The 124,118-nt window shown below is 40.4% G+C and overlaps 2 protein-coding genes across 3 annotated transcripts; one reads left to right on the top strand and one right to left on the bottom strand.

Annotated features, from left to right (window-relative positions):
- Window positions 1-19,381: 19,381 nt before the first annotated feature.
- On the bottom strand, window positions 19,382-116,126 carry clmpb (CXADR like membrane protein b). The gene is made up of 7 exons (XM_026193119.1): window positions 115,651-116,126; window positions 52,303-52,454; window positions 45,856-46,060; window positions 42,788-42,955; window positions 28,175-28,297; window positions 27,530-27,671; window positions 19,382-25,304 (listed from the first exon to the last, which is right to left on the bottom strand). The coding sequence occupies exons 1-7, from the start codon at window positions 115,697-115,699 to the stop codon at window positions 24,968-24,970; spliced, it is 1,176 nt and encodes a 391-aa protein (XP_026048904.1). The 5' UTR covers window positions 115,700-116,126; the 3' UTR covers window positions 19,382-24,967.
- LOC113036687 (uncharacterized) lies at window positions 84,630-91,392 on the top strand. 2 transcript variants are annotated; one of them, XR_003274483.1, is made up of 5 exons: window positions 84,630-87,199; window positions 87,665-88,666; window positions 89,290-89,448; window positions 89,772-89,867; window positions 90,278-91,392. XR_003274483.1 is itself a non-coding variant. In XM_026193118.1 (5 exons), exons 1-5 carry the CDS (start codon window positions 87,197-87,199, stop codon window positions 90,584-90,586), a joined length of 1,569 nt encoding a protein of 522 aa, XP_026048903.1. In that variant the 5' UTR covers window positions 87,046-87,196; the 3' UTR covers window positions 90,587-91,392. The 2 variants fall into 2 exon arrangements, 1 of the variants encoding a protein (XP_026048903.1); XM_026193118.1 differs by having other exon boundaries at window positions 87,046-87,199.
- Window positions 116,127-124,118: the final 7,992 nt, after the last annotated feature.

Below are 124,118 nucleotides of genomic sequence, written 5' to 3'. Positions count from 1 at the left end.
ATATTTTAACACATGCTGTAAAAATGTCTTTGAATAAACGGATTTATTGTGAGTGAGTACACAGACGAGACATAAGAGTGAGCGAAGGCTTGATGAGCACATATTTTGATGGGGTGTCAGTCAAGTCCAAGAGCAGTTACAGATTATTCTAGTAAGTATTGATTTCGAACCTTCCCTAGCACACAAACAGAACGATTTGAATCGAGTTATTAGATGTTTCTCTGTTTCACCTGTTCTTACTGAGGCTTGAACCCAGTGTTTGTGTTGGCAGATAAGAAAAGAGCAACTGTGTCAACCAGTATGTTAAAGGTGGCCGACAGATATTCGGTTACCTGTTTGTTTTTATGAATGTAACGAAGCAAATGTTCCCTCTGTGAAGGGCATGCGTTTTATCTACAAAGGAACAAGCAACATTTGCATTCGTGTCCACGTTTGATCGCATACACTGTCTGCAAACGAATACACAAATATCTGCCCTTGACCAGGTGACTCGAGAATATACAGAGGCTATCTTGAAAATAAAATGTAGATTGAGAGAATTCAGCTATTTTAACAAAAAAAGAGAAAACAAACAGACCCCAAAACCCAATAAACCTACTTTATATGCAGATGAAACTCAAAATAAGTATAACAAATTTGAAATATATTAAAAACAGCCTAATAAAGTTAATCAAAAAAGCCCCGTGTGTTTGTTCCAATAGATGAAAAAGCAAAAGGAATTCAACATCATTAAAAAGTAAGCATGACAGCTCTAATCTGTAGATTAACTCAAGGTTTAAAAAGTATGCACAGTGATGGAAATCGCCAGCCTGCGGTCTTTCTGCCAAAAGTGAGTTGGAGCCATGTAAGGATCAAAAGCCAAACTTAACGTTCTTAAGTTTGGAGGATATTTTAACTGCGTTTAACACTATCCCTGCAAAACGTACATTTTTTTCCAGTAATTTGTGTTTTCATTTCAAGCAATAGTGTTAAAAATCTAACTTTAATAGATATATGTAAATATATTCACAGAACAAAAATGTTGTGGGAGGTCTTGAATGATTGGGGATTGATGAGTCACTGCTAAGTTAGAAAAACACTGTTATCTGATCAGAAACCACACAGAAAAGCAGGTTTCAGATCGTACTGCAGTACGGTGCATTATTTACTGGGGATTATATGAATTCTTTGACTCTGTAAGCTAATTTTGCTGGTAAATGTTTGCTATAGTATCCTAATAATCAGTGGATTAATTTTTTAAATGTGTGCTACACTGATCATTACTTAAATACTTGATGCTCTTTGTTTTGGTGTGCAATGTAATTTAAACCACGGATAAAAATGACAATAATAATCTTAGATGTTTCAGTTAAATTCAGTTCAAATCACTATACTCATAAATGTGAAACAAATACAGTGATATGTCCATAGTAAAGAAACATAAAACCAAATTTTCCCAATTTTTCATTCTACTTTTTGGCATACCAGTGAAATGAAAAGCAGTAAAATGTCCTTGCTTTGATGAGTGCAATCACTGAGCGTGCTCAAAAACCTAGAATCAGTATCAGATGTCAGTATAAGATCAGTAACTTTTCTTACACTGACAACTCTAACATTAACACTAAATTGCTACAAATTGCTTCCCCTGCAATGTTAGAATAAATCAATGCAAACTTGTGTTGCATGAAGGTCACACTGACAGGCACAATACCTGTTAATCTTTTCCTTACACAGGAACAACAATCTGCTGCTTTACGCTGATTATGTACCAATAATCAGGGGTTGCCTAAAACCCTTCTCTAGAGATCTCACATTGGTTTAGAAGTAACTACATCTGACAGCACTGTGCCATTGTGACTATGAAACGAATGTCATTTTGACCTAGAACATTTATGTGATGTGATGATAGACATGCTCTGTGATAGCAAAGGACACCTACATCTTGACTGAAAGTTTTCATTTCTGTCAGTTCATTAAAAAATAAAAAACATTTTTCTCCACTGTGTGATTGGAATAATAGAGCACATTAAAACTTGTTTTCTAATATTTTAAAGACTGGTTTCTACATGACATTTTATTTTTGTTTGTATTATCAACATCCTCAGTTACTGTTGTAATGTAGCTGCTTTAAGATGTCTGTTAATTTCTTGGAGCCCGGTGTTGTTCATTTGCAAATACAAACTTTTTTTAAAGTTTGTCCACTGCATAACACTGTAAAAGCTGTTTGTTTCCATGCATTTTAATGTATAATCTCAGCAATTACCATATTCAATTTTTTTACTTTTAGAAAATGCATAAAAAATATTTTCATTTTGCAACATAAATTAGATCCAATCCAATGATACTGTGTGTTTATCTTTTTGTATATTTCTCAGTACAGGATATAGTGCCATTAAAAGGTCCCCATAAACTGAACCCATGTGAACCCATAAACTGTTATTGTGACTTTCCATTAAACTTTCTACAGTTTAATCTCTGTAAAGGAAATTTACAGAAAACAAACAAACAAAAAAGCATTCTACATTCTAAAAATGTGGAAGACTGTAAACATGTAGTGAACTGCTGGAATGTGGCTCAAGATGATCACCACCACCAACATCAGCAAACTCAGAGCTCATTCTAAATTGGGTAGTAAGGTAAACTTTTCACTGGGAATGTTTTTAAGATAAGATAAGCTTTATTAGTCCCACGTGTGGGAAATTTGCTACTGTGTTATTTGTTGTTTGTCACTGTGTTATTACCATGAACATGGGCTTCATCCTCTGTTCCACCAACATCTGGTTAAAAGTACATGCACACCAACGGTCATGTTGCCTTATGTGCTTGAACTATGCAGAATTTGGGGCTGTAACCATCTCTGAATTCATAGAAAGTAACTTTGTCCACAGTACTTCTAAAAAACTGTAGTTATATCAAAATGGTCTATTCTAGCAGATGTTTTTATGTTGCATTTGGATGAATTTTCAGTGCTTCTAGCTAGTGTTAATTATGATTGTGCTTTTTTTTGCTTATATTTGTAACTTTCCATACTTAATGATTGTTGTTGTTGTCAACAAAGCAAGGCTTGTTTTCAACACCCTGCGACCCATCTGGAACTCCAAAGCTTTATCTCAGCACAGCAAGATCTGCATCTTCAACAGCAATGTGAAAGCAGTCCTTCTGTATGGGTCCGAGACGTGGTGGGTGACCAAGACCACTACCAGCAAGATACAGATTTTCATCAACAAGTGCTTGCGACACATCCTCAACATCAGATGGCCTGAGAAGATCTCAAACACAGGCCTGTGGAAGAGAACCAGCCAGAACCCGGTCGGTCAAGACATCAAGAAGAGAAAATGGGGCTGGATAGGCCACACACTTCGAAAACCACTCGACAACGTCGCAAGGCAAGCACTGGACTGGAAGCCACAAGGGAAAAGGAAAGTGGGGAGACCCAAACACACGTGGAGAAGATCTGTCGAGAGCGAAGTGAAGGCCGCCGGAATGACGTGGACCCAGCTGAAGAGAGCAGCCCAGAACAGAGTCCGTTGGCGTGGTGTTGTTGCGGACCTATGCTCCCCCAGGAGTCAACAGGAAAACTGATTGATACTTAATGATTTTTGTAATCATTAGAAAGTAAGATGACTAGTTCATAAAACTCATGAACTTATAATATGACTAAATAGTTTTATTTATTAATTTATTTATTTTTTTACAATCAACGACCTCGTTAAGTTTTTTTTCTGTGCCAGGTGCAGTGCATTATTTTTCTGTCAGCCAAATTTTTTTTAAACTTAAAAGAAAATTCTTGTCATAACCAAAAAAAAAAAAAAGAATCATGGTGGAGTGTCATCCTTAAAAGCACCTATAATAATAATAAGAAAATGCTGTAAAAAGCATTTTTGATCAGTTTCCGTGAATAAACCAAATTGCAGAGTAGCTCACTCCATGCTCTAATTATGAATAATAGGTATAAAATTGTAATCAGCATGATTGTACAAATCAGAAGCAATCTATTATTCCAAGCCTCATGATGATCCAAAATGAGATGCAACAACAGATACCCTACTGAAGGCTGATTTGTGCATTGGTCTTCAGTGATTGTTGCCTGCTGTTTATAATTGAGGACTGTGCACTAAAAGTAAATTTGGTTAATATTTTATACAGTATTTTGAAATCAAATTACAGCTTGTAGTGTGAAGCTAGTTACAAGTACTTGATTGGTTGAAATTGTTACCCAAGTCTTATTAAAGGCTTAGGTAACAATTTTCTCAGCTTCTTTTAGGTCATCGATTTTTTTCTTTAAATGCTTGGCACGAAATTAAAAGTCTTGATAACATGCAGACTTTCTGTTCATGTAAATGTTCCAGTGTTTCTTTGGGCTAATTCAGATCTGACTGACCTCTCTCTCTAGTTTCATTCTCCTCAGTTCAACAACACGGTAATTGAAAGGTTCGAGCACTGGAGAGTGCTCAACATAACCTTTCTCTCTCTCCAGAGCAATGAAAGAGGCAAGCAATAGTCAGAGTATAATTACAGGAAGATTAAACTCATAGCGCAGGGGAATAGTTATTATATGGTTTGCAACTGTCTTTGCTGTTCTCCATCAGTTAAAAAACAGCACTGTACCGTACATTTGGGGAGGATTAGTAAAATTGGTTTTACTGCACACTGTACATGCACTGAGGATAAAATGATATGTTTAGTTTTGACAAGGCACCTGCACGAAGGTGCTGCACAGTGTTATGTGACACAAATTGGTATTTGGTGTCAATACAGGTATAATCGGCAGAAAAAATGGTGCCGGTTCTTCTTGGGCAGATGAATAGTGCTTGATTACAAAGGAGATAATATCAGGCTTAAGTATGTGAGCGAAATGCTAGATATTGTTGAAGAAAAAGGAAAGGGGAAGCAGGATGCCTTTAAAGAGAAGATACGCTTGTATGTGGGAGTCAGTTTATATATATATAGTAAATTAAATAGGTGGTTTATGAAATGCAAACTGTATAGAAGCTAATAACCTTTACATGCCAATGTAAGGTTGTTATTATTCCGTGGTACCATAACATTGGTTCTTCAGTTATTTGTCAATCTCTCCATCATTTAAGAAAACACCATGTTCATCTTAAATGCCTTGAAATTGCAGAGCATTAGCTCGAGGGCCGGGTTTTTTGATTAGACTGAGAAATACAAAGACCTGAAAAGGAAATCAATAGTACAACACTATTATTCGTCCTTTAAACATTAGGCCAAAGCAATCAGCTAGTCTGAGCCAGGAAGTGAACGTTGTTTAGTCATCAAATCCTGTAAAATACAGCTGCTGCCTGATTAAAAGACTTGGCTTTAATATCACCCAGTATGGAGTTTTTTTCTCAACAGTAGTGCACGTGCACACATATTCTGAACCACACGATTAGATTATATCCATAGCAGTATTTTCATTTTTAGTTTTGTGGTATAACAGCCACACTGCTGCAAGGAGAGCGAGACATACGTCAATAATTTATAAGCTTCTGGGCTGCGTTGTTATCTTGATTCAGAGGATTGCAATGCGAATAGGACTTCAAACTGCATGAGCGTTCTATTCTCATAAGCCGTTGCTGAAAGCATGGGCTCATTAAATGCGCGCTTTATTTAGCACTGTCTGCTTCACACATAGCATTGATAAATGGTCTGAAGCTTGCAAATACCACTCTGGACATACAGTTAAATATGATGCACTCTCTTCAAATATGAGGATTTTTTGAAATCATGATTTTTCATGCTCATTAATAATCCATAAAAAAGATGGCCTGTCCACGTCTGTCCCCTGTGAGTGCTGGTGAAAAGTAACTTCCATGCTTAATTCACACACTCTATTTAACCTTTGCTGCTCTGTGAAGTAGTCTGTGTGTGTATGTGTATCGCTATGGTTGTGCTCCTGATGCACCAGCAGACATGTCAGAGATTTGTTTGGATCCACACAGGGAGTGCAACATTACTCTTTGGCCCGTGGCTGCAGCATCATTTGACTTCTCTGGCAGTTCTGACATAATATATTTTGAGGAAAAATCTCAAGGCTGGTTGGTAAATAAGTCAAGCCTTTTCCATTTATGATGAAAATTTGACAGATTTTAACTCTCCGGGGGTGCCTGCCATAAATAATTCCTTAGTATCAGCGAGGAAGAGAAATGCTATTGTGCCACCATGTGGACAGTAATCTACACCACATTCATGTAAGAATGGAAAATGTATGTTTGTTTCACTTCATGTATGAGCGTAAACTGATTTTCCAAACAATTCTTCAGGAATTATTCTGCTCTTTAAATTCATTCATTTACCTTAATGTTCAACATTCCCACCGAAGTGCAGGCATTTATTCTATATTTTATTTTTCAGTCTAGATTTTAAAATATGTGTCTAGAATACAAAGTAATAGTATGCTTACCTGAAGTCTTTAGATGACATACAGGGTGCTTGATCTCAAAAAGGAAAAAAAATATGTAAAGTTGTTTGTTAATGACCAAAAAAAAAAAAAAATGCTGAATTTCATCAGTAAGCCATCAATATGTAATTTAAGACTAATGACAATAGCCTATAAGTGTGGGAGTACCATGGACATAATTTCGACATGGGGAATTCTCATCTGAGAAAACACATAAAGATAAAAAATGTTGTGATTATTAAAGGCAATCAGCCCTCACTAATATATCTCTGAGGTTCTTGGTATGTTTGTTTTCACTGGGAGGATGTTTAAATTTAAAAATGGGATTTCTTGTAGAACCAAATTTGTAAAATCAGGACTGGACATTATATAAGTTCCCTTAAATTCAAAGATATAGAAATGATTCCTCCCTCTAAAAGAGACGGCAATGAGTGTTATTCCACTGCTGTTTAAAATCAATCAATCAATCAATCAATCAATCAATCAATCAATCAATTAAAAGGATTTAATATTCATCAGACCGCCAGGTCAGGTCAGGATGTTATGTCTAGGTGGGACGTTGTGATATGGAGAAATATCAATTCAGTTTTATCCAGAATATTATGATATATACACAATATGCTTTAAAACACCTGTAACTTTACTTTGCAGCCTCACAGATTTCCTGCTTCTTGGAAAATCATATCAAATTCCAATTTCATCAAACCTGGATGAATAGTTTAGTATGACGTATGAATTTCAGCACCTACCCCTGTTTGGGCTATTTTCACCTAATGTCAGGCGTCAAAATGTATTTAAAGCATTTCATTTAGAGCTGATCTAGCAGCATATCATGGAAACTAGAGTAAACCATCATTTTAAGCATCAGTATATGTTTCAGTGACCCAGATTGAGTTTGACTACAATTATTTTTAAAGCATTCTGGCTAAAGTAGTAGTTCGGGTTGGAGACATCGAGTGTGCCATATAACAAGTTTATAAGAGATGCATATGTTACAAATCAACTACAACATGTTGGAGCTTTGTCAAAATGTAAGGTTTGGGAATTTAAATGCACTTACAAGCATGTATTTAAGAAACCATGTATATAGGTTGAAAAGAGGCGTTTTTTAGGCCATTTTATTTTACTTATAAAATTTTGACCACTAAAATATTTTGTTATAGAGAAGATTGTGTTAACAAGAAATAAGACACTTGTAATAAGACACCTGGAGATTAATTATGTGTAAAATAATTACAGTTTACATATCTCTACAACCATTTAGGTACTTGCTAACAGTGCAGATTTAAATCCTTTCAATACGCTCCCTAATTACACCTGATCAAAGATTTTGCTGGTCCATAATGATTCAGGTTCTTAAGTCAGAGGAAAAGAAATTCGTTTGGAGGTCCTCACTGGGCCATTACACTGGGGACTCAGCCCGCTTTATGAAAGGCCTGCACAGAATAGAGATAGGAAGGTGGAGACTAAAAGAAAGAAAGAAGAAAGAAAAAAAAACACACAAACAAAACACCTGGATCACCTGTATGAAGAAAAAAAACAGATGGTGATGCTCTTGAAGTAAGATAGGCACAAAACTATATCCTGTACTGCAATACAAAGTAAAAACATGACATTGCTCATCTACATCTTTTTCATTTATGTACTTACATGAAATATTTCTCAATAATACATCTCAAAACCACTAGTTTAAGCTTACATCAAATAAGGATCCCAGCACAAAGTGCAGCTGGTTAAAAGTTAAAAGCTTTTAAGGTTTTCTTACACTCTAACTTTTGTACTGGAAGACTGAGTCTAAGTTTGACTTTTCTGGAATTCCGTACATTGCAATAAACACAAAAATGGCAGTAACAGTTTCTGCCGGTTGATTATTGTTGATTGTTTGATTCTCACATTAACAGTTTTCCAATGAGGGTAATTTAGCCAGCTGTTAAGAAACCAGGACACATGGATGAGAAGTGGGCTACTGAAACAAGAAGGCACAAGTGGGCAAGAGATGAGAAAAAGGGGCTGTTGGAATACTACTCTGCAAATAAGCGCACCCACAGGGGTGAGAGGGGAATTTTTTTTATATATCCTTATTTTTCTACATTTAACTAAATAACCACCATTGTAAACTGTTCCAACACTGACATTCCTGGTTCCAATGAACAATGTGGAAAAAAGCTAACATAAAGCTTTTAACTGTCGGTCACTTGCTGAATTTGTTGGACTACTGAGACATATATAACACACAACCAAGTGCACAGGAATATATCCCTGTGACAGCAAGGCATTTATCTAGTCGTCACTATGACATATGGCAAAACATTAATGTGGCTAAACTTGAGCCTTGTGATCCAATAAACAGCTCAGTTTTATAATCTCTCTGGCTGCAGTTTGTTAACAGGTCTGCCAATTCAACGCCAAAAGAATGCACTGAATGTGAGCAGGATTATAGCTTTTGTTGTTTGGATTATCTGAATCTAATTACCTTGCAGAGGAGCTTAACTGACTCTGCATCCTCCTGGCCTGATTGCTTTGCTGCAACCGAATGCTGTGGAAATTGATCACTTATGAACAGATAAATTATGAGCAGATCCAGCTAAAATCTATATTATATAATGGAATTTACCTTCTAATATAAAAAATTAAATCTACACTTGGGTCCACATTATTGTGAAACAACAATAAACAGTTTGTGCAAAAACATAAGAGACAGAAAGTTCAACAAAGCCTTTTCACACTTTCTGCATGCAACCCGGAGACACTCTTACTGATTATAAGCTTACAACACTTTTATTTTTAGACTTTCCAGCTGGAAGCACTTTACAGTCTTACAGCAATATCTGAAGACTTACATCTCACCTAAACTCCATTAGAGTCCAACTGATATAAGACTGATATTGATCTGATATTGATTGCCCTCTGGTAGACAACAACATCAACACTCATAACTCATAACAGTGTTTCTTGGTTCTCTTCTTTACATTTGAAAATGTTTTATTTATTGGTGGTTATAAAACTTATACTGATATGTTGGCCAATAGCTAATATTGGCTGATATGTGGAGCTCTATTCTCTATAAACAGATGTCTGTATATAAATATGAAGAATCTGTAGGGAAGAGTTTTGGTTCCATAAGTTTCTGTTTTGTATTCATCTGTTTTATTTCTGTAGATCAATCACAACTGGACATGCTTTATTTGCCCACAGATAATTTTGAAAGAATCAGCTGCTGTCTGCTGACAGTTGAAAATGTGTATGTATTTTCAACATTTACTCTGCAGCCTCGACAAATACATTCTTTATATTCTCATTTAATCTTTATGGTCATCAGCAATAGTTCTCGAGGCTTTCAAAGTTTTTCTTTGGCAACTGGCTGCTTTTTCGCTCATTTTCACACCAATCCTTGTACCTGATCACCTTCAGACATTTCTTTTTGCTGCTTAAACGACTTAACACTGACCTGTCTCCACTGACCAGGCTCCAAACTTGTGTAGGACTAAGCAGCCTGTCACAAAAACACATAATTTTTTTAGTTGAATCTATGAAAAATCGCAAAGATGATACAGTTTGACAGGCATAAAATAGTATATTTTTTACACCAAAAAAGGTGATTCACAAAGCGCTAAAAACTTGTGCAAATGTGCACATGCTTCATGCTGTGCTTAAAAACATCGGAGGAAACTAGACAAGTAGAGGACAAAAGAAGTACCGTGCCTAAAAAAATTATCTGCAGTCAATGAAAAGTATCTGAATGTCATGTCCTTAAGAAAAAATCCAGCAAAGAGCTGACGCAGGAGAGATACATCTGCTTCACTGGAACAGTATAAGTCATGGGATTGGGTGTAGGATTCTTGACAGACAACACAAAAGGGAGACAACATCCAAAGAAGAGCTTTGAATGTCCTTCAATAAGTCAGAGAACTACTTAAAGAACCTACAAGAAAGCTTTCCTAAGAGAATTCAGGCTGTATTGAAGATTGAAGGCAGGTATATCAAACACTGAATTGTACAACCTCTGTTTTTGCCATATACGCTGTATTTCCATGTATATTTGCATATTTCAATAAATTGCTGCATCTAGTTTTTTCTTAGCAAAATATAAAGAAAGTGGCTCAAGAATTTTGCACAGTACTGAATGTTCAAAGGCAAAGAATATCTTGCGGGAAAAAATAAAAAATAAAAAAAACCCACTCATCTTGGAGGTCTTGGATAGTTTATTTACAATAAACCCCCCAAATATTGGCTTTTGCCTCCAGAGGGGTAAGTCAGCACAATCAGACTGCATCTCATCTATTCTGTGCTTGTGTACCGGCTGTCAGTGCCTGTGTTTGTGTAGGACACTAAAGACTTAGACTCTAAAAGCGCATGTTCAGGACAATTAAACATTTTACGAGGTACCTGCCTGGGTAAGCAGATGGCAACCTTTAGGCGATAAACACTATGCGAGCAGATACAAAGATCTGCAGCTAACACACAAAGGATAAAGGTTAGACAGAAAGGCGCTAAAACTTGGTCTAACACTATCGCTAGGAATTACACATCTGATCATTAAATGGTTGAAACAAAGGAAAAAGAGGCCTAGAGCAGACTGGTTTAGTAATATTACTTTTTGCAGAAGACATGGCTCCTGTTGAACATATATTAATACTGCATTGCACGCATTTTACTCTGGCATTGGAATTTTCTGCACTCCCCCTTAGCTCCTTCATCCATAATGACTCTTACAATACTCTTTTACTGTTAATTCACACTCATAAGCTTTAACACAGGGTTTAGAGAGAAACCTACATCCAACAGCCACATTTATTTCTTGCATTTCATTTCATGCTCCTGAGAATCCAACATCATAGATTAGCAGTATGAAATACAGCATATGAAGGACCTAATATGTTGCAGGAGTGAGACTTACCAGATGGACTGTCTGCCAGTTTATAAGTTTATGTTCTTACAGCAAATGAACATCTATATATCTATCTATGGACCGTGGGAGCTGCTTGTAACCATATTTTTGTCCAAAAAACATTTTTAATGAAAATGTAGTAATCCAGCAGCGTTACTCTCTCTCCATTGTAAAGAATCAGTCATTTAATAGTGTTGCTTGCTAAAATAGACCAAAATCCGAAACCCAGTTTCTTAACCCCAGATTTAAAATGCACAGTTTTATGACTTTGATGTTAGATGTGTTTGCGGATTATTGGAGGGAGATACTTCATAAAACTTTGCTGGGATAAAAGAAAAGATCAATTGCTTGACCAAAGCTGGGTTCTGCCTCATTTACCAGACACAGCTTTGACTAAATCCACAATTATTAATGTTACACATACACCAGCATCCATGTAGGCCAGTGTTGCAGAGAGTGCAATGGGATCAGTCACAGAGCTCAAACACAAGACTTTAAACCCTTCAGTCCCCTGCAACACACAAAGACATTTGTAGACGTAGAGAACATGCATGCATTTAAGAATAGAGCTCACAGTATTTACTTTTCCATATGTACTTAATACTTCAGCACACCAGACAGAACACACTCATTATAATAAGCATAAATAACCTACATTGATCTTGTCTGATGCAACCTGTTCATCACTTCAGCTCATCCTAATCCACTGCCAGAAGCACAGAAATGAAAGCAATAAAAACTCTGAATGAGGTGCAACGTGCTTAATCAAAGAGGTGCTGACATTAATGAAAACACAAGTCAGCTTGACAAATATTCCAGACAAATATGTGGATCTCGGACAGAATTTAATAGTGTATTTCCTGAGCTTTGTCTGTGAAGGTTCTCAATCATCCAGGTCATCGCAGTCTAAGGAGCTTGGAAAGAAAAGTTTCTGGACTTCTTTAAGTTGCTTGAAGACGTTTCACCTCTCATCCAAGAAGCTTCTTCAGTTCTAGGGTCAAATGGGGAGAGTCCCAGATTTAAACCCTGTGGGAGTTTCGCCCCAAAGAGGGACAAAAGGACCCCCTGATGATCCTCTACCTAATCACATGAGCCAAGGCGTGAAAACGGGTGTGGGTCACAATCAGCCAGGGTTTCCGGTGAGCTCAATGTGAAATCTAGCCCCACCGTATCCCCCTAGCCCCGTTGGAGAGACCAAAAAGCCACTTCACAAGTGCATTGCACAACATAGAAGAGCCACCTCCACGGGACAAGACTCAGCAGTCCATCTGCATCTAAAGGACAAAGTTCACTCTTTCGAGGATGCCAATGTTCACATCTTGGACAGAGAAGACAGGTGGTTTGAAAGAGGAGTAAAAGAGGCCATTTATGTCCACTGTGAGCGACCATCTTTGAACAGAGGCGGTGGCTTACGACAGCAACTGTCTGCCATCTATAATCCAGTTTTGAGATCCCTTCCCGCCCACTCACACCCTGGGCCATCTAAACTCAGTAAAATCACATGATAGGGTGGGGCTAGATTTCACATTGAGCTCACCCGAAACCCTGGCTGATTGTGACCCACACCCGTTTTCACGCCTTGGCTCATGTGATTAGGTAGAGGATCATCAGGGGGTCCTTTTGTCAGGGGTTGGGACCAGTGGCTTTTAATTTTACTCAATAGCACCAATTTGGTGAAGTCAAAGAAGCATCATCATTTATCTTAGTATCATTTAGCAGTTACACCAGCCTAGGAGAAGTGTTATGAGACAGTCCTTCTTTAGGAGCAATTTAATGGGCTAGCAGTAAAGTTTCTGCAGATTGAATCTGTACAGTATGCCCTAAAAGGGTAACAGGGGGCTAAAGGGATTTTTTTTCAATCACATACAAAAAAAGTTGCATTCACAGAAACTTATATAACATGAGTTTTGTCACATTGCCACATTATCAGATGATAAGTGAATGCCACAAACTCATTTGCAAGCACTGCAAGAAATGATTCAGTGATGAATGTCACAGATTTATAACTTGCTCATAGCAAAAAACAGCAGCAGTGTAGCTGTAATTGTCTGGACAGCAGTGACATTTTTATAGCGTTATGCTGCCACAGAGACAGCCAGAGGGGCTGGCACCACGATTATATAAAACCTCAAATTACATCCTCCTGAGACAAGCTCGGGCACCTGGCAAGTGACAAGTGTGCACCATTCAGCAGAGCTCACAGTGTCCTTCAGCTCATAATTTCACAGTAAACTATTTTTACCCATTCTTCTTCTGAAAGGAAGGTTAACCGTTATGGTGCAGACAACCGACATATTTGTGTGAAATTTGTAGCAGTGAAATAAACAATTTCCAGCTAATAAAAAGTCTTTTAAGTGTGATCAGCAGTGTCACAGTTAATGGGGCAGTAAGGATGATGATCAGTAATTGTTTTGAGCAGAAAAGACAGTGCTGTAATGGTCAAAGTGAGACATATAGGCAAAATAAAAGATATATATATATATATATATATATATCCCCATGGTATCAAGGTCCCTACGCGATAAAAGCAACATCATTAAAGCGTCCCCTTTGGCCAGAAAGTACTTTTGTAAATTTCAACCCACAGAATCAGAATCAGAATGGGGTTTATTGCCAAATGTTGAGCAGGTTTACAACATTAGGAAATTGCTGCACAGTGAGGGTATGTCATAAGAAATTTGGCATATTTCACACTTTTGGTTTAATCTCATCCCTGTGCAGAGCAGCTCTTTCAGACCAGAAGCTAGCGTTAGATGCCACATCATTAGACAGATGCCCTTAGTGCTTCAACACCATCACTGAGCTGTGTAATGTGGCTCTGACATAGTTGGCACACATCACTTCTACCCAGAGATTCACTAGATAGATTTACAACATCGGTGGGGCTGATTACTGTTCAAGAGAGGAAGAGGTGGATGCCTAATCACCCTACCACTGTGGCTGCCAACAGCCAGTTTTCATATTAAACAAAGCCCAAATTAGTTCCTAATTGTCCCAGGTGACTGCTCCCAAAGTGACAGACAGAGATGTCTACAGTTCTGCAGTAATATCTCATACACCCGACTCTGTTGTAACATCTTGAAATAGTCAGGTTTATTAAACTTTAAAGCTCAAGATTCATTAAACTTTCCATCATCTGGATGTAGAATCACACTATGAATACGAAACTCACTGTGAATAAAAAGAATAGTGCCTCAGTTCCCAAATGTAACTGACTTTTTCAACTCATGTTGGCATGAATAAAATGTGCACACAAGGAATGAAGAACCAAATATAAGATTTTAAAATTCTGCATGGTAAAACACTGCAAAAAACCTCCACCTTTACTTCACTAATTAGAATAACTCACCAGAGAAAGGAGAAGCAACTCGTCAATAAAGGAGCCCTGAACGTAGCTACACGAGGAGTGGATATTTCAGCATTTATTTAGGTTTTAGCGTTTTGATTGCCGTACATGCACATGCTCATTGTTTCTCATGCAAAATGAGAAACAGTACAACTGACAAGATACAGCAATTTGTATATTTGCTAATTGTACATTTCACATTTGGATGTGCACGTGTGCATTTAAATGTACATCTATACAGTTAAAGGTTAAAGAGGAAGATTAAAAAGGTATTACCTTTATTCAATAAAACAGCGTACTTTAAATGTTAGCAAATTCAGGCACAGAACTCTGAGGTTGCTCAACATTAAAGTATATCAATTTGTTTATGAATATTCCTCAATTGCATTTACTTACTGAAAATATCCTGAGCTTCCGAGATGCTTATGCTAACTAGCTAGCTGATAGGCTAGCTGTGCTATTTTCTACTCCTCAGGTAATAGCTACCGTAAGTTATCCTCGCTCAACAGTGTGTCACCCGTAATCTGTGACATTCAGAAACCAAAACAGTGATCTGCACTCACAACTGTTTCTTCTGACTGAAAAATCTTGAATAACTTAATGGTATCCATGCAAGATAGGGCTTTTCAAAAAGCTTGTTCTCTGCTGCCTCTCCTAGTCTTAGCTGTAGGAGAAGATGCCCAATATCCACAGAAAATGTGTGCGCTGTTATTGTTGCTCAAGGAGCAGCTAGACCACAGTTCACTGATAGTGATAAATAGTGTTTACTATCTGAACTGTAGACCAGCCACAGTATCCCACATTAACTTGAAGTAGGAGAAGCCTGCAGAGTCAGGCAAAAATCCCCTAGAGGTCTCTGTTTATGTGGACATTATTTCACACACAGCTTCAATAGTGAGCTGTTATTTTCTCTATAAAATCATCATTCCTTACTGTTTCTCTCTCTATGTATATTAAAAATGGGATGTGTAAAGACGACATCCAGAAGGACAGTGGAATTCATAATTTAAACACTATTGTTTTTCTATTTTTTTAACAGAACTCCATAAAGCATTTAGCATATTAGCTAAATAAAACAAAGGCCTACACCTGTAAGCTAGTCCTAGAGCACACAGTGCACCTTTTGTGTCATTTATTTTTCACTACTAAATAACCACCTGCATCATTTCCTACAGTTGTAGAGGATTTGGATGAATCTTCTGTAATAGCTATGTTTGAGCCATTGTGCTCATTGTGAATTTTGTATATATAAATAAATGTTTCCAGTGCAGCCTGCAAGAAAATGCTAGGTTACATTAGATTTAGTAAAACATGTATTTTGTTTTTTTTTTTAAATGGATTCTGAAAAAAAGTAGTACAAGAGTAGAAGAAAAAATGTGTTTACTATCACAGACTGAACTTGATGGTAAAGTCCACAGATGTGTGGTTGTTTTTGCAAGAGGACAGGGACAGTTAGGTGTGCTATAGCTGTAACAATAAAATTCTAGTTTACTAAATTCATATCGATCCATATTGTTTTGTGTTTTAAGTCTCATGTTTTCATTATTAAACAACTATCAGGTATTTCAAATCATATTTGGGCTGTCAGTGTTAGTTTGCTATTGCACAGTTTACCCTCACACATGCATAATTTTTCCATAACTCTGAGTGTTTTTAATGTAGAATGACGGCCAGATATAGTAACACTATTAACCTCACTATCTGAACTAATGGCAGCACTATAATTAGTACAGTTGTCAAAGAGTTAAATATAGTTGAGATGTGGGGCACAGTGCAATATTCATTATCCAGAAATGATCTGTGTAAAGACTCCTGTTATGTGATAAGTCCATACACTGTATTGCTATCAGTGTTGTGGTAAAATACTTATAATAATAATATTTCAGGATTAGTAAATACATGGACGCATCTTAAAAGGAAAGACTTGAGCATATCCCACCTTTTCAAAACAAGAGTTTACACCCCTTCTTAATAATTTCTATATGCCTGTGTGTTTGTCTTTGTACACATGTCAAGTGCCACCAGAGGCTTTAAGAAGAGCTTCATGTATACAATACCTGCATGAGACCCAGTGACATTATTACTTGGATGCTTTCTCCTAGGGCATATTGAACAACAGCACAAGCAGCTATATAATCTGCTAAGTCTGCTTTCTTTTTGACAAACAGGCTTAATGATGTGTGGTGTGTATTCTAGAAGTTACCTGCCGCTCTGCATTTAGTTTTTTAATTTTCATTTGAGATTTCTGATTATCGACTGATGCCTAATAGTGTGTCACTTAGGATTTCAGTCATCTCATTAAGAGCCTCTCTGCTTCACAGATAGTGAGAGCTATCACCAGTCAACACCAGGGGGTGCAATTATATTAGTGTCTTCAGTTCAGGATGCCTCGTGCAGCAGTCTTTGGCTTACTTTGCAGATTACAGAGGGCCACCGAGGGCAAAATATGAATCTTTATTAATTAAACTATAATGCCTGCTCGGAGCCAAAAGATTTCTTATCTGTGTGATGACACATTAGATCATTTTAGTATTTATTTGGGTTAATTAGTGTATCTGTGCTATTTCATTATTGTGACACATCATGTTGATAGATGATCTGAAGAAACCAGTAGTGTGCATCTTTCGATCCACTGAAATCTATTTTTTATGAGGCATGGTTTATGCAAACACATGCTTCATAATGTGATTAATGTTTTTTATAAGTCACTGTGAGTCTAATCCACTCTTTCAGGCAGTTCATTAATTTAACTCCAGGTTTGCTTTTGTTGTTGTTGTAAAATGACGCCACTTATCATATCACTTATTCTTTCAGCTACCTATTTGTCTATTCATTTAAATTTGCTTGCATACTGAAGTGCTTACCAATATCATGTCTGAAAAGTAAATTAATTTCAGTGCTTCACATCAGTGCCTAACTATTTAATGCTTGTTTGATTAATGCGCACAATTTGTTTTTACTGAATATTAATATTTTTACAATATTAGCCCACCGTACAGCTACTGCTGTTATTTAACAAAAATAGCAGAGACATGCATGCGTGATATGTGAACACATTTGTAATGCGCAAATCTGGAAATTTCCCAGTGTGTGCCTAAATGTCATTGATGTTGCGTACGCATACATTGATAAGTTTGTGCATGTGTGTGGGTGGGCATGGCAGTGCGATGGGTTTATGATGGTGTCGTCACACATGGCTAATCATGTGGAACAATGGGCACGGTGGCATGGAACGGGGTGGGGAAATGTGATCTGGCCTCGAAAATGTGATCCTGTTTAATATGGATGCTGTGTTTTGAAAAGATGTAAATTTAGCAAGCACTCTGCAGCCAACTACTTAACAAGCAGATGTCAGGGAACACATTGGTAATTGTATTATCCCTCACAGTTTGCTCCTGTGCCTTTATCAGTGTTTTCCTCCACATATGGGACTATGCATTTTTGAAGCAGAGGCAAAGTCACCCCAATCTCCTTAACCAGAGAAGACGCATGCACTCCATCTTGGCAGCTGGACAGATTGTCAACATAAGAAGAACTTTTCAGAGGGAAGAGATGAATGTCAGTCAATAAGTGGCTGACAGGTTGATAGATATATCGCTGACCTTGTTGTCAGTGGCTTGAGTGTCACGTTGAGAGGCAGAAGAACAGCAGACGGTTGAGGAGGAAGCAGAAGAAGGAGCCCTCTAACAAACGCTGCCTCCTAAGCAGACGAGAGGTTCACATTTGGATGGGCTTAGTTAGTACAGAATGTAATGGCTGTTTTTAATATACAGAACTATAACAGTAAATTTATGTTTAAAAAACTGACTATGGTGTTCTGAACTGTAGTGAACCAATAATTCCAGGGCTAGTTGTTCTGCCAGTCCATATACTGTACAGCAATGGTCCCCAACCTTTTTTGCGCCTAGAACCGGTTTATGTCCGACAATATTTTCACGGACCGGCCTTTAAGGTGTTGCAGATAAATACAACAAAATAAAACCAGTACCACTACCAAAAAAAAAGAAGAGTTGTTCATAACACAAGGGAAAATACCCAGGGAAACTGAATTAACGATAAAAACTGATAAAAACCCTGAAAACCATAAATTTCACATCTGAGCCTCAACTCTCGTGGCCCGGTACCAAACGACTCAGGGATTGGGGACCACTGCTGTACAGTACACAGGACCTAAGAGTAAAGTTTTAACACAATAACTATTTTACAAAGCTACACTATATGAAGCTTTACAAAATGGTTCACACTCTTCAACATTTACCTTTTTTTTTTTTTTCAAAAACCATGCACTGTTAACATTCATGTTTGCTTTTGTTTTCCCCTTCAGCGTTTTATTATTTCCTGCAAGTAGGTCATGAATGAAATGTTGCTGTCAGCTGTCAAATTCCAGTCCCATCAGCCAAATCATACGAATATGACGATTGCGTGAATACATATTTACAGTACCTTACTCAGTAAAGAACATCAAGCAAGTTTATATTCCACATTAATTCTTGACATGTCTGAAAAAACAAAATGTGCAAAATATGAGAACAGGGAGTGAAAAAAATCGTCTAAAGAGCAGTGAAAGGGCTGTGAAAGTATTTGCCTTTTTCCTTTCTTTTTTTCCCCACACTTATATTTTTCAGATCATTAGCAAATTTGAATATTAGACAAAGATAACCTGGGGAAAAACAAAATGCAGTTTGAAAATTGTAATTTTGTACGCAAAAAACAAACAAATTTAAAAAATAATTTACGATCCAAATCAAGATGCCAGACGACAATATAAGTTGTCATTGAATATTTTATTTGCAAATGAAAGAGTAATAACTCAGAGATCGTAAAAATATACATTTTTTTGACTCGTGATATTTACATGGATTGTTTTCATCGAACGAAGAAACCAAAAAATCGTATACTGTTTTACAAAACCAAGAAGACGCCACATTAGAAAAACAAATGCGAGTAAAGAAAACAAAGGTGTCTTACATTTCCCTTTAGTAACGCCGTGATGAGCGTGTCTCCCCTTGACACTGAAACAATGGAGCCAAGAGAAACAGCCAACCACTCAGATCCCACACAGGCCGATGATGAGCTTGGCGCACAAAATAGTGTGATATACAAGGATTTTGGAAAAAAAAAAAAAAGAAATCAAATAAAAAAACAAACTAAGGAAGATAACAAAATAAAGCTTCATAAAATTTTTATGTGGATATATTTACAAGTTTTGATTTGTATTTTTTTTAAACCGATTACAGTTATGTTACATCAAAGCAAAGCATTCCCAATCATCTGCTCATTTCCTATATAACATGCAGGTATCTTTGCTTTCTTTCCCTCTTGAAGTTGAATTAAGCCCCATCAGTCTCCTTTTGGAAAAAAGTATTAATACATCACATTCCCTTATGCTGACATACAAGGCCAAACCACAAAGTCCGAGCATCACTTTGCCCTGCTCAACAACTTTAATCAGAACACAACTGACATTTAATTCAAACATAAAACAATGTGGCTACATGAGAGTCATACTCCTATCATATAATGCAAGATAACCATTACTGATTTTACTGCACCTTTGAGTGATGATAATAAGACAGTATATAGTACTGATGGATACTGTACTAAGGGATGATAGTGGATGCGCTGCTGACACTGACTTGTTTTAAGACTTTCCTCCTCCTCTCTGCTGAACTGACATTGAAGCGCCTTAAAATTCATTTGTTGGAAAGAGCACAAGTTTGCCGGGCCACTAAGCTGCACACATGAGAGGAGAGATGCAACGCGAGGGCTCATAAACTGGGGAATCTGCCACCTGAGACTTGCAGATGCTGGAAAGCAAATCAAAAAGCTTGGAGGAATTTAACAGCTGGAAGACTCGCATCCCATCCTCCACTGCTACTTTCATCAGTGGTGGAGGGAATTTCAATGACAAGAGCCTACATTCCTGGCTCAGTATCAATCCTGTTACACCACTCCTAATTCCCAGGACTACACTTGCAGATTCCTAAAAAAAAGTCTTTAGGCATATGCCATCCAGATTGTTAAGATGCATAGCAGTGTCTGTCTTTCTAAGTGCAAGTGTGTGTGTTTTGTTACACTAGCTGCTTTTGTATATGTGCATGTGTGTGTGTGTAAGACAGCAGATGTCCTCTGGGTGGATGCACTGTTGTGTGTCCCTTTCTGTGCTGTATTTAGTATCCTGGTTCCATCAGTCAGCTGTAATACCTTCAGACATTCGATCCATCAAATTGATTCTGAAGGAGCAGAAAAAACAAGAAATGTGGTTTGGCTTTTGTTTGCGTACACCGTGTACGTGTTTGTGACGATGTGCGTGCCAACTGTGAATGTACATGAGGCACACACCTGTGTTTTTGTGTGCACCTGAATACAGCGTATACATGTCTGTATGTGTGTGTATATACAACTTTTACCTGTTTGTGTTAAATGTGCGTACGCATGCACCTTGAGATGCCATCAGTACACCCAGGGCCAAGTGCATTCTGTGTTAAAAGACAGCAAGACCAAGGAGGGAGCGCACAAGTGGCCTCCAGAGCTCATGATAGTTATGAATTATGGACGTGCTTTATCTCAGGACGCCACCCCCACGAGCAAAAACAAGACTACCGCCTGCGAAGCCAAGTTCAATAGGCATACAAGTCAGTGAAAACTAAAATAAACACTGCCAGTCTGCAGTCATATCAATTTGGATAGAAGTTGCTTTGCCTGGCTGGATCCTTCTCATTCAGTGAATGGCTAACATGGGAATGTGTGGGTGTGGCCCGAGGGCTTGTACCGAATTTACATGCATACACCCACACACTCACGCACATTCACATGCATGCATGCACGCATGCACCCTCGCACACTCAGACGCACACATACACAGTAGCTTCCCTGCTCAAATATGAATTGCTGTCTGTAGTTCAATATAAAAGGCATTGTTTTGTTTCGTGTTTTTCTAAATTTACCTCACACTTAGTCATGTGTGAAATCCCGTGTGTGAAATCAAACCAAGTGTGCTTTTCAGACAGATGCTGGTTTTCTGAACATTTTAGGTTAAAAAACTTCATTGCACAAGAAACATTTCACTATAATGTGGAATTCAGATTTAGAAGTTACAGGTATATAAGTATTGATGGAGGAAAGAGCAACTTACTTTAAACCAGTAAAGGGATCTTCAGTTACCGTTTGTCCTGAGAGGCAATGGGGTCATAAAACTAACAAAAAAAAAAAATTTTTTTATATGTCCAAACCAAGATAATTAATTTATTTGCCAAACATTCATCATCAATTAACTATACAGACTGTGCATGGTTTGATTATACTATAAATTTTGCTCATTTAGTGGTCTTCCACTTTCATAGCTGAGCTCAGCAATTTAAAAACATAAGGACTGAAAATGCAGAATAGTGAATTTTTCTTTTGGCGAGCTAGAGTTCAGAGTAGTATAAATTCTGCTCTGATGAAGATTTTCATCATAACTAGCAAATTATCGCTGTGGAGACCTGGTCAAGGATACACAATGATAGCTAGATAGTTAAAATGCTATCTCAGAGTATATGCTAGGTAAGATGGGATTGCCACGGTTACTGGTTGAGCACCTTCATCATGTAATGCTCTCTGTTGTCCCCACCTGTTTGTTCATTTAGAACAGGTATGTGCAACATAACTCTCCAGAAGGCCATGCTGACTTAAATAAAGTAAGCATAGGTCAACATACTGGATGGCCACTAATTGGTTAACATAATTAATATTTCTAACATAAATGAAAACTCCACCTGATTGCTTTAAAACTATTACATATCTTTACATATTACGTTAAATATCAGTAAATATCTATTTCATACATTCACCTTGAAATTCCTATCTGAAGGCAGCTTCTTATAGATTTTTAGTTAGGGTTAGTTTGTTTTCCTTTGTTGACCATGTTAAGATAGTGCTGGCAGTGGTTTTAGTTCCAGTTTAGCATGATTTTAAACCCAACTAATCCTAAATTAATAATTCTTTTTTTTGTCAGTTGTTGGAATGAATTTGGGAACTTTTTTACATATCAAATGTGTTGATATTGGGTAAAAGGGCAATTTTATCCCAATGGTAGGATAAAATGAGGAAGGTCAAAGGGTCACTAAAACAGAAAGAAAACAATTACTGTCACACTAATTAATAAAATTTATACCTCTTATGGGAATCTGTCCAGTATGTATGATGGGATCTTGTCTTAGACAAAACAAATTGATTTTAATTGTTTATACCTTGTGTTGCACCGAATTTGTTTTGATGTAAATCTGGTGACACAGGGGCTTCACATGTTCACACAGCATGTGTATAAAAACACACGGTCTAAATTCACTTTGGGTTTCCCTTTTGACTCTTTTGTAAGGGGGGGGGGGGGGGGGGGGATCTCCCCTTACATACCCTTGTGTTTTAAATTAAATGACATCATGTGCGTATATCTATCTGTATGTACAATATAAAACAAGACTGATTACAGAATGTACAGTACATAGTCCCGTGGCATGGGATTGCTTTGCTCACCAGGGATAATTCACTCTGCTTGGCGGTCCCTAGGCTGCCTCGCTTATTACTAGGGGCAAGTTTGTTTAGGTGTATCTCTCAGTATTTGCTGCTGTTGACCTTCAAAGCTGGATGTGAGACTTAACCACTGGTGTGCTGAAGATAAGGACAAAGAAAAAAAAAACATCAAAGGAAAGAGGGATTGCGAAGGCACACTAGATAGGCTACTTGCCCTTTTTTCAGCTACTTTCAATCAAATTGCACTGGGTATGTCTGAGGACATGACAAAAGCGGGACTGGCTGATAAGCACAGTTTAACCAATGACCAAGCAGGACCTGGTGACTGAGCAAGACAGCAATCAAGTGCCACACCACTTTAATGGATCCAATGAGAGTACTGACAATGATACCACACACACGCTGTACAATAGAAATCTCTAGAATCATACTCCTTGCTCCCTTCATTCAAATTGAACCTCGTGGTCAATTCTTTGTGCCTTGGCTTGAGCATTGATTCGGTATGTTTACAGGAGGCTGAAAACAATGGGATCCACCATCTTTGTACAGCACACATTCATGGTGAAAAATTTTGGTTTCAGTTCAGAAATGTAGTAGGTAAACAAAAGAGTTAAAAAAGCCATAATAACAATAATAATTGTAATAATAATAACCCATCCTAGGGATTGGTGGCACTTCTTAATATGAATGAATGGACACATGGCTGTCTGTCACTCTTTACAACCTGTTCATAGAGAAGATACACAGAAAAGAAAAACAAGTCCAGCTGGTTCTAATAGAATGCTTATCCCTATATTTAAAGTATCACTACAAGCCTAATAAATACTATTTAATTATTCAGGGAGGATATTTGGTACCAGAAAAAGATGTCCATAGATGCACACAGGATCCGCGAGGGGGAAGAGGGGAGGCTAACGACTGGGGGTAAGACTGATTTGACTTAACATCAGTGCTACATCCTTGTACCTGAAGTATCCCCTGCTGATTGGTAAAGCAGATGAGCTGTTTGTGAGGCAACTGAATCAGTCTCACAACTGTCATGGTTTCTCATGGGTTCCTCATGAGAGCACGAAAAGACCAAGAGCACCGAGGCAGATGATGCACATGCCACGCGCCGTGCCTGTCTACACGGATGGGCACGATTGGCCCAGCCCATGGGAAGCAAAGGGGGGCTTTTGTGGTTTCGGAGCAGGTGCTGGAAGCAGCAAGTCAGGGCTGCAGGGTGACATGAATCTGAGAATCACCACCAACCCCGTCCTCCGAGAGGGAGAGAGAAAAAAAAGTTGCTGTCATACGTTTTTCTGCTTTCGTCCTTATTTTTCTCCATCCTGCTTGCACTCATATCTTACAACTGATGCTCAAAAGCAATGAGACTCCATTGGTTCAGACTTTAGATTTACGCTATTATCCAGACTATTTCCCTTTTTTCCCCCTACTGTATGCCTAACCCTTGGATTTCATGAATAAATAAAAGCTTTACTAGGGGCTTCTTCCACCTCACTGCTCATGGTGCTTCCCTGTGCCTTCCGAAGTCAAGTGAAGGAACTCAAGAAAATAAGTTCTGCCTTTAGCCATGAGACAAACTTAGGTCACTGCTTTTTCTTTTGTTTTGTTGTTTTATGTAATTCAATAGGGGACAAGCATGTCTTATTTTTCCCTTTTTAAATATGCATTCATTAAAAGTACTTTTCGACTTATAGTATTGATTCTTTTAATTACATCCTTTTAACTAGTCGCATTTCTTTGTTTATGGAAGAGTCTTAGTCTTTGGGACGGGGCTGGTGGGCTTGGAAAGGGATGGGAGTCTCGCATGGCTGTAAGAAGGGGCTGGCTTTCAGTCCTACACAGTCTGAAAGGCCTTGGTCTGGGCGGGCACCATGAGGGTTGGGGGTGTAGGCGCGGACATGTTCCTGGAGTTGAATTTGGGAGTGGCAGGGGGCTCAGTGGTTTTAGGGGGCACCACTGTAGTGTAGGATGGAGGGGACTGGGGGAAGCCAGGAGGGTGTCCATTTTCCTTGAGAGCTGCTACAGCAGGTGGGCGAGGGCGGTGACCACGCTGGGCAGTGTTGTGCACCATGGACTGGGTGGAGGAGGCACCGGAGCGTGAACTGCCGGAGCGGGATGAGGACAAGGAGTTGGGCTTTACTAGCTTGGCCTTGGGAGCCTCGGCATCCTCCCTGTGGTTAAAAACACACAGAAAACACAATCGTGACAAAAGTCCATATCATTTTTAATTTAGCTGAATTAACTGTACCTGTACTTGAAATTAGAACCGTACAAACATACAATAAACTGCAAAAGAGTACACGGAAGTGCCATTTCAATATATTATTCTAAGGTCTAGGACACATGGGAGTAGTATTATGTAGGGAGGCTCATGTAATTCATGAGATTCCTGCAGCGTCTAACTTTTGTGAAATACATTTGCATGAAATAATGAAATCTGCTGAAATCACTTGTTCCCCAGATACAATTGTTACAAGGGGGGGATAAAAAGTTTTTGCTGTGAACACAGTGAAAACTTTATAATTCTACTTTTGCCTCAGCTTTTAATAACAGGGTTAAAATATTCCAAGAAATATTCCAATAAACTGCTGGGTAAAAGTAACCTGAAAGAGTTTGTCCCTGACCCTACCATTAAACAGCAACTCTGAAGACATTTTTGCTGTCATTGGTGTTTGGATGGTACTTGAATTAGTGAGGATCTGTTCAGAAAGTTAGAAATAGAAACTTCTCAGCTGTGCACTACTGGCAACACTGCAACGTCTCACCAGGCACACCACAGAGGGTCCCATAGCCCTTGTATAAAGTGAACAGTTTTTAAACAGTGTTGGGTGGTTCAAAAGCCATACCCATGAGATCTGCATCGCTCTGGTGGTCTGGTACAGCAACAACAGTGGAAAAGCTCAGACGTAGAATGTTATGAAAACAGAAAGCACTTCATTACACCTACTTTATTTACTCCTAAGCTATGCTGCATTATTCATTGTTACATCGGTAAATATGCACCTACACCAAGTCCACTCTGTCACAAAAACGTTGCTCTTACAAGGTCCACAGAGTCCACCTGTGCATTCAGGTCTTAAAGGGATAAATAAAAACTATTGTGAGATCTCAGCTCCATGAGCACACAGGCACACACTGAAATACAAGGGTGGTTTGAAAAGAAAGCTCCTAAAAGATAATCGATGAAAACTACCTTGTAGTCGTTTCCCCTTTTAGACACACAGAAACACAAAAAAAGCACAGGCAGCACGACGGGATGACATCGAGCACATGCAGGCATAAAGGGGCTGTGGCTGTTTCAATTAGAATGTGACTTGCTTAGCTGTAGTTTAAAACCGTTCCAGTGGAATCAGTGCTCACACACAGCAGGTTAACATGCACCAATCAACATCAGTTCATCCAACCAACCACGTGTTACACAGCGCTGCAGCTAAACTGTCTTACACTTATCTTATTTCAGAAGCATGTTGTCATATAACAATTTTTACTTGAGGGCGATTTTTTAAATATTTCATTATTTTATGTTTTCATTTTTGTCTGCAAAAAAAACCTGTCACATGGACACTTAAACATGCATAAATTATTAATAGAATATTTATGTTTTTCATAAAAATTGTAACAGGTAGTCTTTACTGGGCTACTGGTGAGATTTTAGTGAAACTTGCACACAGTGGTCACTTAACAGCTCTTCACCCAAACTGTGCTCAAGGTCACGTACACGTTTTTCATTCTCAGTGGATTTTAAACAAGAAAACTTCTCACCTTCTTTCTGTACTTCACACTTTTCAGTAACTTGTGAACTGTGAAGGACTATGAGCCAGGTGAACTACTACATCACTGATGTAGTGAACAAAAGTGCTCTGCCGGTGTCATAACCGTTGCAGTGTGCATAATTGCGGCAACCAAGGAAATTTACACAAGCTTGCAGCAAATCAGAGAAGTTTGCATCTTTCTCACTTTGGACAGCAGCGCTAAAAGCAAATACTTTTAGCCTTGCGAAAGTTTCTGAAAATGATACAGACAGAAAATGATACAAAAGGAATGCCCCTTACATTCTAGTACAAATTGAAGGGGTTAGAATATATTGCATACAGAGTATGCAGAATACAAGTATCTGCAAAATCAATGTGCTGGTCGTCAGCTGATTTGTGCAACGCAGCAACTAGATTAAGGGTAAAATGCAGAAATACTCAAAAAAGTCATCACCATTGATTACAAGTGATTACAGCCAGGAAACAAATGTTTGAGTTCAACAAAAAATTTAAACTGCAGCTAAGCAGAACGCAACAGCCCCACAGAGCCCCACAAGTAACAAAGACTGACACGCTAACACACATAAAACCTGCAAAATGGTGAAAAAATGAAACAATCACTGGACAAATGATGATTAATAAACCTGATCTCATTTGGGGTCTCCTCTTCCTCGTACTTCTTCTTCTCTTTCTTCCGGAAGACGAGCCAGATGATTAATATCACAATGAGGACACCGAGGGATATACCCACCACTGCGCCCGCAACCATCCCCACATCCCTCACGTCTGTGAACAAGAAAGGAGGTAGTTGATGAAAGATTGAGTCACTTACGGTCTCTGGTCTCATATTATTCATAGTTTTCCCATGAACTCTTAAATTCACAAATACTTATCCTTCATGCCCATTTGCTGGAAAAACACTCCCTATCTTTTTGCTACAGCACCTGAGTTCTAGTTAAGAATTGAAAACTGTTTATGCTGAACCACTTGATTTGCCTTGTGTCTACACATGACCATAATCGTGCTGGGCCTTTGATGCAATGTACTAGTTTTAGAGTGAAACGTGACATGGGGCAGGGGTGGTGACCATAGCCAGCAATTTTGGTTTAGTCCAGTTGAAGCACTGAAGGAGAATAAAGAGGGTGAAAGGAGCTAGATGGAAAGGCAGGGAGGGGAATAAATGTATTTCTAGCTGCTGTTTGAAACAATAACCATCAATCAGAGTGGCAGTTTGGTGCGAGGTGAATGCTGTTAGGTCAACTCCATCGCCCTTTTCTCCCCAAACTCACGTTTTATTGTGACCTCGATGGTGCAGTTTTCCTCTCCCACGTCATTGCTTGCAGTGCACCTGTAGACACCTGTGCTGTCCATGGTGAGATTCCTCAGGGTCACAATCTCTGGGTTCTTCAGATCTGGGGAGAACAAGAAAAACAATGCAATATCAATTATAAAGGAGAGACAACTGAAATGTCTATAATGACGGAAGGAAGAACTTAGAGGTAGAGAGACAGACAGACATTGGAGTGTTTATCTTAGAGAGAAGCCCATCATGGGAGCGTGTTTGACAGACCGATGTAGCCCCAAAGTCCCATGGGATATTTAGTCATCCCCACCAATGACAGCCATCCCAGACCAATAAATAATGGCTGTGTATTACTGTCCAGTGAAATCTAATTAGGTTGAACAGGTGTTGTTTGGTGGATGTAATTAATTTTGAAGGTTTTTAGTTGGACACGTGCAATTATGGATGCAAGTTAATGTCTCTGTGTTTAGTCTGTATAGTTTATCTCCCCACTAAAACACATTAACCAATCAAATAAAATAAAACCCCCAAAACATTTAAAGTTTTAAAACTAATTTTCCTGTTCACTTGATGCCAGTTCAGATCGTTCTCTGCATGTCACTCACTCGCTGATACGCACACACACACACACACACTCTGAAAATATTCTTTTTTTTTTTTTATTTAATTTAAATTTTTTAAATTTGAGATTCTTGAGTTTAGACATATAAACATATAATACAGAATCCAGCTCTTCCAGTGATTTAAGGAATATGAGTTTTCAATATTTCTTCAGATGTTTTCTAGCTCAAAATTTTCTTTTGCCATTAGACATGTTTTGCTTATGGCTGTTCAGCTAGTTTCCAAGTTCTTCTGTGTGAATTTCAGTTCTGCACTTTGGCTGTCAGGTGAATGATTCGGTGTATTTCAGCCCATTAAACATGTTTTTCATCAAAGATCTAATTAGTTCCCGGATCTAAAAAACAAAACAAAACTATGCAGACTCGCTGCCTCAAAAAACAAAATTGTGTACAGCTTACTTAAGATGACTAAGTTAGGGCAACTTATTCATTTTGAGTATACTGTACAACCTCATTAGTTCCCAGAACACAAAATCTATGCAAACTAGTGCCTAAAAAAATGGAATAAAGCTTACTTAATATACTGAACAAGTATCGTACAGACCGCCTGGACTTACTTGGTAATTTTGGCTGTAAAAGGGCCAGAAATCATACTGTAAGTCAGTGGTTCTCAAACGTTTTTTCCGAAGCCCCACTTTGTTTTACAAGAAAATTTCGCCCCCCCACCCGGCACAAAGTACATCAACACACACCCATATTTTGTTTTCAAACTCCACTGCAGTTTATTTCACACCTCAAACACTTAGTAAACAATTAAACACAGGAAAGTAAACTGAAATAAATTACAGGTAGCAATAAAATAAACTACTAAGGCTACAACCACACGTACACGGGTATTTTTGAAAATGGAAACTTTCCGTTTTCGTTTAAGAAAAAAAAAAAAAAAGAAAAAAAAAGCTCCATCCACATGTAAACGCTAAAAACGAAATGTTGGCCAATCAGAAGTCCAGAAGCCTGGGAGGGAAAGACTAAACAGGGTTTTGTACACTGACAAAACCTGAAGTACTTCCTAAAAGTTTGTGTTTTGCTGGAAAGTCAGATAATTTTGTGTTACTTTTCAAGTGCCTTCAAAATTTCAAATGTTAATAACTAAAGACAGCATTTTGGTTGGTGTAGACTCACAACTAGGAAAGAACAAAATGCATACAGCATATACAAATTTAATTTAAAAAAATGTATTCAAATGTCCGATGTCCGAACTTCACTGTGACGCCTCTGTCTTTCTAAATGGAGCGACAGTAACTGCGTATGTATATGTAAATGTGTGTATATGTTTACGTGTGGACAAAAGGCCCAAACCATAGAAAAAGCTGCGTTTTCACAGGGAACATCAGGCACTGGGACACTTTCTGAAAGAGATTCTTCAGCTGGTGGAATGTTGGTCATTGAGACTGTCAGAAGGACGTTCTTCATTTGAAAGAACATCAGATAATTATAGATTTTCAAAGGGAACTCCTTCACTGGGAAGAACATCAGATATTTGCAGCTTTTCAAATGGAGGTCCTTCACGGGGAAGAACTTCAGACTTTGTAAGAATTTCTGTAGGAGGTTCTTTGACTTGTGTAAATTTAGGCACTGGCAGATTTTCAAATGGAGGTCCTTCACGGGGAACACTATTGGACATTGTCAGTCTTTCAAATGGAAGTTCTTCATTTAGAAGAACCATCAGGAAAACTTGAAGGGGGCTTGAAGATTTTGGATATGTGGATCTTTGCTACATCAGCAACCATCCTGAACAACACTGGTGCAAAGTTACATAGAATTTCTTGAGGATATTTCTGTCTGATCTTCGTCAGGATACTTTGGACCGTATCGTGTCAGATGGAGTGGGTGAAGATGGCATGGCCTTCCATCACTGAGATTTTTGGGGACACGATCCAAAGTGGCCTTGGTGACACTCGTGGAGAGTATGCTTAAACTCTGGGAGGCCATGTTCAAGACGGGACGAGGAGGAAGCTCCCAAACAACCTGCAGGATGTGGGGAACGACCTCTATCACCACCTCCTGGGCGGTGGGAAGTTTGGTGCTTTGTGGTTCCTGCTGCTTCTCTTTCAGGATTTGAATGTAATCCTCCAATGCGCTGAGGAGTTTAGGTGTTCGGTAGAATAAAAATTTTTCCTGCTAAAGTCTGAGAAACTCCATCATCATTGCAATCTAAAAGTAAAAGGAGACATTTAATCACCACAACTCTCAGTTCCTCAGAAATTTCCTGATATTTTCTGTCAGTTTTGGTTTGCATGGATCTGGGTCTTACCTGAGCCCTGTAGCCGGGAAGATGGCAGTAGATCTTTACAGCTGTGTCATAAATGGGTGTGTTGAACAACACCTGTCAAAGAAATAGCAAATTACTCACTGTTATTTAAAACGATTCTCAATTTGTCAACTTTTCTACATCAAATTCTGAAAATTGTTGAAATGCAGTATAAACAAAAGCTGTCACATACCCTGATGGGTTTGTAGATTCCTCGACTTGCTTCCATTTAGATGTTATAGTCGTATCGCAGTCTGGAACAAAAACTGTCAAATACTCTCCAATGATGGTGTAAGGTAAGATCTTCACCTGAAAATGCTCTGAACATGACGGTTTTGCTTGCACAGATGAGCTGTTCTTATCCAGTCTTTAAGTCTGACATGATTAGCTGTGTCTGGGCCCAAACGTCGCTGCAGGTCCCTAAGTCAAACGATCACTGCGGCATCACTGAGAGTTGAAAAACTCTCCAAACTCTTTCATCTGTAATAAAATAATCAGTGTGGCTGCTCTACCATGTGTAACATCCATGCAGCATCCACGAAAACAGAATTTATTAAATTTAACAGAGTTAGAAGTTAGCACGGAATTAGCTCGCTAGCTTCCATCTAAATATAATATATGTTGTTCTGACTGAGGGATTTCTGAAACCAATTAAGACGTTGAGCTTTGCTATCACTTCAGACATAAATGAAGACAGTAAAGTAAACAGCATTGACTTTTTTTAGAGTTACTGAAGTTTGGCTAGCTGGTATATAATGATGTGCTATGTGGTGGCTAGCAACCAGTGTTGGGACTAACGCGTTATTAAGTAACGCGTTACAGTAACTACGTTATTATTGTGATAACGAGCACGGTAACTAGTTATTATGCCAAAACCAGGAACGCGTTACTCGTTAGATAGGCTCGTTATTCGTTACTTCGTGTGGTGGCTATCGCGGAGCTTCCACAGATTCAATAACATTAGCAAGTGGTGGAAGCCAGCAGGTGGATGAAGGAAAAGGGAGGCAAGAGGAGAGACCCGAAGCGGCCGCTGGTCCAAGAGTGTCAGGTGAACTGAACTTCAGGTAAGAAGTTATGACCTGCAGTCCATCTGGGTCAGATATAAACCAAGTTTAGGTGGAGTTTATTTTCGTTATACTGACTTTTTCGTACTGCGTGCTAGCTAGCATGACGGAGTTTCTATACAGCTGGGTGGGTGCTATGTTACTGATGTTGAACTTTATTTTGTTCGTAAGGTTAATTATTAGAGTTGCCAACCATCCCGTAAAAAACGGAATCGTCTCGTATTCAGAGAAAATATTACGAGTTTCGTGTTGGGGTGAAAAGAAACAGTTTGTCCCGGACTTCAGCTACAATGAAAAAGACACAAAGCTGGAGTTATTCTGTGTCTTTGTTGCAAAGTTTCCTCTTCTTCTCTCATCCTCACCCTCCCTCTCCTGTTTCTACTTCAATCATGAAACTGATCAATGATCAGCTGATCGGCTTTTCTCTCTTGTTTATTTATCGCCCACTTTGCGCCAGAAAGAGGAAACCAGCGGATGTCGCGCTAAACAACAGCAGCACTTTTAAGCTTGATCAGCTGTTGTTAGAGTTTATTTAATATTAATTTCTAGTATCAGCTGATGTTGGCTGGAGCCACAGCTGTAAACCTGCTGGTCATGATATCAGTTTGGTTATCTGGTGAGAGGGAAACATGAAGATGAAACCAGGAGATGTCCTTACTGAATCATCAGAGCTGTGATGGAGAAACAGGTTTACCTTTTAGGTGACATGAATGAGTTGAAGAGAAGCTATGAACTGTTTCTGAAAGATAAATAACACCAGGTTCCTTTTTTTACTTAGCTGACAGCTGGTAACTGTGCAGGGGCGGGTCTAGCAAAGTGTTGCCAGGGGGCCAGGTAGGGCATTAAAAGGGAGAGGGGGGCACAAAGAAATACTTTCTTATTCTCATTTAAAATGTCTCACTTTTAAAAAAATAATTATCTGAGTCTTACAACAAACAATATATATACATATTGTCATGTTCGGAGGCAATAAGACGCAGGGTTCTCAAGCACGAACCACTTTTATTGAGTTGTAGCAGCAGTGTCTGTCGCTACATCAATTTCTGGAAAAAACACATATACACCGGTCCTCTAGCGACCTCTAGTGGCTTACCTCATGGTAGCCTTACTAGGACAACATAAACAGATTTCACAACATCTCCCCTTTTAACAAAGGTACTTTAACATAAAACAGTGTTGTCAGAACGCAGGACATCACAGGGGTAGACTACCCTCAGTCCTGATAAGGGATTATTCTGCCCTTAGAACATAGAAAGGAGATAGTCCTCAGTCTCTGAATCTGAGAGGTACTTTAATTTCCCGCCCCCTGGAAGTCACTCTCACAGGTGTGGTAGGGTGGAGAGGAGACCCCGGGACAGGGATTGGCAATGTCTGCCTTACTGGTGGTTCTTGGGAAGCGGCCGCCCCTTTAGTTGGAGTAGTCGGTGTAGCTGGAACAGTGCTCTGCTGCTGCTCCTCAGGATCAGCGGTGCCTGGGACAGGCTGAAGGTGTCGTCTGTTGCGGCGAGTCACGTTCCCATTCGCCATCTCCACCAAGTAGGATCTCGGCTCCTTAGACTTACTGATGACCTTAGCTGGAGTCGTCCACCCCTTTTCCCCGTCAAGCTTCACTACAACATCCTGGCCTGGGAGAAGCTCAGGAAGTGGACGAGCTGAATGTCTGCGGTTGTAGAAGAATCTGTAAGAGTCCTTAGCTGCAGCATCTCTTTGGCACACTGTGTCCCTATTGACTGGACTGGGCAGCAATGTCTTTTCGAGTACTGGGACGGTGGTGCGGATTTGACGTCCTGTCATAAGTTGAGCTGGGCTCGCACCGGTTGCTGCAATTGGTGTAGAGCGGTAACTCATTAAGGCTAAGCAGGGGTCCGGCTGTCTGAGAATGTACTTGGCCGTTTGGACAGCTCTTTCAGCAGCTCCATTTGACTGGGGGTAATGAGGGCTCGACGTAGTGTGGGTGAAGCCATAACTCAGTTTGAAGTCTTGGAACTCTGATGATGTGAACTGCGTCCCATTATCACTGACCAGTTCTAACGGGATGCCCCATCTAACGAACATGTGTTTAAGCTTGTTAATGACCTGTCTGCTGGTTGTTGTAGTGAGGGAAGCAATCTCAATGTCTCTTGAAAAATAGTCAACAACGACAAGAAAGTTCTTACCCTCAAGCTCGCAAAGATCAGCTGCAATCTTTTGCCAGGGGCCATTGGGCAGAGGAGTAGTCACGAGAGGTTCCCGTCGCTGTGTAGGCTTGTGCTCTCTGCAAAAGCTGCATGACCTCACCTTATGTGTTATTTGAAGTCCAATGTTGGGCCACCACACTGTTGATCTTGCGCGCTCTCTACATTTAGTTAGTCCTTGGTGGCCTTCATGTAATTGGTCAAGGACACTGGGTCTAAGTGCTGTGGGAATTACGATGCGATCGTGGTAGAGCACTAGACCATCTGATTCTGAAAGGTGGCTTCTGGCTGCATAAAAGCCTTGCAGTGGTGAGCTCTTTGCCATTCTTCGAGGCCACCCTTGTCTGATGAAGATGATTGCTTTTTGAAGCTCTGGGTCCCTCTGTGTAGCTCTACGAATTTCCTCCAACTTATGTGACTTGATAGGTTTGCTTGTCACTACGTTGCTCACATATGCCTTGACATGGCTGTCTGTCTCGGACGGGTAGCATCCATGCAGTGGATGTCTGGAGAGTGCGTCCGCCACCACTAACTGTTTACCGGGAACATGCTCAGCAGTGACATTGAATCGCATCAGTCGCATCAGCAATCTCTGACATCTCAGCGGCGTTTTATCAAGGTCGTATGAGTTGATCAAAGGCACCAAGGGCTTATGGTCAGTTTGTAGACGTACATGACCCATGCCTTGGATGTAGCGGGTAAAACGTTCGCAGGCCCAGACAGATGCTAAACACTCTTTTTCGATCTGCGAATATCTTTTCTCTGCGTCTGTGAGCGTGCGAGAACAAAAGGCAACAGGCCGTAACTCCCCGTCATTGTCCTGTAACAGTGCAGCACCCAGGCCATAGCTGCTGGCATCCGCACTGACAACTGTTGGTCGGCCTGCATCATAATAACAAAGTGCTGGTGCAGCCACGAGCATTGCTTTTGCTTTGTTGAATGCTTGCTCCTGAGGCTCGCCCCACACCCATACAGTCTCTTTTTTGAGTAGATTGGAGAGGGGGTGCAGCACCGTGGACAGGCCTGGCAGGAATTTTCCAACATAGTTTATTAATCCCAGTACCTGCCTGAGTTGTTCTACATTGGTGGGGCTGGGCATCCTGGCAATAGCCTCCACCTTGCCATCATCAGGTTTCACACCATCCGCACTGATGATGTGACCGAAGAACTGTAGTTCATTCTTTCCAAAGTGGCACTTGGACCTGTTGAGCTTAAGTCCTGATGCTTTGATTGTCTGTAATACTGCACCTAAGCGTTTGTCGTGTTCCTCTTTGTTAGCCCCGAAAACCAATATGTCGTCCATCACGACGACAGTCCCCTCTAGGCCCTTGAGCAAGGTGCTCATGAGCCGCTGGAAGATCTCGGGTGCTGAAGTTATGCCAAATGGCAGGCGTCTGAAGCAAAACCTGCCCATGGGAGTTATGAACGTGGTTAGTTTTTGGCAGCTGGGATCCAGTGGTATTTGCCAGAACCCACTGGAGGCATCCAAAGTGGAGAAAACTTTAGCCCCTGCTAACTTAGGAGTTATGTCATCCAATGTGGGCAAGATGTACCGTTCACGCTTTACTCCCTTATTCAGACGTTTTAAGTCCACACACACCCTGACCTCATCCTTGTTGCGCTTTGGAGCAGGCACCATTGGTGCACACCAGTCTGTTGGCTCGGTGACTTCCTCAATGATGCCAAGTTTGAGCATGCGCTTTATTTCCTTTTCCACTTTTGGGAGGAGAGGAAAAGGCACCCGGCGTGGGGTGGTTACACTGTACGGCACTGCATCTTCGGTCAGCTCGATTTTTACAGGTTCACAGTTCAGCAGGCCAATTTCTCCGAACACATCCTCTTTTAAGTCACTACTGATTTTGTTAACTCTAGTGACTAATCCCATGCGCTTTGCTACTGTCTTCCCCAGTAGGTTACTTGCATATTGCCCTTTTATAACTGTAATCCAGTACTGGTACTTTTGGCCTTTGTACTCTGTAGTAGCAAGGAATTTACCCATGCACTTGACTTTTCCACCAGGGCTGTACACAGTTGGCTTACACTGGATAAGTTTGGGTCTCTGCTGTAGCTTATTAAGGGTCGTTTCTGTCATAACAGTGGTGTCTGCGCCTGTATCAATTTTGAAATCAACTGGACTGCCATTTACCAATAGCTCAATGTCCCAGTCGGCATCTGAGCCTGACTCCTCAATGACTGTTGTTTTTGGCTCAATTACTGCTCCTAGGAAAAGCTCCCCTATGAAGAATGAATCCTCATCTGAGTCCTCTACAGCCTCAGCCCTGACCTCTTTTAGCATTTTGGTTTTGCATACAACTTCAAAGTGTCCCAACTTATTGCACTTTCTGCATCTTTTATTGCGGGCTGGGCAGTTCTCTCTTTTGTCATGCACCCTGTTGCATCTTTGGCATTTTGGTTTACTCTCACCATGTTGTTGCTCACGTACCTGATGAGGTTGGTAGTAACTCCTTCTCATGCTGTTATAATGCCTCTGTTTCACCTCATTCACCGTGCTTTCCACTCGGTCTGCACTTTGCTGTTTGACTTGTTCACTCTGGCGTGCTAGTTGAATGGCTTTATCCAAAGTTAAGTCCGCCTCGAGCTGGAGTTTTTGTGAAACATCTTTGTCAATTAATCCAATGACGATACGATCCCGGATCTGCTCGTCTTTACTGCCGCCGAACTCGCAGTGCTGCGCGAGCTCGTACAGGCCCCGCACGAAAGCCTCGACCGTCTCCCCGGCCCTCTGGCTCCGTTTGTGAAAACAGGCGCGGTCATGGATAACGTTTCTCTTTGGGACAAAGTGCTCATCGAACTTTTGTATAACCAGATCATACTCAAACTGCGGACTTGGCCTGGCCTCCGTAGCAGCAGGAAACACAAATGAGCCATATATTGGTTCGGCATCTCTCCCCATGGAGTAAAGAAGCGAGTTCACCTGCACTTCGCCGCTCTGCATCCCTAGCTTGGACGCCACTCGAAAACGGGAGAATCTCTGCCGCCATATCGGCCACTCTGCCGGCTGTGTAAAGTCGAACGGCTCCGGAGGTCCAAATTTAGCCATTTCTTCGTGTAACTCGGCGTGAAGTCCTCAATTCTGACACCATGTCATGTTCGGAGGCAATAAGACGCAGGGTTCTCAAGCACGAACCACTTTTATTGAGTTGTAGCAGCAGTGTCTGTCGCTACATCAATTTCTGGAAAAAACACATATACACCGGTCCTCTAGCGACCTCTAGTGGCTTACCTCATGGTAGCCTTACTAGGACAACATAAACAGATTTCACAACACATATATATACCATCAAGACAGTGTACATCACTGTCACAACAGTGTTTATTTTCATTCAAAGGCTTTATGGTTTTTCCTATAATGGTGGGCCGGTCTCTAGTCAAAATGCCCGGGACGATTTTTTTGTCCCAGTCCAGCTCTGTATGCAGCTCATCTGCAGTCTGGTGTTACCTACATCTTCCTATTCAGAAGGCAGAATTTCCGAGTTCTGAGTACAATCGAAAGCACCACGACTGCAGTTTTTGTGTTGGATGTAAAAAGCAGGCTAGGATAGAATCAGGCGTGGGATTTCTCTCGTGGAAATGTGCACACTATTTTTTCCTTTCTATTGGTAGGTGGCACAGTGCACTTGTGGCAAGTAAGCAAGCTAGAAGACTGGCAATCTTGCTGGGTATCCAGTTACGGAAGCAACACATCAACAAGAGAATTCTGAGTAAAACCAAAGTTACTTTCCCTAGTAAACTAGTTACTCTGAAAGTAATGAGTAACTTGAAGTAACTGAGTTACTTTTGATAGAAGTAACTAGTAATGTAACTAAGTTACTAATTTAAAGTAACTTACCCAACACTGCTAGCAACACAGAAGGATAAATGCAAACTTTTTTCCACTCGATAAAAGTTAACGTGAGGGTTCCCGATGGTTAGGGACAAATGCAGTTGCATTGCAGGATGCTGTAAACGGACCAAACTTCAGTCGGGAGAACAACTGAGATAATCCATCCACAATATAAGGTTAGTTGTTAATATACTGCTGCACTGCCTGGGCTGTAGTTACATCGTAAGGTTTATAAACTGAGCTTTAAAATGAATAGCGGTAATAAAAACCGAGAGAGACCGACAGTGATCACTGATTGTTTTTAGAGGCTTGTTGTGTCATGGTCCTGGGCCATGTGGGCCCAGTATTCTTAGTTTTCATGTATTTTTGTATTTTGTTCTTTATTTAGGCCATGCTTCCTGGGTTGATCTGTTACGTTGTTCCTTATGTGTTTTCCCTTCGTGACTCTTACCCCCTGTGTGCCCCTCTGTGTATTTATGAGCCCTCGTCTCTCTTTGTGCTTTATTCTATGTTTTCCCCAGCCCGTTATGTCTGCGTTCTCCCCGTGCTCTCTCTCCTCCTGTTTGAACCTCTGTGTACTTCCTGCTTTACTTTGCCCATCTCCCATCAGTGTTACGTTCACTCCTGCCGTGTCTTGTTATGATTATCAGTGTCACCTGTGTTCCCCGTGTGCATCCACTTCCCCTGATCTTCCCTCATGTGTATTTAGTCTCTGTGTTTCGTACAGTCTGTGTCGCGTCGTCTGTGTTCTCACCTCCATGTTTTCACGGTCAGTCCTTGCAGTGATCATCATAGTCTGAGTTTTCTTAGTTTGTCGCAGTATTAGTTTTCCCAGTTTAGTTATAGTCTAGTCACGCCATCCCTGCTTTGTTTGTGCACTTTGTCTTCAGCCATAATAAAGGCTCGCTTTCTGTTAAGTCCACTCCCGTCTACTCACTTGTGTATGCACCTGGGTCCATCACACACACCACCGCACGGCCTGTCTCTGCAGACCGTGACATGTTGAGATTAAATAGAACAAGATAAAAGCATTAAAACATGCTAAAAACACAACAGCCTTAATAAAAGTAGAGCAGTTTGAGCCCTAAATCACTTAAAGACCAGATAGTCTGATTTAAGAATGCAAAATTCTAGAACAGCCAATATGGAAACTCTTGATATGAGTTTTATCTTATTAACTGAAAAGAAATCACGCTATGTATTTTGCACTACATTACACTAAACAATTTATTGTATAAGTAAATAAAGTGTAGGTTAGGTCACTCCTGTGAAAAGATGCATACAAACTGATGAATCACAAAAGATAGAACGTCAACTTACAGTATGCCTTTTCATATTATATGCTTGCTTATCTTCATTTTCTAACAGTAGATGGGAACTTATGCAGTAAAGCAATGGCTTACAACACAGTGGACTGTGCAGTGGACTAATGCATACATTTAAAGCCTGACAGCAGCTGGTATATACACAGCTACAACAGTCTACAAAGGTTGTTTTCTGTTCACCAAAGCAAATATGATTGAAGAGATTTTTTTACTTCCCCAAAAAGCAAATAAAGAGATTAAACAAGGATTTATTGAACAATGGTTTATGCACTTGAATTAGGAAGGATAAGAAAAGTGACTCTATTGACTGCAATCTGCAATCTACTGACATCTAATGGTGAGATTTTACACACTGTAACTTTAATGATACTTGAAAATAGGCCAGGAACTGCACTCCTTGGTCTGACCCTGTTCAGTCAGCACACACAGTCTGTGTAATATGTGAATAATAATAAATATGACTTTTCCTCTTTTCCATAAAAAGTTCCCAGTAGGGTTTTTGACCTTTGGCACCATGGAGCTGTGGGCTTTAAAAAAAAAAAAGTCTTCCACACTGTACCCTGTAATTACTGTACTTCTAATTTCTGAAAAAATACTCTAAAGCATCTTCTAATACTTCAAAATCTATTTGGGTGATTTGGACACGACAATGATTAACTGAAGTATAAAAGTATGCGCTCCAAGGTTCATGTTGGGGCCTTTGGGGTCAGGAGCAAATTAGATTTAGTCCCTCCGAAGGTCAAACTTAGCATCAGAATGGTGCGAAGGAAAGGTGATTGAAGTGACTTTGAACTTGGCATGGCTACGGGTGCAAAATGGTTTGATCTGAGTATTTCTGAAACTGCTGATCTACTGGGTGGGAATTTCCCACACGACCATCTCTGGAGGTGAAGGACAAAAGAAGAAGTAGCAAGCCTGAAAAAACACATCTAAGAGAGTCTTTACTGGACTGTGTGCACATAGATAAAATACAGATTTTCAGCCTGGTAACCTCAATTACCTTTTTATGCCTTAACCTGCATAATTTGTGTCAACTGCATTAGCCCTTTTAAGCATGAATTATGACAACCTCAATCTGGATTTTTTTCTTAAGTATTTTTATTCATCTTTAGGCATGAAAAAAAGATTTTTGAACTTCATTTTTTTTAAACATGCACTTTTCAAAGAGTTTTTTACATGTCCACTTAGGTGGACAACATACATTTTGAGTGGGTGGCACGGTATGGAGTGACACATCAGTGTCCAATGTAGTGGTTTATGTGCAAGTATACCATCAGCAATGTGTTTTTTTGTACTATGATACATCAGTACTCTGCATACTGCAACAGAGCACTGATTTTTCCTGTCATTTAACATTGACTGTGTTTGGAGTGCAATATAAGATTTTCCATTTATATTATGTTCCATACTTAACCTTTTCCGAGACTTAGGCAGGATGTTAAGCAGGATCATGGCATCACATAGGTGTTAAAAATACACAGTGGCTGATTTTCATGTAAACAAATAAAAAAACATTCTGATGAAGAGCCACTAAAGGAAGTTTTTGGAGTAACCCTCAGCAGTAATTTGGACATGAAATAGTTAGTAGACATGTTATTAACCCTATGAGGAAATCTTTAAGTCTACTGAGGTACAGAGCCATAATTTAAACTACAGGAAACAGTTTTATTCAAATACAGTTTATTGTCAAAATGTTCTGGTGCTGATCGGTGACTGCCTTTGTACAACTTACCCATCATAAAGTGACCAAAATATTGTGGAACCAGTTCATAGTGTTTAATTGCTTGTGTGTTGGAATATATTAAACACGAAAACCAGGAGCTGCAGAAACCCAGTAATGCTGAAGACACATGTAAGGAATTTATCTTGGTTTCATGATGCAAAAAGGGAGTTACAGTCACATATGATCAAAGAATTCAGGCGAAGAAGTAAAACTAGCAACACATTTAGGTAACAACGGCATAACTGTGAAGACCATGTAGACCAATTTCTAATTTCCACAAACAAAGTTCATTCCTTCAGACTTGAAAATGTTGAAGTAGAATCATGATAAACACTTCTCTCCACACTTGTCACCTTGGTAAATCAAGGCAAGCCTTGAAAGCCCCTAGAGTCTCATATTTCAGTCCCAACACTCATTTAGCAGAGCACAAAGAGAGTTTCTGGGAAACGTTATCAGAGGCATAGATCTGTGTGGGCAGTATAGGGGTGTGAGTCTGAAGCTGAATGCGATTAGATTAAATGTTCTTGATGGCTTATGCTTAAAGGCATGAAGACTGTTGCTGAATGTTGACCTCTTGTTGGCTCCACAACATCAGTGAGCTGCACAGATTTTACCTACACTACTAAAATTTACTTACTCCAACTGAATCACAAACTTTTTGGATGCCTGTGTCACATTGCAAGCCATTAAAAATTAACCAAAAGACCAATATTGATGGTAACAGAGGAGAGAAAACAGAGATTGGCACCCTGACGTTGTTTCTCCTGGTTTAGAGAATGCACAATAGGGGGGAGGTGCCCTGCTATTAGCTTTTCTGTTACAACCCATCCCTGTTCTTATTTAGAGGCAGATATGCCTGGTTATGATTCAAGAGGAATGCCAGAATCCACACCATGTGAGTGAAGTATGCCTCAAGGCTACTGCGGAGCCAGTGCCTCTTTGGTACAGAATATAGTCTGAGCTGCCAATCCAGTTCTGCCTATTACATTTGATTTTCTCCACTTTACACACAAACAGTCACACTGACTTCGTGCATGTAGGTATTCACTTGAGCCAGGCTGACATTTCAATGTCACAGAAATATTCATCAGATCACAGCATCAGCTCTTGTGTTTATATAAGTCATCCCAATAGAATACAACTAGAAATCACAAGGCTGTGTTCTGTTTGATTTTCTGGAAAAAAAATAAAAAACTAGTACACATTATGTGGTCCTGGGTTTACTGTTCAAATTTGGAGAGAGAGGCGAACTAAAGATAATAGAGGCATGAAGAATCAGCGGATTAACTGGGACAGCCTGAGCCCATCAAAGTGCCCTTGAGCAAAGTGCTGCAAGTGTTAATTATTCCAGTGAAGCAGCTCAAGGAGCAGCAGTAGACAATATAGCTGGCACTGGCAAATTTAGGTGTCAGTGTTTGCAAATGTATGAATGTGAAAATGGGAAGAGGTGAAGGGAAGATGACGCGCTCAGCAAAACTTGCCTTCGACAAGCAGCCTATGAAAATCACTAATATGAAAATGAATCTTCGTGGCATTCCTCTGCAGAGGGGTCGAATAGTGAATCAGCATGTAAGCGTAGTGCCGATTATTTTTCTTACCTATCAGCGCCAGGTTTGGCAGTTTTCCCAGGCTCTTGCCTTTGTCCAGCACTCGCTCCCACTTGTAGCTAATGGGGTCTGAACCATCGCTGGATTTGCAGCTCAGCTTGACATCACTGCCCTCTTGGAGCTTGCCATCCATCCGGCATCTCGGCTTGGAAGGCTTGACTGCAAGAAAACAAAAGAATCAAAAAATGCTTGAATCAATATTTGCAACAAAACTTCTTATCACAGTTAAACATAAAGTGTATAAAAGACTCACAGTGTTTAACAAATTTACTAAACCACATGCCATAAAAACAAGAACACACTAAACCTGTCATCTTTCAAAAACTTGTTTAAAGCTAAGACGCATATAACAAACTGAATTCATGTTTTTAAATCCAAATCTCAGCCAGCACACTGGACTTCTCCAAGAAGTTCAGAAATAAATCAATCACTACAATTAATGTTTCTGTTCACGAATGTAAGTAAAAGACTGTAAATTAGCATCTCAACCAAAGGAAATAATGTGCTTTATTTTATTCTGCTTTTTCATAAGTAAAACAGTGAATCTTAAAAATCATGGATAACAACATAAAATATATTTAGCAATAAAAATGTCAATTAAACAGCTTTCACATGCATACAACCATTACAGGAACATCAATAATTATTTTACAATTACATTGCTGCTAATTTAGGGCAGTTGTGACATAAACCTTACACTGCATGGTGGTCTAGTGAATTCGTTAAGCAGCATATATATTAATACAATAATTAAGCAAAAATAAATGCGTTCACCGAAATGATTAATTTTTAATATGTGCATATAATGTAGTCATCAATTTGCCAGTGACGCATGCATTAAAATATGGTTTCCATTACTACTCTGCAGAAAATCGTGGCCTACGTGTATCATGTGGGCTTGCCACAACATTTCCTATGCCAATTATAGGAACTTTGCATTTCATAAAATGAATCTTTATTTTGAAAGGGAAGGGATGACATTTTTTATTTTGAATGCTGAATATTGAGTTATGTTTGAAATAGACTTCTTTGAACATAACATCTACTGAAGCGGGAGTTATTTTATAATGTGAAACTGTCCACCACCTGTGTTTATCGCCCCAGACTAAAGCACTACATTCAAATGAAAAGCAAGAAATAAAATGTAGATAATAACATAGCTTGTTAGGCTGCATAAAGCTGAAATATTTGACGTAGATTGTAAACTTTATTTGATGTGTTCTATCAGTATTTTTTATTGGTGCAACTGTTTGAGGGATGTTCAGTTACCTTGCCATCACAGTCATTTCTGGTAACACAAATTGAAGAAAAAAGCAACATCCTCCCGTAGAGAATGGATCAATTCAACCCCAAGGCTGGCTGTGAATACTTATGGTAATATGTTCTCATGTCAAAGGTTTTGGTCATAGTCTATTAGCTAAAGGCTTAATACAGTATAGCTAGAATCTGCTGAGCCCTGCTCTGTTGGATACATGCTGAAAGGCACTGCTACACTTTAAAAGCATGAAAATAGCATACTGTTTCCCCCTCCCGAGTGACATATTTTTAAATCAGTGGTGAGCTAAATTTAAATATCTATTTTTTATTTTTGTCACGCTGACATATTTCCAATGCTGACTTTTGTGTTTGGCTTAGGATGCTTGTCAGTGAAGTTGCAGCAGTAGTAACTGCGAAATGCTAACATGCAGTGAATTAACAGTAGCCAGTGGAGAGAAAAAAAAAATCAGATAGCTTATGTGCATTTCTCCTTTTGTTTGTCTTTCTTTTCTCGACACCCTGCAGGCAGTATTCTGCTCACAGACTTTGTAAAGAATATAATGAGAGAAGCTGATCAGGGAGCATTGATGCATTCGTCTGTGCGTCTCTGAGCTCTGTCGGGGTCGGTTAAGCCAAACTGCAGAAGGAGCAGTTGGACGGCGTAACCTCAGCTCATAACCCCAATACTAATAAACGCAACATATACACATTTAAAATCTTCACATGCAAATCCATACGCTCATTCAGGCGTGATTGTGCAAGCTTGCACAGAAACATACCCGACCACTGGAGAAGCGCACAAACTATGGCACACACACACGCCGTCTCATGCCAAGCCAGCTACCAGCTCAGCTGCCAAGCCATTATCTTAGCGTAGGGAGCGCGAGAAAAAAATGCAAATGTTCGCCTCTCTCAAAATCGAAAGTGTCACTGGGAAGCTGAGGGCAATTTGTAAAATTCGAGGCACTAACTCACTGAAATGTCTTTATGGAAGAGAGAGGGGAGTGAGAGCGAAAGGATTAACAGACTGTTCCATTAGAAAACCAATAACCACGGGTTGAACTAATCTCCCATGATGTTTTAATAAATCGCATGCTTTTTTGACATTGAGAACGATCTCACTCCTCCCGCCGGACTTTGTGGCCAGCTATTGCAGCTGTCTGTCCTTCATAGTTGTTCAGCTATTTCTGATATGCAGACAGAGAAGCGCATTACCACTGAGGTAGTTGTATTGTTGAGTCATTTATAGCCATCTGCATAATGTGCAAATTAGAACAACACGCTTCCCGTACCAAAATGGGATTTTCTGTATTTATAAGGTCTAAGAGTCACTTGGGCAATTAATATTTCTAAGTAGCTTATCTGTACTTAAACTGATGTAAGCTAACTTTTTAACATGATGAACATCAAACTGGTCTGTTGTCTTGTACTGTATATGTCATAGAGGACACGAGTACATTAGAATCTAGCTTGAAATTTGCCCATGTAATGCAGTCTCTAACTCAATCATTTCTGTGCCCTGCCAAACCTACTTGCATGTTTCTGGTCTCACCTCATCAACAAACCAATCCAAATGGACCCAAACAGCACGAACAAAATCAAATCACACTGTCTGAATCAAATTGAATCATTAGATCAGTCAGCATGACAGAGGAAATGTGCCAGGCTAATGATCCAGTGATTAGGTCTGTGTGTGTAAGAAGTGTGTGTATGTGTGTTTGTGTATGAGGATTTTCCATGTACAAATGAATTTCTTCATAACCCAATGGTATGCGCACGTGCATTGATGTATCCACACTTACCCAATACAATGAGGTTGACTTGGCTCCAGTGGTACTTTCCCCCACTCTTGACTTTACAGTAGTACTCCCCCGTGTCGCTCAGCAGCAGGTCACTGATGAGTAGGGAGGCGTCTCCACCCAGGTACTCCCCAGCAAAGGACAGATGGTTGGGCTCAGTATCCATGGGGTCGCTGATGTACACGTTTCCCCCAAAGAAGGTAATAATCTAGATGTGGAGAAAGAAAAGATAATCAAGGATTTAGTTCAGACCAGAGACTGTTGTCTGAAATGAAATTCTTGCACAAGTGAAAAAACTCCTGATGTATTACAGCGAGGGATTGACTGATTCATAATTGCTCCGGTTCTACTTATCTTGATTCTATCTTTCTTTTGAAGGAATTCTCCCATTTCTTCCTGGACCTGGTACTAACATTTTAGCAGCTGGTGATGTCATTTCTTAACTGATTTATGCAAGTAATTCCCCAAATAAGATTTTCATCTCTTAACAGCACATTTGGTTCGCTTAATTCCTATGTCCCAACAGTATTACCCTTGATATATTTCACTAGTAGGCTGCCATTTACATTTTAAATAACATGGCTCTAATGGCTGTGTATGCTCAGTTAAGACAGTTCCACGTAGTTCCTCTCTGGAGGCACAGTCTTGAGAAAAACAGAATACCAGCACTCATGGGTAACATTGTTAACAATCACTTTTTAATTAACACTTGGGAAATAATATTTTACAAATGAATGCATTTGCTGGAATGCCAGTATCCTGCCAGTGTTCATTTAGCTGATTATCTGTGAGTGTTGTTATCTCTTTATGGTGTTTCCACAAATAAAGCTGTCAAATGAAAAAGAAAAAACCCCCACAACACCCTCCCAAACAATTCTATTTTATTATTCTGGCCCTAAGATAAAAGATTAAAGTGCACACAGTGGCACTAAAAGTGATGTCACCAGAAAACAACTTCAGAAACAGCAAAGTACATAATATCATACAGATGATACAAAATGGCTATAGAATGACACGTTTGTAACTCCCCTTTTCAAAGGATATACAAATAAAACTGAAAAGAAAAATGTAAAAAAAAAAAATAATGGAAAAGGTAAAAATCAGCTTTTAGGCCATTTTAGTCAGATTATGATCAGGCTTGGCTTCAAACACCATAATTCTCAATGATTAGTCCCTTTTAAATGAAATGGTTCTTATATAGTGCTTTTCTACTCTACTTGAGCACACAAAGCGCTTTATACAGCATACCTCATTCAGCCACTCACACCAGCACTTTCTTTTATGCTTTAGTACTTTCATTCACACACATTCACACTCCAATGGCTGCATTGGAGAGCAACATGGAGTTAGTATCTTGCCCAAAGATCTTTGGCATGCAGACTGGAGCTGCCGGTTCTCAAATGGCCAACCTTCTGATTAGTAGATGACCTGCTCTACTTCTTGAGCTAAGGTAGAAAGGTAAATCCCCTCAGAAAAAATGCTTGCGAGTCACACAGCTTCACTCACCACCCCCACTACCAGTATCACATAAACCAGTGAGTTTGTGTATGCTACTGCCACTGTAATCATAGAAACATTTGGTTATAAGCTCAAGAATATGTGCAGAGCGTGCCTGTGGAGGAAGCCCAGAAGGATATTGGCTATTACAGTTGGCTATCAGAGCTGGAGATAGGCATCATCACAGAGATCAGATATCCATAACAGGATAACAATGTGTTCATAACAGAGCTTCTACAAAGTACCAAACAAAGGCTCATAACACTGGCTATTAGGTTAAAGGGATACACAACCAGAGAGAATAAATGGCTTGTTCTCCAAAGACCTATCCAAGGTGTTTTCCCAGCTGCAACCATAACACCTTGGATAGGCAACAATGGGACAAGGACGGATCTCACCACAGCTGAGACTGAGTAAGAGCAAGGATGTGGTGTCATAAAGCCTCCAACTCCAAGTGGCTGGTGGACCTAAGAGCAGACCACAGCAACCTCTCAGAACAAAATCAATGACAAAGGTCAACAAAATAGCTGGGCAGTACCAGTACCTCACACGACTCATGCCTGTTAGTTTAAGAAGCTTACAGCACTCCAGAACACGTGGCAGCATAAATAACTGGGGTGCTAACAACAGGTGCTAACATAGGGCAGGACAATCCTGATCACAAAGGTTTTGTGCCCCATAAGGGCACAAAGCTGTTGAGCTCCTAGCTGATTACCTGCTTCTCTGCAACATGAAAGCTCAGGTGTCATAGCAACCGAGATTAGTTAGTTAATTAGTTTATTAAGATCCCCATTAGCTCCTGCAATAGCAGTTTTTTCTAACAGAAAAACTTTTACATAAATAAAACATGTGCTACATGAAAGACCATAAGATGTAGTTACTAGTCATCACATAAGCAAATCTCATAAAGTCATTGGAAACAACAGAGCACCAGCTACTTGACACGGCAGAACACCAGGACTCCAAGACCAGGCAGATCAACCTGAGCACCCGCTGTTCTGACTACAAGAAAGAGTATGAACCGGCACCCCACACTTACAAAGTGGAGTGCTGGACTCAACACACTGATAACCTTAATCGGAAATTCCTTGTAGGTACGCAAAAAGATGTTGTTGTTAGAGCCTGCGATTGACATAATCTGTTTGATTCTCCCTTTTTTCCCCTTCTATTTACCACCAAGGTTCATTGATGTTTGCAGACACCGGGTGTTCAAAGGAAAAAAATGAGCTAATTTGAAGTTTGTAGCATCTGTAAACCTGCACCAGAAAGCTTTCATTTTCTCTTCCCTGGCTGTTTACAGTTTGTCTTTGTTTATTTCTAGCCTTTCCTTGTGTGTCTTTTGCTCTCTCACGCTCTTGCTTTATCCACACACACAAACAGAAACAAACACAGCTGTCACAGTGGCCTATTACTCAGGGCAAGTGAGAGCCTGCAGATGGGGACCGCTAAATGCTGGTGCCACAGCGCATCAGTGCCTAAGAAGCAGGGGCACCTGCTGTGATCACAGGTGATGACTGGCCATTTACACACACACGTATATACCCAAACCTACTCACAAACTTGCCGTTTACCAAACATGTGGCACACCATGAATGCAAACAGAAACATATCACTGTGCCACAGCTACACACAGAAAGTAACCGGGCTCTAACACCAAAACAAAAAAGGGCATACCTGTACCTGTCCTGTGGGCATGCAACTGTTGCCTTCATGAAATCAGAACATTAATTACTCACAAACCAAACTACATGTGTATATGTGTTTTTGCTTCTGGTAATGTCTGTACGGTCTGTTAGTGAATTGTTCTATTAAGGCAAGGTGTTTTGTTGATTCAGTAAAATACTGTACACAAATAATTAAGTGTCTCTGCTTTTTCACACAGGTCATGAAATGATGATAATGATGACAAAATGCAACCCCAAACCATGAAAAAGCTTCTTCTGCTTTACAGATGGCTGTAGACGCTCACTCTTGTACTGTTCTCCTGACTTTCCCCATGCTTACTGTGGACAGTTTGAAGCAAACATTGACATGCTTCAGTCTTTTCTCCTTGTTTCCCTTCAAATGACTTAATGACAGCTACTCGTCCAGTTTCCTCAAATGTTTTTAAGGCAATTCTGTACATGATGAGGAGATTTGGAAAGCTTTCAGCTAATAAAGCTTTGGGAATCACCCTGTTGGTGCAAAAATACAGTTTGGCAGAATTTCTGCATGTGAATGTCGCGCACTTTTCATAGGTTTAAGTATATAAATGGAAACAAATGATGTGTTTTTAGTTTCTTTGCTAAGTTGTCTGTTATGTGCAGATGCAACATTCTTGAGTCAGGCGCCTGTTTTATGCTTAACAAACAAAAAGCATAATTCTGAAAAAGGTACAAGGACTGGACTGAAAATGACTGAAACATGTCCAAAGAAAAACTTTGACCTTCAGAAGGCCTGGAGAAAGTCTGGCTCCTTGGAAGCAAACTATAAAGACATGAGGGGTGGCTCAAAACTTTTGCACAGCACAATATAGAATTTTTTATATCACATCATTTTATCAAAAACATTAACACAGTAGAATTGCTGCTCTGATCAAAGCAGCTTGTTAAAGATTACTGGAAGCAGATTATATGAACAGTGTGGCTAACATTCAAATATTTAAGCTGTTCGGTTTTTAAAGTGTTTTCCATAAATAATTTTATAGTCAATGAAGAATACACAGAGGAAACAAATATACAACAATGACTCTGTCATTTTACTCTACTACTAATATATTTATCATCTCTGTGGACGATAATTGTCCTCGCAATAATGCCAGTTCAATATCTTCAGTTTTACATGCTGAAGGGCAGCAATTATGCATAGCAAATAGCAACAACACACAATATGCACTAACTAATGTGGCACTGTGGCAGGAGCAATTTCCCAAGAAAGGATGGAAATGAAATTAATAACTTCATCTTTATTAACCATCGCTGGTCTTTGCTGAAACTACACTATGATAGGCTATAAAATGCCGTCTTTGAGTAACTCTCATCATCTAAGACCAACACAGCTGAGAACAGTGAGAGAAGGGCAGTTTTTTTGTTTTTACTCTTCATCTGACTAAATGGAGTTGAATTTTGTGCCCCTCTGTGTCTTAAACACATGTAGCCTGTACATTTGCTAACAGAGGCTAAATGTTGACAAGATGCTCTTTCCATCTCAACACGGCCTTGGAGCAGAACAAAAGAATGATTTATTCATTCGGCTACAGGCGTAGTCTCTTTCCTAATCAAATTTTCAAACGTTTGATTTTAATTAATGGTGCCTTCAATGTTATCCTCCCGTTAAATATTCATCGCAATGTGGCAGCCCCAGTCTGAATAATCAAAGTGTAAGCCACCAGTTTCCCCCTTTCTTTCATTCCTAGCCCCGCCGCTTCCCTTCCACACTTTGCTATTCATTCCTTTCTCTGTGCCAACGCAAGAGCGCATGAAGAAATGGGTTCAGAAGAAAATGGAAGTCCCTTCCTTCCAACAGAACGCTGTTGAGATGTTTTGCTCTCTCGCGCTCTCTTATGAGATTCTAAGCTCAATTTGAGTGAAAAAAATGGCGGTTTTTCAAACACCAGTGAAATTATACCAGAATGTTATCAAAGGCTTTAAAAAACAAAACCAAATTAGCCGTTTAAAGATTTCAGTTATCCTCCTGGTACAGGCTGATAGACTTTATGAAGCCAGAATTAGAATATTTTATTGTGCCAACTAAAACTTTAAAATACAAACAAGGGGAATTTTTTTTTATAAATGCTGTAATTCCTTTACAGTTAATGCAATACTTTTTGTAAAGCTGAAACTGCACTTAAAGCACACCTTGACTGCTTGATTTAAAATTCAGTGTGACTGCACACAAAGGGGGAAAAAAACTTAAACCTTTAAAAACTTTAAAATGAAGGAATTTCTTTATTTCGTTTAACAGATGTTTTCCTTTTTTAAAGCATTGAATTTTACTATTTCCAGAAAAAGCCTATACACTTCTGCAAAAACAAAAAAACAAAACAAGAAAAGAAGCACAAAACTAAGTACTTTATGTCCTTGCCCCAAAACATTTGGACATATTTGCCAGAATGTCTTTGTACCCACAGTGTACGATTATTGCATTTACCTGACTGCTGATTTTGACTACTTTTCAGAGAGTTCTCATGTATGATCTGTTTTGAGACCGTTTCCTGTCAACCTTGCCAATTCTGCTTGCGTCCCTGAATGCCTGATTGCACGTGAGCCCTTGTATGTTTATTAAATAGTAGATTTGAACCTGATTCTGTTGTTTGGTCTAATTTCTGATTTCAATTCCTTTTGGGGTGGAAGGTTGCTGCAGCTGTAATCTTCAATTGCCTCTATAATTACATATTTTACAAAACTAAGACGAATTTGTCAGCTTGATAGTAATGAAAAGGTCATTAGGTTTGTTTTTTATTTCCACTTGTTACAGTGTTTATCTCCCACTAGTTAAAAAAGTTAAAAGTAAAAGTGCCAAGGTTAGAAATATATAATGTGTTGGTGAACACAATTGCTCCTTTGTGAATGCCACTGAAAGTTGAAGTGCCTTAGTAATTTTGGGATTGTGTTAATGTGCAACTATTATAGGTCCTGCTGGAAATCAGCAAGCGTAACCCAAATGGAGAAAAGCTAAAATGTTTTTTTTTGTGTGTGTGAAAAAGGGAAGTGGAAAGAGAGGAAGAAAAGAAAAACTATGCAAGGCATATACAGTCTATACATATACCTCACATGTTGTTCTTCTGGTTTTTAGCCTAAATGTCACTGTCATTGCCATTTCATCCCAGTAAAGGTCAGTCTTGGTGTTGCAATAACTTTGCAGCAACTACTAAATATTACCCAAGTCATGGCAGAGTAAGACGGCAGGGACTTTTAACAATTCAGATGCTTCTAAACTGTATTAAATGCAGGGAAAAAAGGAATACAATCTTACCACTTTCTGTGGGGAGTTTGGTTTCTGCAGTAGCCACTCAATGTCAAGAGGGACGGATGATGAGAACTGGTGGTGGCATGGCAAGGTGGCATTGTCCCCAACGACCTTTTTCATCTCTGTCTGGGCCCCCACTGACAGAAGGCTAACTAGAACTGAGGGAGAACAAGAGAAAGAGAGAGAGAGAGAGAAAAAAACTTGAGACAGAGGTAGAGACATGTCAGACGGGGTCACTAGCTCGATCTAAGCTTGAGGCAAGAGACAGATGCTGTGGACAGGAAGCGAAACCACAATGATAGAGGAAACCGGGTGCGAGGATACATCCAAATATTGAAGGGAGACAGAACAGATGGATTCTGTTCAGAGGGAATAAAGTTTGATTGAGGAGTTGAAGGAAAAATACTAAAAAAAGCTATTCACAGCTGCAGTTTGGGGGAATTATGGATGGGTACTGTGCCGACACATCTGACACATGGACAATTCTGCCAGAAAACCCCGAAAAGATACAATTAATGAGTCACTTCCATTGCAAAAAAGTCCAAAAGCTATCCCAGGCCACCTTCCCATTAACAGTGAATGTCAGTATGGAAAGTCCCAACCGCACAGAAAACGCACATACCAAAAACTCCCACTGTCGACTCAGTTAAGACCGACAGTCGCAGTAAAAGGTAGCAGTAATTGCGAGTGTGTGCACAAGTGAGTGACTCTGGGCACTGGCCAGACTAGTGTGGCCTGCGTATCAGTGGGGGAGCAGCAGGGCTAATTTATTGGAGGATGCTGGACAGCCTAGAGGGCTTGAATGGAATTAGCCAGAGGCGTCACAGGGGATGCTGGGAAAGTGAAACTGTGGATAGTGTTTGTGCGTGCTCGCGTTCGTGCATGTGCTGGACTGTGTGTGTCAAGAAGCAGTGGTGCAATGGTGAGATATGTTTAGAAAGACTGCAGAGCTTGACTGTGCTTACGCACTCACGTGTGACGTACAGTTTTGGCCCTGCTATATTCATCTTAACTACCTGCCTTTAATTTAAGTGTGCTGTGCTGAATAATCATATAGCTCCAGGGGAATTTGACTGCTTGGAATTAAAGTTATCCTGCCTAACAGATGCTCATTTGAAGTGAAATGTTCAGACTGTGTAAATATTGTTGCTCCTATTCATTATCATGCCACCTTACTAGACACTCAACATGGCCTGCTGTTTGAACAGAATAAATAAACGTAGTGTGGGACACACATCTGAATGAAAGCTGTGCACTTTGTTTTGTCTGTTATGCTGATACTGACTGACAGAATAGTTTTGTGTTTAGAATATAACCTCATATACGTTCCACGGGAAGCCATGTGAATGCATCAGCGCTTACTGGGCGCCTGTCCACTTGTGAACCGGTTCACCCTCATAGGAGCTAACGCCCTATCCCATAAGTGATCTCAGGGCCAATGAAAATGTCAGCTCAGTGCTGTGAAACGGGTGACTCAGTGCTGATACAGCACACAAAGAGATGAAGAGTAACCTCACAGAAACTAATTCTCCTTAAAGAGCTTCATCCTTGCTGAGATGACGTCATCTGCTTGAGTTCAGTTGCTCTTCAAGTTTTGATTAAAGGTTGTGCGCATCGGCGGCGGTGTTAAGAAACCCCCCCCCCCCCGATGGGGAAGTGATTAACACTGAACATCTTGGGAGGATGCAGTGCTTTCCTAACGAAACCATGGGTTCAGGCGTTCACAGAGGCAGCACAAAGAGGGACAACACAGTTTTAAGCTAGAGGCTTTTATGCTGTGGTTTGTGTACAGATTATTCCTAATTTTTTTGATTTTTTTCTGAGACTTGTGCCACAATTCCTAGGTGTGTATTGTAGCTTCTCTGTTCCATGTTTTAATGGCCAGAGAGACATGTATATTAACGGATCTAGGACCTTTCTGTGTTTATAAAAAGACTAGAAAGTACTTGCTCCTCTTTCCTCCAATAAACCAAAGACATGCTTATTTGGTTAACTGGTGATTTCAAATTTTGGTAGTCTCAGTTTGATAGCCCGTCACTTTTTCATGCCTTTAGCTGACGTCAGCCAGGTTATGCTTCACTCCTGACCACCCTAAGTAGGGAAAGAAGTTAAGAAAAAGATGAATGAGAGGCTGGATAGAAAGTAACCTCCAAAGCCACTTTATATGCAAACCCAAGCGTTTAGCAGAAGTTAGTCTTTCCACTTTTTCTCCAGTGAAAAAACACAAAGAAAGGTACAAGACCACATATGACACAACTTTTTCCTAAGATAGATTCATGCCTGTTGCTAAAGGGCTTCACTGGGGTTCTTGGTTAGGTTTGTTTTGCTCTGAGAAGCTGATGCTCTAGTGTGCCATCCAGTGGCAATAAAAGCTTGTGCACAGTGTGAATCCTCAACATTATGTCTTGATTTTCCGAGTCCCACATTCTAAACTTAAGATTTGGGCTACTCGTTGCCAGTTAAATGTAAAGTTTCCAATTGGAATTTGCCATTTGGAGGAACAAAGAGAGGGAATTGAAAGTACTTTGTGGCTGGCTGAGAGCTTCTGTGTCCCTTTGGCACCCGAGGAGCAACAGGACAAATTGCTGAGGTCCTTCTGCTCTGCTTGCCCACCTGCCCAGTTCAAATCATTAGTCAGCAGAAAAGGATGGGCCACCCCTCCTCACAGAGAAGCTTCTGCACCTTAAGGGTATCCCCTTTCATGACTTTTTAATGCAGCATTTTCAGGGGTTATTCATCTTGTTAGCCTCCCTGCTGATATTGCTTTGAATGTCAGAAAAGAGAGTGAGGGCTTTGCAGCATTAGAAAATATTCAAGAGGAAGAAAGTTCAGGCCATGTGTGAATGCACAGCTGGTTGAGCTTGATGGTTCGAGTTAATGCTTGATGGTGGTACAGGGTCTGCTGGGAGACCTGTGCCCACTCCCCTCCTCAGGCTAGCCTCTGTAATCGGTGCTCCCACAGTCATCAGCAGCCTGGGGCTGAACCCGGCACTGTGTAGCTGGCCTGATAAGAGCTTTGTGCTTCCCTCCTCGCCTCCCACCTCATCCTTAACTGCCCACCGCTTCAGCTGTAGGCTCTGTAAATGGAAGAGTTCCCCTGAAAGATAGATAGGGCCAATGTGTCTGAAGAATGAGGGGAATTGCCATCTTTTCCCACACAAAGTACTTTACTTTTCATTAACTGTCTCTAAACTGACCTTCAAAAAAGCGACCTGTGTCAGCTCACTAACGTTGACTTGTGGGTGTTAAATATTCCCTTTATCATCAAACAGTAAAGTTTTCAGTTCCAGGTATTTAATTTATTCCTTAGAAATGAAACAAAAAGCAAACGCCTAATATTTTTTTCCATCTGTGACAGAAAATATTTTTCATTTTTAACAGAAAGAATTGGCAGACAAATCAGACGGGGTTTTTTTGGTCGATATGCAGTCCGTGCTACCCACTTTCCCATTTATTTATGGTCTTGCAGAGGGGCTTTTGTGCTGTGGAATGGATGACACAGTGCTCCCAAAATAAGCTTGCCTTGATGTGAGTTTGAGCTTGCATTTGGTTTGGCCTCATTCACCGTGTGCACAGCTGGGGTGGCTGGACTGCAAGACCCCATCATTTGTGTCAACATCAACACATCAGCTATGAGACACATCAGAATTAATCTCTGTGGCAGATTTGCAAACACTATGGAAATTCTGTTTGGCTTTGGTATGGGCTCGTGACCTTGGGCTTCAATTTGCAGCTAAGGTGACCCAGAAAGAATAATAAAAGAAAAGTGAGCCATATAACCTTCAGCTTCAGTAACATCCCTGGTCACAGCAGCGTGCATGCTTTCACGTGACCTTATAAGATTCCATAGGGGCATGGAAAAGACCATCTAAATAAACACTGTCTTCTTGAGGGGGAGATAAATGTGGTACGGGCTTGCGATATGTTGGCTTGTGCCATATCCCAAAGCATATCCTCTATCCCGCTTTCTCTCTATCTCTCTCTCTCTCTCTCATTATGCCTTCTTGTTACAGCTCTGCTTGGTTCAGTTTCGTGCCTCCATTTGTGACTGCGTTCGGTCTTCACCCACAGAAAGAAAGGAAGGAAAGAAGACAATCATAATTAACAAAAGTGGGAGCTAAAAGAGAGGGAGGTTTAGGGAGAGAGATTGTGAGTGCAGGACACATTTGACAAAGAGAGCGAGAGTGAGAGGCTTGGGTGAAATATGGAGGAACCAATTTCTATGAAAAGACCCTAGGGGGAGTTGTGCTCCAGTAAATCCGCCTTACAGAGCCCTGCAATCTCATTATAGTGTAGCCAGTGAGACGGACAGACAGACAAACAAGACAGGCCCGGATCTTTCGCACTGCCCAAAGTCAAGCCCCATATCCCCTCAGTCAGCACATCAGCCTGGCTGGGGCCTTTGCCACGTCCGACGCTTATGACCTCTGGTACTCAAACATGGCACATCAGAAAGTGGGGGGAGGCGGGGTGGAGGGGTGTGGGACAGTGACAGGGCGGGGAGAAATAGCTTGAGGGAGGGGTGGAGGAATGGTGCAATGCCTTGATTTGACCACTTATGCTAGCTCAATCACTGGTGTGGATGAAGGATTATACCGCCACAAAGGTGGTTTTATACACAGGTTAGCATATGCACACACACCCCGCCCCTACAGACAGGAGGGACGGCTGGTTTATCTTTTTTGACAATTTCTGACAATTTCCTGCTGTGTGCATTCATGCTGCTTTTTCGTCATGTGCAAACATCTATATTTCATGTAAATTCCCAGCTGCCGGTGTATATGATTTATGCTGTATGTGGGTAGATACTCTTTCACAAAGACACCTCCACTCCAGATGCAAGGGACTATCTCGTGCTGACAGCAAATCAGCGCCTCAACATCAGGACCTATGATTTGGAATATCGCTACTTTACACATACAGACACAAGTCGCATTTGAGTTACATTTACAGCCTTACAGCAGCAGGGAAAAGCAACAATCATCTCCCAGTCCTGCCAATCTTTCCCACAACTGTTTATCTTCTGTCAAATAGAGACTCTGTTAAATACAGGGAGTGCAGAATTATTAGGCAAGTTGTATTTTTGAGGAATAATTTTATTATTGAACAACAACCATGTTCTCAATGAACCCAAAAAATGCATTAATATCAAAGCTGAATGTTTTTGGAAGTATTTTTTAGTTTGTTTTTAGTTTTAGCTATTTTAGGGGGATATCTGTGTGTGCAGGTGACTATTACTGTGCATAATTATTAGGCAACTTAACAAAAAACAAATATATACCCATTTCAATTATTTATTTTTACCAGTGAAACCAATATAACATCTCCACATTCACAAATATACATTTCTGACATTCAAAAACAAAACAAAAACAAATCAGTGACCAATATAGCCACCTTTCTTTGCAAGGACACTCAAAAGCCTGCCATCCATGGATTCTGTCAGTGTTTTGATCTGTTCACCATCAACATTGCGTGCAGCAGCAACCACAGCCTCCCAGACACTGTTCAGAGAGGTGTACCGTTTTCCCTCCTTGTAAATCTCACATTTGATGATGGACCACAGGTTCTCAATGGGGTTCAGATCAGGTGAACAAGGTGGCCATGTCATTAGTTTTTCTTCTTTTATACCCTTTCTTGTCAGCCACGCTGTGGAGTACTTGGATGCGTGTGATGGAGCATTGTCCTGCATGAAAATAATGTTTTTCTTGAAGGATGCAGACTTCTTCCTGTACCACTGCTTGAAGAAGGTGTCTTCCAGAAACTGGCAGTAGGACTGAGAGTTGAGCTTGACTCCATGCTCAACCCGAAAAGGCCCCACAAGCTCATCTTTGATGATGCCAGCCCAAACCAGTACTCCACCTCCACCTTGCTGGCGTCTGAGTTGGACTGGAGCTCTCTGCCCTTTACCAATCCAGCCACGGGCCCATCAAGACTCACTCTCATTTCATCAGTCCATAAAACCTTAGAAAAATCAGTCTTGAGATATTTCTTGGCCCAGTCTTGACGTTTCAGCTTGTGTGTCTTGTTCAGTGGTGGTCGTCTTTCAGCCTTTCTTACCTTGGCCATGTCTCTGAGTATTGCACACCTTGTGCTTTTGGGCACTCCAGTGATGTTGCAGCTCTGAAATATGGCCAAACTGGTGGCAAGTGGCATCTTGGCAGCTGCACGCTTGACTTTTCTCAGTTCATGGGCAGTTATTTTGCGCCTTGGTTTTTCCACACGCTTCTTGCGACCCTGTTGACTATTTTGAATGAAACGCTTGATTGTTCGATGATCGCGCTTCAGAAGCTTTGCAATTTTGAGACTGCTGCATCCCTCTGCAAGATATCTCACTATTTTTGACTTTTCTGAGCCTGTCAAGTCCTTCTTTTGACCCATTTTGCCAAAGGAAAGGACGTTGCCTAATAATTATGCACACCTGATATAGGGTGTTGATGTCATTAGACCACACCCCTTCTCATTACAGAGATGCACATCACCTAATATGCTTAATTGGTAGTAGGCTTTCGAGCCTATACAGCTTGGAGTAAGACAACATGCATGAAGAGGATGATGTGGGCAAAATACTCATTTGCCTAATAATTCTGCACTCCCTGTACAGGGCAAGGAGGAAGAGGAGAGTCTGGATTAGGAACTTCATCAAACTTTTATCTATTTAACTAGCAAAATCTCACACAGGAAATACAAATCTCATTTATCCATCCATGCTGCTGACATAGAGCTAGTGTTTTTTAGCTGACTTGGAGAAGAGCACAGGGCATGAGACAACGGCAACATACTCACAGGTCAGCGTGTTTTATAGGCTGTAGCTTCCCTCCACTCACAGCTCTCCTATGTGACTGAACGGGCCATTCAAATGCCAAACATATACAGCATAGTGTATGAGTGTGGTACATCTCTAAATATAGGTCACATCTTGTCCCTTTTTCTTTTCTTTTCTTTTCTGATATTTCAGAAAAATTGAGGAATGTGCAAAACATGTTTCAGCAGACGAGAGGCTGCCTTCAGTTGTTAGAACAAATGCAACGCTTACAAAAAGAGCCACCATGCATGCTCTGTGAGAGAGTCCTTTACTCATCCAAACACAGCCCTCTCTTTTAGTCATATCTTTTTAAGTGGTAAGTCTCTTTAAATGTTCCAAGTTATCACACCACATTAAAACATATGTTTTGCATATGGCGCACTATAGTGGTCTCCTTGTAGTTTCAAGGTCCAACTCATGAATATATACTGTGCCTGTGGAAATCAAACGGGCTGTTTGGTTTTCCCTGACTGGAGGCTGCTCTTTGACGGGATAAAATCCCATAATCCTTTTTGCCTCACACCCAGCGACCATTGCAACCCTCTGCTGACATTGAATTTTTTGTCAGTAGCATTTTACAATAAGGTACATAGAGTCGTTATTGAGTAATGTGTAAGGAGCAAATAAGACCAAAGCACTAATTAGTAACTGCTAACCAGAATAACTCTTTACTTAAATATTACTACTAGAAATATGTCAGTAATTTATGATTACTACACTATTATCATTTTGTGTCCATATACAGTGGGGCAAAAAAGTATTTAGTCAGCCACCGATTGTGCAAGTTCCCCCACTTAAAATGATGACAGAGGTCAGTAATTTGCACCAGAGGTACACTTCAACTGTGAGAGACAGAATGTGAAAAAACAAAATCCATGAATCCACATGGTAGGATTTGTAAAGAATTTATTCGTAAATTAGGGTGGAAAATAAGTATTTGGTCACCTCAAACAAGGAAAATCTCTGGCTCTCACAGACCTGTAACGTCTTCTGTAAGAAGCTTTTCTGTCCCCCACTCGTTACCTGTATGAATGGCACCTGTTTGAACTCATCATCTGTATAAAAGACACCTGTCCACAGCCTCAAACAGTCAGACTCCAAACTCCGCCATGGCCAAGACCAAAGAGCTTTCGAAGGACACCAGGAAAAGTATTGTAGACCTGCACCAGACTGGGAAGAGTGAATCTACAATAGGCAAGCAGCTTGGTGTGAAAAAATCAACTGTGGGAGCAATCATCAGAAAATGGAAGACATACAAGACCACTGATAATCTCCCTCGATCTGGGGCTCCACGCAAGATCTCATCCCGTGGGGTCAAAATGATCATGAGAACGGTGAGCAAAGATCCCAGAACCACACTGGGGGACCTGGTGAATGACCTGCAGAGAGCTGGGACCAAAGTAACAAAGGTCACCATCAGTAACACACTACAACGGCAGGGAATCAAATCCCGCAGTGCCAGACGTGTTCCGCTGCTGAAGCCAGTGCATGTCCAGGCCCGTCTGAAGTTTGCCAGAGAGCACATGGATGATACAGCAGAGGATTGGGAGACTGTCATGTGGTCAGATGAAACCAAAGTAGAACTTTTTGGTATAAACTCAACTCGTCGTGTTTGGAGGAAGAAGAATACTGAGTTGCATCCCAAGAACACCATACCTACTGTGAAGCATGGGGGTGGAAACATCATGCTATGGGGCTGTTTTTCTGCCAAGGGGACAGGACGACTGATCCGTGTTAAGGACAGAATGAATGGGGCCATGTATCGTGAGATTTTGAGCCAAAACCTCCTTCCATCAGTGAGAACTTTGAAGATGAAACGAGGCTGGGTCTTCCAACATGACAATGATCCAAAACACACCGCCCGGGCAACAAAGGAGTGGCTCCGTAAGAAGCATTTGAAAGTCCTGGAGTGGCCTAGCCAGTCTCCAGACCTCAACCCCATAGAAAATCTGTGGCGGGAGTTGAAAGTCCGTGTTGCTCGGCGACAGCCCCAAAGCATCACTGCTCTCGAGAAGATCTGCATGGAGGAATGGGCCAAAATACCAGCTACTGTGTGTGCAAACCTGGTAAAGACCTATAGTAAACGTTTGACCTCTGTTATTGCCAACAAAGGTTATGTTACAAAGTATTGAGTTGTATTTTTGTTATTGACCAAATACTTATTTTCCACCCTGATTTACGAATAAATTCTTTACAAATCCTACCATGTGGATTCATGGATTTGTTTTTTCACATTCTGTCTCTCACAGTTGAAGTGTACCTCTGGTGCAAATTACTGACCTCTGTCATCATTTTAGGTGGGGGAACTTGCACAATCGGTGGCTGACTAAATACTTTTTTGCCCCACTGTATGGAAAGCATCGCATCCCTAACCACTGACAAGCAGTCACTCCAAATGCAGTACCAACCTTGGCTTAGTCCTTGGTATTGTAATTTGGTATTTGGGTTCATGGTAACATTGATTTAAGACTCATATTGAACATCTGGTTCAAATTCAATGACTTATGAACCAGATGTTAAGTGCTGTAACAAGGCTTTTTTTTGGAGTTGAAGAATGCAGGTGATGCCTTTTTTTCCGCCCTTTAAATTATTATACAATATTTATGTCTGTTCTTCAATATAGAGGTATTCTGTACCGTCCTGCTGCTCAAACAATACTACACCAGCTAAAACCTCTTAAAAAAGGTGCATTATGTACTATTACAAATGGAAATGGTGTACTCATTGGTTTCCTCTGAAGAAAATAATTAACTGGAAGAAACCAGAATAACGTGTCATCTCAAAGCTCTCCTCTGATTTAAATCTTGTAACTTTAAATCAGGATCCAGTAAGTATCTAGCACTCAATATTAAATACTTTACTACTCTCTCATATATATATATATATATATATATATATATATATATATATATATATATATATATATATATATATATATATATATATATATATATATATATATATATATATAAATAAAATATTGTGTACCACTTATCAGGTATCGTGCACTGATTAAATGTGAAGTACTTCGAACTGATGGCTTCTTGCACTGCTGTTACCATTTGCATCCTGTGCTGTTATGTTTGTGTCATGTTCTCAGATGTCTTTGGTGAAGCAGAGTTTAATCCCAACAAGCCTGGCCATTAATAATCACAACATCACGAGCTCGTACAGCCAATCTGAATATTTAAACCTCTTTAATTTGTAGCACTATTAAATATGAGGGCCACTAGATCAATGAGAAAACTGAAGCTTTACACAAAAAGTTGTAAAAGTGAAGGCCATCCGTTTCCTGTTCATCTTCGATGAGGAGTTTCTAAGAAATCTGGCTCGAGCAGTAATGGGTGGGTTTAGGAGGAAATGAACAGAATAATTTCCACAATAATCCCTCGAAGCTGCAGAGGGAGGGCAGATGGGAAAAGAGAAGGAAGACTAATTGGAAAAGAAAAAGGAGATAAAATACCACCGACGTTTGAATGATGTGGCAAATGCTCACCTTGTGATGCTGTTATTACCTTCATTAGCATACCTTTCATGGCCTTGTCATTGGTGTCATGTCAAGAGATGGCATCAGCATCCCGCTGATAGATCCCCAAAATAGATCCGAAATTAGTTTCACAACAGGCACTTTTAATTCCCCCAAAGTATTCTGCATTTTCCCTTAGCAAAATAAGAATGAAGAAACGAAAATGGGAAAAAGATAATTACATCATTCCCCAGGGGTCTGAGCGAGTCAGTGAAACCTGCTTACACTGCTGCATCTGGTGGCACAACCTACACTCTTGGGTGTAGCTGCTCAACTGCAAAGTCTTCTACTTTTCTCTTAAAACAATCCAAAAAGCAAAGGCTTCTCAAAGCCTTTGTAGCATTTTCTTCAGCCTGGAGGCTGCTTTTACCATTCAGTCAATTTTGGTTTTGTCTTTTTTCCAAGAGAAGATAAACACATATTTTACATATACTGTATAATCAAAGTTAAAGGGAACACTGAAACACGACACACTACTGCATGAAGTTTGAGTAATTCTTTCCACCTTTCTGCGGCTTTTGTATGAAAAAAAAGACCAAGTGGAAAGACGGACATGCAGAAGACTTGGACAAACTCCAGTCTCTTTAACAACAAAACTCTGTCTTTGGCAAAAAGTTCTTCTTTCTTCTTCATCTTCTTTTTTTTTGGAAAACCAATTCATCATTTTATAAAGGACTCTCCACATTTAAAATGTTAATTACAGCAATGCATCTTGGAGACTGACCTGTAGAATAATCTCCAAAAGCCTGCGTGGAGTAAAACCGTTTACAGGGTTATATTCAGGTTAAAGGAACTAACAAACAAACAAACACACACAAAAAACACTTAAGACCTTTTAACATTTAAGACCCCCCCCATCAAAGTCTTTACACTAAACAAGGTCCAAATGTCAAATGGTCTGTTTTGTGCCAGATAACACACTTCAGTCAAATGGGGCTTGGACAGTGACCTCTCTGTGCAACATCAGACCCTCCCAACATCTGGCAGTGACTAAACAAACCAGCATGTGTGGATAGTCGCTTTATTCTGCGTGAGAGTCTGCATATCTGAGAAAAGCATTGCAGCAAAGAAGAGAGCGAGGAAGTTAACGTCTTACAGAAACATATCACCAAGGTGACTGAAGCTGTGTGTGGGTACGTGTGAATGTGTGTAAAGGGCACATCTTCCCTGCAGCACATGCATGCAGCCTTGAATAAACCTGCTGCATCCCCCACTGAGGAAACACGTTTTAATGGAGGAGTAGAGGACAGTCAGTCATTATATATAAGAAGTCACAAAAAAGCACTCTGAAATTAAACTCTCTGCTGTTGCCGAGGATATTTTTGCTGGGACTCATTCTCTCTCGTATGGGTCTTCGACTGAACAGAAAACAATTGCTCGTTTTCAAAGTGGTAAGTCAGCAATTTGGGATATCAAACGAAAACAACTGCAAATCCAGTTACAGAAATTATATTTGCTTTGGCAGAAATCAGATTTGCCTTTCCCCCACGCAAACAAAACTATCTTTCCATTCCTGTGCAGACCATTTTTCTTATTTTTCTCTATTCAACAAACTTTGATCCCAGGGCTCAACCATCCCTTGATCTCAGCAGCATTAAGGAGTTTTGTTGGTAGGAGTTTGAGAATAAGAGTGAAAAATATACATCACAGAGATCCCTAGCGTATTTACAATCACAGCCGAATAGATAACTCAGTCGGAGGCTGTTCTTTGCTGACTTCAAGCTCTGTTCGACCCCGTATGCCTGACAGATGGTGCAGTCAGAAACAAGATGAGCTGTATTCATTAAAAGACTGTAGAAGACAGGTTCTCCTGCTGCTGATCAACTTAAAGCTTTCCTGTTGAGCTTTCAAATGGTATGATATCATCAGCTAAGCACTGCTGGAGTTAGGACAGATGGACTAGTTATGCTACAGCCATAAAGCCCACAGCGCACATATAAACAGCTCCTACAGCTTTTGCTGGCACATCAGGTGACTGCAGGAGCTGTTCTCTGTTCACAAAATGTTCCTCAATTTCCTCAGTTATTTATGTGGTCTAATCTCAATTTGTGGCTGGCAAGCATGTGAATGAACTCCTCTCACATTGTTGGAGTGGCTGGACATGGGGACTGACCTCAGTGGATCAATACTTAATAAGCTTTTGTGCTGCCAAGTCCATTTTGCTGCAATCTGCAATTTTTTTTTATGTCCATTAGGTTGAAAATAGAGCTGACTAGGTGCATGGCCACAAGAAGCGGGGTGCATCGTGGTCGCACAAATGATGGATGCTTCACGATAATCTGCGACCGATGAAAACTTCAAATACTATCTGCCTCGTGCGCTATAAACTACAGCACCCCTGGCTTTTATTAAACGCAATTCAATGCCCCAGCTGTGTTTCAAAGACACGTTTAACAACCTGTGGGAAGATAATAAAAGCCACAGTGGGCTATATGGTTAGGTTTGCAGGCACGTGACGAACAAGGGGAATAGGAAGAAAACAAGTCTGCAGCTAGTGTTATATTTGTAGCAGCACTAAAGTTTAGCTTTAGAGGCAATATAAGATCCAATCTGGACATGTAAACACTGCATTTGGGGAGCTCATAGTCATGAGTGTGTGGGGATTCTGGATGCTTCTCATCTTCTTCTTCACATGCAGATTTGCTTCCATTATTTAGGTCATTGTGTTTATTTGTCAATGTCTAAAGTCCAAGTTCACCTGGGGTTCGACGGCAAAGCTTCTCCCAGCTAATTTACTTCGCCGGATCCACGAGAGAATAGGAACTGAGCACAGCAGAGCAGCTCCCCTGTTGTACATTTCATCGGCTAATTGAAAACAGACGGGGCGCTAACTCCCCCTCTTCATCCGCCCAGCGCTGGCTGCGTCACTGACATATTAGGGCTGTCGCCGGTCTTATGGTATGCATTTGACACGCCATTCTTACTTGATTGGTTACGCGGAAAATAATAAAGCAGGGGACAGCTCATACACAAATGAGAGGATGATACTGTTGCTGCCGCTCGTGCCGTAGCTGCTCCTGTAGAGGACAAAGAGGTAAGTTATCCGTTCAAGCCACTGACGTGGAAGGACACGTCAATGGCTGCAATTTCCCCAGAGGTGAGCAGATGCTACGTCTGTTTTGGCAGCTGTATGCTGAAAGGTGTTGACTGGTGGGGTAGCTGACAGAGCCAGAGTGGTGGCTGTATGATGGCCAGGGAGGTCAACAGGGGCTGTGAGGTTTCCAGGAAAGGCCTCACTTAGGCTCATTTAGGAGAACTAATGGACCAACCTACCATCTGTCCTTATGATTAGCTAAGGCCATTCGTGCAGGACACTAAACTTATTCACCTGCTACACAGACACACACAAAACACACTTACACTGTATATGTGTGTGCAGCTGAACTAACACATGGCACACATATCCACTCTGTTATTTTAATATATTTAAAGGTGTGTGGAATGCATCTGTGTGCAAGAGCAATAGTCCTCAGTGGCATTTTTGAGAAAAGAAAGTTTGTGTAAGTCTCAGTCTGGTTCTGTGATACAGAAACACACACACACACACACACACACACACACACACACACACACACACACACACACACACACACACACACACACACACACACACACACACACTCTCCTCCAAATAAATATGCTTGCCCTTTGTGCTGCTCAGCACTACTCCCCACCATGTCTTGAAAAGGAATGCCCACGCGGCCACATACGAGGGCGGAGAGAAGATTGAAACCAGATGAATTGAGCTTGGGTACAGCCTGCTCAACAGAGTCATATTTCACTCCCCAAAGCCTGATTAAAACTAGGTGCAGCTCTAGCTGGGCCAGTGCAGCTTTTCTCTTGCTAGGAGAAGGACATTTGGTTGCAGAAACTCTGGGCTAGAAGGAAACGGGGCGAAGGTCACACCTAAGGTTTTGGAAATTTGCACATAATCTCTCAGTAGACAGTTGAAAAAGCACAGACAGTTCCTAAATTTCTAAAAAAAAAAAAAAAAAAAAAAAAATCCCCCAAATTCCAGAGTCTTTCTCTAAAGATGCATTTGACATGCCTTAAAGGTATGCATGTATTGTTGGCTTTTAAATTTGATATTTAAACTAGGCCACTTATGTGTAATAACAGATGTGCCAAAGGAAATGAGAGCCTGAATTGTAGAGCCAGGGTCATTAATATACAAACGTTGCTGTAGATGAAGAATCTGATACGGGGAAAAGCAAATAAAGCCATCAGTCTTACTAGACTCAGGTTTTGTGATATGATTCCAAAATATGAATTCTTATTACAATTGTAGAAACAACAACAACATACCTCGTATTAATATACTAATAGTAGGGCCTTTTTAGATCCTAGATTTAAAGATTCTCCCCTGAGAATTTAACTTTGTTCCTCTGAAGTATCATTTGAAGCATAAAGGAACAATAAACCTTAAAGAGTGCAGTGTGCCTGTTAACAAAAACTCCTGAATACTTACAAGATATGACTGCATTTCCAAGATCTCTGAGGCGTAATGTTCATGTTTGTGTCCACAGACATTAGAGTCAGTGTTGTGCAATGTTGCATTCTCTGGACGAGAATTCACTTGGAAAGAGGAAAAACAGCCAAACATGCCACATGTTGTTTCCTACTGCCTTTACCAGTTAGCCTGCACACCCAGTGAGCGCGCCTTGACAGTCGTGGAGGTCATGTTTTTGCACACATGTGTGTGGCTGGAGAAAGAGGGTGTCCTTTGCATTCTTTCTGGGTGAATGTGAAGAGCGAGACAGCGGGAGAATGTGACAGCGAAGAAGACTGGGTTCTGTAGATGCACTCACATGTAAGTTCCACGCACAGAACCGACCGATTACCGACCCGTTTTTGTTGGCCGTCTGTAGTCGTCTCTCCTTAGGTAGTGAATTAGAGACGGGAGACTTTTGTACTCTTTCCAGCGCAGGCTGCATTCTCTTTCCTTCCCATGCAGCTGGTCGGCCACACTCACGACTCAATGCCAAACACACTCCCCTCTATCCCCCTGACATTTCAGCTATGTTACCGCTGAGAGAGTTGTGGCTCGCCTGCCTGCCGCCTGCCTGCACACATGAGTAAATAAAGCCCAGCTCATTTCATTTAGCCATAATGTTTAATCTACATTTGCTTGGTCAATGAGAGGTTAATCTCATTACCTTGTGCTAAATGGCATGCTCGGGCATCCTCAGACAAAACGAAGGTTAGACACAAGTTAATTAAAAGAGTAATTAAAAGAAGACAGTAAGTCCCAATATGTTAGTTTCTGTGACACCGGTGCACTGACATTATAAAAAGAGACTATTCTAATGTTGTCTGTCACCAATAACAAATCACTTTGTTACTAACAAATGAGACTAGTAATACTGCAAAAATATATAAAAAAGGAAAGGTTGAACATGTGCTTCAAACTAACTTTTAGTGCTGGCTGTGGTTTACTCATGGTGAGTGGGTTTATTAAATGTAAGCCTCACCGCAGCACCCACACACCTATTAAAAATGTTAATCAACTCCAACAGGTTCCTAAAAACTTGACATGCAATTAGTTGGGCTGAATTGCAGAAGGTTTAAATGCCTGTAATTTATTGGGATAATACACTCCAGGAGCACCCTACTGCAATCTGCCTGAGGTGCTTTCAAAATAAAAGATAAAAACAAAAATAAGAGCGGGTAAAGAAAAGTTGAGCCAATTTAGATCATTAGATCATGAGACAAAAAAAGTAAAAACAGGGTATATTTTCCCCTAAAGTCATATAAATAAACTTTCACTTTTTCTTCTGTCTTGTTTATCATATTGTGGTGTGACATTATTAATCCCGTCTAATGGGATCATAAACAATTAATTTACATAAGTCTATAGATACAACACAGACCACGACACAGGATTTACATCATGGACATTTACGTCATACGAAATGTCTAATCTTACTTTAATAATGTTCCTTCCACATCATCTCTGTGATTTCCATTAGACGCTTTTCAGTGCTCCTGTCCTGTTAGCATAACTTAGGGAGCTTGGGATATAGCCTGCTAGTTGCCTGCCCTGCGGGTACTACTACCGGCTCCAGCCTTCCTCCAGATGAATCATAAACAAGTCCCTTGGCCTCCGTGACTTAATCCCCTGTGACATCGCCACAGGGAAATGGAAAAATAGGGAGCGTAGGGAAAGGAAAACACGCCGCGTGCACAAATTCCGAGTGAATTAAACATTAGGATGAATGTGTATGAGGTGTATCTGAGGATATGTCATCGAATCGAGGTGGTAGTTTAACAGATGATAGAATCAGGATCTGGAGGTGATGTAAGTGGTGGTGAGGGGGAAAGGACACTCTTTAATTTGTGCTTTATAGAAGCTATAGAAGTCATCTCAGGCTTTACCTTCGATCCCCTCTCCCTTTTTTTTGGTATGTTTGTATTATACAAATTCATGTCCCACAGTCTCTCATTTGGCCACACAGCTTAAGCTCGGGTAGTCTACAGAGTGTGGCAGCTAAAGCTATAATCAACATCATGCTCCTTTTAGGCATGAGAAAGCATACCCAGGAGGAAGCAATAAATGGATTTATTTTAGGAGCCAGAATGTAGAATCTTAGATCGGGCCAGACATGCTAAGTGCTTTGTCCCTCATGCATCAGCCCTTGGGCAGTATTTCCTGCCTAATTAAAAAAAGAACAAGGTGCAGGAGGAAAACGATGTAGGCAGCTTGCTTGAACAGAATTGGGAGGGAGCAGCCCCGGTCTGCTCGCGTATTTTTCTTCTCTTAAAGTTTGGGATATGATTCTCACTTTGCTGGCAATCTGCGGGTTTTGCTGATGTAAGGGGCTTTTGTCTCGAGATTAATGAAAGACGTTTGGCTCTTTGACATTTTGGATCCCACACAAAGGTTAAAAACAGCCTCTGACCAGCGAAAGGTTTATGCGCCACCGAGGATGCTCTCCTCACTCAGGGAAGCAATTTTTTTTCATCCTACATTTTTTCTCCCATTTTCACCAACACAAGAAAAAGAAAATAAAGTGAAGCTCAGCTGTATTTCAAACAAACTACATTACGCCTGCATCTCTCTTGTGCTGACAAATTATGCATTTTATCTACCAAGTGCGTGCAAGTATGTGTCCATGTGTTGCATATTACAGTAAGCTGAGAACAAACTGTTTAACCTACAGTACGTCCACTAACAGCACCTCAGTTTTGTGTGGGTGAGCTGGGAGAGCTATTATTATCTATTCACACTCTGGTGGAAATTACAGCGCCCGTCTGTCTGTCTGGTCAGGTGACTTGCGGTGCATCCTCTCCTCCCTGAAACTTAAAGCCACAGGTTTTAACTTTTGACCATCCCAGAAGAGTCTGGATGGCTCCATGAAATAAAAATTGTTGGAGGAACTGTTGAGATAAAATCTTATCCTTATTATTGTGGTGGAACTGCTCAAATGTCATATTCCTGAGTTTAAATTGGAATTTATGATTAAACGATCAAAGTATACTTTTATTGTTGCGATTAGCATAGAAACTTTATGCGTGATTAAATTAAAAAAAAGGAAGAGGATAGCCAGGTTAAAAAAATAAAAATAAATCACTGTACAGTATGTGAATTTCACTTCACTTGCTATAGGTTATATTGCAGAGACATCTCAAAAAACCATCTCTGTGCATCTGCCTTCACATGGGAAATGGTTATGGATAGCACCAACACCACCGCCCCATCCCCATCATCCATCCTATCTCTCAGCATATATATCAGATCTCATGATGAACACATGCACACAGTCAGTTATTGCCAAAGAAGCACACTTTTTGCCCTGCGTGTCGCCTGCTCAGTGGAGAGTACATAATGCCTGAGCCATGCATGGCTGGACCAATGCCAGGATGATGAAAATGTTCTTCCCTGAGTCCACAACAAGAAAGTGTCCAGACATTTTAGCTTTTCTCTTATGCCACATGCTGGCAAGGTACATCCCTAACTACTAATTCCATCAGAGGAGTTAGCAGGGCCTGTGTAAACTCACCACAGCTTAGATCAACATAATGTCTGTTTCCAAAATAAATCACTAAGTAACAGAAGAAGAACCAAATAAGAGCCTGAGCTCCAACACCGAGCTCCTAACAGACTCTAGCTTAAAGAAAGAGACGCAATGAGTAGAATTTGTTGTATTATGAGAAAAGGAAACGTAATTAGCAACCTGAACTAAAACATTTGTTTCAGGAAAGCTCCTGTACTGCATTGGAAAGCAATTGTGAATTCAATTATCCAAAAGAAAGTGCAATTTTAAGGCTAAATATCAGGGGAAAAAAATGCCTTCTGCAGCGAAGATCCATTTGGAGCAGGCATGTGTTTATTTATCGCAATGTAGCCAATCAGGGACATTTTATCTCGCCTTATCCTTGGTGGATTACGTACTAATCTGTTTGCTGAAGGGAAAAAAAAAGAACGAGAGGCAGTGAAAATGGCTTTTCTCTATCATCCTTCCCTCTATTAATATTTCTATTAGGGGTGCCTCGCAATGATGTGATGTGACACTTGTGGCTCTGCATGAGAAGCAAGGCTAATGGGGGACAGAGACAGCAAGAGAAAGAGATGATTTTATTCCACCTGAGATGTGGCACCACTGTTAGTTTGCGTGCACGCTGTACATCTATGCATAATGTCTTCCTTAAAAGCATTTGTAAGGTGCATGTACTATGAGTGCATTTGAATGAGATATGCTGAAATTATTAGTGCAGACATTCGTTTGGCGTTCATTTAAGATCCGCGCAGAGCAGTACACCGATTTAGCCTCACTGTGAGTGATGGGATGACAAGAAGACTCCTGGAAGGTTTAATGAACACAACAGTGTAGCCTAGGGTTAGGTGTTCAGGTACAAATACAATGTCCTCTTCTGGACAATGCAAATTTGATTATGCATTTGAGAAAGCAAACACAAAAGCATGTTATGACACTCATGTACATACTACTTAGATTGTTCAGACCTGGCAGTTCATAGTCACATTAGTAGCTAGCACTCTAATGTGAGAGAGCAATGCTGCCCACAGCAATCTGCTACTGATTCTATGGTTTGACCTTCAAGCCATAGTGTCCTTCATCCCTGGATGCTTTCCTCCTCACTAATGCAAGTAAGGAGGAGTGGGAATAACATAAGCCATCAGAGGAACATGGCCAGCAACTCCCTTTCTTTAGTCGGTCCAATCTAAATAGCTAATGTATTCTTGTCAATACAGTAACAGTACGCTGCTTGTACATGTAAATACATGTAAATACACTAACGTGTGGAAACACACCCAAATGCACATAAAATGTACATAAAATGGTAAAGCGCTCATTGAAAAGGCAGTTTAGATGCTGATCATGACTAGAAGGAGGCCATGTCCCTTCCTTCCAATCCTCAAGCTACCCTGTACAGTGTACGTTGGCCATTTTAACTGCTAAATGCAGAGAAAAAGATGCCCAATGACATTTGAAAGGCTGCCCATTGCTATTGAGTTCCCACTGGCAATTTCCCTGCATACTGCTACATTTTTTGCTAAAGAACGCAGTAGATTAAGAATGAGAGTGAATGCCTGCTCTCTAGTTGTCTGTTTCCTAATGTCACTGGGTTTTAGCAGGAATTAACTTTAATGCCAATCTGTTTCCCACACCTGAATGTCACCGATTTTTAATTGGCCTGCTTGTGAAATGGTAGTGTTATTTATGTCCAGAAGCCACTGATGGATCATAAGTGACTATGCTTTCATTGCATTCTGACAAATTCAGCATACCCTGTGCCACATGGTGGCCTGAACATGTACCATTGCAAATAAGCTGAGGACCATTTTCAATGAATGCTGAAGTTGTTTCCTAACATTCCTACTCAACTTAAGTGGTGCAATACAAATGACAATATACTGGGGAAAATAGATTATAAATTAAGCAGTACACATAATGCACTTCATTTTAATGCAGAAAAAAATATCAGTCTGTAGGAGCAAATGCAGTACCCTGGGATTTACCCCGAGAGTAAAATATTCAAAGGTCAGAGGTCAAACTAGTCACAGCTGCTCTAAAGTCCTATGCCGATGGGCTCCTGGGACACATAGAGACTAATCAGTTACACATATTCACTCTCTGGCTGTCTACTGCTCTCTTGCACAAAAACACACACACAGGCATCAGTGACTTTACACTGCAGAATTATTTCATGAAACAAACAGTATTGAGTATCACAACACAACCTAAAGCCACTTTTCCATTAGTACATACTCGGATCGACTTGGCACGGTCCGCCACAGTTTTCAGGGTTTTCCATTAGGTCATAGTACCCGGATTTCAAGCGATCCGAGCAGGTACTAAAATGTGATGTTGTCAGACTTCATGAGAGCATCACATTCACGGAAATCAAAACTGCCATTTCTGAAACCCGGCAACGAGAGAAATGGCTACAAAAAACAACGCCGTCATACCTGAGTCTGACAAAAAGCCACAGACCAAGCAGCATGCATTTTCTTGCCTCGATGTCCACATTTGTTGTTGCGTCCGTGTCGCATATTAATTACACTGCTATGACAACGACCACACACATTAAGAGGTACTAAATTGTAATGAAAAACAGTCGATCTGAGTCAAGTTGTGGCAAACCGTGGCAAGTCAATCCAAGTACATACTAACGGAAAAGGGGCTTAAAAGCTCTGCCATGCCTTTTCTTCTATTTGACAATTGTGACAGTCGTATGTGATAGGTGTCACTTGTGCCACGCTGATGGCTTCACAATAGCCCCTTGAGCACAGTAAAACTTGAAGCACACAGCACGTAAATGAGCTCCCAGAGAATCATTATTCAAGGTAAGCAGCAGGAAGAGATCTGTCTTGTGTGTTTTGAGGGAACGGGTCAGGCTTTTCTAAACAAAAAGTCAATTTTTATGATTGCACCGACACGATTGTTAATGTGTTTGAGACTGGGCACAGTGTGCTCTTTCCGTTTCTTTTATCTCTGCAAAAGGCTGTCTGTGAATGTAAACCTCTGTGAACTCGCTGTGCCCCCCTTTAGCTGTCTGGAAAACCCATGACATGCAATAAGGCCCGTCACTGACAAGTACCTAATGATCCTTCTGGCTCAGGCAAACAGTCAAGTTTCCAAATCCCATCTGTATTTCACCAGTCACCCCAAGGAAAACACAGTTCCACTGTCAGTGGTTAGAGTTTTGAAATGCAACAGGAATCTAAGGAAAGAGCCAAATGCGAATGACTCGTGCAAAAGTGAAAAAAAGAAAAGAAAAAAGAACCCAAAACCTTGAGGTTTCCGCTTTCAGGAAACAAAATGAGTCGTTTCTGTATACAGAACAAAGTGCCTCACAGGAAGCATTTAGGATCAGATAAACACGTGAAGAAGATTGATAAACATATAAAGAAAACTACAAAATACTGAAAGAAATAAAAGCTGTTGCTATGGTGCCTGTTTTTGTAACTCGGTGTGCGTTTCTGTGGAAGTGCTGCCTTTAATTCTAGCAGACACTGAATTCCTGCCAGCAGAGGTTATTTTACTGTATCCTTTTTCTGTGACTTTACATGGTAATCAGGTAAGTCTGGGGATAAGAATAGCTGCCCCTCCATGACACAGTGCACATTAAGAATTACTGAGCCACAGACACACACTCACATAGTGTGCACAGATGAACAAATACAGCAAAAACCTAGGAAAAAAATACAAAAAGATCTCTGCTTCCCTTCTTCTCTCACATGCAAACGCACACTCATGCTGGTTGACCCTTTGCGTCTACGACCAACAGCGCAGACATTCCTCATTCTGGCTCAGCCTACGCTTTGTTTGGATTAGCTGAGAGGGAGCAGAACCCTTCTGGTCTCTGTGGCTGCACGGCACACGTCAGCCTGCTGCTGGGTTTGCACTCACACCAAAATACACACATACACATGACAAGACATGTACTCAAGTAGCTGCATGCACATGTTCACATGTATCTTCAAATCTAGAAACACCTCTGCATGCGCATTAGCTGACAGCGATAAGCAAATTTAACTAAAAAACACGCAGATATAGACACACACTTGCACACGCGCGCACTCACACTGATGCGCACGACAATGGCCAGTCATCTGGCCTTATACAGGCATCGTGGCGACCCATTGCCTTTCATGGGAACTGACTTCCTGACATCCTGTCCTCAGGCTCTGTGTTCTCTGCAGCCCGACTAGTTCGCAGCAGGAGAGGAGGGGTGTGATGGAGGGATGAGAGAAAACAGAGAGAAAGATGGAGGAAGAAAAATGCAGATGAGCAGCAGGGTAGGCTGAAAATGGATGAGATGGAGGCGAAAGAAAGAAAGGTACAGGGAAAGCAGTGAGAGTAGGAATGTGACATAGACAGAAGCAGGGGAAAACACATTTTAAACAAAGAACACACAACAGGAGACAGAGGGTGAAGTGTGCTCTCACAGTGTTTAGGTTATAGGCGTTTGGCAGCAGTCTATTCTCCTCGCAAAGCCTCTGTTCCCAGACTCCAAAACACCTGAGAGACTCCAGCGAGATCCAAGCTGAGTCGAGGCGGCTGGTCTGTCAGCGCAGTCAGTAGAAGAGTTCTCTTTGTGTCATCAGCTTCTCAGCTGCTAAAGTTAATTTCACACTAAGTCCTGTCTTCATTATAAATGGAGTCATCCTTGCACAGAAGAGTACCACCGGCTGACATATAACATAAGATATCTTGGCACTTTTTGCATACCAAGCTAATGCAATGTAAGAAAATTGAATTTTACACATGTTTGTTGCGGGGAAAGGATGAAAAGTAGTGATGCAATGAAGCAAAATGTCAAGACTGCTTAGAGTAGTGGTGACACAGAACATGACGGAGCTTACCTGAGGAGGAAAATGGCAAAAATATGCTGGCTCAAACTAATTTTAACGAATGATAATGGTATTTAAACAGATGGCGAATAATGCTGTTGCTGGTTATTAAAACATTTGAACTATTAATAAACCAGAAAAAAAAACTACTTTCTCACCTATGCAGTGAATGAATCACAAAAGGTCAGCGTGGCCAAAACATTAAATTATAAGAAGCCTATGAGGAAGATTATGACTATGCTTCCTGATAGGTGTTAAGGTTCAAAATTGAGGAAGGAGAGTACAAACCACCCATGGTCCAGAAGGTCTTGGTCAAACAATGATTTTAATGAACACACGTGTGGGAAGATACTCTGTACGCCGACAGCAAGTAGTCTTCAACTTAATCAAAGCATGAACAGATATTTTATAGCATCAGGGTTTGATTTACTGACGCCCCTTCATGCGTCACAGATACATTTTATACATAGATCAGATCAACACCAACAATGGCTTTTCACCCAGAAGATCATCTTCTATTTTCATGGCTGGTACTTTCCGTTCTTGTCTTAAAGTAAATTGTTCCTCTTTCTTGCCGAGACAACAAGGACGGTTCCTCTTTTACCGAGACACTTTTGCAGTTACAACCAGACATGACTAATCTCTCCTCTAAATAAATTTAACTCATGTGTGTGTGTCACGACCTCACATGCTCTTTAGGCTCACTGAGACTATGTGTATGTCTTCTACTAAATAAATGTTTTAACCAAGAACTTCTACTTAAACCTTAATATGAAATGACCTGATATATAAGTGTTTTGTAAGCATGTACTGCAATTCCTTCTATGGCTCCAAGTCATAAGTTACTTTTAGCCTTTCTGAAAGACACACACTGTTCAACCCCTGAATGCAATATAAACTCCAGATTATATTATTAATGCAATGGTAATGATGACAATTATTTAACAATAGCAGTAAAATAATTTCCCTGCTCCACATAGGTCTGCTGGAAAATAATAAAGCTGCAACCAAATAATGTATAATGGGGCACCAGTTTAGGCAACTCATATGCAGTAAGGCTAATGCATGCTAGGCTAAATAGTTAAAAATAGATAAAGAATTAATTGAAAACAGTTATGTATAAATCAAAGAAGTAATGAAATCTTTTTGTAGGAACTGGCCTCAAATGTTGTTTAGCCTGATACTAATGGTTCAGGACTGATGACCTTTTCAGTGTGTGGACCATGCAGAGGACTTTGTTTCAACACTGACATACCTAGGCTTTATCACTGACATCATTATGGCTATTATATTATAGTTTCCCTTCACGTGTTAGCAGTGTCTTTGGCCTGCCAAGGTGTACCATTGTTTTTTTTTTTCCTTTCTCATATCAGTATGAGGCCAAAATATGATGGCAACTCACAGATCAAACAAGCAATGTTGATCACTGTGCTGGCATTTGTAGGAACCTACCCACTGTTGTAGGTAAAGTAGGGACGAACCATGAACCAGTGTTAAGATGCTGAAACAAATCTAATCTCCAATTTGCTACTTAAAGAACTTAAAGGATTTGCTGCTTAAATCCTGTCGCCTGATACCACAGGTCTTATAAAATTAATGCCTTAAAATTACAATGACCTGTTTTGGTTTGTATTGTTTTTTTCTTGGAAGTTTCAATTAAAAGAGGGTGACAGAAGCTTTCTAATTTATTGACTTTTAAACAAAATTTTCCCAATAATGACTTTTTAAACTTTCCTCCAAATGTAGATCCTATAGTCCAAAAGCACATTTTTATCAATCAAAGTCTACTTTCTTGGTAATTTTTGTTTTTCCATGATTTCCTGCATAACTTGACAGTAGAATTTCAGATGTATCATGACAATAACTTTCCTCTAGGGTTGACACAACAATAGAAATTCAAACTCAGGACCAATACCCAGGAAAATACATAATACCAGTTTTGTTACAAAAGATATCAAAAAGAAGCATAACAAAAAAGGATTACAATAATACAAACAATAATTTCAATAGCAACACTATTTTTAAGCTTTTTGATTTACTACAACAAAAACAAAAAACAAACAAAAAATGCATAATGGTAAGGGCTTTAAAGATTCTCTTGGGTAGCTAAAAATAAAAAAAGACTGTTTTTGCTTATCAGAGGTACTACTGTGCTTCTGGTGATGTGTTGTTTTTGCTGATAAAATAAAATTGGTAAGGTAGGCTGCTACTGTTTTGGTTTTGTTACTGGCAGACTTTAATCAAGCTTCGATCTGTTAAAAAACAAACAAACACGTTTTTCAACATAAATGATGATCATGTTAACACATTACAAACAGGCAGAACTACCCTCAGCCACTGTGGTCACTAAAAACATTAATAAAAACAATGCTAATGTGGCTAAAAGTAATCAGTAACTAATTACTGATTACTTCCCCCAAAAAGTAATCCCGTTACTTTACTTTATTTACTTATTTTCAAAAGTAATTAATTACTTAGTTACTTGGTTACTTTTTAAAAACACGATTTACAACCTGAAGAGGTGATAAAGTGATAGATCTTTCAGCCCAATTCTACTTTTTCTGCATAATCCATCATATAAAATGTAATCAAATGGAAAGGTCCCATTTTAAAACTTGTTTTATCAGTTTTAATCTTTTAACTTTATGTATCAAGCAAAAATTTAATTATATGCAACATTCTCTGACTGGAAGAAATTAGTTTAACATTTAAACCTATTTTCTGCACATTCCAGCACATAAAATAAAATATTTTTTGTGTTTACACTCAGTCATTCAAATAGATGCAAGTAAAACGCAGCAGAACATAAATAAAGTCAAAGACTCAGCGGTCCTGTTGCTCTATTTTCACCTGTATAGCAGGAGTGGGGTAGGCGGAGGTTTACCCTGGTGCAGGTGTGCCGCAGCGGTCAGTGGAAGAATCTGAGTTTCTCTGTGAGTTTCCCATTATGTGGTAGCGCACTCAGTGCTTGCTTGGAAGTTTAGGGTTTTTTTTCGCTGTAAAAAGAAGTTTTCTTCCCACGCACAACGGACACTAATGTTTTTGTGACTTTTTATGGAATCAAACTCAAAGTAAGGTCAGTGCTTCCACGCTTTAAACGCTGCACGCTCATACTCTCTCCCACACTGGATATATTATCCATTGTTGATCTGCACACAACTGTTGTCATGAACGTCGCACTCGCTTACGTCATTGTCGTGAGACATTCTCACATAAAAATCACGGTTTTAGTAACGCAGTAACGCAGCGTGCTTACAGGAAAGTAACGGTAATTTAATTACCGTTTTTGCAATAGTAATCCCTTACTTTACTCGTTACTTGAAAAAAGTAATCAGATTACATTAACGTGTTACTGCCCATCTCTGCTCATTGGCTAATCAAGTCATTAGCCAGTGAGCGTCCAGTTTTAGAGTCAGATCCATCCCGCCTCACCAGCAGAAAGGCTCATCTCAAGGCTTCAAAACAGCACTTCAGAAAACAGTGGGTGATGTAACAGTTTTATATTAAGGCTGCTAGTAATGGGAGAGGTTGTGTACCTGCCTGCCAGTATAGATACTGTTGTAAATGAGTATCCAGCATTGCAGATAATAGTACTTGGATTTGGATCCGAGTATCAATTTTTTTGACAACCTTACTCTTTTCATTTCCTGTGGAAGCACAGTTGCTAATTTCCCTTTATTCTATCCATAATAGGCCTATTTATGAAAAACGAGTTATTTCACACAAATACGCAATGGTAAATTTTTATAATTGAATAGGTTAAGAAAATGGTTTCATATATTGAGTTCTGTCATATATGTACATGCAAATGGTATGTAAATGGTTTTTATGGTTTTTAGAGCTTTCCCTTTCCTGCTTTTCTGCTCTGTAATGATACATCTACAATTATAGTCTTAAAAAGAGCTATAATTCTGTTCCCATTTATGCACTAGGTGCAAATATCGCTGCAGCACTTCTTTGCTGTTCTGTTACAAACACTGTATGGTTCCACGTCCCTACCTTCCTGCTCCAACAGCAGGTTTGGGCTGACTGAACCATAAGACTTTAGTCTCCAGCACAACTCTTGGGAGTCATAACTGACTCCTTAAAAATGAATGAGACAGGCCAAGGCAACAGTACATGGAAGCATTTTTTTGTGAAGTTACCGGAACTTCACAGTCAAGAATATTGATTTTGGGTTAAACCACAGGGATGTGATTAAAAGCACTACACGAACAGCTGGGTGGATATTCATGCCGTTTTGGAAAGACTCCACTTTATGTGCTCACCCTGAGGGAGGAAAAGCAAAACAGGGAAGATGGTAGCCAAAGTAATGCACGTATACAGTGTACTGCAGGGTGGCAACTGGTTTTGGGATGACATCCCATGGTGGCGGTGACTCAGCAACCAAGTCTCACACAAACAGGCTTTTAAAGACAGCTAATCATACGTAAGTTCTGCAGTGTAACCTGAACATCTGCCAATATCCTCTTCTGTCAGTGCCATTAGCTAATACATTCGGATTGGCATAACAGGTCATGATTCAAAGCAACAGGATGACCATTTAAAAAGCACTCTTTTCTTTATGCTTCGGGCCATTTTAACACGTGCTGGTATTTTGGTGCATGCTGAACGAGCCTTCAAGGAAAAATAATGCATGTTCCCATCAGTCATGCTACACTGCAGTGCACCACAACCCCCTGCGTTTCCATGCACCCTCGACCCAATCCATCATTCCTGAGTTAGGTGGCCTCAAGGCACTGTCTAGGATGCCTCTCTAAAGGAATGGGGAAAAACAAAAGGGGAAAAGTCAGAAAGGGAGCAATACAGAAAGACAGTGAGTTACAGACAGAAAGACAAGAGCACAGATAGAAATTAAAAAGAGACAGAGCCAGATAGTTTCACTAAGGGTGTGGTGTATGGCAGACTGCAGGGGGCCGTTTCCTAACTGCTTCTCTTTGCAGCTGCTGCTGTGAAACTGCATTTTATGGTTTCCCTGTGATGGAACTGAAGCAGACTTTTCCTTTAATTTTCTTCAAGCTTTTCCTTTCTTTAGTCCCTCCTTGTCCCCATTTTGTGCTTTTTTCTCTAAAAGAGCTAAACTCACGACTTGCTGTGATGTCTCCTTTTTTTCTGTTGTAGTGCACTGTTTGCTCTTTTGTCCCCCCCCCACCTTCTGTGCTTATTCTCATGTTTTCTTACGTTTCGGCCACTGAAACAAAACAGAAAATCTCTTTTTTCCTTCTCTTTCAGTTGCATTATTAAATCCCTATCTCCTGCTCTCTTTTTCTCTCTTTCAACTTTTTTTTTTTGATCTATCTCCTATTTCCCCTGCACTCTTCTACTGTCTCATTAGCTGACAGCTACAGCAGTACTCCAGTGAGAGGGCCAGATGAAACCCTGAGAGTACTGTGACCTTTGTTTCACATTGGGGCCACTATCAGTGACAAGCCATCAGCTGCAATGCCTTCTAAGGTGTACACTCACATGCACATGCATGCACGTACCAACACATGTGCTATGTCCTAACAGGCTGCACAAAACACACAAATCTTGAGTACCCAGATGAAGTACACTCATCGAGCACATTCTGGTGTGTCATGGTCTGAGTGTCTCTCAGCAGGCTTCAGCCTTCAGCTAGCTGTTCACCAAGGCTAAAGAGGTGACACATCCAGCAGAAGGAAATGGCAGCTCCTCCCATTTCTTATTTCCTTACATGATCCATGGCATGGCTGGGAATGGGGGAGGTTATGAGGCTAGGATCCTCCTGGGACTAGAGTCCTTGAGACATATGCACACATAAAGAGAAAACACAACACACACACACACATGGGCCATGCTGTAAATAATCCCCATCACCCTGTGTTTTAATCAGCTTCAGGGACGCATGGGTGCTCCATCAATGTAGTGGTGAGGTGGGTGAAGCATGTCTGCTGACCTGTAAGGTCAGTGAGCAAGCACTCTGGTTGACCCCTTAGACATGGTGACAAGTTAGTAAAATGCTGCACCATAAACTCAGAATGAATCCTGGGCCAGGAAGACTAAGAGCCTTGAGATGTTATAAAGACAGTCAAAGCACTTTTGGTTAAATCTTACACTACCTGTTAAGCAGTTGATTCTGCACACAAAGATGAAAGAAACAATCATTATTAGGTAGGAACCTCAGCTGAGATGATTGCCGGATGTCAGAACGAGAAGAGCTGCTGTCAAGACACCGGCTGCTGATTGCCTTGATTAGCTTCTCTTTACACACCTTGAATATAAATGGGCTTTATTATTTTATAAAGGCAATATCATCAGTATGTGTTTCTGTATTGTTTCTTTATGGTGCCAAAGCTGTTACAACAAATACTTCACATCATTTTGAATCAGAAAAACACAACAAAGTTTAGAGTGCTAAGAAATGGAAAAGGAAAAAGAAGCGGAACAGTTTAGCACATGACATCATGTGAAAGCCTCGGGTCTTTTGATTGAGAGTGGTGATGACGCAGGGCAGAAAGAGGGTTGGGACTAAGCAGTTTGCACATAAACATACTGTGCCAAGGAGAAAGGTCTTTTACTGTGCCAAGTTTTTTCATATTTTTCTGGATGCTGCAAGGACCAGCTGCGCCATATTATTTGTAAGTCCACAAACATCTGGAACTCAACCCAACCAATCGATCCTGGCCCATCAGCGACTGACTCGCTGAATTTTTCCAGACCACTAGCCTCTCATTTGATAAATCTAAGAAGCTTTTGCTTGTTTCTCTGTGGTTACACACTGACTGGCTTTTTCCTCTTTGGTCCATTTTAACATACCAGCTGAGTGAGTAAACCTTGTAGCGTCACATAACTTGAAATATATTTTCTCACGAAATGAACTGCCTAAAGTATCATAACCTATTCCAGAATTGTTTTAGCCTGAACTTTCAAGTACTACGTTGGGGCTTACCATTTCAACTTTTGACTGAACAGATTATCTTTGTAAAGCAGAATAAATCAAAGCAAGAATGAGTGATTAATAGCTCTGGGAAAATGATACTCAAGAAGACATGCTGGCTGGTTGCATGCCTGTGGATTTACACTATCATGAAAAGATTCCCATTTCATATTTGACTATTAGCAGCTTTATCGTGATTTGCAAGTTAGCAACTATGCAGAAGAAGCCGAGCCAAGAATGCAAAGCCTGAACTGGTTCATCTCCAGAACCTTGTACACTGTAAAAACGATAACTAGCAATTGTTGATTTCACTAAAGTTTTTAAATTAAACTGACTTAGAAATAAAACTTTCTATTTACAACCTAAAAAAGCTTGTCTACCCAACAAATTTCTTTCATTGTTGTCCTAACTAAGATTTTCTAGACAGCATAACAAAGATTATCAACTTTTGAGCAGAGTTTCTGAGTCAAGTTGGGAACCAGTGGGAAACCCCGTAGATGACTGGCACATGTGGTCTGAACAAGTTTGAACTAAACCAAACGGACTTTCAACTGAGCCTGAGCAGACCTGAGCTGTGTGATAGTTGTTTACCATGTGTTCTAGACCAAAAACCTCCTAAGAAAATTTGAACCATCGTGGCTGGATTTGGATGCAAATTGCAATTTTTCGACCATTGAGGATTTTCACTTCTGCAGTTGGAGTGTATAATTCTTTTGGACAGGTGCTGGAGCTGCCGACCATTTACCCTAGCAGGTAAGCTAACTACATGTGTTATTAAGATTTTCTACAAGCGCCTAGGCTGCATCCTCCTGAGGACCCGGGAGAATGGAACTAGTAAAACACTGAAAAAGGCCAACAATAGCATTTTTAAGTTATCTAAGTGACTTAATTGCCACCCCCCCCGGCTAGCTATCGAGCTGGTGGGTAACAGACGTCTCCGAAAGCGTCGGCGCACTCTTGCAAGTATATGTTGTCTTAATAAACTGAACAGATATTAGCAATTTACACAGCTACATTAACGCCTGAAAATATCTTAAAAGTTTATTTTGTGACCCAGAAAGAGTAATATTAAAACTAATTCCACAGGTAGAATTTGCACATGCGCAATAAGGATCGGGGAGTCCGATCCGTAACTTTTTTTTCTCTCGTTTTTTTTCTACATTATATTGAAATGTTTCAATATTGCAAACATTTTAAGAGATGCTTATTATAAGGAGGACGTATTTCTCGGACAAATTTAGAGGAGTCCACTATGAATTTGGGCAGCCTTCGTCGCGCCGCTGTGTCGTAATCGGGCTACAAGCAGCCTCTGAAGGCTTTAGCTCAGAGTAGTGGCCAGCGCAAAAAGTAATGTTTAATGTTAAACACTCTGATATTTAGACAGACATCACTAAATGACGGTATCTCACACTGGCTTTTTACAGCACTTCTGCCATGGTAAAACTTATTAGCTTACCCGTTTTGTAACCAGTTTCAATGTTATCTTTGCATGAAAACGTTATGTTAACCTTGACAACAAACTGGGCCAAGCACGCGTTGTCATGGAGACGCTTTCATGGGTCGGTGTAGGATATGTGCGCCAATTATATGACAGTGATATAATTAACTTGCATATTGTCTAATATTGTTTTTTCACTTTTTCAATAGTCACCGTTTATCCGGTGCAGCACTGTTACTTTAAAGTAATGTTTAAAGCTGACTTGACAGTTTGTCAGCTGGTGTAAGATTGCCTAATGTACTGTAAGTTAATGTCACACGCAAATTAAAGTTGTACTTCATGCTCTGTATTATAAGATTGCTACATTTTCAGAGCTTTTTACATAATGGGGAAGGAGACAATATTTAAGGAATGATTGTGTGTTGTTGATGTATATTGTGTTACAGATAGTATTATTTTTTTCTATAGTTATTGCATTTTTTTTATCATAGTAACAAAAAAATGTTTGAATTCAAGCTTGCATTTATGTTACATGTCATGTATGTTATCAATCATATACTTGATATAGTAGACAAGTGGTCATATGTAAGTTAATATGATTCCTTACATATTTTTTTCATGATGTCTCTGGTTTTGGCTTGTTGATGTATTCAGCTCCTGCATCTATGGATTCCTTCTGTGTGTTAGATATGGATGTTTTATCCCATTGCAAAAGTGCTTTTGGCAAAATTGACTATGTCTCTTGTGTTTCAGGGGTGGATTTCATGCAGTGCCGATTTTGCAAATTCACAAGCTCCAGTCAAGAGACTCTTTTGAAACATTTCCGCCTTCATCACGGACAAGGTGCACATTGGCCATGCATTCACACAGACTGTGTATGTGTATTTAAAACACCTGGAGCATTACGATCACACCTCTCAAGGTCACACTCAATAGTAAAAATCCACAAAAATTCCACATTTCAGTGTGAATTGTGTGACTTTAAGGAGATTTGCAGTGAGAAAACCTTTTGGAACCATCTTGGACATCATTTAAAGAACCGAGAAACCGTACAATGTCCCTTTTTAAGGTGTAATTTTAAAACAAACATTCGCCCAACCTTCAGTTCTCACAGAAGTCGAAACCATAAAAATTGTACACTTGAGGATTTTCGAACAATTGCAAGAACTGTTTCTGAAGATGAGATAATTGAAAGTGAGCAATCTGATTGTGAAACAGGAACATCAGCTTATAATTTTGTGAGACCAGATGAGCTTGACAAGATTGTAAAGGATGTGGATAGTGAGACACTTGAACACAAACTGGCATCTCTCTTTCTGTGTATGCAAACAGTGTTGCATGTTTCTCGAGCTGCAACACAAAAGATTGTAGAGGATTTCCATAACCTGCTCTCTTTCTCTAACATTCATACTCTCACCAGTGTAAAAGAGATCCTTTCAAAGCATGAAATAGAAGTAAATGATTGTGTTTTGCAAGACATTTCTAATGCCCTAGTTCAAACTAATCCACTGCTTTTAACAACATCGGAGAAAGGTTCCCTATCTACAGATCACAGAAGGAATGTATATTTCAAAGAGCAGTTTTCTGTTGTAGAACCCACAGAGTATCTGTACAACACAGCTCATAAAAACTCTTTTGTTTATATATCTGTCACTAAGATACTTGAGACTTTACTGGGACGGGCAGATTTTTTGGACCAAATTGTATTTAATCAAGAAGCTTTATCTGGACACTTTAAGTCATTTCAAGACGGCAAGTACTACAAGGGCAATAAGTTACTGGGACAACAAAACTTATGTATCAGTTTGGGGTTGTATATTGATGATTTTGAAGTTTGTAACCCACTGGGCACCTCTAGAAAACGTCACAAGATTACTGCAGTATATTGGGTAGTTCTTAATTTACCACCCAGATTTCGATCTAATCTTTGTTCAATTCAGCTTGCTCTCTTAGGTAAAAGTGTGGATGTCAAACAATATGGTTATGAAAAGTTTTTTGAGCCACTGATTAAAGATATAAGGTGTCTAGAAGAAGAGGGAAATTTTGTGGAAGTTGTAAGCCAGTTTATTAAGGGCACTGTATATTGTGTGAGCGCAGATAACCTTGGTGCACATGGTCTGGCAGGCTTTTATGAAAGTTTTACTGTTGACAAGTTCTGTCGCTTTTGTTTGATAAGTCGGGACAAAATTGCAACGACTGAAGTTAATGACTTCCAATTGAGGGGTGTTGATCAACACAATTCATTTCTGGAAGAGCTTAGGCAAACTGACAACCTCCAAAGTGTTAATGGGGTAAAAAGGGAATGTGTACTGAGCAAACATTTACTATTCTTTCACCCAATAACCGGATTTCCTCCAGATATTTTGCATGACCTTTTTGAAGGCGTCATTCCTTTGGAGTTGTCCTTATGTTTAAAAAAGCTGATCTCAAAAGGGTTCATTACATTTGATACATTAAACAACTTCATAAAATCATTTCCCTACAAATATTCGGACAAAGTAAACAAGCCTCAAAAAATTCCAAAAACAAGCTTTGAGAAAGGAACAGTTTTTGGTAATGGACATGAAAATTGGACACTGCTGCGCTTACTTCCTTTTATAATTGGATGTAAGATACCAGAACAGGAGCCAGCTTGGGAGATTTTAATGGACCTCAAGGAAATTGTTGACATTGTTGTCTCAAACAGACTCACTGAGGAAGCATTGTGTTATTTATCTTGCAAACTACTGGATCATCGCTTGTTGCTTACCAGTACCTTTCCGGACTTCAGACTAAGGCCAAAACACCACTTCATTGACCACTACCCACATCTTATACGCTGCTATGGGCCGTTAGTGGAATTGTGGACGATGAGATTTGAAGCAAAACATAGCTTCTTTAAAAAGGTGGTCCATGACACTCACAACTGGAAAAATGTGCTGCTAACTCTTTCCTTGAAACACCAGCAAATGATGGCATACCATCTGAATAGTGGGAACCTTTTAAAACCAAAGCTCTATGTTGACAATGTGAAAGTGGTCAGGGTTTCAGAATTGGATCCATCAATCAAGTGTGAAATACAAAAGAAGTACCCTCATCTAGACAGTGTGTCTCTGTCTAAAACCGTTCATCTTTTTGGGACACAGTATGTGGCGGGCATGATTTTATCTGCTGGGCAATGCAGTGGCCTCCCAGAATTCCACAAGATTGTGACCATTCTTGTCAATGCAGAGGAGGTGACATTCATTTGTAAAAGACTGAGTTCCTGGTACATTGAACATTTCAGGTCCTATGAGCTTGTTGAACACACCTGTGCAGACCTTCTTGTGCTGGATCCAGATGTGCTGACGGATTATCACCCTCTAACAGCATACACAGTTGGTGGAAAGCTGATGGTGACCCCAAGGACGTACCTTCTCTATTAAAGCAACTTTATAATGGTATGTTCTCTCCCCTCCACCCTGTCTCCTATTCTGATCTCCCCTCTCACCCACCCTTTTTCTCTATTGTCCTCTACTTCAAAACTCATTTCCCCCTGCTTTTTCTTTTCTTCTCCACACACTTCTTTCTTCTATCACTCTGCTATCCTCACCAAATTATCTCTCTCTCCTTTGTTTTCTCCTCATTAAGCATTAGTTTTGTGCTGAATGAATTGAAGGTTTTCCCAAGTGTAGGCCAGTTGAGTACAGTGGCTGAAGAAAATGAAAACTTGGATATAGACTTGAGCTTTATTTAAAAAAATTTTGTGTGTGTGTTTTTTACATTTGTAGACTAAATCATTTGCAAATCAAATGTAGTCAGCAGATTCATCTGGAAAAAGGCAGCTGTATGGTATAGGTGTCAACTGTCTTCTAATTGTGTTTGGCTATTGATTTTCTGCCAACTTTTTTTTCTCCTCTTTTCAGACTTTGTTACTTCGGGTAGTTCTTTCCTCCAGAGAAGCCCGGCGAGTCCAGCTTCCTGAAGTACCAGCATCTGTGGGACAATTGATTGATATACTTAAAGAAAGACTTGAACTTGCAGGTGACTTCTCACTACAGTTTGAGGATCCAGATTTCGGAAATGCAATATGCAATCTTACAGCAATATCTGAATTACCAGCTGAGCGTGCAGTCCTGCATATAATGTGGAACTGTGATTCATCTACACTTAACCAATCCATTGCTTCAGTGTCCTCTGCTTCAGTCTCTTCCCAGGACACAATAAGTGTGCACTCTGATGATTTCAGGCCTAGCTGGACCGATACTATCCAGATGAACTTAAGACATGTGTCAGAGTGGCCCTCTCCATTTTCTATTCCCAAGTTTTCACATGATGTTGAACTGAAATTGTGTAAGGCTAATGTGACATATGAAAAATCTAAGAAGGGCCTTGCAGTAACAAGAGACATGAAGATGGAGATTTTGGATAAAATTGCAGAGGCAGTGTTTGAAATTAAAGCCTACCCTGAGAAAGATGAGGTTGAGTCAGTGGCTTCTGCACTGGTTCTCAAATATCCATGCCTGAAGGAGCCAGGTAGCATCACAGGCTACGAGGGATGGAAAGCAAGTATCAAGCACAAACTTGGAAACTACAGATCAAAGCTTCGTCGGGCAGGCTGCAACGAAGTAAATGTAAACAGGAAAAGGAAAGGAGAAGATGAAGCCAGCAGTCCTTTCACCCTTAAAAAGCCCAAACGTGGAGAGGTCAATCATGTCCCAGATTATCCACAGCACCATGATGATTCTACTCTTGAAGAGGAAAGAGTTGCTCTGGTCAGTGAAATGAAGAAGAAACAAAAGAACTTGAAAGTCATACAGCAGAAGATGGCGCTGACATTTTCTCTCAGGCGGAGAGAGGTTGTGGAGTGTCAACCTATGGTATCTGAGGTCCAGGAGAGATGGCCTGGGCTGTTTTCCTCTGAGGAGGTAAGAGTGTCCAAATTTATTTATAATTTAATTATTATTCAAATTGGGCATGACTTATACTAGATGGACTATTATTGAAGTAGTACAGTATTTGCTGGTGTAATGCATTGGCCAACTTTATTATACCTTGTGCAACCAGTCCACATTGAAATCTGTGACCCATTAGATTATTTGACCTGTCATAATATTCTTACCCTGAACATTTCTGCCAGTACAAGAAAAGAGTCCCCATGCTAAATCAAAATTGTTCTTCCTGTGAAACAGAAAGTCAATCACATAATTTTTGACTTAGCATGTATGTTTTTTTTTATTTTAGTGCTGGAAATAGGACTTCTATAGACTGAGATTTTTAGGGAAAGAATACTAAGGCAGGTCACATAATCTGATTCGTCACAGATTTTGGTGCAACGTAGAACATAATATGTATTTGCATATTGATACTGTTTTTTGTGGAGGGTGTTTCTATTCCTGTGCAAAATGTGTATTCATGAGAGATTTTTGAAGTAGGTTTTGTGGTTGATAACACAGTCAGGCATATAACATGGTGCAGACTGTACAAGGCAGCTACCCAGAAATTTTCTGTGCTGAATAAATGGCAATATTTTGGTTATTGTCTTGTTTAGATATCTGAAGAATTTCATCGGATCACAAGCAAAGACCTCCTAGGGACGTTCAATGCATCCCTCAACAAATTTGTGCCTGGCCTGCTGAAACTATACCGGTCTAAGAAGGGAGCTCTTGGTGAGGACATGGAAGACCTCTTGGATAAACTTGATGAACAGGTAAGTGCTCCTTTACCTGACATTTTTAGAAGAGAGTATACCTTTGTCATAACAGAAAAAAATGTTGGCTTCAGCCAAAACACATCAATGGAAATGAATGTAATCAGTCATTACTTTGTTTTTATTTGGCGGTATTTTATTTAATTTGTAAAAAGAAAGTAAAATCGTTAAAATGGTGTTTTGTTTTTTTAAGTTTTACATGTTGCTGGGCCTGATCTGTATTTTATTTTCATTACTATAAGAGTTCTGATTTTGCATTGTGTGTAGGTACACCACGTTACTATACTAATTTAAATGCTTGTTTTCCACTGAATGCTCTTTAGACATCTGACATTGTGTCCCACCGAAAGACAGCAGCACTGAGAGGCCTGCCCATTTTCCTCGGAGAGGATGCAACACAGGTTTTCCTGAAGTGCTTAGTAAGTACAAAAAAGTAATGCAAGCAAAACTAATTGCTATGAGATGTTTTTAAAAGATGATTTAATCCAAAATGGAAATGTCCACTTCCTCAGTGCAGTCCAGATAATTTTATGGTGAGGATTGCAGTTGTCATAACTCTCGCTGCTTTTTTTTCTGCTGAGGAGCACCTGGGCATTGTTAGTGGGTGTTCAACAGCAGAAAATATTTTTGTACAAAACTCATCACAAGGTTGGTTGGTGAAAGATATTGTGCTGTTAATTAAAGGAAAATAAGCTTTTTCTTTTTAAAACCTCCATGAGTCAAATGAGCATCATGGTATAGAGGTTAAAGTTAAGATCTTTAGAAATGTATTTTGTCTTTAATTTTTCTTAGCTTTCAATAATTCATATTTTACTTTTCTTCTCTTCAGGACACTGACATTTTGGAACCAGTGTTGAACGGTGCATCAGTTGCCATCCTCACCATCCTGCAAGATGACGATGCCGATACGTCTGTGCGAGAACATGCTGTTGTGTTGGAAGGGGACATCGTGCTACATAACATTCCAGACCTCTCTACTGCCTTGGCATACCTCTTTGGCCTTCTGTATGCCCTCAACATTGATTATCCAAAGCAGATGAGTTATACCTTTGAAGCAATTCAGGGCATCCTTTTTGAACTCGGTGGCTCTCGATGCTCACAGCGCATAAGGTCTCTAAAAACAAAGCTTTTGCTGTGACTGTTAATGGGGAAGCCAGGCATGAGTTTAACTTGTTCTTAAACATGTTCAAGTGCATTGTAGAGTCATGTAAAAAAAAAAACCAGTAGTTCAACCCCTTTCCCTCTATATAATCGTTCACCTGTTACAAAGAGTTGCATATTAGTGTTTGAACTGTTAAAATTAATTAGGAATAAGTGAAGGAAAGAGGGAGGAAAGGAAGAAGGGAGAAAAGAAGGAACAGTCAAAACAGAATGGTTCATTTTGACCTGGTCGGTCAATATGAAGTTGAAGTGGATAAGGGATTATTTGAAATGTAAATATTAGTCAGATGAATCTGTATTATTGAGAATCTATGGTGAAATTTTGTCTTGTAGGATTTTAAAAGATTTGTTATAGTGTTTTTCACTCCACCTGAAGTATGGAACTGGTATTTTACCTGATAGTTCGCTGTTCATTGATGGTAACATTTCTAATAACTTTTGACTTCTGTAGTTCATCATAGTAAGCCCATGTAAAATGTCGATGTCTGGGTACATAGGCAATTGTTTGTTGCACTACCCTATTTAGTGTGCAATAGTTAAGTTAAGCTTTTACAGGACAGTCAGGGTGTGAACGTGAATGACTAAGCTGCTGGACACTTTTCTTTTTTTCTGGACTCTGGAATTTTAATGTCTCTGCTGGGGTGCTCAAAGCACCCTAAAGAAACTGGCAACACGTTTCTTTCTGTTTGTTTGCTTTTTTACAGAAATTCACCCCACTGCCCATGACCTTCTGAAATATACTGAAAGCACTGTTGAAAAAAATAAATACGTTTTTACATAACATTCAGTTGTGCTTTGTTTTATTCTATATCTGTTTGAGTGTTTTTTCAAGTACGATAACAGCATACATTTTTCTTTATTTATATTGGTAAATTTTAAACTCACTGGAGTAAGAATTGTATGATTATTCAACAAGAATATCTGCGTTTGGTGAATTTAGGAATACATGGCCTTGGAGGGAATAATTGTATGTTAATTCAACAGGAATATCTTTGTTTGGTGAAGGCAGAAATACATGGCATTGAAACCAGAATTTCTTTGTTAGACTTACAGGATTATCCTAATTAGGTGAACAAGTAGATCCAAGTTGGCAGAACATGAAAATATTAGTTAAGTCAACTACAGTTGGCAGAAGTTGAGAAAACTCAAAAATCTCTTGCATCATGTTGCCTTGAAATTTTAAGTTTTCTCAACTTTTTCTTTTTTACAGTGTAGCGTCGTTTCTGCTCCAAGCTGAGGCGAAAGACACTGGTCATAACTCAAAAATAACAAAGTTTAGTTTTTGATGAACATACAGATCCAAAAAGACCACACTAACCTTCAACCTCTAATGTTTCTGATTAGTAGCTCTCTGCAAGACAAAACAGCCTTTCTCTCAATAAATCTTCATACATTGACCAACCACAACAATATAACCACTGACACTTACCTTACATTGTTCAGCATACAGCGTTGCAGACCACGCACACCAAGCACTCTGCTGCAAGGTTTCCTCTGCACCGCCAGCAGCCTCCATGAATTGGAAAAAACTCCATTTTGTGCAGCATAAAAAAACTCCTACTTCTCCCGAAACATGACGAATAGCCAAGGTGTTGATCTATCCTCAAAACTGCACAGAACCCAGAAGACAGCGTCCTAGCCCACAACCATCAGGAACCAAAAGATTTGCTACTGTTTTGAACCTACAAATTGTGACGCTGGTTTAAAGTTGTGGGGGATCAGTGTAAATAAGTCACATCTGAGTCTTTTCTGGGGATTTTCTTCCACTTGATAAGATGCGAGACATGCCAGTTATGCAATGGCTTTTGGAATCTGTGCTTTTTTAAATGGAATCTTCTCTGACAAGGCTGCATGTGCAACCACTCGAATGCACCAGATTCATCCATTCAAGGACACTTAATAGACACAAACACCTTTACCTCAAACACAAACAAATTCTAGTCAGCTGTGTCAATGACCAGCATGGCAGTGTTAGGGGTGTCAAGCTAAATTTCAGAGTAATGGGGGAGGTGTCTCTCTTGCTCAAATGGATCATTGCACTCCACCTCACAGGGTGAGGCAAGGGAGAATTTACAGGGACAGGCAGAGCTTCAAAGTAGACAGTGATATAGTTGTTTAGTCACTGACCTGGCCAGATGCACTTTAACTCGCGCGATGGGAAAGAGTTAATAAAATCGGTCATAACCTCACCAAATGGAAAGAAATTTGAAGGGTCTACTGTATCAGCTAATGACACTCTTTAAAAAGCCAAACTCTTACTCATCACTGATTAAAGTACCTGCGATCATTAACAGGCAGCAGGATTCAAGAAAGTACATATTAGACCAAGAGAGGTCAGCCGGGCTGTTAAACAAGCTAATTAACATAAACTCTTAACAGCTCATAAGGATGTGTGGTAAGACAAGGTTTAACGCTTTAACCATTAAGGCCTTCTATCATTAGTGTGTCGGAATTCAAAATTGACATCAAGAGCTGCATCTGGCAAGAGCTATGAGAACAAAAGTGATAAGAATCGGCTCCCACACTGGCCACTACCGACACTGCTCCATCGTTACAAACAATAAAGTAGGTAAGTGGGCTGAGATCCAACTGCCTCCAGTATGTTTTTTATCTCTAATGAAATGCTCTGTAATTATTAATTTAAGTGTTAATCATAGTCAATACAGTCATGAGATTTTATTTTTGTGAAGTCACTGAGGTAATCTTCCATCTTTCCTGCCTCACGCTCAGCTATCATCCAGAGTCAAAGGTGATTAAATATTTAGATTGGTGCAACTTTGACGTTTTAGAGTTGATTATTCCCTCTGCTCCCCGGTCTAAATGAGACCAAATCAGACAGAGTTCAAAGGGTTTGTTTAAGCAAGATTGCTTTGCGAAATGTAGCAGATACACAACAACGCTGGGTGGCGAGCTGCAGAGAAGGGAAAATAGAAGTGGAATATGTTGGAGCTGTTTTTATTTTGGTCTACCTCTAGAGAAAAGCTACACTACATTAACAATCAGGGACCGCATAGCAAGAACAAACATCCACATTATATGAACCGGAGAAAAACAAAGAAGATAAAAGTGTCTTTCGTATGTGAGCTTTTACAGATTTCACTCTGAGCTTCTGGCCTTCCCCCACAATGAGTCCAAGTTAAACACACCTCATGCATCCTGCTGCTCACACTCACAGTCTGACGCCAAAGGAGAGGAATTTAAATAAATGGGAACAACTACAGTATCTGCTTGTTCCACCAAAGTCCTACTATTAAAAGCTAGGTTTTTTTCAATGTTTTATGAATTTAAAAGAGAGTAACACTATTTGTGCGATGTTGAATTTTCTCAAAATCCAAGGCCACACAACAATCAAAGCAGCAAAAAGACTACTACTACTTGGGTGAGCCTGATACGCACCAATTTATCCTCAAGGAAATCTGTCTTACCCAGTTCTTCACGTAAAAGCAATAAAGCGTTTTTGTTATGTAAACATAATTGTTCAGTGTAGGAGTGAGACATTTATGTGAAAGGACTAGGACGTTGTGATTCAGATCTTTGGAGGGGGAAATGTGGGTGTTTTTGAATGGAAGGTTCTTAGGATCCAGAATGCAGCACACCCGTCACACAAAAATAATAGGGTCTGTGTTTGAAATGTCTATTATGGTGTTTGTTCTGGCTACGGAGAGATCTCATTTTGGCTCGGTCACACCTTAATTTGCAAAGCTTTGCAAAGGTGATAGACTGAGGGTTGACGAAGAACACACGCACACAAAGAAATGATTGTAAGGTTGACTCTGGAAGTGACGGGCGGGCTCCAGGTGGTTTTAATTGTGCATTAGGTCTGCTTATTACGACTGACTGAGAGCTTCACAATAAGATGAGCTAAATACTCTTAAACACCTTGTTTTTTTTAACTTGCTGTCTATTGTTCTTCTTCACATTCAGTCTCTTTTTTTCCCTTTCATTCTTCCTTTCCGTCTGTTTTTCTTTCTCCTTTCTTTGTCTTTTTCTCGCCCCTCATGCTTGTGCAGACTGTGCAACAGAAATCTGAAACCCATCTCAAAGCAGGCTTAACAGTCAGACTTATTTTATTGTGAATACTGCAGTTCAGGTTGGGTTTGGACATTAAATGTTAGAGTCACTGTTAGCAATGCGTCTTTAAAACTGTGTCATTCAACTCATGACACACAAGTTACCCATTTTATTGCAGAAGGACTCAGATTTACTGCAAGTTTGTTTGATGGTTTTTTGCACACAGAACTGTGCAAAATGCTTGATCCCTCAAATCTACATTTGCCTTCCATGGAACCAAACGTGTATTTCTTTTTAAAGCAGTCTTGAGAAAGAGTTATTCAAGCTTTTGCTTTGGATACTGGATGCTTTTTCACTCATTTTCATTCCAGTCTTTGCACCAGTTTCATAATTATATTGACCCTAGAATCGCTGAGTGATTTTTACCCGAACCAATACATTTACATGATTTCTCTCTGCTGCAGCTGTTAGCATGTTGAGGAGACTGTGCCTTCACCAGGGAAGTCTCAAATGTCCCAGGAATGGGTGGATCAAAGACCAGCTTTCCAGTATCATTATTATTATTTTTTTAGCAATTTTTTTGAATTCCAGAATTGAATTCCATTTGGAGCATTATTTTAGGGTCACTTTTTTCATTTTGTTAGATGTGGCACAGTTAAAAGTAAAAAGCAGACCACTCTGATTTGTCATGTGTTGTCATATTTTGATATATTTTGATGACAAGTACTTTTTGTTGGTCATATATCGGGTAGAAATCACCCGGCATTAGTGATTGTGCTACTATTTATAGCGATAGTGTTCTAGGGTTAAGTATGAATATATAATTATCTTTGGTTCAAATCATGGCCAGGATGTACCGAGGGAGAGATAAAAGCGAGTATCTACAGCCTCTTGTAAAACTCGATGGAGACTATGTCATGGTTTGAGGTATTTTAGCCAGTGGTGTGGAAGAAAATTATGAATCCAGAAAGTGTCATCATCATCTAGAAAAATATTGTGCAGAAAAGGGTGTGTGTGTGTGTGTGTGTGTGTGTGTGTGTGTGATCTAAAGAAGAGTTTCAAGAAGACTGGAGAACTATTCCTGAAGACTACAATAAATTTAAATAAAGCTTGCCCAAGAGATTTCAGGCTGTGTTGAAAAATTTTGTTAGTTATACCTATTGCTGACTTTCAAGCTCATTACACTTCTAGAAACTATACATTTGCCTTATTTAGTATATTTTATATACTATTTGCACATTAAAAAAAAAATACACCTAGAAAAAAAAAAAAAAAAATGTCTGACTTTTGCACAGTATTGTAAATTGGCCAGTATCTCCTTTAATGTCATCTTCTGGGGGGCCAGACACTGCTCTCTTCATGTTCTGGTACCTGTGTCAAACTGACCCAACCTCTATGTCAAAGGCCATTACTGGTGACTAGGACTGATCTCCAGAGGCCAGACAATGTTCAGTAGAAAAACCCATGATGTCAAAGCCTGAAGAAGCAAAAGGCAGGAGTCTTTTTCCCCCCAGTTCACTATATTTAGACCCTTAAATTTCATCCTCTTCTCCAAAATGATGGGTTGGTGTTTTGATATATTGGCGCAATTGCAAGTGTATTTCTAGGAATGGTAAAAGTGGTGCTTTACTGCACAAGCAGATGACCTTGAAGGTCAAGCGCTTGACTATTATGGTATTTTCTCTGATACAGTATGGTCTTTACAAAATAAAGAGAAGTGACATTGACAAAACTGGATAGGAAGAAACTAATGGCGATATCAACGTACTAAAAGCCACACAGACTAGTAAGCAATCTGCCCTCACCTCCAACTGGTCACATGGCTTCCCCTCCCTAAGCCCAGTTCTGTTTGAGTTTTCTTCCTGTTAAACGGGTGTTTTTCCTTCCCACTGTCTCAGGGGGTCGTACGTTTTCTCTGTATTATCATAGTGTCAAAGTTCTCTGAGGTGGTTATTTTTATGATTTGGCATAACAATAATATAGATAAAATTGAATTGAACTGAATCTATATTAAATATTCATAGATGCAGACTTGCATGATATACAGAGAAAAGCACATAATACATAACACGTTCACAGTGAGGTGCAGATGCTAAAATCAGGGACGTTTGCTGGTCTGTACTGTATGTGAGCTCATAGGCAGAGTTGCCGTTTAAAACAATAATCCACACGTATTCCCTCACTGACACGGGGATGCATTTTAATCACCTTATTTGCATTCTCTGAAGTCAAATATGCTTTTGCTGAGGATTTATTACAGGTTCACTGCTGACTGCAAGGGATACAAAGATCTTTGGCCCTAAAACACACACACTTTTACTCAATAATGCAAACCTATTTGTTCTTGCGCAAATCTCTATTGTATAATATCTGTGGAGCATCTGGCCCTGCACGGTGCAGTAGTAAATAACCCATCCCTTTGAAGGGAGGGACCTGCTAATGAAGTCAACTGTATGCCACTGCACTGCGTAACTCAGAGGCTTGCTGGCTACATGGCAGGACTCCCACACACCAGGGCACTGTGCTTTGCTTCACTAGTGTCTCATACCGCAGCGACATAGATTGATTCAGGAATATGAGCGATCATGCTGCTTTTAACTTGTCTGCTCTCCTCTCGCTTTTGCTCTGTCTCTCCATATGGCAGAGATAGCTTTGAATGCTGTGATTAGAAGTCAGCTGATAGAACTGGGAATCAGAAGGGGATGCAGATGATGAAGACAGATAAAAGAATCCTCTCCAGTGTAGGGGCCCTCCTCCTTAATGCGTGCCACACTATCATCTTGATGTCTTTGTGCTGGAACATTGTTCCCTAGTTTGGAAAATGAGGTAAATCGGATTCAGAAAACAAGTGGATTAACTTAATCACCCCTCGGCTTTGACAATGACCTTCGCTTCTCTGGCATAATAAGGATTAGTTAGAAGTGGAAGGACATATGCCATGCAAAAGAAAAAGATTATAGTTATCCCATGACAGGATGATTGAAACGTGCTATTGCTTCATGGTGAGAGACCGTGATAAGAGGCCATGGAGCCGTGCATCATAAGACTGGGATATGTGATATTCAAAAGAAAACTGCAAGTGATATTTGCAACCCAGTACTGTGAAATGCGTTCGGTGTGGCTTTTTCAGACAGAAATCAGCTTTTAGTGTATTGAAATGTACATAAACACATTGAAGCAAGACAATAGAAAGGTTTACGTTTACATTTAGGCTATTGATTTCATGCAGGCTAGCATACATTCTCCATGACTCCGGCCATTATTGGGAGGGAAATGGCATAATATTTCTCATAAACCAAGCTACATTATTGATTCCCGACCAGGAAGGAAGTTATTCTCAGGACTGTATGAAAGACAATACAGGCACAGGGCATTATAGTCGACGAGGTCATACAACTTCAGAATAGGTGTTGACCTGTGGCCTGACTTTTAGGAAAGGTGGGGTCATTCGAGAATAAAAAGTCCCCAGGAAAGCTGCTACAGGCAACTAGAGGAAACAAGATCTTCAGTGGAGGAGGACGGATGGCAATTGATCTCCAGCAACAGAACAGGGTGATCAATCATCACCATCACAGCATGTCCTACCAGAATACTTCAGCTCTGGAAACGGATCCTTTTAAAAGTTAAAAAAAAAAAACAGGTTTGGCGGACAGACAGAGAGGGGACAGTGTGCTGACGTGAGTTCAGTGAAGGACGAGGCTGTCCTCCGCTGCTGTTGTTGTTGTTGGGATCAGGATTTATGCTATTGTTGCTATTGTCAGCCGGAGAGGGGTTATCTATGAAAGGAGGCTTATTGAGGAAAAGCTGCGTGTGTGTGAGTGTTTGTGTGCATCTCTTTTGATGTATCAGTAAATCTGCGAAACTACGGTGAATGCGCTTGTGCGTGTGAAGTGTCAGGACGAAGGAGGATGGCGGGGGAGGTGGGGAGCAAACATTTTTTTTCCTCTCTTCTTCCAGTCTTCCTCTGTTCTTTCCCTTCTCGCCTCTCTCGCTTTATTTATTTATTTTATCTCTGTGTGTCTCACATCCCCCTCCTCCTCCAGCAACAAGGAATGACATTAAAATGTGGCGAACACGGTTACATAATGGGAGCTGGTAGGTGAGCTACGTCTGCATGCATTTATCTGCTTATCACTGTCTGCGCTAACAGTCTGTGCTATTTGTCGAGTAGTGACATCTCTCTGTGTGTGAGTGTGTTTGAGTGGGAATTGTTGCTATTTGTTTTTATCACCCGTGTGCAATTTGTTCACAGGTTACCCTAATGCCCTTGGAAAGACTCTATCCTGAAATAGAAAGCATGCACTGTAAACCGAAGACATAAACACACACTCTGCCTTCCTAAATCTAGATGAAAAAGCAGGACTCCATCGTCCATCTATTGCAGCAAGATGCACCAATTTAGGGCTGAGAAAGATTGCCAGCACATAATTTTCTCTTTATCTACCATGCTTTCTTTCTGTTCCCCATTTTCCAACCTCTTGCTTGACTGTGCGTTTATTTCCCAGCATTGCTCAGAGTGGCTCACTCTGAGCAATGCCAGAAAGTTTGGCTAGTGTGTGCTAGTCCTGTACGACATGAGGAAATCTGTGAAGTGAAGTGGTGAGACCACTCGCACACAGCAGCACTGGCAATGGCATTGTCTCTTTAGAGGCAAGCGTAAACAAATTGATTGGGCCGCTATACTGCAGTTGCTCATGCTGACTCACCCTGTGCACCAGCAAGAGAGAAACGCTGGGCACAGGGAACCCAGGACACTCATAAAGTGGTCTCATCTTTCCCTTTCTCTACCCCATTTGCTACCCCTCCTCCACCCTTGCCAAGGTTATCCAGCGGGAGGTGAGAGTGGAAAAGGTAGCAGTGGTCGGGGTAGGGAGAGGAAGAAAAGATGACAGGCCACCTAAAGCAGCTTCACTAAGCAGCCGTGGACATCGCAAGGCCCTTCAACAGAGCACTTCCTCTGATTAGTAATCTGTCCCTGTGGATATGGCGTGTAAACCTGACAGCGAGGGAGCGTGTCTGAGACCGTTAGAGGGATTGTTACTGCACCATCTTAAGCTGGCTGTTTGGCTGGAGGGGGGTAACGACGTGCGGCAATGACGCTGGGGGCGGATGCACCATTTTTCTATTCCAAAATGAGCCCAATGTCACCGTAACAGTGCAGCGCTCCTCCGAGGGCATCGCAGGCCAGGGGGGAAAATGATGGATGAGTTGCCAAGCAGCCTCTCCTGCCTCACCACTGTGTACACACACACACACACACCCTCGCACATAAACTCAAACATGCATTCAAAGTCAGGGAAATGCACTGACAGTATACTCACACGAAGACAATGCGTACCGTGCAAGATGTTCACAAAAAGGCTTCTGCAGATATACACGGTTTCATGCACACCTGCACAGGTACAATACACATACACACACACCAATATGCTCACGCCAGGCCATCTGGAGATACACACACTCACACACACATACAGACACACACACACAAGCACACACTCTGAGTGATTTATTTGTGTCCACATGACTAATAATTAATCACCAGGATGTAAACACTCCAGATGTGGATATTTACAGGAGTTATCAGTAACACAAACACACACATGCATTCCTAGAGCCCACAGCACTAGCTTCATTAGGACTGCAGCCCCGGCTAATACCATAGGATCAATGATAGATATTCTCTCTCCCTTTCTTCTCTTTCCTCCCACCTCCTTTATGTCTCTGACCCAAAAGCAGCAGTGCGCTGCCATGCAGAGAATCCTGCAGCATGTATTCCTTCTGTGACCGAGCAGTGGCCTCCAATAAGGCCCTCAGGTCATCCCATAGCTATTACCTCTCCGACACATCGCACCAAACACACACACAGCCCACTATTCAATGGATTACCACTTATGAGGGTTAGGAGTATTACATTTAAAAGCAATTACCAAAAGAGCTGATTACCTGCAGAAAATTGTAGCCGCTAATATGGCAAGGGTAGTTAATTTATTACAGACTCCTGAGTTTAAAGTTAAATAAGGATAATTTAAATCTACTATTTCACAATACACAAGGAAACGCCACAATTTAGATGCCACAGTTGTACTGAGCAATGCAATAACTCTGATCTTATTACTGCATATTTACAGTAACTGCAACAGATTACAGATGTCATCTTTTTGGAATCAGATTACTTTAATTCCATTACATCTAATCAAATACTCTGCCTCAGCCCTGCTGAGCTCACAGAAAACAGCATCTTTGACAGTCTTCATGCAGATGCAGGCCTACGCGGGCAGTGAAGGAGAAATATGGTCGGCCTCTGGTGAGTAAGGCACGTATAGCTGAGTGGCCATCTATCACGCCCCTGCAGCGGGGAGCTATGCAGGCGCTGTCTGCTCAGACCCCCTCGTCTCATGAGAGGAAGTGGGGACTAGGAAGAGACAGGACAGTAAGAGAAAGGGCTCATAAACATATTCCGCCTGGAAGGGGGAGGGTGCCATGTGAAATCCTCTGACATCGGGGTTGGAGGAAAAATGTCTGGCCTCTTAGATTGATGGACTAAGCTTCTGAGCGTGTAGTGTTTTTCCTGCAGCCCAATACACAAGGGTGTACGCCTATGATTACACGTAGTCAAGCCCCGGCTGGGAGTGGATGGTGGCTACAGTCCAAATATTAGGATTAATGACCATGCTGGTAAGTCTAGTGAAATATCAGTCATGCTTCTATTGCGTTCCAATGCCATGCAGGCAAACACTGGCAATGTAGGAGAACATTTGGAGTCTACCAAAAAAAGAAAGAAAGAAAGGCATCTATTTGTTTTTCTGCTCTTCACTCAAATATGCTTTAGCTGTGGCAGGAGTGATAAATAAACAATAAGTAGGATTACTTGAGCTCAACTACAGGTGTGTTAAACAAAAATCAATACATAAAATAATGAAGGCTTGCAAAACCTACATTCTGCTGCTCATGCTAATTAATTCAGATAATAATGTGTGCAGTAATACATCGAAATGTCCACCCACAAGACAGGGCGGATTAAATACCCTTCTCTAACCCCTACAGCATAACCTCTATTCTCCCTTCCACTGAATCTGAATTTCGATTATATGTGCTGAAACAGGAGTGAAATATGGAAATGAAGGCGATGTTAGAGTGGGCGGTGCTCTAACCATGTCGCAAGGAATGCTCAATGCAATAACTTTTGATAATAATCAAAAATAAGCCGATGCAGTTGCATTGTGATTTCCCCAAAGACTCGGTGTAGTACAGTTACCAGATGACAATCAAGCGCTAACTTGCATGTCAATGGTAAAGGTCTCCCGATCGGGCGCCACAGGGGCGAGTGACAGAGCTATTGATGTCACCTCAGAAAAACTGTGCCCTGGTCTATCTATCTTAGCACAGGACCGCCCGCTTTAGATAAATGACAGCGCAGGTATATGCATGGAGCCAAAGGTTAGTCGTATCATTTGCCTCAATCTTGTTGTAACAAGACTGCTTTAAATTGTCCCTCTAACCCGTTGCTCTACATACTAAATACCACCAAAGCATAAAGTAAACGTTTAATGGCTTGTGCTGTAACCTCATCTGCAGTAGGCCTACAACTCAAGCATGTATTTTTCCAGCGAGACAAAAAAGAAAGTTTCATGTGCTTTCAGGGTAAATTAGTATATTTTGCTGAAAAGGCATGTAATCTGTCATGCTTGGTGCTTTCAGCATGCAGCGAACACATGTGGCCAGCTGCCAATGCAGATTGTTGCTTACTGTGCTCTTTTTGTGGTGCCCTTGCCACTATGCATCTTTAGTGTCCTGTAATTGAAAACCGTCACCTCTGTGACGGTCCTGCAACTTCGGGGGCACCCGTGTCTCACGCCATGCATGGCTAATCTCTCCGTATTGATCAGGTCACGTGATGAAAGGCAGATATGTTATAGCCAACAGCGAAACCTGCACAAGAAGGCTGAAATCTGATGCTAAAAGGAGCCTTAGTGGTCCTTCTGCTGTAACATGGAAAATGTACAAATGCCTGTGTGGCTTATGCACACACTTTTGCATGCCGACATAAGTTCTTTGGAAATCTTGCCTGATATCTTGTGGCAGCCCCATACTGTAGATGAAGCTTCAGAAGACAAGCATTGATTTCAAACAAATCTACTCAGACATCTCCTCTTTCTGGTTCGGTACACCTTTCCGCTGCTAATGAGCAGCCATCTTTATTCCCTACCGAGTAAGATGTTCTTTTTTTCATGCTTTGTGTCAGGGAATACTGGCGATTCATTACCAGGGAGGAGAGATGGAGGAGGGAAAAAAAGGAATATGATGGTTAAGCCTGAGCTTTAAGACAGACAACGACGTCCCTTAATCCCCTCTGAGCAGCCGTAAGCCTTCGGTTATCACTCGTTAGAATTGTGCATCCCTTAAACACATTAACTTAGGCCCTAACGCTGGCCCCTTTTGTATGACACAGCAGCTGCTCATAGCAGACAGTCAGTAGGCTAAGAGGGCGTAAACATGCTAATTGCTGTCAAACACATTTAAATGGGTAGCAAGGATGTTTTTAATGCATGCAGCACATTTCACAGCAATCAACATTATCCTAGACAGTGCTCAAGGAAGCCACAATTCCACACTGCCACTCAGATGTGTCAAGAATGGGAATCAGGTATGAGCCTCACACACTGACAGCTTCTCTATCAATGATGTATGCACGTGGTTGTATAATATGTCTTTGTGTCATACATGCATCTGGATTGCTCTGATTATCAGCATACAGGTTCAAAAGACAGAGAGAACCTTTGAGTCTATGATCAGTTCCTCACTCTACTCCATTATGTACTAAAATAAAACTCCGAACACGACATACACCACCCCTGACAACAGGATGCAGTCTATTAGAGGTGTTAGAGTCATTCAGTCTTCCTTTTTTCTTCACAAATAAGCCATACTATAAAAGAAACATGGCATATAGAGTTAGGTATTTGAACAAATATACCAGCTACATATCATTTGTTGAGTCATTGCATTTTTACCGGTCTTTTCCTAGGCGAGTAAGTTGTACGTTAGCTTAGTTTTGCTAATGTAGTAGCATAGCAACTACAAGGTAGTCCTTCCATTTCGCTTTGTTCGCTTAGGTTTGAGAGTAGCGTAAAGGCGCCTACGAAGAGTCTTATTAGAATAATTGTATAGATATATAAATTCTTTTATTAATTTGGCAGGTTAGAACATTTTAATATGTTGACCAACCTTGTTTCAGGGTTTGATCACTGTGTTTCCAAAAGAGGCAACTTGCCCCACAGCAAGAGGGTCCTGAGTTCAATTCCACCATCAGGCCAGGGTCTTTCTATTCACTCCATATGTTTGCATGGGTTCTCTCCGGGTACTCTGGTTTCCTCTCACAGTCCAAAGATAAGCAGTTAGTGCGGTTAGGTTAACTGGAAACTCTAAATTGCCCATAGGTGTAAATGTGAGTGCGAATGTTTGTGTCTCCCTATGTGTTAGCCCTGAGACAGACCAGCGACCTGTCCAGGGTGTACCCTACCTCTCGCTCTATGATAGCTGGGATAGGCTCCAGCCCCCCCGCGACCCTGATAAAGATAAGCAAAAGAGAATGGATGGACGGTTGGAACTTGATTCCTAAATAGTGCCCACTGTGTTTTTTACATTATTTTAACAAATGACCAAATTTATCCTACCCAATTTCCACCACAGCTTCACAACAGCTTCCGAGTATAGCTCAAACATTATTTTAACCTAGTGTTTTTCTTCAATTTCCATTTGCCACCATTCAGTGCACTTAGATAAACAGAGCCTGATGGTGCTTGTGATCTCCAGCTGTGCTGTGGGTCACACTGACAAGGGAGAACCACAAGGAATGGAAGACCATTACAACAAAGGAGAGCTTGTTATATATTCTGACTGCGGCATGGCTAAGATGCTTGGTGTTTGCTGAGACAGCAGATGACTTGGCTTGCTCTCTCGGCCCCTTGCTCAACCAACACAGGATAGACTTAATTGCCTCATTAGCAAAAGGGCCAGCGACGAGTCGGCCTCTTCCACATTGTTCAATGTCAAGAGTGCAACCGAGAGGAAAGGTTAATAGAGTAAACAACATCTCCCTCTTCTAAATAGAAAATTTTGTTTATTTTTCTACTATGATGGGTCAGTGGCCCAAAGCTTTATTTCATTCCACACTGACAGATTTTTAATGTAATCTTATCAGCATATTGCATATAGCAACCTTCATTATTCCTAATTTCTGAGTACAACACAGCTCGCTGTAGCTGTGTGGTAACTCCCAGTGCTGCCTTTTTTTAAAGCTTGGTCCCGTCTAGAAAGCAGAGTCATCACGCCAACTTTAATTATTTTAAGAGCTTGAATTTGCAAACTCTGCTATTTCCTCCTCCTCAGCTTCTTTGGATCCCAGACAGCAAATCAAGCCAAATGCTATAGCACTCTTGATTTCCCTATTGAAGAAAGACATAGCATTAAAAAAAATAGGGTTGATGCTGGGAGAAAAACGGAAAGTCCAAAATAGAAAAAAGCTACATGCTTAAGAATTTTAAGAGAGACATCAAACTCGAAGTAAAGTGCAGTTTTCGCTTGCTACTACAACAGTTTTAGACACTTAAACACTTCCATCCAGCAACTACAATAAGACAAGTTTCATACAAAATGTGACAGTTTGGACAACATTGCCAAACCATAACAGGCATCTTGAATGCAGTCCTAAGCCCCTGTCTGTTTCTTAGCAAGAGATGTGGTACTCTGTAAGTTGAGCCTGACAAACTCCATGACAGACCAGGCTAAAGAGGGCCGCACTCGGGGAAACTGTAGAAAATGTCACAAACAGAATGGCAAAAACATAATTTTTGTTGAATGAGCTCTGCATTGGCTAATTGCAGGGTTGTTGTGCTGCAGAGCACTCGGGTATATATGTGGCTATGCAGCAGTAGCAAACATAAAAACTTTCCACACTGTTCTCTTTATATCTATACAAAGCCATATAGTTGCTTTCCTGGTCCTGGAAAAAATATAGAGGCTGTTAAGATGTAAATGTAACATTTATACTTTAGATACCTTTAGGCTGTGGACTCTCCCTCCTTTGCTGCAGGGCAGTTTATAGGAGAGTGTACACACACACACACACACACACACACACACACACACACACACACACACACACACACACACACACACACACACACACACATGCACACACAGAAATATGTACAGCTAAACATCTGCATGGGCAGTATAGCGTAAAGGCTCCATTTCATCAACAAGTCAAGTCTAACGAGTCGGAAAAAAAGGTGGTGGTGCCATCTGTTCTGAACTACTTTGCCGGGAAGGGGGGAAAAGAGACGGGAGGGCAAGAGGGGAAAAAAGCTTTTTCAGCACTGACATCATGCTGTACCCTGACCACAGCCTGAGTGCCTGCATAAGTTACTTTATCAAAAGTGAAAACAACAAAACTTCTCAACCTTTTCACCCGGTAAAAGGCTCTGGGTGCTTAAATCTGAAAATACTGACTGCAATGCAATCAGCGGTATTATATACTTAATTTGTGGACAATGGAGCAGCTGATGAATGATATTCGGTTTACAATGTTTTCGCTGTGGTATGAAAGACCAAGTGGCCGGCATTGTGGTTGGATAATGAAATCATCCATCACGCAACATCCACTGCAGGAGAACAGGACTGCCAACCCAAGCCTGGACCCTAATTATGGAATTTTACAGTTTCTACTAAAGCGCAATTACACAAGGTGAGGTTCTGATGACAAGGGATTTTATTCCTATGAAGAATTATCAGCAGAATTGCATATTATAAAGAGCTTTAAAAGGTCATTTCCAAACTTTTGTTACAGTCCATAAAGAGATTAAGGCCACTGTTTAAACTTACTAAAGTTACAACTTTCTTGCCTCCCTGCTGATATAAAACTGTCCTAGATCTCAGCTGGACAGTGGGCAGAGATCTGACTTCATGCTATCATCCACTAAGGGAGGAAGGGATCCTCCAGATGGTGCTCAGGTCTCGTGCAGGTAACCACTTTTTTCTTATGCCTCTCTAATCAATGACCATCGAATTCTCGCTGTCTCCAACAGCATCCATCTTTGGGTCTTTCCTGGCTGCGCTGTGATGACCAAGCGCAGGTGAAGATAAATGTCTGAAGGGCAGAAGGGCCTCTGCTGATTAAAGCAACGAAGGCTTTAGGGAAGACTGGCAGGCAAAAGAGGAAATGGAGTGAGACAAAGGAGCGTGCGCATTCAAAACACCTAATGGAGTGTCCTGCTTGCTGGGCTACTCGACTGCTTCAAATTGAAAGGAACGGCAGGCGTCTAACTAGAGCGACGTGGAACATTTCCTCCTGTTCAGTCAGTCAGAAAAGTGTGAGAAGAGGGTGGAAAGAAAAACTCACTTAGGATCTCATTGTTTGGCTTAGTGCAAGTTGCTTTCATTCATTTGCAGTCAATTTGTGGAATTGAATTACAGCCGAACTCCACGCAGAGAGAAAGGCAAATCAATATTTTGTGCATTGGTGACACGCTGGAATTAATTCATATACATTTCAGAATTGAAAAAAAAAATCCTCTCTGATTTATGTAGATTTATGGAGATGATTCCCTGTGGTCATAGTCCGGCTGTGCTCTCTTGCTGATTCCCATCTAAGCAGCATGATGCCATTTAAACTTACAAGTTGGAATCTGGACACAATAATCAATAATCACAGTGTGACATGAGGCACCACACACACTGGGTTCTGACAGGTGCACCCCATGACCAATTAAAGTAAGACTGGTAGGAAATGATCAATTATTGGCAGACAGTACACTGGAAATGGAACCATGCGCGAGACTTGTCCAAAAATGAAGACTTCCGAGCGTTCGGTCGAGGTCCAGTCTTTTGAGTAAACAAGTTATATGAAACCAATAAATTCACATGTTGTTATTTTCAATCATCCTAACAAGCTTCCAGGTGACTTTGGTGAGGCATGGATGCTTGACCGCTGTGTGCTGATAATTGCTTATAAATGTTTAATCAGTAGTGTAACTTTATTTTCTTTGAGTAAGTGTAAGCCCTGTCCCAACCTGCTTGAAAATGAAAGGCAGCTGAGCAATAGGCTTTTTTAGCAGTTTATTTTTCTGCACAGTTGGATTGCACAGCTGCATAGAAAACAAGAGATATACCTGGTTTCAGAGACAGAGAACATAGATCAAAAGCATGTTCTGCTTAGAGAAGACAAGCATGCCAGCTTTATTCCGCGCTGCCAGTTTTCACTAAGGCAGAAAGCACTTGAAAGCACCACAACAGTGCTGGGAGCTCAGAGATGATAGCATCTCAACCCCCACCACTGATAAACAAATCATTTTAAATGGTGTTTTTGCAAGGTGTGTGGATTTTGATTGCAGCTGAAGAACGCTTGATTGGCAATAGGCCGCATCCTGCTTCTAGTACTGTCAATAGCCGCAAAGAAATTAATATCAAGACAGACCTTCCGTGTGGTGAATCAATGGGAGACACTTCTTTGCTCCACCTCACCAATCGCATCAGTGTTTATCTCAGCTTTGTTCACTCTTTGATCTGCCCGCTGCTTACATAACACAATCATAGACCTTGATTAAAACATTTATGCTCACAAGCAGCAAATCACTTCAGATTTTCCAAGAAATTATAAAGCTAGTAACCGAGTTAGCTTCATTTACTTTCACAGTGTATCACTTCTGCAAATGAGGCAAGAATCCTCCCTTTGGAGCAAATGGCCACGGTAGAATAGATCACAGATTGCTGAGAACAACACAATGTTTCCAACCACTCATTCACTTTCCTACACATTTTCTCCCTATCAGAATTATGTGTGTGTGTGTGTGTGTGTGTATATATATATATATATATATAACAATTCTGTAACTGTAACTTCGGTCGTTGCTGTGCTTTTTTTGGAAATCGAATTTCCCAGAGGAACCCACCCGAGGGATTAATAAAGTTCTATCTTATCTTATCTCTTATCTTATAGTTTATTCAAAATTTAAACAGCTTACTTCATTTTTGTACAATCTGATCCTGATGTGGCAAATCTGCAACCCGTTTTTACAACCTGTTCTCACTTTAAAGACATTTCATACTGACACTTGGTCAGAACCTGTAATGCTTTTGATAAATCTTCACCATAATTTTCTACAAGTTAGTTTGACAGAAATGGTCACTGTCATTGGATGTGTAACTTTGGTAACCAAGGATGTGTTCGAGATCATGGATGGAGGCCATCCATCACTATTGCTTGTTAAGCAGGTTAAAAGGACGAGAACGTGTTTTCTAACAAAGTGGCAGTATTTACTAAAAGTGCTGTACTCTCATTTCTTTATTTTTTGGTAAATAATTGGGAAGTAGGTGTGATAATTTACTGAGACATGTGCAAACATAAATGCAAATACAGCATATGAGGCAAAACAATATATTTAGAATTCTAAGGAGCCTTTGGTATGAACACCTTTAAGCAGGAATGGCTCTCCAGGCTTCTTGAAGGACATTCAAAGCTCTCCTTTGGATGTTGGCTGCCTTTCTCTTCTCTGTCAAGATGATCCCACACTGCTTCGGTGATATTGAGGTCTGGGCTCTGTGGAAGCAAATCCATGACTGATAGTGATCCAGTGTGTGTTTTTCTGTCCAGGTATGCATTTACTGCACTGGCAGAGTGTTTGGGATCACTGTCGTGCTAAAAAATGAAGCCTTTGCCAATCAGATGCTTTCCAGATAGAATTGCATGGTGAATTAAAATGTGACTGTATTTTTTTGTGGTCCTAATTCCATGGATTTTAACAAAGATCTATAATATCATGCAGTTCCAGACGATGAAAGAGCCTCCACTGTGTTTTACAGATGGCTGTAGCTACTCTCTCCTGACTACCTTTGTACTGACGACAGTTTGAACCAGAAATTTTAAATTGTGATTCGGAACTGTTGCAGCTGATTAGCAGTCCAGTTCTTGTATCATTTGACATACCTCGACACACTGTGACAAGCATTATTTTTTGCTATTTTTTCATAGATTCAGCTAATTCGGCTAATGTTTTTACACAAGTCTGCTAGTAAACATACACCTAAAGAAACAATTCATTATTTGAAATGTTTTTGCTCTAACTTGTCTGTTATGTGAGGACAAAGTATTTACTGTATGCTGATTCATGAGTCAGTGTTAAGCACTGACTCATGGTGACTAAGCACTGACCATTCCTTGGTCAGGAACAAGGAATGGAGTGAAAAAGCAAACCTTTAGAAATCCTGGAGAAACATCTGGCTCCTTGGAAGCCAAATATAAAGAAATGAGGGGTGGCTCAAGAATTTTGCACAGTACTATAAAAGGATGTTCAAAAGAGCAAATCTGTTTATCAGCAGATAAGTCAGCAGAATATGGTGTGGTGCAGAGGAAACAAAAAAGGGTCGTGCTAATCGGTTGTGGGAGCAAGCTAGGCTGTTGCTACTTTAATTCACTGCTAACATGATCATATGAAATATGCATGCTTAGCACTAAAATATTGTATTGTTCACGATGGCTGCAGGTTAAAGAAAAAGCATGGTTAACTAAATCTATATACTTAGGTCAGCTGGTGAGAGAGCTATGTGAAGTGGGGTCAAGTGATGAGGTGAAGGGTTATTTTGTAAGGTGAACGCTGCCTTGAGCTCATCTAATAAGACACTTGATCAAAATGACAAAATGAGTTATTGATTTTTTGATTTATCAATTCAGATGCACCCCTTCCCCAAGGTGACATCTGGTCCAGCCTGTTGTGAAACAGCCAAAACAAAAAACCTGTGGAGGCGTTCCTGGTTTCAGTACTGCTTTCAACAAATGATGAGTATACAGAACGAATCTGGATTGCACAACACACTTTAGGCAAACATATTCTTGCTGCGTGCTTGATTCCAACATGTTCTTGAGATTTGTTTGCCTCATGGAGTTCACTGGTAAATGGTCGGGGTGAATCCTAGCTATTCAGAGGGCAAGTTCTGAATCCCGAAGTTTTAGTTTAAACATTAAATACTCTAAACAATGCTGTGCTAAATACTGCAATCAAGTTGTGTCTCATTCTTATAGCCACTGTTGACTTTTTCAGTAAATAACAAAGACCACAATCTTTCCCTATCCCTATGTGACGGGAGTTCCTTTAACATAACCATAAATAAGATTTAAGCTGGTTTAGTTGTTATGAATGGATATTGTAAAAGAAGATCAAATGGTTGCAGTAAACAAGTAAAGAACATGGCTAGAGCACATTTTCTTGCCAGATGCAAACATTAAAAATAAAAGCAGATGCAGGTGGAACGATTATGTTTCCCGTAAAGTGTATGTGCTTTTGCTGTTTTATTTTACAGCTACTCTCCTTTTTTCCCCCTAATTGCGATGGTTCATTTTCTTCCAATTTGTTAATCAACTGATCAAAAAAATGTTTAAGCCCTAAAAGCTCATTTGCAAAATATTAGCGACTTAATAGAAGAAAATATTTCCTCCACTCAGTAACCAGATTCACTTTCCTTTAAAATGTGTCACAGCTCACTCAATCTGATCATCCTGACTATCAGTGGAGTCTTGACGTTCATTAATACTGCTGTTCAGCCCAGCATAGACTGCACATGTGTCTCTGGTTAATGTGAACGTGAGCTTCTCCAGAACATCTGTCATAGATTAGCAGTAAAGTGAAATAGGCAGTTCCTGTTCATACGTTCCAAAACAATCTGGGAGTAATTTTCCCAGTGACGGATGAAAGGGGCCGGGTTTGTGTAGGTCAGAAACACTACACAAACCCACCTCTGTCTACGCATGTGTGTTTCATTTTGCAGGACGCAAGCGACAAACGGCTCGTGCAGAATAACGACCGGGTGGCTCGGAAATTGCGGGTGTGGTGAAACGAAGATGAAGGAACTGCCAAACAAAGAAATATTGTGGAAAACTGCAGACGATTCCAGCGGTACAATCTTTGTATATTTTTCCTTCGGATGTCTTCGGTTTCAGTGAAAACACAAACCTGCCTCGATCCTCCAGGAATAAAAGCACTTACTGTACAAAGCAGTTAGACTTTCACCTACAAACGCTCTCATTCAAAGCGTGGCATTCGGTTTGCTGCGACAGAATAGAAAGACCTTCCAACTAAAAGCACCACAATCAATGAAACATGAAGAATCCCCCCAGGTACAAAAAGAGGATGGCTTGTTATTCAGGGAACCATGCTGTCATTTAAAGGCCATACACATCAGAAGGAAAGTGCTTGGAAGGCAAATCAGTGTTTGCTAATGATATGGTTCAATTGTTTTGAGGACAGCAGGACCTCTGCACTCATCTGTAGGCCTCTTCAGTCACCATTGTTGCAGGTTTTGTATTCCAGAGGGCTCTGCCCTTGATGAGCCAGTCAGATTCTGCATTTTTGTTTTGAGTAATACAATCCTCTCTGGATGGAAGTGTTTTTACACTTCGTTCTGCATGTAAAATAACTGACATTGTAGGTGCAAGGGAAGTCATTCAACAAAAAGCATTGGTACAAAATTTCCTTCAACAGCTGCAGCTACACTTTACTGTAAGTCCTGCATTCGCGCTAAATGATAGGGATTTTTACACACACTTTGTGTAAAATCACACTAGTCCCAATGTGTGAAACAACTAAGAAAATTAACTGAACTTGGTAATTCAAGTAAAATTGAAAATAACTGAATGGTTTATGCTTTAAAAACATGAGATTAGTCTTCATGCAAGTAAGAAGTCAAACATCACACAAGTTCAAGTCCTGCAAAGCAGAGCTTCCAGAGTCACCACATATCCCCCCCCCCCAAAAAAAACAAAAAACAAAAAACAAAATACCTTCAAAGCTGAAAATATAGAACGGGGATGCCAAATGATAACACTGACGCACGACATGAGTCAAAAGAAGATCAAAACTAAGCCTTAATGTATGGTAACTAGACGTCAAATATCGGAACGTCTTTGGGTGTGCAGGAATGTCAGAAGTCTTTGGCAGGGTGTGTGTGTGTGTGTGGGAGTGTGATTCAGGCACAAACACATCAAGATGTCACTTCATAACCTCTGGCTCAGGAGGCTCCTGTCATCTTCACATTTCAGAGATCCTCTGCCTACCCCGGCAGACATGCTAAATATAGAATGGGACAGAATTTCTGTTTGGAGCCACTGCTCTCTTTATCTACATCACACACTAGCATACTTGCATAGGCACTGCCATCTTCTCAGTGTTATACTGTATGAATGTGGACATCAGCACACATCTTAATGCTAAGAGCCTGCTGTACTGCAGTGATCACATTGCAGTTTTCTTAGACACTGAGGCCCAAAAGGCCATGCAGGAAAAAGAAAAAGAAGCAAAGGTGCTAAGGTTCGGCTCTCATATAAAAGCTAATCATACTTTCAAATTAGATTTCCGTCAAGTGACTTAGATTGTGTTATTACTTTTTGGACAGTCATTTCACTTTCAAATTCCCCCCATTCAGAATCATTTAATCCTGGCACTGGGACAGACACGCAATCAATCACTGGTCTCCATTACCTGGCCAAATTGCCACGTGCCCTGTGCTCTTACTGAGTTACTTGATTTGTTCAGTTTTGTATGACCTTGTTCTGATTCTTACTTCACATCAGCAGAGTTACCGAAGGGAGCTATTGAACTCTCTGTGGCAATTAATTGTGCTACTTATCTGTAATGTGACCAGTGGATATTACATTTCCAACAGATATTAATTTAAGGATGTCTCAGGACTTGCGAAGCCAAATCCAAATTAAAAGAAAAGGAGCCCCTATTAATGACTATTGATCCTCTTTTAGAATAAAACAGCCACCTCCTCCCTCTGCTTGGCCTTTTAGTTGATCTTGAATTAATGCAGGCTATAAATTCAGAGGAAAAAAGTCCTTCGGTATGGTACAGCCATAAGCAGCCAAGCTTGAAAAGCTGCATATCCCCTCGGTTGGGGGGTGGGTGAATACTCTTTTGGATGACTGATGGATGTTTTGTTCTTGGATGAGAGACGTGTGACCCCGGTTCCAACTGTATTGAACATGCCATCCAGTCACATCGCTGCACAAACTAGTTTTCTTTCCGTTGTCTTAAACATGACAAAGGAGGGGAAAAATACCTCACCATGGCAACAAGTCATTTAATACTCAAGGCGCAGTCATATGGTTATTTTAAGAAAAGCAAACAACTGCTATTATTTAGGGATAATGTGTAATGTTTTTGCCTTCTCCTGAATGAGCCGGTTGCATTATTTAAGATCGTCATTACCGGAAAAGCACTGCTGGTGTTATGATAATCTGCATGCTTAGCTTAAAATAGCCTACATCATTGCCCAGTGTTACAGAGTGCTTTTTGACCTAAACCTAAAATTTACTTGCATGCAGTGTTCTCTGCAGAGTCAGCTCCTTTAGTTTAACAGAGGATCAGTATGCATTACAGCGTACCACACTCTTTGGACTTGCTGGTCTACCAGTGTAAGCCATGACAGGTTAGCTTATCCATACATATCTCCATCCTTCAACTATCTATTTATTTTATACCAGGTCCAGAGGGACGAGGATCTCTCCACTGAACGCATTAGGCATTGGACAGGGTATTCCACAGACATATCACCACAATATGTCAGTGACTGAATAATGGGAGACGAAGATAACAAACTCTCCAAGCATTTACAAGCCTGCAGCACAAACCACATCAAGCATAAGCAAATAACATCAGTTGTATGTCTAAACTAATGGAATAGAAAATTAAAAACAAATGCCGAGGTCTTTTGATTTCTCTCCAGACTGCAATACGCAACAAGCAGCAAGCCACACAGAAACTACCAGAGCACGACCTCGGAACTCAGACCAGAGCGCACGAGCCGTGTGGATTTCTCCTCATATGGCTACACTCAACCAATCTAACTCTCAACCAGGGTGGGGGTTCAAAGTTTTTCTAGCACCCAGTCAAAGACAATTTTCAAACTTCAAAATCTTTTGTTAGTTTGTCTTTTCAAATCTGTGGCTTTCAAAACTAGTTTTCCCCTCAGTTACACCACAGGTGATGAGACAGCAGTGGGGTGAATAACACCTCGTATTGGCTGTCATTTTTAACACACCGTCCCGCAGTGCTAACTGTAACTTCCAGTCAGAGAGGTCACAGTGGAATTAAACATTCCTCATTGAGCTTCAGACCTGGAAACAGTTCCAGGCCCCCTCTACATTACAATCCCATAATATTAGTAACAGTAATAATAGAAGCAGGATTACTGTTAACACAGCAAATAGCAGTAGTGATAAAATCAAGCCTTGGAGACAAATGAAACTTCTGTTTCTATAAAATAAAAAGAGGTCCATCTATGGTTTATGATATAATAAAATAAGAGTAACAATTTAAAAAAAAAAAAGACTTTTTAGAGATCCTTTCAAGATATCCTATCCTAACAATTATCCTAACAAATCTAATCACTGACATCCAGAAGAGCTAGAATAGAGATCTTTTTTTAACCTAGTGTTTTCTTGGTGGTTACTGAAATTAATGAATTATTTCCCTTTGTTTAAATATGACAAAGGAGGTTTTTGTGCATCTGCTGCGGGCCTGCCTTTGAAGAAAATGCCAATACAAGAACGCGCAGGGTCAATAAATCTTGAAAGCAGATTTGAAGGGAGGGGTCAGGTGAACTTTTATCCCCTTCACGTTGCTTTAATTTGTCCCATTTTCGAGAGCTCCCAGCTTGAGAGAAAGCGCACGGTTGGCTACAGCGCGTTTGCGTTTTTGAAGATGAATCTAAATGTAAATGTAGTCATTTCTCACCCAAATCTTAAAGTGTCATAAGGGGGAAGAGAAAATAGACAACAGATATATTCTGACATCATTCTGAACCGAAGCTGTCAGATGTGGTCTTAACGACACGTGAAACAACGAAAGAGAATTATATTTAAATATATACGAAAAATGAACCTCGGTGTTCACATCCGCAATTTTCAGAGCAACACGCCTGCGCTGCTTTTACATAAATAAATCCGGTCTTTTAAAGAAATGGAAAGTGACTTACCCAGAAACAAAGAGCGAGAGATTGCAGACATCACGGCTCGAAATCCCATATGTAACGGAGCTGGAAACAATGCGCTCAGACTGCCTTCAAATTCATTCGGCTGACCTAAGCGCAAGCACAACGAAGCGGCACCATCAGCGAATTAAGGACCGAAATCAGAGATAAATAAATCTTCATTGAGCTTATGAGTCCAACGACATCATATGTTGCACACGCCCGACATATCTAAGCCTCCCGAGAAGAAAAAGGAGAAGAGGAGGAGGAAGAAACGAGGCTCTTTCTTTTCATTGTAATTTTGATCGCAGGCTACTTGGCGTCAAATCAAAGTTCCCTGGCTGTCTGGCTCTGGCGTGGGACGTGTTGTCTCAGAGTCCCCTCTGTCTCCTCCTCAGCAGTCACTCCTCCTATCCTCCTCCGCTGCACAAAATGCCAGAGAGGAGAAGGAGGAGGAGGAGGGAGAATAGGTGGATGATGATGAGGGGATGCTGAAGGATGGAGACCTCTAGAGTCTGAAGTTCTCTTACACATGCTTGAGCATCCGGCAACACACGCTCTGCTTGTTGGGTGGCTGGGAGTCATAGTTAGGTGCAGCAGACAGGAGTCTGACAGGAATCTGTTTACGTATCACTGAATGAAAATCATGCAAGCTGAAAAATAGCTACACACAGTCCCATTAAACAAAACTGCATGTGAAGTTGAGACACTGGAATTATATTTTTGTATCTTTGATCTGTATATTAATGCAATATACAGTAAATGAACAATGCTCTTTGTAAGGCAGAATTCACCACCTGAGAACCAGAGTTTTGATAACAAAACTTTATCATTGCATTTTTTCCTTCTTATTTTTTTAACATAAGCCATTAACACTTAAAATTACAGCATTCTGCTCCGTATCAATAAAACACTGACTGGTTGGCACTGGTGTTTATTCCACTGAAGAGAAAAAAAAGGGACCAACAGGAAAAAGGGGCGTGATTAGGGTTCATGACTGTGTGACCAAACATTTAAAGGTTTACAACCAGTTATTAGAGACGAAAATAATTTAGAACTGGTATAACATGTCTTACTGTGTAGTTACCAGAAGTTAAATAGCAGCTAGACTATCTTTGTTATTATATTTTTCTGTGATGTTAATATTTTTCCACTTTAGATAACACCGAATGTCTTGAAAAGCTGCACCTTTATATTTGTGTCCCTTCTTGCTACGAGCCGCTGCAGAAAATGTCATGTGTCTTTATGAGAAATAATAAGGCTTGCGTGTAAATGAATGGCCTTCTCAATACAGTAATTTTTTAATTTTTTAATTTTTTTTAAATCAGTGAAGCCAACATATATTTTAAGAGACTATAATATGCAGGCTATAATGTTTGTCCCATTTTCTCTAAAGCTTATTTTTCCTTGTATTCCTCATAACTACAGTGTTTCAAAAAACAGCACAACGTTGTTGTTTTTTTTAAAAATCTGCTATACGTATTTTACTTTTTTACAAATGTTCATATATTTGTGGGAAAGTTCTTTGTCTTTTGGTGATACTACAGCTACTATACTACATCATTATTTCAAATATTGCTGTCTTAAACTGTTTTTTGAGGATTTGGTGTGACTTTATAATAGGAACAGGGAAATCCAGAAGTCCACATGTTAAAGCCCCCAAAAGGTATGCATTTTGTAACTATATTATTCAGGCTATGATGATGTTATAATTAAAGGAATTAAATTTAAAGATTTGTCTGGAATCATAGGGCATATTTGTTCTCGTTTACCATGTTATATTTTGACCATGATCTGATTATTCTGTGCATCTTTACAAAACTGTCATCCCACACCCGGTACTGGCACCAGTTATATAAACAAGCAAAAAGAAAAAAAAAGGGGGAAAGCTGCTGTCTGTTGATGGTTGTTGTCAGACCTTGAGACAAATTAATCCCCCTCTTCTGTGTCTCAACAATCAGCCAAAACAACAAAAAAGGATTTTCACTCGCCTGTGGCCCCTCTCTTCTCTCTCTTCCCCCCTCAAGAGGCCTGCTCTTCAGCACCAGCCTTCCGCCATTCCTTTCCGTTCCAATAACTAGATAGCTTGAAACAATGTTTCACACGCACAAGTAGACACGCACAAGTAGACACACACACACACACACACACACACACACACACACACACACACACACACACACGCTTTTGAAAAAAGAAGAACAGAAAAGAAGATATGTGCACAGAAAGCAGAGGATGAGACTCAACAACATAATTCCAGATGTTGTGAGAAATAGCGGTAGTGGTAAAACTGAGGTCTTTAGTGTCGCGTGTCCCTTTTGTCTCTCTTCCCTGTTTGCATTCTCTTTCTCCTGCTTTTCCATGAAAAGAAAAAAAAAACATCCCAGTTTCATCACAGCTCTTTTCTGCAGAGGTCAGTATTTACAGAAAGTGAGCAGCATGCACTGTAGTGAAATACAAAAGCAAGGAATCCTCGGAACTGATGCAATATTAGCAGTGTAACTGATGGATCGCCAGGTTCAAAAGACACGTTTCACCTGCAGTGACAACAGTCCTCCTGGATTCTTAGTCCAGATAAACACACTTGAATGAAAATGCACCTGACAGCCAACATATATCAGTTTTCCCCTTTTAAAATGAGTCTTTCTGCACAAAAATGAGATCTGGAAGCAGAGGAGAGTATGTGGCTGTAGAATACATTAAACAACAGTGACACTATCATTTCAAATGAGGAGCTTTGTTATGTATAAGCTGATGACAGCGCAACATGAGGTATGAGGGCATATCCTTTGTTGACAGTAGCGATTGTGCAATAGGTTACTTTGTCTTGCATGCAGTGTAAATTGTGCCACGGAAGGCAACCTGTCTGTGTTTGGTAGTTTGGCCTTGGTGCATGATATAGCACCCCAATGCAGATGGCCTCACAGATGGTTGATATTTATACCACAGGGCCTTGAAAAGTCACCAGTGTGGAAACCACTCTTTCTCCCTGATTAGTTTCACATCACCAAGAGCACGACAATATCTCACCGCACGGAAAGCATATGACTGGTTGCGAGATTCATTACGAGGCTTTAGCTAAGGGCATGATAAGCATTGTTTTAAAATAAACATCATTTGCTGTGAGGGGTGCCCCCTTTTTCAGGTGATGATGATGCTGCGTTGGGACTCTCCCTCGTTCTTTTCCTTTCAGCACATGAAGATGTAATCCTCCCAAGTGCAATGTCCATGATTTTTTAAATATCTTCCAGGCCCAACACGGCTTGCATTTTAGCTGGGAGCACTCCTGACTTATGTACTTTAAGTGGATTTGAAATTTAAATTGGAGCAACAAGATGCACCTCGGACCTCCTGTCAGAGACGGAGCACTTCACCAACTGTGTTCCCGTCCGCCAGAACAGCTGTATCTCCCTCATCATGACATCACAGGGACGTGTTACTGTTTTGTTGACGCCAGGACGATACCGAGCAAACACACGCGAGGCACTGCAGGGATGTCGGGCTTTGGCCATGTCTCTCTACTTGACTTAAGGCAAGGATAGAAGTGGATGGTTAAAAGGATTCTTGAGTAACAATATGAATGAGGAGAAAAAAAAAAAAAGAAACTCTTTTGTCTAGGGCTTCCTATTTTTAGCAACCAATGTGATGCTTTGCCGTTAGTGTTTCACGGCTCATGGATCCTTTATAATTTAATGAGGGAGAGGGCGGCCCTCTGAGATTTACAGCGAACATCTCAAGGCGACATTGGCCACGCGGCTTATTGATCCAAATTGGATGTTTGTTTATGGTTCAGTAAAGCTCTTTCCCTCCTGCACTGTGCAACCACGCCACAGAAGCAAATTGTCTTCTTTAGCCAATAAAATGAATATAGTCTTCATCTGTTGTTGTAGTCGTCTCCTTAAGCACATAAGCATGACATCCAGCGGTGATGTGTTAAGGAGCAGTGGATGGTGTATACACAACAACCACAAATATGGAGCAACCTGAGATTTTGTAGCATATATGGCAGAAAGTTCATAGATTTACAGGATCATGATTATCTGATTATGCAGTGTTTGTGTGGGGATATTTTAAAGGATATCATTCAGTTAGCTGGACTCTTTGGTGTCATTACTGCAGATTGCTTATACAGTGTGATAAAGAAGAAGCAGCTATTTCCAGTTTTAGACCACTTCCCATTCCACATTCCTGCGAGTGCAATGCCTGTCTCCGTGTACTGTAAAGCCCAGTGAGTTCAGAAGTGGTGGTCCGCCTCAATTTATTTATGAGCCTTTCTGGGGAAACACGAGGCAGGGAAGGATGGAGTTTAAAAACATGTTATCATGCTCTAATTAAAGGCGAGGCCAAACAGAATGGCATCAAAGAAGCTAACAGCGTGCCCGGCTTTATTATACTATGGCACATCTTTCAGTCTGCAGTGAGCAGGTAAATGAATGAACTGAATGGGAATGGGCAAATGAACAATGTGGATGAAATCATCAAGCAAAATGAGAGAAAATGACTGAATAAACCGAGCACACATGATGGGGTCATTTGGAAGAATGAAAGAGCCAGGATTGTTTCAATGAAAATGCATGACTGAGATAAAGAAAATAAATAAATTAAAAAATGGTTGCCCGCTCCAGTCCAGAATAAACAGATCAATCATATTTGGATATAATTTTCACTGCATTGGAAGCTGCTTTAGAATTTATTTCCCCCAACACTAACAGTTTCCATGCCAGCAGCTACAGGAAAATGCTGTCTTCTGCTTGTCTCTAGAAATCACCCAAAAGGAGAAAATCAAATAAATGTTTAATTAGAGAAGGTTGTATGAGCTATTTAGACATGGATTTTCAACAAAGTAGGGCTTTGAATGAACACCACACTACCACCACCAAGATGCCATGTGCTACCTGAGAGCCTTGCACCTTAATCACTCAAATATACAGTCCATGCTGGAATAAAAATGCATATTTTTAGTCAAATACTGCTGACAAGTCAACTTAATTTTAGCAAAACAATCACTTATAAACTCATTTCGACATAATTGCCATGATCTGCTCATCTGCAAAAATTCATCTACAGGGTATATTAGCTCTTCTGTGTCTTACTTGCTCGCTAAAATGGTCTTCTCTGTGTTTTGCATGAGATTAGCTTTTTTTGGTGGCTAATCTCATACAAATGAAAATGTGTAGTCAAACTTTTCTATTTATAGTTTTACTTCTGTGAAATGATACAACAGTCTTAATGCTCATTACCAGAACATTCAAGGAGCCTTTGTCACAAGCTAGCAAATTAGCTGATTAGCCTCAAGTTTAAGCATAAATTGAATGCCTTTGTCATTGATCGCTTTGCCTCTTCAGCTTTATTGACACAGGACAGAGTGCTCACAATCCCATCTTCGTTTAACAAATAAACAAGGCTTGATTGAGGTATAAGCAAAGGCGGAGGGAAGCGAGTGAAGTGCTGTTTGTTTGATTTGTCTGATTTAGAAGTTCCTCTGTCCTTTCCCACCCTTGTTCAATACCCAACACAACTATTACCCTCTCTGCCCTCTCTTTGATGAAGAAGTCTTCAGCCCAGTCACTGGGGAGTGAGTGATGTGAGCCGTATGGTCGGGAAGAGCCAGCATAAATCAGCAGATGCTTTGCATCATACTGTGTGTCAGGTGTGGGCTGAGGAATCAATCTTCAACATGTCTCCATTTACCAGTATAGAAAATGACCAAAGTGTAGATAATCACTTTAAAAGTAACACCACGGGGTACACTTTTGAATTACCTTTGGTCTGTCCACACCGCTGTAGGTGAATTATTTATGCACTAGGATTCAAACCTACAATCAATCAAAAGAAATTAAAACATTGTTCTTTTCAAAAAACAGACAAAAAAAATAAACAACTTATCTAGATATTGTCTTATCTTCTAGTACCAAAGTGCAACCAGGTAAACTGACCCAACTATGTGTCTATTAAAATATGAAAGTTTGTGCTGTGATGTTAAAGGCCTTTTCAACAAATATGCTCCATTTATCTACTGACTGACTAACAGGTGCATCTCTATCAACTTGCATTCTTCCAGATCCTGCAATGTCAGATGCGTGGTTGGAGTTTTGAAGCCATTTGTGTCAAAAATGTTTGTCACTTAGCTAAGGACCAAAAGTAGTTTTGCTACTACTATGAATTTTAAGCCTAACAACCAAGATGTGGCTGAAGTGCAGACTTTGATTCAAGGGATTTGACAAAGTGTCTGTAAAGACCAACCCGACACAGTGTTATCTTGATCACTTTTAGGAGTGTTTATTGACGTTTCACACATACAGTTTTGTTTGGTTCGGCACCCGGTTCACCAACTTTCCAGCTGGTCTACAGCTTCACTATAAAAAGGAGACTTTGTTAGGAAAATCATCACCACCTGTCCCACCAGCCTCCCTGGCACCACTCCCTTGAGCTCACTGCGCCACCCCAGCTGAGCCAGGGACCACACCTCCACCACAGTATTGTATTAGCTCAGGGGTAGGCAACACCAGGCCTCAAGTGCCGGTGTCCTGAGGGTTTTAGATCTCACCCAGGGCCAACACACTTGAATCAAATGATTAGTTCATTACCAGGCCTCTGGGGAACTTCAAGACATGCTGAGGAGGTAATTTAGCAATTTGAATCAGCTGTGATGGATCAAGGACACATCTAAAACCTGCAGGACACCGGCCCTTGAGGCCTGGAGTTGCCTAACCCTGTATTAGCTAGTTTGGAATTCATCACTTTTTATACATAGAATCACATTTTGAGAGGTTCAGATTTTCTTAGAAAATTAACTGAGAAGCAGCTCCCTCATTATTCTATGGAAAAAAGATTTAGAGTTGATTCAAAGTTTTGAACTTATAATTGGTTGCTCTTTACAGAAACTCTTAAAATGAGCTCCGAAGACATAATGATGCAAGGGAAAGAGGCCATTGTTCAGGCCATAGGCTGAAAACCCCAAAACTATCGGTGGGATAGCAACAACTTCAGTAGCAGTGAGCTCAACAATGTGGTATATTCTTAAAAAGAAGGAATGCACTGGTAAACTCAGCAACACCAAACAGTTTGAAAGACCCATGAACACAAGTAAAGTGGATAAATGCAGAATATTTGCATTTCTTAAGAAAAAAACAAAAACTCAAGATGGGTGGTGACTAGAGCAGAGCGATATGACCAAAAATATTTATCACGATATACATTTGAAAATTTGCGATAACGATATAACTGACGATATAATTGACACTAGACAAAATACTTTACAACTCCACAACTTTATTAGTGCAAAAAACCCCATCAATGTATTTTCACTTAAACAAGCAGCTGCTTTTTATGTGCATTAAAGTTATGTAAAAACGTAACAGTGCAAATTCCTTGCTGGCAGTTTAACCAAAAGGCATTTCCAGTGGAAATTGGCTGACATATCCTCAGCATAACCATGTATAATATCCACAAAACTTAAAAAGAGGTTATACACACACAATACGGTAATATTATGTTGAAGCACAGTACGTATCACTCCGCCAGGCGCCTGCCTATGGAGTTAAATCAGGGCCATAATGTTTGTGTAGTTAAAAGAAAAATTTGAAATCGAAAATATGTAAACTGAAAGCAAAAGTTACATTTTTAGAGTGAACTTTGAAAAAGAAAGAGTTGGATTTCTTCTCCCACTCTTCACACACTAATAGCAACAACACAGGAGAAATGCCAGCAGAGGCATCCAGTATCCGTAGTTTCAGGTGCTGCACATCTCGTATCTTCACACCATAGACAATTGCCTTCAGATGACCCCAAAGATAAAAGTCTAATGGGGTCAGATCGGGAGACCTTGGGGCCCATTCAACTGGTCCACGACGACCAGTCCACTTTCCAGGAAATTGTTCATCTAGGAATACTCGGACCTGGCACCCATAATGTGGTGGTGCACCATCTTGCTGGGAAAACTCAGGGAACGTGCCAGCTTCAGTGCATAAAGAGGGAAACACATCATCATGTAGCAATTTCAAATATACAGTGGCCTTGAGGTTTCCATTGATGAAGAATGGACCCACTATCGTTGTACCCCATATACCACACCAAACCATCACTTTTGTTGTTCCAACAGCCTTGGAGGGATCCATCCAATGTGGGTTAGTGTCAGACCAATAGCGGTGGTTTTGTTTGTTAACTTCACCATTCACATAAAAGTTTGCCTCATCACTGAACAAAATCTTCTGCGTGAACTGAGGGTCCTGTTCCAAGTTTTGTTTTGCCCATTCTGCAAATTCTGTGCGCCGATCTGGGTCATCCTCGTTGAGATGCTGCAGTAGCTGAAGTTTGTAAGGGTGCCATTTGTGAGTAGCTAATATCCGCCGAAGGGATGTTCGTCTAATGCCACTCTCCAGTGACATGCGGCGAGTGCTACGCTCTGGGCTCTTGCTGAATGAAGCTAGGACAGCCACTGATGTTTCTTCATTAGTGACAGTTTTCTTGCGTCC

Source organism: Astatotilapia calliptera, chromosome 14 (genome assembly GCF_900246225.1).
Source record: "Astatotilapia calliptera chromosome 14, fAstCal1.2, whole genome shotgun sequence".
In the NCBI taxonomy this organism is placed as follows: Eukaryota; Metazoa; Chordata; class Actinopteri; order Cichliformes; family Cichlidae; genus Astatotilapia; species Astatotilapia calliptera.
The sequence above is the reverse complement of the archived record's forward strand: the minus strand, read 5'-3'. Positions and strand labels throughout refer to the sequence as shown.

What these genes read in the sequence shown, in the direction of transcription:
- clmpb (XM_026193119.1), bottom strand. Translation starts at nt 115,699, where the DNA reads ATGGGATTTCGAGCCGTGATGTCTGCAATCTCTCGCTCTTTGTTTCTG. An exon ending in CAAACTCCCCACAGAAAGTG is followed by an intron (nt 46,061 to 52,302) that starts GTAAGATTGTAT and finishes CTCCACATCTAG; the next exon opens with ATTATTACCTTCTTTGGGGG. An exon ending in AGTCAACCTCATTGTATTGG is followed by an intron (nt 42,956 to 45,855) that starts GTAAGTGTGGAT and finishes GTTTTCTTGCAG; the next exon opens with TCAAGCCTTCCAAGCCGAGA.
- LOC113036687 (XM_026193118.1), top strand. An exon ending in GGCTGTTTTCCTCTGAGGAG is followed by an intron (nt 88,667 to 89,289) that starts GTAAGAGTGTCC and finishes TGTCTTGTTTAG; the next exon opens with ATATCTGAAGAATTTCATCG. An exon ending in TGGATAAACTTGATGAACAG is followed by an intron (nt 89,449 to 89,771) that starts GTAAGTGCTCCT and finishes AATGCTCTTTAG; the next exon opens with ACATCTGACATTGTGTCCCA.